The sequence below is a fragment of the Vidua chalybeata genome, chromosome 2, assembly GCF_026979565.1.
Source record: "Vidua chalybeata isolate OUT-0048 chromosome 2, bVidCha1 merged haplotype, whole genome shotgun sequence".
NCBI lineage: Eukaryota > Metazoa > Chordata > Aves > Passeriformes > Viduidae > Vidua > Vidua chalybeata.
The window spans coordinates 97,867,253-98,011,431 of NC_071531.1; the positions used below are offsets into that span (position 1 = coordinate 97,867,253).

Sequence of the window (144,179 nt, forward strand, 5' to 3'; positions counted from 1 at the left end):
CCAGAAATAAAGAATTGGCAATAAAACATCCCCTGTACTGGATTTGGGAAGTAACCAAACTGATTACAAAGAAAGATTGTAAATTGATTTAAAATGTGAAAGGGTTGTATTAAACTTAAAGACTGCTGTACTTGTTCCATATCTTTAGAAGTGACTGGCTGAAGACTGACTTGCCCATAGTCTGAAACAGACCTTTTATCATCTGTCTGTTGGATGGAACAATACAGGCATCTTTCATTTATTTAGAATATGGCCAGGGGCCAAAGAAAGATTAAAAATGTAAGCAAGAGTCAGTGCAATGGTTGTTCCTGCAAGAGTTAGGCATTTGGACTGCAATATCAGCAAATCCACCCACAAAAGATATATTCCTACAACAGAGGATTTTCATTTGATGTCCTGGAAAAGCAATTGGTATGGTAAGGACAGGCTTACCCATTACTCCAACAGCTGAATTTGGAATGCATTTGGCATTTACAAGAGTAAACAAAAGCAACTGACACACTTGAATTAGTTGTTTTGTGCACAGCAGAACTAATGAATGCAAACAAATTCTAAAAGGGACAAATTGTTCCTTATGGAATTCTGTCTTTTTTCTTCAGCCTCCCTCATCATAACCCCACTTCCCCTGCCCAAGTCCTCTGCACTTTTTGAGCCAGCTGAGACTCATCATGTGCTGCAGCTTACTCAGAGCTGGGGTGTGCTGTTGGCCCCCAGGCCCTGCCATAGCTGAGCTCATTGTGTCTCTGTCTCAGCGAGGGCAAGTTGTCTGAGGACCTCTGTCCTCCAGAAAACTTCATTGTTTCATAGATGCCTGAGAGGAGCTTGTTTAACTGAGGGACCTAACTTGAGCTTAAATTCAAGAAAGCCAGAGAGCCAGTCTTATTTCAGTGTTCCTGCCCTACCAAAGCAACAATAGATCATTGCTGCCTTCCTGAGACTAGGCATGTAATTTTTGCAGACAAGGTCTGCCTTCAGAGAGATCCAAAGGTATTCACCTGTCTCCACTGACTGTAAAGGGAAACTTTACTCTAGGGGAGCTTATTCTTCAGTTTTCTGAAATGTTTGGTCAAGTTAAGAACCTACAGTAAGACTCCAATTTGAGCCTTGTTCTTTCTAATTTGGTTGAAACTGGCCATGCAGGTCAGGAGAGGAGGACAGACAGATTGCCCCATTGTGGGAATTATGGGAAACTGTGCTAAGAGTAATAGCAATTAGGAGGCACATGTATTTGATATAGTGGTTTATGTGCTTTAATATTGCTCTAGATACTGTAGAAAAATACTGCAAAAAATAGAATAAATTTTCTTTTTTTTTTTCATTAAAACTTCTTTTGAATAGTTGAATACAAGTCCAAATCTTGTGTCTATCTGGAACAATTTAATTCAAAAATATAGAAGAGTTCAATCCAAAATTTCATTTCAGGTAAGGCAACTGATTCTGCTATGTACGTTGGTAGTGAGTTGAACAGAAGATGAAAACTTCTTGAACACAAATTTCTGTAGAAATGCCATGCATCACCAGTTGAACTCAGCTTCTGTAATATACCTGTCTTCTGAAAGTACCCAGACTGGTGGCTGATGTGATTCCTTAATCTTTCTCCAAAATATGTTTTCAATTTTTCCTTGACACTCAGGTGGATCAGAGATCTACTGTTTTATGATTTAATTCTCCTTGACTGTTTTGGAACATGTACAGCTCATTACACAAAAGGAGCAGGAGAAATGCTGGTTCAAAGTGATAGTACTGAGTTCCAGAGTTTGCCAGTATGTCAGGTCAAATAGCAGTAAGAGACAGAAAAGGAAGAAAGCTGAATTAGCCATTTGAATAAAAGAAGAAACCAGCAGAGCCTGTAGTCAAAAAATCTGACTGATTTCATATCTGATTTCAAAATCTGGCTGAAATCTTTTGCACATTGGATAAGAAAAACCACACTATAAAATGAAGGTTTGTGCCTTCGCATCCTCTTGGGGTGAAGCCGGAGTGAGGGGATACTCTGATGGCAGCTCCACAGTTCCACTGTGCTAGCTCAACCACAAGTGTGACTAGGAAGCGGATGAGGTCTCACAGGAAACCTGTTTCCAGCTCAGTTGCACAACAGAAGAACTGAGCTGTTTAGGAGTAAGCATACCTAGTTTTCTTCAGTGAAAGTCTGAAGACTTTCCTATAAGACCTTGATATTCACAGTATGGAATGCCTGTCTATTTGCCCATCCATGCCCCCCCTTTTTTTTTTAGTTTTTTACATTAAGTGCCAGTTTGGCCAAGGCATGCATTCATGAAAAGAGCTAATAAATCTCTGATCACCTGGGCTGGCTTTGTTCCATAGACAGCTCCCACAGGAGTGCTGTCCCCTCTTTTGTGAGCAGTGACATTGGCACAAAGAAGAGCAGTTCTCCTTGCCACCAACAACCAACCTGCCTTAAGAGGGCAAATGGGTGAGTTCCTTCACTTGCAGCCAGGCTTTGCTTTGCTTCTTTTCTTTTCCACCCTGCAAATATTCTCTAAGCCTTCTATGGTCTGGCTCTAGACCCATCTGCAGTCACATTTTTCTTCAAAGAGTTGAAATAAAATTTTACAAGTCAGTTTTGCTTAAGCAGCAGAATGCTTGGGGAACCATCCTGGACTCAGGGAGAGGTATTTCCACTGAAGTATTAAAAATACTAAAGTGCTAAAACTATTATCTGAATATTTCTGGAAAAGAAGAAAGCCTAAGAAATATGGAAAAAAACAGCTGGGTTTATTTGTGCAGTATATAATTTGTGAATTACATAGAACCCATCTAGGACACTATCAGTCCTTGGGGAGGCTATCTTAGCTCTGCCTCACAGGATTTTCACATTTAGTGCACTTAGGAGTAGAGAGGTAAACCAAAGCTAACACCTTCTTTTTTTTTGCTAAACTAAGATTTCTATGCTCAACTCTAAAGTGATTTAATGTGGAAATTCTGAGGGACAAAAAGCAGAAAAAGGAAAGAGTAATTGTAAATAAACCCACAAGAAATAAGGAGGATAAAAAGATAGAAACAAAGAAGCGAAATATGTCTAGTGGGAGAGAAAGAAGGAGTAACTGCAGGGAACACCAGAAATTTCCTACCCATGGGACAATATCAGCAGCTCAGACAGAAGTAGCTGTGCCCAGCAGAGACCCAGATTTGCAAGAGACCCTAGGGCTGTCTTGACAAAAACTAGACTCAACTTCCAAATGCCAAGCAAAACAGGGTTAGAGATGAAGAAAGCTTTTTACCTTAAAAAAAAATCTTTGCCTTAAATAAAAACTTTCAAAGGACTGGCCCCCTTCTCCTCTGCTGCATGAGAAATAGAAAACTTTAGCAGTCAATGGCTGTTGGGCTCTGTTGTCAAGGACTTGGTTAAAATGCAGCTTGGACAGCCACAGTGCAAGAGGCCAACAGGGGATACAAATTGAATGACCTTCTTTTGTTGCATTTTGCTTTTCAGTTTTTATTAAAAAAAAGGCTCTTTAGCTGAGGTCTCTACCTAGGCTTTTTTTTGTAACCGAGATATAAAACAGTTTGGCTCCATCTTAACTGGCCAGCCAAACTTACAAGGTCAGGCCATAAACAAATTTAACAACTGTTGTTAATTAAATAGTTATTGTAGTATAGATGGGGTCAAATAAAGGGTATGTGTGGGAGGGGAGGGAAAGAGAGGGCCTAAGTGGCAAAAGGTGGGGGAATCTTGGCTCCTGACTTAGAAGGCGTGAACAAGCAAGAAGTCTGTGGAAAAGACCTCTGGGACATAACAATAACAGTTAGCATTTCAAATTTTGGTGCAAATATTAAGAAATTAATAGCAAAAAACCCCAACTCATGTTCTCGCATTTACACTTTCCTATTATGTGAAACCATCCTGGTAAGACTTGGCTTTCCTCCAGCAGAAATCCTGTATCTGCCTCTATCAGTGGTATCACTTCAATGACATATTAATGCCTCCCCATGCCAGGATGTTGTCCAAGTTCCAGCTGTTTGAAAGAGTTGTTACAGAATGGGAATTCCAGTTGGAGATTTATAGAACAGCAACAGGAAAAAAAAAAAAAAAAAAGTAGGATTACATTTAATTTTAATACTCAAGAAATGTGCTTTTCTTGTCATGAAAGTGGAACCCTGCCTGCATGTCTGCAGCCTGCCCTGCATGCTGATTTTGTGTGTGCCTAGCTAAAACCAGTGCCTGTGATATGATCTGATTTTGACTCTACAGAGGAAGGTAGGAGGAGCAAAATTTATGTTTCAGGTCTGTAAGGCATTTTAAAGTTAATCGGGTCCTTTGGGTCTGATATAATTTGTGTAAGATTGCTGTTGATGATTAGAATAGCTATTTAAGATTTTTGTTAATAGTCTGTTACATGGACCCAGTGGAAAGATTCCAATAGCAGTCTGTTAGTTTTTCCCTGTCATATTCAGGTTACAGACCCTTCACAGATGTTGTAAATAGACATCAATACTAAAAGGGAATATTACACAAATTAAAATCATAAGTGTGCTCAAACTGCCAACATAGACATTTTGTTAAAAACATCTGTCACATAAAAGCAAACATTTAAGGCCATTATATTTATAACAATTGTTTTTTTTAATATGTAGTACATATTTTTCTTTTCTTCTGTTATTATTGATTTGAATATTTTTTCTTAGATTTTAATACTTTTTTTCCCCAATATTACTTATGTTCTTGACCATATAAATAATAATGTGGACTTTTAATGAAAAGATATAAATCTCGGTGGTTGGAAATCTAGTGGATACTTTCACAATGAATGAGTCAACAGAGAATCCAACACCATGTTCTCAAAAAAAAAATAGTTATCAAATGTTACAAACACAGGTATTAAGCTGGATGTCTGTCCAATTATATCCAGTTATTTCATTCTGTTCTGAAATTAATTTCTTAGGTGAAAAAGATAAATGTCCTATTCTGGGCCTTTTTGTTGCATTACTGCTGATGCAGCTGTTCTGACTGTACAAGTACTCACCATAACACCGTGCAATAGAGCCCCCCAAAGCTGGACAGCCCTGAGGGGCTTTCTAACACACCTACTGCACTGATATTATCCACCCTTCCTTCCCCCTTTCCCCTGCTGCCTGCAGTTTCTGGGTAAATCTGTGGAATCTCTAAGCCCAAGATGCTCTAGGCTTGTCTCATCAGTGCTTTTGTTTCTACTACAAAATAGAAGAGGGTTAGAAGCAATCAGTGCCCCCATTTACCCTGCTTACAGCCCCTCTCTCTCTTATGTTTGCTTTGGGGAGAACTATTTGGAGCTAAGGGAGAAAAGGAGCTAACAGTAAAGAAGTGGGGACACCTAGACCTTGTGCTCAAGTTCAGCCTTATCTCCTTCCATTTGTAGCAGCACACCTTCACACCTCCTAACAGCTCAAACTTGTCAAAAGATCATATATAATGAATTAAATGCAATGATCAAATACAATGAATTGTCACAATCAGGGAGAATTTGCTGCTCATGGAATAAGAGTCTTGGTCTGGTTAAAATCAATGCTTGTGATTTTCTTGATTATCTGTGTTCTGAAAACCACTTACATATATGATCAACTTTAAGTTCATACTTAGCTTTTCCTTAAGTTGTTGAGATATTTCTCCATATAAGGCCTCCACATAATTAGATCCAGTTGAAGAATAGTTGCAGTATCTTGAGACACTGTTATTTGCATGGCACAGAGGGTGTGCTGGACCCTTTACAAATGTAGAGACACAGCCCTTGGCCGGGGGAGCTGTTGAACCAACTTAGACTCAAAAAAAAGGTCATGAAAAATGTAAATACTGACTTCAGGTTCCACTCAAGACTGGAGCAGATCTCGTGAAGAGATTATGAAGGTGCTCTGTTGTGTAGGAATGAGTAAGCCAGGCCTGTAGCATCATGGAAGTGTCATTTGGAAGAGATGCCTAGAGATTCCTGGTCATGCAGTGTAACCTCCCTCCCAAAGCAGGATTGTCACCAGTGCTAGAGCAGCCCTTAGTCTGAAAGAACATTGTGATTTTATTTTTTTTTCATTGTTGTGCATCATAGTGTATAATTATCCTTTGAAAGTGTCATGTGCAGCTTCTTCAGAATTATCCTGCATGTCAGGATCAGGACCAGGTCACTCAATAAAGGCACGATATGTTAAAAAGTGCAATTATTATTACACAATAAAGACAAAACCAGAAGTCACTGGGCTTCATTGAATTGTTGAAACATAGTCAAGAGTCAGATAGTAAAGGGCATCTTTGTAGCATCCTGCTGCTGCTGCTGCAGGGTTCTGGTTTGCCATGTGTCTTATCCTAACTCTCTGTCACATCTGCCAGTCTGTATAGATGCCTCTTTATGGAACCAGGGAGTCTCAACTAGACACCTATTTTTAGGAACCCCAATGACAGTAGTAAATAGATTTCACCTGACTGCAATGGGAGCTTGCACAACATGCCCCCAGATAAATACCTGCATAGAGACACCTTTAGGATCCAGATCCTACCTGGAGTGGCAAAGTAGGAGGTTTCTGGAAGAAGAGTTTTGAACCCTGCTTTGAAGAACAATATGTTCATCACCTGTCTTTACTGTGGAGCTACATATCCCATGTCCCTGTTGTTCCAAGTGAAATATTGAGGAGGCCATGCTGTATAAGTATTTGCACTAAACCAGCATTGCTTCTCTCACATATTCTACAGGGTTTCTCTGCTGTCTAACACTTAACTGCACAATCATTGTAATTTTTAAAAGTTCAGTAATATAGTAATAAGCATTTAATAGAATCTGTTCTATTGCATTATGTTGTTATTTTTCATTTAACAGAAGATCCCTGAGAAAAACGGTAAGAAAATATAGTGAGCATGCATAAAAAAGATGAGCTATTACAGTTTCACAAAAAATGAGATAATGTATTTTTAGGGGTTTTCAGTGGGAAAACAATGGAAATTGGAAACACAATGGGTCACAAATAAAATGTTGCTCTCAGAATAACTGCTTTTATGAACTGCAAACCAGAACCACCAGACATTTGGGCAGTGTGTAGATAAGAACCATCAGCATCAAGGCACTGAACTGACAGATTCCTGTAAAGCACATAGCTCCTAGGTGTGTGACCTGCATGGGAAAAATATGCAATTCCTGAAATATGTCAGTTCCTCTGTTTTCTGCTCATTTTAATTTTTTTCTGCGTGTCTTACTTCAAGATGCCTAATTTGCTGTGTTTGGCATTAGTTTCAGCAATGATTTCTCAGCATGTATGTGTGTCTTGTGCCTTTATTTCCACTATTTTGCTCTATGGACACAGTTACTGCTGTTTGCAACATGAGTTCTGGTAGTATTGTCCATCTCTGATCTTTATGAGCTTAAAAGTGCATTAAATCAGGCATTTATCTACATGTCTTTCTAATTTATTACCAAATTATGCCATCTTCTAGAACTTAGCAGTAATTATGCCAGTAGAGATCTCAGAGAACAGATTTAGGGTGTATGTACTTCCAAAATATTTATTTAGAGCTAAAGGAAAGAAGGTTTTTTAATTTTTTTTTGTTTATTTGTTTGTTAGGGAGGGGTTTTGTTTGTTTGTTTGTTTGTTTTTCTTTTCTTTCTGAGCAAATGAATTGGAAGGTTTGGCAGGAAACAAAATGTAAGAATCAAACTGCTAGGCTATTTTTTTCAGAAAGAATGAAACAGAGTCTATGTTAAGGGGTAGCTGAGGGCCAGTGTAACCTTGTAGGGGTCTGGGGAAGATTTCTCTCCTGTATGATTTAATTGTATTGCAGCTTTGCCTTGCAATTAGACTCTGCTGGGATAGAGGTAAGCTACCATGGGGAAAAGGCAGCATGCAAATATTAGCTGCAAATCCACTGACATCATCCTCAGTAACTCCATGTGCCCTTTTGTCTTGCAGAAAAGTGGTCCTTTGAAATCTCTTGCCTGTCAGCCAGAAACAGGTTGAAAAGTAACAGTCCCCTGGCACCAGAGGGGAAAGGCTGTGCTGGCCAGCACACTGGCAAAACACAGCTGCTAACTCTGCCCTCTGTGACAGGTTGGGAAAACACAATCTCTGGGGCTTGTTCTAGGTCCTTCCAGACCTCAGTAGGAATGTTCATTGCCTTTTCTGGTGCTGGCTGAGATAATCTTTGCACAGATTTTCCCAGTACCCCGTTCAGATCCTACTTCAGGCACTCCCTGGCAAACATGACTTTGTGAACACCTTGTAGCACTCTGCCTTTGTGCCTGACTGTTGGGTCTATGGCTGATCTCTTCCTTCAAGCATACAGCTGCACAGGAACCTGTATTTATCCTCATATTCATTGTGCTTTCAACTGTGTTCAGCTCTTACAAGTGTCTTCTATTTGTTATTTTTCTGTTGAAGCCTTTGTTTGCCTAAGTCTTTGATCTCACATATCCAAACATAAATATTCTCTCAAACACTGTACTCAGATGGCCAGAGGAAGGAACAGCCTTTGCAAATATGCATTGTGTCAGTATCTCAAAAGTCAGGCAAAGTCACACCCATAAATTATCCTCTGATTATAAGTCAGTAAAGAGTAGGGAAGCTTCTTATCACTGCACAGAGCAGCCCTGGGCAGGAGCGGGGAGGTTCCAGAGGGGGTCAGCCCTGTGCTGGTAAGGTATTGTGGTGACATGGGGGTGGGTGAGCAGATCGTGGGAGGGCAAGAAAGTCATGAAACCCTTTCCTGCTCTAGTCTCTTCCCCAGCAGAAGGCTGAGGTCCCTTACAGTGCCCATAGTGTGGCTTTAGGGTGGGGGTGATTAGGACCAGTCAGGGGTGGCTGGGGAGCGCTGAGTCTTCCAGGTACTCTTCATGGTTGCCACAAGGGAGGCTCTTAGAGCCAGCTAGTTCCTTGGTCTCCCCAACAGGACAGCTGCCTCGTGGAGTGGGAAGGTAGGGATTTGGCCACTGTGATTTACTTTTGGGCAGTAAATTCGAGTAAGAGACAGAGTTGTGTTTTGCTTCAAAATGCCTGGACACTCTGGGAGTACTGTAAATAATATGACTGAGCTGTCATTTCATAGGGGAGAATCCGAGGATGGGCTGTTTTAGCTTCATGACTTCTGCTGTGGCATATATATGCTTTCCAGTAGGAATCTCCTACAAAAATGACCTCCCAGTTTCTTTGGAATAAGAATGAATTTGACAAAAAACCCAACCACCAAAAATGCTCCCTGCTTACTTCTGATATGACAATAAATTAAATGCATGTTTAAAATTAAATGTATGTGTTTCTTCATGCCTAGAAGCATAAACTGTTTTGCTAAGGATCTTTTTAAAATGGATCATATTCTAGACCCAGTTCCTCCTCTGGCATGAATTCCCACAGATATCTATGGAAGCATATCTGCTTCCATAAATTGTGGATCTGCCCCTGGTAATTTAAAGTATAAATTTTAATTTTGGAACAGTTAGACTATCTGTCTTCTCTGGAGAGATCCTAAGTCACTGGGGTTTACATGTTTTCAAGACCTAGAAACTCTGTATCCATCCACTGGCAAAAGAGGAGGGTCAGTGACTGGTTGGAGAGCAGTGTTTGTAATAGTTCTAGTAATTTCACCTTAGTTTAAAAAAACCCCAAAACATTAAAATATGATTATAACTTGGTTGGCAATGACAGTGCTGGAGGGTGTTAAAGAAAAGGACTCTGGTGGCCTTCAAGGCATAGCTGTGGAGGGCATTTATAGGCCTGCAAGCTTCTCTCCCAGGAAGATAAAGAATCGTATAGTCATAGAATGGTTTGGTTGGAAATGCTCATCTAGTTCCAGCTCCTGTGCCATGGGCAAGGACACCTTCCACTAGATCAGGTTGCTCAAAACCCTGTCAAGCCTGGCCTTGAGAACTTTCAGGGATGGGGCATCCACAGTTTCTCTGGGCAATCTGTGCCAGGGCCACACCACAGTAAAGAGTATCTTCCTAATATCTAATCTAAACCTACCCTGTTTCAATTTAAGGCCATTCTCCCTTGTCCTAGCACTACATGCCCTTGTAAAAAGTCCTTTTCCAGGTCTCCTGGGCCTCATTTTAGGTATTGGAAGGCAGGTACAAAGTCTCCCAGAGATCTCTCCAGGCTGAACATTCCCACCTTTCTCAGCCTGTGTTTGTGAGAGGTGCTTCAGCTTTTCATCTTTGTGCCCCTCCTCTCACCCTCTCCAACAGGTCCACGTCCTTCCTATGTTGGGGGCCACAGAGCTCAGGCCCCCGTTGTCTGACATGGTGCCTTCCCCAGCCATGGCCCAGCACACTTGCCATGCTGGGCAGTACCAGTGCTCCAGCCATGAGGAAACCAGTTATAAAGAGAAGATGAGCTGTGTTTTCTTTGGCACTGTACAAATTTCCCAAATATGGTTGCCACAGCAACAGCTGTCAGCTACACCATGAGTTTGCCATGGAAAGTGGGTGAGAAACTCAATCTTTATTTTGTGTCAGTGTTGGGAATGGACCGTCCACCTCTACTTCTGAGATCCATAGGGAGTATGTTCAGAATCTGCACTGCCTGCCCATGATGCCTCAACTCTCCTAAAGTATAATTTAATCTCTCTTCTGCTCTTATTCACATGCTGCCATTCAGGCTTTCCCTGAGTACCTCATCAATGGAGAGTAAGTGCAGCACTGGATTTGGTCCTTTCACTTTAATTTTTACTGTTTGTTTTTATATAAACACATTTCAAGGAGTTTTACAAAAGCTGCATAATTCAAGACAGCTTTTGGCATGATGAAAAGAAAGTGAAAAGAGAGGAGAAAAGATTCTTTAACTCTGATTTCAAAATGAAGGAGTAAAAATTGTCCCAGACATCTGAGATGGGAAGGTCCAGAAAAGACTTCTTAGCAGCCCCCTATCTACATAAACAGTGAACCAAATGAGCCAGTATGAAATGCTGTGAAAAGCCACAGCAGCTCTGACTGTACTTTTCGGAGTCTCAGACATTGAAAAAAACCCACCACTTTTTCAACATAGAGCTTGTTGGAAATTTTTTGCTTGGGCTGACCTTCCAGACAAGAAACAGTACTCTCTGCAAAAACCTACACTGGAAAGCACTGCTTTTGCTGAAGAAAAAACAAAAACAAAAACAAAAACAAAAACAAACAAACAAAAACACACACAAAAAACCCAACAAAACAAAACCAAAACAACAACAACAACTAGTTTTTGTTTAGAAAAGTCTAATTAAATATTTCATTTGAGGTTATCTATTTAGCCAGTTAAAAGTTATTTAAAATCATTTGAAAAATCAAAGTGCAAGGCACTCTAAGAAAACATTGAAGAGTGCACATTGTTGCTTAAATGTAAACCATGCAATGGTGACTGAGATGTGTTGCTGTACATCTCCTGCTTTCCAGCTGCTGCCCTAGACAGGTGCTAGTCTGCCACAGCCATGTGTCTCATGTGTCAGCCCTTTGGGGATGTCTTTGGATCCTTTACAGCACCCCACTCTCCTTAGAGGCTGCAGCTGACCCAGACCATTTCTTCCTTGCCGCCTTTTTTCAGGCTCAAAACTGAAACTCATTCACCAGTGCATGTTCTGCAGAGGCCAATGATGAAGTCACAGAAATCTGACATCCATCTGGCCATTCTGTCTGATTCCCCACTCACCTGCTGAGCACACTGCTAGGTCTGGTTTGGGAGCCCTGTTTAACTGGTTCTAGCTCTGCCATGAGCATGACCTACAGAGTTAGCTTTACATATATTTCACCAACTCTGGGTGGAAAATTCAGAGCAAAAGCAGACAGATACTTGGAGAGAGTCCCAGATAATTAGGAGGGGTGAGGGAGAAGATTTCTGCAAGTTTTTTTTACTTGGGAAGAGATAGAGTATGTATTGTATCCAGTGCATGTCTTTTTTACAAATGTTCTTACACTGAGTAACTATAACCATCCATAATATAAACTCTAAATAACCCACCACATGGTATAAATCTATAGGTAAGTAAAACTAGAAATGGTTCAAATGAAGTCTTCCAGAACCAAAAGTTTTCTTTGTTTTCTTTTTCTTTTTTTTTTTTTTTCCTCCCTTTTGTTGGCCTCTAATGGGAAATAGAAAATTATACCCCTGGACTTTTCACATCTTCCAATTAACTTTCAGTATGACCATGGGGCATTCAGGTGAGTGAAGATACAGAGGATTCATTGTAAAATGTCCAATAGCCCATTACAATTTCAAACATGCATGAATGAAGATCTACACAAGAAAATTAACCACTTCCTCCAACTATTCAAGAAAATTACAGCATCTTGCCTTATATGAACAGGACCAAAACATGCATATGTGTTTTTCAATCCTGTTAACACATCTAATAGAATCTGATTCCTTTTAGGCACATTGCCTTAATAGAATCATAGAATAAAAATGAGACATTGTGTTTTGTCTAAATTTCCACTCTAAGGAACTCAGTGCTCTTTGCTCAGGGACATACTTTAGCAGTGGTAATTTAATTGAATTATGATTTTTAAATGTTTACCTGTCCAAACCATATTACATTAAATAAACAGAGCAGCAAAAAGAAAAAAAAATAATCTGGGTTAATTTTCTTATTATAGTAGTGGGATGTTAATTTATAATGACATTAAAAAGCAAATCACCTACAGCAAACACCAGGAAGTTGTTGTTAATTGAGGTGGTTTTTTTTCCTATTGCAAGGACTATATTGTGAGGTACTTTCAGGGCCAAATATAGCTCTGATCTGGGATAAGTCCTGCAATGGAAATACTCACATGCTCCCATGTCATGCTGGTCCTCTGGCTGGTGATAATGTTAACAGGACAGCCATATCATTTTCCTTGTAAGCCCATCCCTGCTTCTGCCATCAGTTTGACAGTTGTGTTTTGGGGGGCTTTTTTCCCTTTTCTTTTTTCTTTTCTATTCACATTCTTCCATTTGTCTATAGAAATTGCACATTTGATTGCCACACCTCTGATAGAAAAACACAATGTGAAAACAGATAATGCTGTATTTGTGGAAGGGCTGGCATACACTTCCATGGATCTAAGCCAAATCCTGCAGGCTCTTCCCTAAGATGCAAAGCCACACTGAATTTAATAGCAGTTCATGACCATGTTTGCAAAATAAGAACACACACTGCATAGGCCTCTCTTTCTAGAGAAATCAGGTTTGTATTTATAGCCTTTGTAATAGTCTCCATTTCTACATTTGGAAGAAAAACAAAAACAAACCCCAAAGTTCAGTATTTTCAGCAAATCTCTAAGGAAACTCCCAACTAAATTATGCAAACCATCAAGTTTATGGCTGTGGCTGTTAAACTCAGCTGCTGTCTAATTGTATTAGTGCTTTAGCTTGAGCTGGAGGAAAGGGACTGAGCCATAATATAATTGGATTACAAATATAGTGTGTCCCATGTAGAGACCCTGGTCTTCTCCAAGACTAGATGATAGAGGGATTTGGATGGAAGCAAACAGGCTGTCATCACTTCTTCCTATACTGAAAAGCTAACTGCACATATAAGATTTTTCTTCCAGACTGACCCTATTTTTGCCTTGCCACTTCATCATGGATTCTTCCAGTCTTTGGTAAAAGGTACAGCCTTCCTTCTTCTCTGATCAAGCAATAGTGAGGCCTGGGGGTTTAAGGACTGTCTTTCCTGAAGCTTCACCAGCATGGGCTGCTGACGTCCCTTCCCTAAATGTAGGTACCAGCACGGCCCCAGCTGTAGGGTCTACACAACCACTACTCCAAGAAAAACTGGGGTTCATTTGAAAAGCACCCTAAGCTAAAGGGAAGTCAGGGCATCATCTGAAAGTTGGAACAGATAATTTCTGGTTTCTGTTAATCTGGACCCTGGAAAAAGGTCTAACTGGACTAAGGGTCCATTTAGCAGGCACCAACTGGCTTTAGTCTACACTGTAAGGGACAAGCCTTCTCCCAAGCAAACTGCATCCATGGCACCTTGGCTCAGGATTTCCTGCAGGTCTCATATAGCACCTCTTGCCCTCAGGTGTCAGCATTATCCTGTGTAACATTTTCAGCTAAACCTTTCCAAAAAAGTACAGACCAAGCCTGCAAGTGATGATTTTAAAGCAAGACTGTGAGGTCAGGTTTTATGCCCTGGACTGTGACATAAAAGCATATGGGGAAGTTTGACAGTGAAAAGTCTGCTGGAATAGCATTAAGAAGTGGTATAAATGGAGTGAAGCAAAGCTGGCACAGGCTTGACTAAAACCATGATTGGGCACTATCTTGGACAGAGTTATTTGGGGTCCAAAATAAAGCCCGGGAGAAAATAAACCAGTAAGTAGTGTGGGTAAATAAAGGGTCTAGTAGTGGAATTCATTCCTGGTCCTCCTTTCCTTAACACTACAGAAATACTCAGAAGTGCATTGCACAGCTGTGTCTGCTGCCTGCAGTTAATGTCAGCAGGCAAGGACAGTCTGCCTATAAGCCACACTGGGCCAGATGTTCTACATCACTGCCAGATTTAAGCTGTGCTGCTTGTACACAGGTATGGAGAGAGTTGGTACTACCCACTGAGTGCCCTGTGCTGCCCTCCCAGCTCTGAGAGGTTCTCCAGCAGCTGGAGCAGGGGTGGAGGGACACAGCAATTCACCATTTACCTCAGCTGAAACTGTGATTGCAAATAGGGGGAGGAAGTTATCCAGCAGGGTCCCACTGATCTGTGTTCTGCAGGGACAGAAGCTCAGGCTTGCATCCACCTTCTTGCTTCTGGACTGCCTGTGGTGAGTCCAGACCCTCTCCTTTGTGGCATGAGGGCTTGGCAGCAAGTGTGACACAACTCTCATGTACTTGGCTGGGCACCTGACTAGCTGTTGGTGGGTTTATGATGAGGACAGCACTAAAGTCAAAGGGATGGGCTTGGCAGGATTCAAGAACTTGATGTGTACATCCTGAGCTATAATAATCCTTGAACCCATTTCTGTGGGCTGAAGCAACCTAAGTGTTTTTTTGCTCACTGCCAATGGCATCACTTTTCTACTGTCTTCCTTTTCTTTCACATATGGCTTTCTGAAAGGACTGGATAAAATGAGCAGTATTACAGTTTTATTAAATAACTTTGGTTTATGTTAGTACATGTCTCAGGATTGCCAGCATATGTCCAATTTCTGAGTATTTTTAAGCTGGAGTAGGCAAGGCTCTGAAAAGTACACATGAGAAATCATCAGAATTAGCAGAAGAGATGTCTTCCTGTGAAAAATGGTGACACTGAGGGTTCTCAAAACCAGCCTAAAACCCCTCTCAAAAGATCCATGGTTTTACCTCAGTGGCTTAAAGAAACCTTTCCCATTTAAATGTTCTCTAATTCCGTAAATGAGCAATGTTATTCATCTTAGGTCTGTCAGATAAAGAAAAAAAATGTACATATGAATTTAATCCTTCAGTTGGTTTATAACCTTACAACTCAGGCAGGAGAGTCACAAATCCATGTAGACATCCAAGTGCTGACTTTTGCATTTGGATTTCTGATTTAGTTGAAAAATGTATAAAAAACTTGTGTAGCCAAACAGCTCCCTATTGGCTACACATCTGTACAGGCTCAAGAGCATTGTATATTTCTGCAAAGATCTGGAATAAATTGTGCTCAATGAATTGGCCCCTCGCATGCTTGTTTCAAACAGGAGACTCGGATGAACTCATGTATCGTGGGAGCATCAACAGCAAAACAATACCTCTTTGGTCAAATCTAGTGGGAACTGCCATCATAAATATGGAAGACGGGTAGATGCAGAAATAAATAATTTTGGGGAGATGGAAATGTACTTACAGATCAATAGTAGCGACTGCAAGCTACATTCAGCTTTTCAAGCATTAGGTTTACATTTTGAAAACTCCACAATAACTCTGAAGAAAAGTATTTTCTGTAGTTGGGATTCATCCACCTAACTCAGCCATCTAGAAAAGAGACACCTACTCTGAGCCACCCACCTGTATACATCCTTTATAGGGAGCTCTGTGACAGTTTGACAACGGAATATGTCCCCATGTGAGATTGCCTCTTTTTCCATTAACAAAAGGGAAAACATACAGGACTCCATTTAGAGTGGTACACTCAAGTTTTATCCAGCTAAAATTAGGAATCTACAGATGAATGTGTACTCACTTGGCCCCTTGCCCAGCCCACATGCATAAGTGGCAAGTGTACAGTACTGACAGCAGATTTATTAATGGTTCTATTTATGTAACTTCATCCACACCCCACTCTGAAGTGCTTACTCAGCCCCTTTTGTTATACAAACAATATCTTATCCTTTTTGTTCACCTGACCCGACCTTGTTTCTTTAACAGTAGGATATTTGTATGCCATTCTTCTCCTGTGAACATAAACAGCTCTCTGTTTGCAATCACTAACTCTTAACCAACAGCCAGCCTCTCATTCAGCTGCTCAGCTGAGCATTCACCCATCGAAACTGCTCATGTGTTGCTGTGCGGATCTCAAGCATGAAAGTTTGGTTTTCTTTCATGACTGGGATTTTTCGAGAGCAGGTAAAAACTGTGCACAGATTTATGATTTCTGCTGTTCACCCAGCCTAATTTTTGGCTCTGCTTCAACCTCTTTCTCTTCCTGTTTTCCCAAGAACTTTTTCCCTTTGAAAGCCTGCCTCATTAATGCAAATTCAAAACTTTTCAGAGAACTCCCTCCCATCTTTTTTAGCCAGCTCACATCCTCACTAGGAACCTTACAGGTCTGTCCCTACCAAGCCAGGCTCCTTTTCAGGCCCCTCTGGTCAGAGTCAGTTCCTCCTCCACCACCTGATATCCTGTGTTTAGCACAAGCTCAAGTCTCTCAGGTCTTTTAAGCTCAGTTTCCTCCCTCTGGACTCTGCTGAATTTAGGTGACCCATAATGTTTCCCAGAAGGTCTAATTATAGGCACTTGCTGCTAACATCCTTCAGCACATCTGCAAAGTGAACTATGGCTAGCACAGGTGAGACTGAGCCTCCCTTCCATGCCAAATAACATGCATTTAGACTTCCAGAAAAATGTAAACCATTCTCATGGCCCCTCTTCTAAAGACAGAACTATATTTATTTGTGCTTTTTAATAAATAAGTACCTAGTCCCGTTTAATACTGGCTAATATTAATCTTTCTACTCTTAGGTTAGTGTGGTGACAGCCTGATGAACACTGTAAATTGGCAAAAGTATTGCTAAGGAAAGAAATCTCTGATATTCCATCACTGGTTCATGCCTAACAGTGTTCCTCCCTATGCTAGCACAGCAGCCTCCATATCTGCAAAATTAGCTTTTCTGGAGAGGGAATCCATCTGAAGTGTTTTTGCTGGGTAGGTTTAAACCTAGATCAGCTTCTCAGTCCAGTTTTCTGCACAGCTATGATGGAGGAGGTGATGCACAAGCAGGAATGTGAAGCCAGATTGGGAGAAGGTAGGGCTATGTCTTTCTGCATCAATGCCCCTCTATACTGACTTTCAGTGTCCATTGAATTGCAGCTTCCATTAGTTTACCTGATGTTGTGCCTAAGGAAAATTACATCTCTTTCAGAGACTCAGAAAATTTTAAAAAATCATAAACTTCTATGGTGGAAACTGTTTTGAGAACAAAACAGTCACTTCAGGTAATTGCATTTTCTTCAATTCCTGTTAGACTTTACACCCTAGATTTTATGTGGAGCTCTTAATGGTTTCAGAATTTTAAAAAAAAAAGTTTTTGTGACTTATGAACCATCAGTTGGCCATTAAAAATGTGTATACAGCATATGAAACAGTTAATGCAGAATGATAAAGCTGTACTTCACTCATCCAGGACAAATAAGAACCATTTCTTTACTCCAACATCAACATGTTTACCACTGGGCTGGAGGGAAGACAACACCCCTGGATATACTCTGAAGAATAAAGTTATTTTCACTTGCAGGAATTTTCATTACTTTTAGCCTCACAAATACAGTACAGATGTGGATATTAGGAGAAAGCATCTGAAAAACCATAAAACTGCTACTCATTTTATCATGTACTTATAGTCTCTGTATGATTACACTGTCTTTAGCTACAGCAGTGCATTAGTCAGCTGTGTTTAGCACTGACACATCACAGATGAACCACTCTCTGCGCTGCTCCTGTGGTGCTCTAAAGCTGATAAAACTCAGCAGCTGTTATTTTCACTGGCTCATGCAGCACATAGTGGGTGTTCTGGTCACTTTATAAATATCACCTTTACACTTCCAAATGCTTATAAGCACATTTATTTCTAACAGAGTATCTCCACTTAGGTGCAATGTGTATTTAGCTGGTGTTATATAAAAAGGCCGGTTCTGAGGGCAAAATGTCTCCCCAGAATGACACATATGAGACTGAAAATATTTTTGTGTTTGTATCCTAGAAACACACACCTAAGTCTGGTCAAGTGCTCCCCACAGGAAGAGCCACAGTGGTGGAAGAGGCTGCAGCACCCAGCTGCTGTGCCTGACCCTTGGCTGCAGAGTCCAGACCCCAGGGCCAAGCCAGCAGAGCCAGCCACACGGGCTGTCTGCACCACACCAGTGCTAAGCCATCCATGCTAATTCAGTTGTTCGGGGTTTTGTGAGTGAACTGGGCTGACTCCATGCTTTCAGGAGAAGGGACAATCCCAGCTGGCCTTCTGTGGGGACACTAATCTCTAGCAGGAGAATGGGAAGAAGCAGGAAAGGAACATTAGGAAAAAGAGATCTGCAAAATGCTGTCTGCCAAGGAGAAGGATTGACTATTGACTTGTCCCTTTCAGTATAAGACAGATGTGCTAAAGGGAGCCAGGCTGAAACAAACATAAAGTGATTCCTCAAGTAACCAGTGGGCATGACTTTGTTGCCAAAAGACATTGTGTCTGCACAGGTTTAAATGGACAGTGGATAGGCCATTGGAAAGGGATCTACTATGGGTCACTAAGCAGGAGAAACTGTCACAGGCACAAGAAAATGCCTCTAGTTGAGAAAGGTCAGAGACTGTGGAAACACTTTACAGCTTACTTGCCTCTTCTCATTCATCAACAAGCATCACAATGAGGACACTGTTTTTCTTTTTCCCTGGGGGAGATCACAAATGTGGTCCCCCGTTGCCACAGTTCAGGAAGATGAGTTGCCTGTTTTGGGGACACCTGCAAGATGAGTGCAACCAAAATGCTAGGGATGAGCCTGATCCAGGGAAAACACTGAGGGTATCCCCCTGTGACTCTGGGAATCAGAATGCGGGCTTGAGTTACTCTGATCAAAACCATCACAGCTATCAACATCCAGCCAAAGCAATGGACAAATAAATGGCAGAAATTATGTCTGTGCTCAAAACTGTGTTCCTGAAAGCCTCTGCTTGTTTTTCCATAAGCATTTTACTGGGCCTCTGAAATTCTCTGGAGCATCTGTAATTGTTCAGCCCCTGGCTTTTGCCTAAGCTCCATTAATATGCACTGGGCAGGTATTTCTCTGGATGAATACCTACAGGTTTATCTCCAAGGGCAGTTGCACAGCAGCAAAGCAATCCCCAGCACCTCCATGCTGGACAGCAGTAGTTTCCACCCCTCTTTGTATAGATGGTGGGGAAGGGAAGGGAAGGGAAGGGAAGGGAAGGGAAGGGAAGGGAAGGGAAGGGAAGGGAAGGGAAGGGAAGGGAAGGGAAGGGAAGGGAAGGGAAGGGAAGGGAAGGGAAGGGAAGGGAAGGGAAGGGAAGGGAAGGGAAGGGAAGGGAAGGGAAGGGAAGGGAAGGGAAGGGAAGGGAAGGGAAGGGAAGGGAAGGGAAGGGAAGGGAAGGGAAGGGAAGGGAAGGGAAGAATTAGGACAACCTAATCAAGTTCTGGGAAGACATGTAGCACATTTCCTGGAAACATGGTCTCTCCTAAGCATAAGTACTCCCTAAGGTCCTGTGCCCCCGGGGCCATGCCACCAACACTGTAAGGTGCAAAGAGCAATAGCAGCAACCAACAGCAGTGCAGAACCCAACCATTCCTGCTAAATACTACTATCACCAGCTGGGGACAAAGGCTTACTGACTCATGGCTGCTCAAGCTTTTTTAAAATTAGTATCAGGTTGGACTGGGCTTTGGAGCTAACATCTACAAAATCTCAGCCTCCCCTCCCCCCCTCGCAGTCCACTCAAGGGCAGGGAGAGCATCCCAAATCCATGCCACCAAAAGCCCCAGCACTATGTCTGCCAGGCCTCATAGTCCCGATACCTTCAGTGTGTGCCAACCCAAACAAGAAACAGTGAGCAGGGTGCAGGTGGGGGAAATGGGCTCCTCCCCATGTGCTGATGGAAAAGGAGTGGCACGTGGCACCAGCCCGGCAGCCCCTCCTTGTCCAAGAGGCACAGAGCAGGGACAGCATACTGCTGCAGGTGCAGGAAAGCCACAGAGTTTGAGTCTCCCCGCAGATTTCCTATGTTCCTTCCAAAGTCACAGTGTTTTAATTGATATTTCTTATGAGAATTCAACAGGTGCAACATAAATCCCATGGATTGTGCTGAATCCCACAAAATCTTAACTTTCATTTTGGAAGAGCAGGGGGGGAAGAGGAGTTTTCTTGCTCTTTGGGTTTTCAGACTTGAGCTACATGAGACAGAAAAAATGCTGTATTTGCTCAAAGTGCTGCCAGATTAAAATAAGCAGCTATTCATCTTATTTTTCTGAAAGGATGGTTAAGTCATTGAGAAAAACTCATTGAATATAGAAATACTTTCAGTTATAGCACAAGTACAGAGGGGAAGAACTTGGCTGTTCCCTTAATGTCCTGGAGTGGAGAGCAAATGCTCCTATGTCCACTTCTGCCCCTTCAGGCATGCACAACAATGCAGATGGGACAGCAGCAGTGCCAGGAAGAGAACTGTGGCAAGCACATTTCTCTCTCTCTCAGGATTTTTTATTGAGGTGCACAGAGAGAAATGTGCTTGCCACAGAGAACCTCTGGGCTTATGGATACACCCTGGAACCCTGCTAAAACCAGTTAACTGACCCATTCTGCCAAGGTTTTAGTTGTGAGGTGAGAGGTGCTAGTGGCAACAAAGGTAGATGTCACAGCATATGATTTCTTTAGCATGAAGTCATGATGTATCTCCTCTTGGTTTACTTTCTACTTGACCAATGGCTCAGTATCTGCAGGACTCCACGTGGTACACATATAAACAAAGAGCAGATAGGGAGGCAGATGTTGGAAATAAAGACACTATTCCACTTCTCATTTTTGCAATTGGCTTTGTATAGTATTTCTTAAGAAAATTTCTGATACAAGTTTGTTAGATGGTTTGAAGATTTTTAGGTTTCTGTATTTAAAAAAGTATTATAAAAATGTTAATCCTGTCGAAGACTTCAGACCACCTAGGAAGATCATACTTCTAGCACTTAGGAAGGGATCAAGCTGGTAAACTGCAAATCTGCATGGTTTTCTCCCTACTCCTGTACCCATTCTTCACTGTCTGCACATTTGCAGTTTGGTCTGAGTGCCTGACATGGGTCCTGCACTCATGCCAGGCAAGTCTGATAGTCCTCAAGAGGAAGGAACAGATATCCATCTGCTGACAGATGTTTATCAACTGATAGATGAGGTTTACATCTTTAGGAAAACAACTGTTTTCTTCTAACATCAACACTAATGCTCAGCACCACAACAACAGCAACAGTAAAACTGCTGGCAGTAGTAATATAATGGAAATACTGATAATAATGACAAGCTTTACTGAAAACATACTGAAGACCCTTAAATCCTATAATACTGATTTCACTTAGCACAATCCGATGTGATTTTAAAGCAGAAATAAAAAACTAGGCAGAGAGGACAATTTCTCATTTCTCTTCATTGTATATAGCAGAGGGGAAGAAATTATGCTTTCCCCCACAAAAATCTGAGGTTTTTCACTAGAATGAAAATTTGAAATATCAAACTTTTTGAAAATGAAAATCTAAAGCCATACAAAAGACAAAATATAGATCAGCACAAGAAAAACACTTATCTTGGTCCTCCTTGGTGCCTTGTCTATACCTTGACTTAAAAGTAATCTAAAAAATCTAAGCATTTTTTCCGATTTTTAAACAAAAAATTATGAAAATGTTCTCCAACAGACAGTGCATGGTTATAAATGCAGAATTTTTGACAAAAAGACAACTGCTTAATACTAAGACATTGTCACCCTCTTCTAAAAGCCTGCTGAATTATAATACCTGACATTTTCACTGTACAGGTCCTAAAACAGGTCACCATGGTAGTCAGCATCATTATCCCCATTTGCCACAGTGAAAGACTCAGGGACTCACCCCAGGACAAGCAACATACCATGGAGCTGAAACAAGAACTTTCCTCTGCTGGTTGCAGCTCAGCACTCTTTGGTCTTAGCTGTGTAACAAAAAAAAAAAAAAATAGTTCCTGAACAGATAGTTTATAATCTAGCCCTGATTTTGGAAGAAACTGTGACAATAAATCCCATCTCTACGGAGCAGGAGAAAGACCAGCACTTCTCCAGTGGGAATTGATGTGAGAAATTCTGCTGAGTGATTGAAGCAATATAGTTTGGGGTGGGGGGAAGCATCTAAAGGGATTAGGACCTGGCATGCCCCTCTTAATTTCCCCCTAACAAAGCAGATTTATCTACATTTATGAAAAACACAACGCTGAGAGAATGTTACCTAAAGTTTAAGTAGGGAGCATAAGGAAATTTTAAATAAAAGTCTTTCAAGGAAAAATAACGAGCAGAATTACAGCAGAAACAGTTGCTATATGGATAAGGCAAAATATTTGACAAGAATAACATCTCTGAGAAGAAAGCACAGGGCAGAGCTATTATAGCCTCAGAGGCCTTTTCCCTCAGACTTCTTATTTTATAACATATTTCTAAAACACAACACCCACAACTGTTTTTCTTCATCTATCAAAGCATAAAATTGCCAGTCCTTTGACCTAACTTAAATGAAGGAAGTAGCAATGTTAGGTTTAATTAAAAACAGCAAATATTTGTACAGCTGTCCCTGGTTTCACAGCACAGAAATAGGCTTAGCATCAAATCTTACAGTTTTAAGTCCCCTGGGAGCTATATACAAAAACATATAGGATCCTTCTGGCTGACTTGCTAAAGCCAAAAATACGGGTTTTTTGAGTTATTTCAGGTGGGGCTCATTCAACCTTCCCATTTCCAATCCACTGTTTTCCTACTTGAGACTTTTTTTTCCATGCTCCAAACGTGATATTCTCAGCTTGATAGGTTTGGATTTGATGCATTTTGGGGTTGTGAATAATAATAATAGGAATAAAAATGGAGGTAGTCTGAGAAGTTTTGGCTTATCATCAGCCTTTCTGGAGGAACCCTGATGGCTAGACTCATCTGGGCATTTCCAGGTATCTCTGCCTCTCCTTGTGGGTGTCACTGGGAGGTACCTGGCATGGGATGCAGGAGTATCAACCAGATCCATCCTCAAAACTAGGAGGGGTATAGAATGAAGGACTTTGCTCCTGGCCCTTGCCCTCATTTTAAGTTACACGTTGAAACACCCTGTAAAATCCTTTGGCAGCAAGGTTTATAATGCAGCCTTCGGAGGGCTGACTCCATATGCACCTCAGCCCCTTGACTGGGCCAGCCAGGGCAAGCCCACTCCCAGCAGGGACCGTGGGAGGATTTACACCACCCTGGGCAAGAGGCTTGGCAACCCCAAGCTCTGCACTCACCTGCCTGTTCCTCCCAGGGACACGCAGCTTTCAACCTGCCAGGGGGTGGGTGGCTACCCACCATAGAGCCAGAGATAAGAGGGAAGAAGGAAAGAAAGGCTCAAACTGGGTAAAAAAAGCCTCACCCAGGTCTGGAGCAGGAAGAGAGGTGGGAATGCTGATGGCCAGTTCAGGTGCTCTGCTTGCATCTGTCAGGCACCAGGCAGGGGCTCTCCTCCTCCTCTGGGCTGCTGTAGCCCCCCAGCTTCCCCACAGCCCCCACAGCCTTCCCACACCCAAACCTCCAGCACCAGCACGTCTGGCCCAGCTTGCACAGGCCAGGAGAGGAGGGGAAGGTGTCTGAGCATGGTGGGGCTCAGGGGTTGGAAGGAGAGAGAAAAGATCTGGAGAAGAGAGAGCCTTAAGGAGGGAAAAGAGAGTGGAGACCTACCTCTTAGCCCTGGTGAGCCCAGGCCAGGCAGGCTGGTCCAGCCAAGGCTAGAGAGATGTGAAACACTTCAAGAGATAGCTCTGCACAGCAAGATGTCACTACTAGTAGAAGCAACTTCCCATCTTCTACATGTAGAACATCTCCTGTTGCCTCTCCTACAGCGGAATCCTCTTCCTCCTCACCCTAGCCTAAGTAAGAGAGAGACAAGACGTACATTGATCTTGGGTTTCTGACAGAATGGCAGTGGACTGCACTCATAATTGCACATGCTGGGTCTTGCCATGTGAACTGCAAGAGTTTCAATTACAGCAATTTTCAGTTAAGTAATTTAAGTCTAAAACCCGTAAAACAGAAAGCTACTTGACAGTTAAGTGCGGTTGCATCATAGGAGTTCAGGGGATAAAAAAAGCTTTTTTGGCAGAATGAAGGCTTACTGACATGCTCAGTAGCCTGGAAAGATTATTTAGAGCTTTTTCAGAAGCCAGTTTCATATGTCTAAATTTCTAGAAATGTACATAAAGTCTTAAACTGTGAAGCTATTCTCCAGTCCTCAAGGAGCCTAAAAGCAACACAAGATGCAGAGTGCTAACCTGCAAGTGGAATATGACTGATCCACAATGCTCAGAATTGTTCAAAACTAACATAGAATATATCCAGCATAAGAGGTGAAATGAACAAGTACTTGGAAAAATCCTCAATTTTCCAATAAATACTATTGTTATGCATATTAGCCCAGGAAGAAGTCTAAGAAAAAGCCTAGGTATGGGCTTGTGATTCACGGGTTTAGTTCTCTGAGTCCAATTTCTCTTCAATGTCTTGTCCCCAGTCAGTTTACTTTGGCATTGTCTAAAAGGTTTTTACCTTATTATCTCTTGGGTATACCATGTTGAACAAGATGGCAGTTCTTGTCCAATTTTTAGTACCAAAGGTGCATGCCACAGAAACACCATCAGAAGTAGACACAAATTACTGGGCCAGGTGAGCTAAAACTAGAATTTGCTTTTGCTTCTATGCCAATTTTCCCAGTAAAGACCAGTACAATATGAGAAACTGGGGCATACTGAAGCAGCAAAGATGTAACCACTTTAAAGTCTCATCTGGTGGATAAATATTTGTGAATGAAGTTTTGCTGTGTCTTTTTGTTTCTCAGTATCTGGATGATGAACTTGACATATTGCAGGACACTGTTTTCACGTGTACTGTGTCCAGCTTTGTGGTTGTTCATAATTTGTTAAAAATGGAATCCAAGCTATCTCAAATCAAGATACATCTCACTCATAAGCTCAGTCACCAAGATTCAGGAGCACCTTTAAACATTTGGATCCAAGTATTTTCAGTCTCCAGGAAGACCACCTGAGAGTCCACTAGAAACAAATACATGCTGAGGTGGAAAGGATGATACGGGAAACTAAAAAGAGTGTGTTTAAAAATAAAATTAAATACTCAGACATTATTCTTAAAAATGGGAGAATAGTGACAGATTGGAGTTCTGCAATACTAATTTTCCAGTAACTTCTGTGTTACTCATAATTTAAAATAAACAAGGCTAATGGCATTTGGGTTTTGCTAGCTTGATGAAACACAGCCATCTCAATTAAGGTTTTATTTTCTTCCTCTTCTTTCCCAGAACAGCTTTAATATCTACTTGCATGAAAGCATGTGTTTAGATACCACTGAGACTATGGTTTACTTTGGGTTCTGATTTTTGTATTCTACTTGAAGCTAAGTTAGGTCCTATTTTCCCATTATCATGAGCTGTTGGGACTTTCCATTCCAATTCTTCTTCAGTGAGGGTCCATACATTCTATAATAGGTTTCCTCAAACACTGTGTCACAAGTAACTAATGCCTTTAATTGCAAGTAATTTCACTGCTGCAGATTTGAATTTGAGGTAAATTGGATGCAAGGGATCCATTTATATTAAAACCTGTTTATAAATTCCAATGAGCAAGCCCTTGAAGGTAAGCTCTGAGATGATGAATTGGCCAAAGTCCCTTCAAAATGGCAGCTCTTGATAACGTGTTCCTCCACTCATTGTTTTTGAAGGAAAGCTCCAGGTCTATGGCTCAGAGACACTCACTCATGCTAGGAGTCAGTATTTGATACTTTTCATTTATTGCTACACTTACATCTCTTTCAGTTACTTCTTGGGAAACCTGATTTTCCTGTTATCCCTTTGTTTTAAGGTCATTCCTTGTCTTCCCCTAATTAGCTGGTTTAGCAGCTGAACTGGTTCAAAAAAATCACTCAATAAAATAGTCCCAAAACACAGACACAGTCTTGAAGAAAATATAGAATCAAGGAATGGGAAAATCACACTGAAATAGCTCAATCCTCTGTAGGTATTGACAACAACACTTCGTGCTGCACTCTGGTGAACATTACAGTGCGTGTCCTCAGCAATTAAAAGACAGGTGTCAATTTCTGATGAAAAGTGACACCCTCACAAGAATTTGGAGCAAACCCTTTGCTGTTGACAGCAAGCGTGTTGTTACTGAGCTTGCAGTACAACTGTAGAGATGGCTTAGCCAAAGGGGAGATGGGAGATGGGGAAGGGCAAGAGGCCCCTTTCCCCCATCCCAGGACCCAGGTGACCCCTTCACCCCGCTGTCTACCCAGCTGATTACTGGCATCGCACCCACAAGCGAGCTCCTCATGCCTTCTGCCCCCACAAAGGCTGCCTGTATTAATGCCTGTGCTGTCTCTCTCCTGTAATTACACACTGCTAAGGTGAACAGAACAGCCTCTTTTAAAAATAGATTCTGTATTTTAAGCAGCAATATGAGTGCTTTTGAAAAGGAAAAATACAAGGTATAAAAGCTTCCCAAAATAGCAGTGTGTGGCTTGCCCTGGCTGTGCTCAGGTGCAGCTATGCATTACTCCAGCTTTTTGATAACATCCTGTCTCTTGCACTGAAGTTACCAAGGGGTTGTGAGGGTGGTCCTAAATCAGAAATGTGTAGTGGATAGGACTGGGCCAATCTCAATGGAAGCCAGAAGGGAATGGAACATAAATCATGCCAAGTTAAAATAGCCATCCCAACTGCAAAACAGTCATGGTGTTTTCTTTAAGGGGGAAAAGAAAATAGTGTCCTTAAAAGGTGCCAGATTGGCAGAGAGGGATAATAAAAAAACTTCTGACAGTGCAAGTTTCTCCTGCCCCTGTGCTATGGTGCTGCTGCTCTGCCCAGCACAGAGAAAGGCTCGGCACTCCTAGACAAAAAGAGCAGCATCACAAGACCCACACATCCACCTGTAGTTCCCTTGCCCTGGATCTTCCATCCGGGTGAAACAGAGCAGTTGCTGTGAAATAAGCCCAGTAGCACTTAGTTGGTACTGAGAGTTAGTCACATCACCAGAAGCAGAGGCTCCTTGCAGACTGGCAGACAGGCAGGCAGGCAGGGGGGCAGTGCATTGCCTCTGCCAAGTCTGCCACAGTGGTGCCAGACACAGGCTTTGTTTTCCTGCTAGAGAGAGACCCATCCCTAGGGAACAAAACAGAAACTGCAAGCTCACTGAAGGCCAAACAGCAGCTTGTCATCAGGCATTGCTGGCTTTGGCCACAGGTGACCTGAAGATCTGGAGATGTCCTCAGGAGATCAGCGAGGGCTGGTGCAGCCAGGCAGCTGTGCCAGCTGCTCAGCATAGCATAAGCCCAGGACTTTTCACCGTGGGGATTTGCCCATTTTGGGTGACGAATATGGAAAGGGTGGCAGTTGCTAGGTGACATTTCTAATGGTAGTTAATAAGCTTGTTTTCTGGTTGCTGATTTCCTGCCACAAATCAGAGATTGGTCCTCAGTACCAAACTAACTCGTTCTTCCTTATGCAGGAGATATGATGACTGATTCATAAATAAGGGCTTTGGGTTGGCGGAAACCCAGAGATAAATTGCTTTCATTAAAATTCACATAAAACAGAAGCAGAGTCCCTGCTTGCCACCACAGATTGAACAAATGTGCCAACATGCACGTTTTTCATTTTGCAGCCACTGATATTATGAAGTTGCTCCTGGACCCAATAGCTTTGAATGTTCATTTTTTAAAGTAATTAATATGAAGAGTGATGCTGGAAAAAATTGCCTCGCTCTCCATAAAGTTATTTGCAAGCTGTAGGCATCAATACTCATTTGTGTGGCTATTTTTTCTTTTTCTTGAATACTGACAAATGAACAATTCGAACTTTTTCAGGTGTGGATATGCTTCCAAGATCTTTCTGGAAGCTGAGAGGAAATACGCTTATGTGATTCCATTTTATTAATATAATAGTGCTGCACTCTGCATGAATCTGCACCTGCTGTGCTAGAAAAAGGCTTTGCAGTTACAAACTGCAGAATAAATTATATGAGGGGCTTGGGGGACTTCTTTTTTCCACAGGAACAGTAACTTTACAAGAAATTATTAAAAACTCCACCATTCTCAGTGGTACATGTCTTAGGAGATATCTTCCAAATGCAACCTTTTTAGAAAACAGACAGTGAGAGATGAATACAGACTTGAAGTGGGGCTTATCTGTTTCATGATGTTTCCTGAGGGCTGAACTGCTCAAACCATGTTTCCTTTTAGGATCATCTAGAGAAAGAGGCACTCCAGATTCAGTTCATCCTATAGCAGCCATCGAGGCTGGGTCAGATAAACCATTCCTATTGCTCCCCACTGACCCCATGCAGAGCCTCTCGGGAAAAGTTTCAGCTCAGACTTTCGTGTACCCAAGGAATGGCACAGGAATCATTTTCTAAAATGGCCATTTTATTCCTCCAGAAGTTGAGCTATGCTGAGAGTTTACGCTGGAAAAATATAAAATAGGTCAGTTGGGGGTGGTAGTCCTGAATTACCAGAAATGGACATTAGGAGCTCTGGCACTCCAGCCATGACTTCCAGATTTTGGCCCGCCAATCATGGAGTGCATCCAGCACCTGGACCAGGGCACCACCACTGCCACTCTGCCTTCAGTGGAAATTTTGTCTACCAGGACACATGGAGATTAAGAAAAAATGTTGAGGGTTGGCAGCAGGCCTGGGTCTAAAAGCTGAGTGTGCTGAAGAAAAAGGCAGCTGTCTGTAACAGCCAGCTGTAGGAATCTGTTTGATGGGTCAGGTTGGCATCTCTGAGTAAAACAAAAGATGGAAGAAAGCTGTTTTTATCTTCTCCAAGGAAGCTTTTATAAAAGTGGCTTCTTCATAAACATGGAACAAGTCAGTGGATAATATCAAATTTATGTTAAGGTTCAAAAATAAAAGCTGGGCCATCAGAAACATCCTGAAACTTCAGCCTACCACTGAATGACAACTGCATGAAACAGACCCAGAGCAGTGGAAAATTTTAAGCCGTAAATTAGCCTTGAAACTAGTAGGCCATGTTGTTTTTATTCTGGGGGAGGTTCTTTATTAATTCATCTGTCTAAACATATGGATTTTTACAAATGAAAGCTGCAGGGAGGATCTGCTCCTGTCCTGCAACTGAAAACACGTAAAATTAAATTACTGCAAATATTCCTGTTACCCTCTCTTAAACGACAAAGTACCCCAGGAGCTGTTGCTCTCTATCAGTTCAGCTCACAAGGGACCTATTTCCTGAAGCTAAAATGGAAAGAATTTTTTAGTCTGAAACTTTTTCTTCAGTTAGGTACTGCCCACTTTTACTGAAAGGAGATAAATAAGTTAAGTTTTTGTTCTCTGTCATGTATCCTAACACTCCCATGTGCTGGACACCTGCAAAAGCTAGCAAAGCCAGCTTGTTTACTTAGTGCAATTTATTTGACCTTTTAATATATTTGAGTAAGGATTTTATACCTAAGGCAACTTTACAGAACAGATTTGAAAGGTGACCTTCAAAGGAAACATCAAAATCTTTCTGAAAAAGGAAACTTTGGAAATATATGTGAAAAAGGCTGCTTTTCAGCTAAGCTCCTGACTCAGGACTCCCTGGCTTTTCGGCACACGGACATACCATTGCAGTGAGTTCACCTTGCCTACAGCAGACCTACAAGTGCTACCATACAATACTGAAGGGCTCAAGAAAGGTTTTGGATGGCCAGTTCCAGAGTTTCCATAACAAATGCCTTCTATCTGCTGGCTGGGGCAGTCACACTGCACTGGTTTTGATGTTAACCTGGATTTCAATCCTTAACTGCAAATCCTTTTTGCCTTTATGAACCTGGGTCAAAGGGAGCTCTTTTAGGGAGGGATGGGAGCAGACAGAGGCAAAAGGGAATGTTTTCCTTTAGTCATTGTATAAATGTGCACCCCCTTACAGTACTCACAAACCTATGCTGGCCTTGGTCAGTGGCAGGGAGAAGGCTGTCCCTGCCACAGGCAAGGTCCTACAGCCAGCAGCACTACACATCCTTAGGGAAAAACTGGCTCCACTTGGCTTTTATTTCTGAACAGAGAAGACAAGGGGTTCCATGAGCTTCAACACACAACATTAGTTTGACTGCATTAAAGAATGCATTTATCTCATGCAGAGCATTTCTTCATCACAGGCAGCTATTAGAGCAGCACTTTCCATGCTGCAGGCCATGCCACCTCCTGGAGACTGGGAAGCCTTCAGGATTTATTATGGTGTGCAATGGGCAGAGCTGTTGAGTTCACCCGCCTCACTGGTGATCCCATTCACATCACAGATGAGGATCACTGCATGGAAGTCACGCTTCAGCAAGGGCTGCTGTCATAAAGTCCCCTCAGGAGCCATTGGGAGCTCTCCAGAGACCTCTGGATATAACATTTCCCTGAGGTCCTACCCCTGCCTGATGGGGTAGAGGGAATTAAATTGCTTGAGGACAGATGCAAAAGGTCTGTCTGGCAGAAATAAAATTTAAAAAAAGTTAATTGTTGAGGCCTGGAGAAGTAGGTGCCCATTCATACTGAGCAGGTGCAATTGCTATCTAGGGCATCTTGCCAAGACAGCTTGCAGTGGTATTTAATGGTTACACACTTTATCTCAAACCTGAAGATCTTTCACATTAAAACAGAAAATATGCATAATTAGGAAATTTCTGCTTAGAAAATCATGCCTAGAATGCTTGTGGAGCAGTATTTGTTCCTCATTTCTTTTTGCTAGTTCTTCTATGATAGCATTGAGTTAAGAAACATCTGTAGTCATATGGCTTTACAAAGAGAGGGACAAAAATTTGAGAAATACTTACATGAAGCTCATCAGTGTTTGAAGGCCATCATTAAGAAACTTATTTGTTCATTGGCAGTTTTCCCCTCAGATTCTTATATTCTGGTCTGATCTGCTCTGAGACAAATCCTGCAAAATCCCCTGGCAATGTGAAGGAGCAGGCTGCTTGCCCAAGGAACGAGCAAAGCTTATGAGCTGTAACGTTCCTATAAAAATAACAGATACCTTGAAAGGTGAATCCTGGAGATTTCAGCGAGAGCTCCTGCTGACTTTACATCAGTGAAGATTTCCCAGAGGAAATGGTGTTCCTGCAAAGTAGTGAATAGCCTTCTCATATCAAACTCATACAAAAATCATGTTATTAGGAGCTGGGAATGTCTCCAGAAGTTGCTCTGGAGGAACAAGAATTCATTCTTAAATAATAAGGTCTTGAAATGAATACAGAAATGTGGAGGCTGAGAAGACAACCATCAGAAATCTCTCTGTTTTCATCACAGCTCAGGAAAATGTGTTTTCAAGTAATTCTTTATTGAGTGAACACTTGAGAGAGACAGAGAAAACAGAGTGCTTAAGTATGGACTCTTTCATGAGAAGGTATACAGCCTGATTATGTTGCAAGTAAAGACAGTCTGCTAGATCTTTACTGAATTTTACCATAATAAGTCAACTAACCAATGGAGAGGTGTAAGTGCAGTATCTTCTGTTGAGAAAAGGAAAAAAAAAAAAAAAAAAAAAGAAAAAGAAGAAGAAAAATATGTGGGCCCAGTGGGTTCAATCACTTTAAAGCAATAAAAGGTCTTGGTAGATGATCCAGTGACGGTGAATGGAAAGCAAAGCAAAAGAGGCATTAACACAGTGAAGCGAAGGTATTTATAAACTGAGGTGAAACATTTGTGAAGACTGCTTTGCAGAGCTTTCTCAGCCCCGTGACTGTGCAGCAGACAGCATAAAACTCTGCTCTTCTACTGCCAAATCAGGATGGTTTATGAAGTCACTTACTTCTGTCAAACAGCTGCAGCTGTAATGCTGAGAAGAGACATTCCCCCCCCCCTTTTCTGTAATAAGATTTAATGTCTGTGTGATTGCTGAGCAGGAATAAGGGCTTGTAAATTTTTTTTTTAAGGTATAAATTAAGCTCCTTTTAACTGTGAATTGGGTAGTAGGTGAGGGAATTTTGTAGACTATGAGATAGAAAAGTATCTCTTTCCATTGGCTAAAGGAGTAAATTTCCACATGTGATTTTTAATTTTTTTTTTAATTATTATTTTTTAAAATTTGTTAACATGTGATCAGGAACATCATCAGCTGAATACTTTCCAAATGTGGTTCCATACTCTGATTGATTTGCCATATTTTATGTTCACACTTTAAATGTTACACTGGTGTCATTCTCACAACTACAATTAAGGCTACCTTAAAAAACTTACTCATAGGTTCTTGGTGTGAACGCAGACAGCTGCCCTGAGTTGAAATTTTGCATGGGATGTCTTAGCTTAGGAGTTTTTTAGAAACAGTAAAAAAGTGCCATGAAGGTCCAGCCAGCACTAGATACCTGCTTTCTTTTTTCAAGTGTGACTCTGTCCCTCAAGGGAAGAGGGAAAAAGGCTCTGTTGGGAGCACAACACGGTGGTGTTTGCTGAAATGTGATCTCCAGGGCAACGCTGAGCATAACAGCAGGCAGCAAATAAACAGAGGGAATGCACACAAAGGTGTTATACGTGTCCCTACACTGGTTTCTAGTGAGCGTGCGTCTACTGTTGGTAGCACCACTCATCATAGGGAAGGACAGAAAGCTGAAGAAGTCCTATGAAATGAGACTTTTGGCTATTTTTCTAATGGTATCCCCTTGGAGAGGAGACACATAGGCAGCAGAGAGGCCAGGGGAGGAAACCTGTGAGGAGGCAGCTGCAGCCCCGAGATTGCCCCTTTTTGCAGAGCACAAAGTGGTGCCACCAGCCCCACACACTTTGGTGGGACAGCCACCCTGCTGCCCCAGCTGCAAGGGGCTGTTTTGTTATTTCCCACCATTTAGGCTTTTTACAGGTGTTTCTGTAAGTTCACTCCATCTGCTCTCACACACAAAAATACCCTATTACAGGGCCTGAGTTCCAGTTTCTTCAGCAATGCATTAGCCCCAAGCACAAATGGTTTCATTTCAAATTTAATTAAAAAGTCATTTTAAAAAAAGCTTCCCAAAGAATATCTATACCCCTCATTTGTAGGGGCAGTGTGTTGAAATCCTGGTCTGAAGATCAATAGGAAGATCCCATTGACATAATCAGGGCCAGAATCTGAGCTATTCTGTCTAGGTCAAAGCTCACTTCATCAGTGTTGCTAACAGGGTTGGCCTCAGGAAGATTCCGAAAATAAACAAACAAACCAACCCCTGTCTGATTTGAACTCTGTTTGTCAGGTCACATGCATGTGTACAGAAAACTAATGAGGAAATTGCAGAGGAGTGAAAGTATTTGGCAGATCATTTTCTCCTCAAGCTTCCTAGAAACCAGCCACAGTTCCACCAAACTGGACAGGTTCCCTTTTGGCTGGCTCACGGCTTGCAGAGATTCCTAGCTGAAGAAACACAAGGCCCAGAGACTTGGGGGGAATTTAGGCCTTCTGAATATCACTCTTCATGTCTTTTTACAAGAACTAGTGTTTATGCTGAAAATTTCCAGAACTGTTTCTTTCCCAAACATTCCCACTTAAAATGAATATTTTGATTCATGGTCATTTAAAAAGAAAACATTGTTAAATTCTTTGAAATTCTGGCTAGAAATTCAAGAATCCCTTGGGAAATTCATCTTGCATCAGAATATACAGCACAGGTTTTCAATTCCTTTCCCTGTCCTCGAGATGACGGTGCAACGGAATGAGAGGGCAATGGATTCTGAGGCCCTGAGTCTGCAAACACTTTGGGTATGGTTTCATGACTCAAAGTGCTCACATTACTGTGGTTTAATAAGTTACCACCCATCAGCTGAGCTGTGGCAACTGCCTGTGCACATACAATTAGCTCACCCTAATTGCAAAATGTGCAACTCACCCCCTTTCAGGAGATCTGTGCAGCTGCACATTTATCTCAAGTTACCCCTTGGCATGTTTGCTGCTCAAGGTCCCGTTTCATCGTGCCTTAATTGAGATGAAGTGTGCTAGAAGATACAAGCATCCGACATGCTCCTGGGGTGGGGATGCACAGCACTCCCGGCCTCATGGCCTCGGCAGGCTGGCAGTCCCCTGCCAGGGTGAGCAGCCCTTGAGCCAGGGTGCAAGCTGCTCTCTGCAGTGCCTTGTGTTTGCTAAGCAGCTGGTGAAATTTAGAGCATCAGAGAGAAGAGCCTACATTCTGCCTCCTTGCCCTCAACACGAGCAAAGGGACCTGCTGTCACCAGCTCAAGTGCCACACACACAGTGCTGCCACACCTAAAAAAGCTCAGATTTTAATGCCACTTTGGGTTCAGAAGGAGAACGGACACTGCTTGCACTTCTGTTATTCCATATACCCACCCCAACATCATACACCAAAGCATCTTTGATTCAGAGCTCTCTGTATGCACCTTTTTTGTCGTGCTTTCCAAATGACACCACCCAGTTTAGCACAACCACTGTGCATATGATCCACAAAATCAGCCTCTTTGCCTGGGTTATGTATTTACATCTCCTGCTACCAGGCTTTTGATTAAACAGCTTCCTCCTCCTTACCAGTCCTTTTGGGCTTGGATGACTCAAATCCTTGCTCACGTGAGCAATCCTTGCTTGAGCACACACTCTGTTGTTTCAGCTGGATCTTCCTACAGTAGCATCTAAAGGATCAGGATGTTTCCCACCAGCAGGCAAGGTTTCAAACACAAGGTATCCTTGCTACAGCAGGGAACTAGTGAATAAGAAACGGAATCAGCAAGGAAACCCTGAGCATGAATGTATCAACAATTCCATCTGATGAAAGTATCCTCCTATTGTACTCTGTACATGAGGCTCAGGCTAACAAATGAGACAAAGTAGTCCAGGAAAATAGAAAACTTACATAGTAATGCAACAAAAATGGATATATACACCCTTCTCATGGCATATATAGAACTACTTGAATTTTGTTTCCAAAATCTAGGATGAAGTTTGAAAACTGAAAAAAATAAATTAGAAAAAATGTTAATGGTTTTTCATGTGGATATTTTTCCTTAAATAAATTTTATGCTAACTGCCCTGCTTTTTTTTTAGCTGCTTGGAACAGTTTGAGATTTAAATCACAATTTTTTCCAGAAGGTGTTGGTTTTGCTCTGACCTGTCCTACCACTTATGTAACCTTTCCATATCTCTGTAGCACATTTCATCTGTCACTCACCTTTGAGCAACACACCTGAGCTCATGAATCCCTACTCTGTGATTGCTTTAGCCTTCCAAATTCCTGACCAGATTCAAAGAAGCAGAGCTTCTTGTTTGTCAAATATTAAAGTGTACTTCCTTCACCATCAACTTCAAATACTCAGTGCCAGACAAAATATGCAATATCTGACACGGCCCCACAGCTAGAAATTGAGTTTTTAAAACAATTTTAAGCTGAATATCGCATGGCTTAGTGGTGACTGTCACTTTGAACCTCTCCAGACAGTTCAGAGGTTGCTAAATTTGTGTTATGTGCAAACTTGCACATCCTAAGAAAAGTGTCACAAAAAGCATCTAAAACTTCCCTAGGAAAACTGATTTTATAATTGCATCACACCATGGAATGTTCTGGTTTCTTCTTTAGCCATGTTTGTGGTCATTAGAGAAGGTCAGTGTGCAACAAGCACTGTTAAGGCAGTGCCATCAAACAGGCAAAGGAAAGAAAGAGTTGTCAAAGTTTGTTTTTTTTTGCCAGTCCACCAATACCTCCCTTTTGGACAGGCATAATGTGAAAGTTTTTAATTCCAGACCCTTTGTCTGAAGGCTTCTGCTGAGTCTGCACACCGGACAGAAAGAGCATACTCAGGACAGAGAGCGTTTCCCAAAGGAGCACCCCTGTGAGCTTTAGTGCCGCTCTGCTGAGGAGGAGCTGCGGCACACGGAGATGGCAGCCGAGAGATGCTGCCCTTGGTGGGCACAGCCACAGGGCACCCCAGCTGCCACAGCTCCTCGTCATCCCTCCCACGGGCAGGACAAGGCCAGGCCTGGGCTCAGCCTCTGATGGGTGGGAACGGACAACCCAGGAAATGCTGAGACAGAATTACTCGGGCTTTAACCAGCTTTTCACGTTGCTGCCCAGCTCTGCACATGATGGTGCGTCACTTCAATGCCTGGTGTAACCTTGTTTGCCCAGAAGAAAACCAGCAGGAACTGGCGAGGGGTCCCGGCCAGTGTCCTCCAGGGCGCCTCTGGCGCCGGGATGCGTAGGCGGGCGCAGCTCCCGGGGTGACAGACTGGAGCTGCATCGGTGTCCATCAGTCATCCTCATGCCGGCTCCGCTCCGGAGGGGCCCCGCAGCGCCGCAGCCCCACTCGCCCTCGGTCCCCTCGAGTCCCCGCAGCGCGGCCGGCGCGGCGCGGGGCCGCCCTTCCCGCGGCCGCCCAGCGGGTGGCGCTGGCGAGTCGCCGACGGAGAGCGGCGGGGGCTGCGCGGGAGCGGAGCGGGAGCGCACCGGGAGCGGAGCCGGCAGCGGGAACGGAGCGGGAAACGAGCGGGAACGGAGCGGGAGCAGAGCGGAGCGGGTGCGGAGCCGGGAGCGGGAGCCGGGTCTGGCGCGGCAGCCCCGTCGTGGGTGGCGGGAGGCTGCGGAGAAGGTGAGAAACTGGGCGCGGAGCGGGCGCGGGGAGGGAGGAACGCGAAGGTGGGAGGAATTAAAAGCGGAAAAAGTGATGCTGCCGCGGGGGCTGCGGAGGGCTGCGCGAGTGGTGGGAGGCGGGGCCGGGCCGCGGGGGCATGGGATGGAGCGGCGGAGGAGGAGAGGAGGGAAAGGGAGAGAGGAGGCAGGGAAAGGAGGGAAAGGAAGGAAAGTAAATAAATAAACAAAAGGAAGAAACTTCTCTGTGCGTTTTCCCCTCAGCTTTTTCAGAAGGTCAAAGCTATTAAGTTAACTATCGCTATTTTTTATCGCTATTAAATTTCCACCCACTTCCACGCTATCTGCAGGGATTGAAAGTGCAGGAACTCAAACACCGCGGGAAGGCTGTTTTCCAATACAATGTTTGCGGCACTCCCCAAAGCACTGGAAATCTACAGCTATGACAAGAGACAGGTTTCTCTCTTTTTGTAATCACACGGTTACTTTGGTGATACCTCAAGTGCAACTCTGCCTTCACTAGTGGTAACACGTACCAGTATAGCACCTACCTCTCCCGAGGAGTCAAAAATTGCACCAGTGAAGAGGAGCCTTAAGTAAACTTACCAGCAGGACTGTGCCGCTTGCACTGTGCCGTGACATCCAACAGATACGTTCTGTGTTCAGAGTCACACTAACGGGCTCAACACTTGCCAGCAGCATGAGACTACACAAAATGTAGTATCACTGGGCATTCCTCATTTTAATGGTAGTTCTGGAAATGCTGAAAGCTTTCTGCATAAAACCAGATGAGGGAAAGATCCTTAGTGCTACAATAATAGTCTTTAACCCAAAAGATTTTACTTGTTTGGGTTGTGTTTTTCTTTTTTTTTTTCTTAGGAAATAATATTTTCCAGCTTTTCTTCTGCTCCCTTGCATTGTCCCTTGGAAGGCTGCTAATATGGCAATGTCTGAGCCCTGAGTTTTGTTTGGCCCCTGCCATTGCACACATGTGAAGGTGGCCACAGTACTGCCAGGAGACACAGCAACACCCATATGCACATGAAGGAAAATTACAATAACCACTTTCCAAAGGAATCTGCTAATCATTTTTGTTTTACCTTTTCAAATAACTGCTGGTGACTCAGGCTTGACATGACTACCATAATCTTCACACATAATTAAGCAATTTATACCTTGTATCTGTGGGTAGACGCTGCTGTCAACACTCAGGCCAGTTCTGGAAATGGCTGAATTGTTTTCTTGGGGAAAAAAGAACTAACAAACAACAACCACCCCTTGCTTTCTGCCACCTTTGATTAAATAATCTTAAATAACAACACTGTACAGTAGGGAAATTTGCTTGTGTGGGCCATTGCTTTTGAAGCTGATGTGACAGCTTGTTGCACGACTCTGTACACGTTCTTCCATTTCACAGTGATGAATGCAAGAGATGAGTGGAGTGAGAAGTTCTTCACTTTTGTTACTCTGATAAAATAAGCTTTGTCAGCTGTGATGTTACACTGATATCAGTGTTTGACACCTTAGTAGTCTGAAAATGGCCATGGTGTCTTTGGGATGGGCTGAGGAGCCCCAAAGTGGACTCCACACAAGCCAAACAGAGTTGCTGGCACGAGTCCCACTGCAGCATTAGTGTCAGAGGGAGCAGGGAGAAGTCTTGCTGCCCCTACAGGTTACCATTTGCCTGTGTTAACAAGATATTCTGAGGAATACATGTGTTGTCTTCAGTTTTCTGAACTTTTCTTGGATGGACAGGGTTGTCCCAAATATATGTATCATCAAGGAGCCCTGCAAGGGCCCCAGGATATCTGGACTCTGATAGGGAAAGAGGAAACTTGTGCTGGGGGAGAAACAGGCTGCAGTGTCAAACCAGACATTTCAAAGAGATCCAGACTCTGTAACACATGGACATAAATTAAACTGGGAAAAATATAGTGTTGGATTTGTGGAATCCTCAGTTAGAGGTGAAAAACGCTCTTTGTTCTTCTCTTCCCCACAGTGAAATAGGATGGTTTCTTTCATAACTGCACCGTCCAAACCACTTTTTAGACTCGTGGCTTATTTCCATTATTTGAGCAAAGGTGTGTCTCATTCTGCATGCAATATTTGAAATAGGGTAGCACTTTCCAGATCAGCTAGTCCATAACCACACAGACTACTATAATGAAAGAACAACTTCTCAGTCTCCTGCAAAGGGAGGACAAATTGAACACAGTTAAGAAAATGCAGATGAAACCCAGTTATTGGGAAGATTTTTCCAGTTGCTGGGTGCTGCAGATGGTGGAAGAGTCCCTCCAGAAAATACTGGTTCGCTCTTCATCCTGGCACATGCTGAATTCATCTGCACAAAGCAAAAGGAGACACTAGAATTAAGTCAAGGAATCAAACAGTTTTTCATAGAAAAGCTCATAGACCATTTTTAGGTATTTCTTCCCCATTTCCCCCCCCCCCCCTTTTTTTTTTTTTTTTTTAATGAGAAAAGCAGTTATGTTAAAAACGTCATGGGGAGTAATTCTGAACTGGCAGAGAGATGCGATAGATGATTGAATAGATTCTTTCCATCTCCACATTTTGTGATCTATGAACTCACCTTCGGGAAACTTTTCTCATTTCAGACCGAGTTTCACTCCCCCAGGGTTGTCTGAAGAAGGTGAGATATTTAACCTAAGCAGCATTAACACTCCCACTGTGTTTTGGCTTTAAAAGTTAGCAAGATGTCTCAGCCTGAAAAAGCCATCACAGCGTGACTCTTCTCTTGTTTGCTTTCTTCCTTGAGGTCTCTCCACAATACTTTCTGCTGGTGCTTCACACTGCAAGCCAGAGGTGCGGTCAGCTGGATGTGCTGTGAAGCACATGCATCTTAAGGTGTGCTGCACCAAGTCCCCTGTGACTTCCTTTTGCTTCCTGGGTTTGTTCCTCACAGGCTGAAAGCTCACATGAGGGACACCACTTAATATGGTGTCCGGTGCAGTTTTTTGACGAAAATCTCATCTTTCTTCCCTGCAGTGGATGGTCCTCTTGCCAAGGACTGTCCAGGTATGTGTAAGCCCTAAGAAGTCCTGCAGCTCCTTGCTGCTTCCAACACTAGGTTGGTGCTTAGTGAGCACGGCAGTGTCCTCAGCCAGTAATCCCATTTCAAGGGGCTCATTGTTATGCAGGGGAACTGGGTGACAAGCATCCAAGTAATTGTTTTTAAATGAGGAATCTGCAGAGAGCAAACAGCAAATTAGTGGAGAGCCTTCAAAAATGAAAGGTGTGGAGGATAGGACTGAAGTCACCCTAAGCAGTCCAAAGCATTTGATTAAGGACCTGAGAATGAAGAGTGAGAGTAGTTTGTAGGAGTGACAGTCTGTCCACATGTGGTGATGTGGTGATGATACTGTGAGGCTTGCAAAAGGATCAGGGAGATCCCCAGCTATAGAGCAACTGATTTTCCTCTGGCTTCATTCCAGTAAAAATCACTTCTGTCACAGTACCCAAGCATTGCTTCTCCTAGGTTGGTTTCTTCTGGGTGGTTGATTTTACTCCAAGCAGCTACATTCATAGCCAAAAGCCTGGGATCCAGAATAATGTTTCATTTAATTTACAGCTCAGAGGATGTAAGGAGGAAGTAATGTGGATATCAGTTCAGGAAAAAACCCAGTAACCTGGAAACAGAGACATAAGAGCACATTCACTCATTTCAGCTAGAACAGTTTACCATCACATGGTGCTAAGAGGACAGCATCAGGCTGATATCTAGTGATCTACAGGTTTTCTTTCTATTCTCATTAAACTTTCCAAATTACAGACAGTGCGAACTTAGGTAAATAACAGTATGTAATATATAACTATTTTTGATGTAAAAATGACTCCCGGTGCCAAGAAACAATTAATATTTGAAAAAGAAAAACCTCAGAAATATCTCATTGCATTTATATTTCTTTTCAGACTGGAACTTTGTGGCTTGGAGAATGGATACACTGACCTTTTGCTGGTGTGCGCTTCAGCTTTTGCCACAGGCATCTGAGTGCAAGGGAGCTCAGCTGTCCTCCCCAGACCCCTACACATGCAGAGTCCTGTGATCAGGAGCCTATGATGGTCTTGCCACAGATTTCCTGTGCGGTCTTGGATAGGAGGGTGTCTGTGTGCCTCAGTTTTTCCATCTGTAAAACAAGAATGATGTTACACTGCTTCACCAGTGCAGCTAAATTTCTGCTTTAAAAGCACTCTGTGACCTTTGTGTGAATGGTTGTAATGAGCTGTTTGCCTTATTTATAAGTATCATTTGCTGTGATATAAATATTTTTTTTGTATTGTTCATACTGTGTTTATTTTGTGCAAGTGAATACAGTCCCAATGAAAGCAGGAGACCAAGTATTTTGCTTTCCCACGTAACTCAACCAGCGTTCCCAAATTCTGATCTCTAACACCTCTGCTATTGCAGTCCTGGGCCTCTCTTGAGCAGAAACTGCTGATCATGCCAAATTCTCTGGTGTTTTGTAATGTGGGCTAAGATGGGCTGAGGTTTGGATGAGACCAATAGACTCATTTTCACTTAGGGCCTGCAGCAGCACTGAAGCTGGAGAGAACAGAAGTGAAAGGTCAGTGTTTCCCTTCCCTGAGCCACACAGCTCCTGTTTGAAAGCAAATAAAAAATATAATATGACTCCTAATATTTATAAATATTTTTGATAGTTTTAGCGCCTTTCTCCCAACTTTACACTAAGAGGACATCTAGATGTTATTACTTTTTTACATTTGCATTGTTTCTTGGAAGGTTTGCTTGAGATAAAAACAACTGTAGACCTTTTACTTCTCTCATTTTTCTAATTTTGTGTGTCTCAGTTTATGTGTAAAGTGTTAGCCAAGATTTAGTTGACTTTCTGGAACAAAGTGGGTGAATATGACCATGCACTTTGAGAAAATAAGGTCTGAATAGACATGAATAAGCAATTAAGTTGCCACAACTTAAGGCATGTCTTTATAGAATGATTAAAATGAGCACTTAGCTTGGGTGAGCTGGGATCATGTGCACAATAAATTACTATGGCTTGGTAGATGAAGAATAAATTGTTAAATCACAATAAATTGAGAATTTACCATGTCCATGTCCTGAAGGACATGACAGCATCCACTCTCCACTTCCAAAGGGTGGTTTCAGCTGCTTTTCTGGATTTCCTCTGGAGTCAATCAGAGAGGCACACACAAGCAAAGAGATTATCCCACTTATTTTGTGCATTCTGTTTTGGAATGGTGGAAATCAAACACTTTGATAGCTAAAGTTGTTCAGATGAATCCTACATGAAATACATACAATGGTATTATATATCAGAACCTCTTCTTTTCTTGAAGGGGTTTAGCCATTGAAGGCTAGAATCCTAGAATGATTGGGGTTGGAAGGGAATTTAAGGATCGTCTAGTTCCAGATTCCCTGCCCTGGACAGGGACATCTTCCACTAGACCAGTTTGCTCAGAGTTTCATCTAACCTGGCCTTGAACACTTCCAGGGATGGGGCATCCACAGCTTCTCTGGTCAACCTATTCCAGTGTTTCACCACCCTCACAGTAAATAAAATATAGTAACAACAACAACAACAACAACAATAATAATAATAATAATAAATGTGCACATATAAAACCTTGAGACAAGCTTAGCAACTCAATATACACATCAAATATCTGAGAAAGATGGTGATGCAGCCAAGCCCTCAAATACCACTAACACTAACTACACCATTTATTTTGAGAGGAATTCTGCTGTGGACAACCCAATGACCAAAGGACTGTTTCTCAACAGGTATACTACTTGAGACAGCCATGTCATGTTTCTGAAGGGGCCATCCAAGCAGCACATAAGGAATTACTTCAGTACAGAAAGACAATCCACAAGGACATTTTATCTCCAGTTAGTACATAGCATCACACCGTGGAACCTACATAGAAAATCACTGAGCAATTGCTGCTTAAGGTCATATCTAGCTGAAAACTCAGTGCTGCCTTCCAAATCTTTGTCCAAACCTGATATCCAGGTCCCTGTTAAAGGAGACACTGTTAAAGGAGTGTATTGCATGACGCTGTCTCATCACAAGCAGCACAGTAGAAAAAGTCTGTGGCAAGGTATACAGATCAGATCCCAGAAATTGATTAGCAAATAAGGGTGAATCTCCAGAAGTCTAAATCAAATAGTCACTAAAAGCATTGAATATTGCTGAGAATTTTATGAAAAACATGAAAATATACTCTGATGAGATTGCTCATCATTTTCATCTCTAATTATATGAGAAAGACTACCAAAAAAATTGTTTTTCATTGGATCTTCTGCTACAGGTACTCATTACCATGAGAAATGTGAAGCTGCAGAAGAAGCAGAAGAAGGAAAACAAGCTGCAACTTCTGTGAAACTTTGAATTTATTTAACTGAGATCAGGACTGCAAATTAACCCTTTTATCAGAAACCAACCTACCTACATTATAGTCTGCCTGCCCAACATTACTCTTATTCTTGGTGGTGAGGATCATTCATTGAAACAGAAGTATAGAAGTTATTGTTACCCTGGGTATAACATCTCACCCTACAATAGTTGCTTTGTGATTGAAAAGAGTTTTTGACCTGGCAGAGTTTATAAGGAGCCAAATTTGAGCAGTTACAGCCCCAGGTCACTTGAGCACTTTACAGGGACAGAGCAGAAGAGCATGATGGTGATCAAGCAGCCGGCTGGGGAAGCCCTGCTGGTGGAGTCCTCTGCAATTGCTCTTCATCAAACCTCAACAAAAGTTTACAGAGAGCAAGCAAGCAGTTCCTTCCCTACTGTGCATAGTATATTTTCATGTGGTAAAGAATTAGGTGGATTCATTTTCTGCTGTAATTGTAGAAAAACAGGATACCAGAATATACACTGTACTGTATATATGATAGGCATAATGGCATCATTGGAAAAGAGGCTTCATGTTTCTCCTCTTTTCTGGAAATAAATTCCTGTTAAAATATAACCAAAGGCAGTAGAAGTATCAATAGGGAATAAATAAATAAAGAAAAAAGGTTCTGTGCTGAAGATAGTAAAGCAAACAAGCAGGCATGGATTTATCAGTGTAGGGGGAGGAAAAGGAGAGAACAGGAATAAAGCAGAGGGGAGCACACAGAAAGAAGATGTGGCACTTGTCTGCTAGGAGAAAGATTCTTTTTCCAGAGATTAAAGGAATCACTTTATCTCCTGCATTTTTTTTTTCTTAAGGAAAACAAAGGGCAAGACCAACAGAACTTCCCAGAGCAGGCTTAATAAAAACTGAGGTGAAATCTCTGTAGGCTGCAACTCAAGTGTCTATTAATGAGAAGGAGGTGGAACATTCAGCACCCCAGCATGCTGGAAAGGGAGGCAGGCCTGTGGGTGGCACTTTGACAGCCATGGCCATGGAGGAAAGCCTGGAACAAGCAGTCCTAAACAGAGGTCAGATGTGGTGACCTCTGTGATCAGGCCACATATCACAAGATAAAGTGAGTCCACTAACAAAAGCTTTTGAGTTGTTTGCTAAAATTTTGCTGAAGGCATTTTAAAATTTGGTTAATGAAAAAGCTACATGTTCCTTTCTGGACTTGCTTAGGGGAGAAGTTTCTGTGCCCCAGAACTCTCTTCAGAGCTACCTGGGGTAACTCAAAATATCTCTACGAAACTGTTTGTCATATATGGGCACTTCAGTTTTTTGTCCACTTTGGTAGGTCTGTTTAAAATTCAGTGTGATGCACTCACTGAAATTACGTTTCCTTATGTTTTCCCTACAAGAACTGCTACTTGTGTACCAAGTCAGTTGAGGGAATGTGGCAGTTCTCAGCTACTACTAGAAATCAGTTATTAGACATGAACAGTAGTTTGGGTTAAATTTGCTTGGAACAAGTTATTTACAAAAATGTTTATCATCAATACAAAAAGAAGGCTGAATAATTCTAATACATATGAGCACGTTAATTATTTCAAAGCTTCTAGCATACATTTTAATTTGTTATCTCTTCTGGTTTATATCCTCGTGTTGATTGACGTACCTCTATGTAATAGTTAAATCTTCTATCCATATAGTTTCTCATATTTTATGTTATTTTTATTATATTCTTCGAAATTACCTTTAATAAACCCCAAAATTTTGGTACCACTGAAATTACCAAAAATATGCTTATGAGATCTATCTCTGTAAGAACAAATATAAAATCAAACTGGAATTTTTTTTTTTAGTGTAAGCTAAAGTAAGAAGTTTTCAACTTCTAAATGAACAAGGAAAGCTTTGAAGAAATTTTTGAAGTGTTCTCTGAAATATCTCCTTACTTAAAACAAAGCCATATCATATCAGCCATTACAGAAATATTCTCCTTTGCCAAGAGACCACACATGAAGCTTCAGGTGGTAAAAAATTAGGCTTACAAAAGAAGAAGAAAAAAATATTGGGTCTTCCAATAAAAATCAACATGGAACTGCTACTGAAGTTCCATTATAAAGTCTCATAAAAACATTTCCAGTTGCTCTCTAGTAGGTCTCATTTCCATAAGCAAAACCCCTCTTTATTTCTTCCACAGTTTCTTATAGGTCTTTAAGGAGCTATGAAAAGTCTCTTGCCAACAGGGAATTTCTTGGAGAAATAAAGTGTCTTAGGAAACATTTTTTTATAGATCTGGAAACATATTAATGATTAAAGGACTGATCCTTCAGAGCTGAGTGTTTGCAGTTTCCATTGGCTTCTGTGTGAATTACAGATGCTGGGCATCTTTTCATATCAGCTATAATATCTGCATACCTCAAGTGTTAGATGATTGCACCAGGCTTGTCAGAAACCTTAGGGCTTTGTCTTCTGAACCACACAACAGAAAACAGGTTCTCATGTTGAAACCCATGAGTTGCAAATTCAGGATTCAGGTCCTTAAAATCATGGGACAGACTTAAATTAATGATATTTTTCAGGTTTTTTATGTGATTCATGACTTTGTATCTTTTTTCAAAGTCAGATTCTTGCCTTTTAAGTTTTCTCTGCAGAAATCCAGGTTGGAAATTCACTTTTCTTTAGAATAGAAGAGTTTACTTACTTGTCTCCTGCACCTGAGGCTAAAGAAAGATGTCAAATATTTAGTGTTGCACTACAGGCCTCGATGTGGCGAAGTCATTGTCCCTCTTGCAGGTCTGGTGTCATGCTCCTGCTTGTCTGTCCCAGCACAGCCCTGTTCTTTCTCAACACTTAGCTGGGGACACAGAACCAGAGCAGGAAAAAAAAAAATCTGTGGGAGGCAGAGCTGCAGCTGCTGGAGGAGCTTATTTTATCTGTCAGCAACTGTACATGAACCCTCTCTACTGCAGGATAAAATCTGACAGAGAGGCATAAGTCCTGACAGAGAAAGTTTTATGTACATTAAAGTCCCCATCAACCTGTCAATGCATAAATGGCCATGTGCAATGTAAGTGATGATTAAAAGTGATCCAAAAGAAAGCATTTAAAAACCAAATGAACCAACCCACTACACCAGATCTACACCAAAGCTTCTTGATAAGTTAAACTCTTTTTAAGACAGAGATCAGCAACAAAAGGCCTGACTGCCAAAAGGCATTTTAAACATTCAGCAGATTTCCTTTTAAAACCGAAGATAAGAAACCATCAAAATATAAATGAAAAAGACTCCAGTCAACAGTATAAAATTTCTTGAGGAATCAAGGAGAGTGTGTCCCATTTGTGGGTCTCCTTCCAGGGCCTTCTCCCTCTCCTTCAGCTATTGTGCTTTTGTGTTTATGGCAAAACCAGTTTAGAGTTGGAATGGCCACATTCAGCCTACAGCCCAATAGCAGCTCCTCTTGGAAAGATGTTTATTATTCCTGCTGCCTTTAATTGCCTGGTTAATCTGTGTAACCAAGTACTGTAATCCATGTAATCCCATGGCCTTTTCACTTGTCCTTTATTGACCAGACAGGTATTTGTTATGCTGCTGCTTGTGTTCTTCCTTCCACACAGGCTGTCAGCTCTTCACACATGAGGATTTCCTACCGCACTCAGTGTTTGTACAGAGCTGGCACAACTGGCCTGAAGCTTCCAAGGGCTACCAGATAAAACAAACAAATACCCCTGAAGCCACCCTAGTGATTTGCTGAGGTTTATTTGCCTATTTATACTATTGAAGCTGACAGAGGGCAAGGGAATGAGAAGAAAAAGGACATTTTCCTAAAAAAAAAAAAAAAAAAAAAAAAAAAAAGAGAGATAATCAGGTGTTGTGGGGAATCAAGATCCATCTGTTTCATAGTGTTCTCAGACCACTGGGTTAGTCACCTTCTGGGGAGGTACCAGAAAAAAACTCTAATTTTTCAAAGATGAAAGTCAGCTCAATGTATTCTGTAAGACAATGACAATTAAGTCAGTAATATTTTCTCAGAACCTTTCCATCAATATAAGGTACTCCTTTAATTGTGTCACTCAAATAACATTGCAGTTGTGGGTCAAAAATGTAATTCTTCATTCTCCTGCATTTCCATACCACTGAGGTTAACAGATGTACCTACTCCAGTGATATGTCTGTATGAATGTCTGCTCTAGACCTACACACTGAATAAATGACAGGGTATTTGTCAAGCTGCCCCTGGGAGTGGCCTCATATTTTTTGTATAAGCTTCAGATAAAAGTCTAAACATCTGGATACTTATAAAAATCATCCAGAGCTCCTGGATGTCGAGTCTTTTCTCTCATTCATTTGGACTGAAATTGTCAGTGGGCACAGAAGTGTTGTAATGTGATGCGTAATCTGCCAGTGGACAGAAATAGGAATCAGATGTCTTTCAAATAAAACTCGCCTCTCCACCAGCAATCCTCTAGCGAATCTCCCACACCTGTGGATGAGGGTTACACTGCTGTTACTGCCATTTAGAACTCTTTTAATGCTGGATGTGTTTTTTAAAAGACAGCTCTCACAGCTTATAAAGCAAGGTTTTGGCTTCAGCTAATGAAAAGCATTAGTGTACTGTGGGAGGTGCAGGGAGAGAAAGATTATAATTAAATCTCTCCACTCCTCTCCCGTCTCTAAGGGCTTGGATAAGAAACAGTTCTGCTGGGCAGCTGAATTTTAGTTAAACAAGATAGCTGGGGGAGGGAGCCTTCTTGGTGGTTTCATATATGCTTGCACATGTGGTAGGGCTAGGGAACACTTCTGATGAAAATAAAATTGTTCTGGGCTCAATCCAGCTGAAAATACCGGCAGCTTGCTGGGCCCTGCAACTTTCATAAGGTTGCAGATCCTGGCTCCTAGCAGGAAGTTTGGCCCAGCCACCACAGAAGGCCCAGCAAGCAAAACAATAGTTCTGTGCCTGAAAATTGCACATCAAATTGGGAGAGGCAGGAGGATGTGTGCCAACGTGCTCCCTCTGTCCCGGGAGCCGAGGTTGGGCTCCTTCTTGTACCTTCAATCCCCCTTGCCCTACAGCCTGTGAGCACAGCCAAGAAGTAACATAGGAGCCCAAAGCTGGAGGCTGAGGCTCCTCTGCTCACAAAAAAGGGCTGGTGGGCCTTGGCAATCTTGTAGGCTGTTGGTGATGACCAGTAATGGTCTGCTGCAGGATGTACATGGTTCTCCTCTCATCATCCTGTGTGTTCCTTTCACTATCAGCCTCTCCTGAGTTTGATTTGGTTTTGAAGAGCAAATGTTTGTTGAAATGATTTATGATTTACATTAATTTATATAGCACCCTTTAAGTGCATCACAAGCAGGTCTTTATAAGAAGTTTGAAACAATGTAGGTGCAACATGCCAAAAAAATACAGCTATTGAAAACAGAAGACTAAAACACCCAAACAACATTTTAAAACTTCTGAAGGAATTTGATACAAAACCTTTTCTTGGAGTATAGGATGTTGGATTTATGGATTTGGATTGCTGGGAGGTTCAATACACTCTTAGGTTGAGAATGGAGACTGAGCCTAAGTTGGGCAAAAAAAAAACTAACAAAAATCTGAGCTCATAACCTTAGTCAGATATTAGAGACATGGGCAACAAAAATGTTTTAAACTTAATGCTACAAAAGTAATTGCTGCAGCTGTTTGGACCAGACTCAGCTCTGCATCATCTCGGTATTTGCATCTCATCACCCTAAAATCACTAGTGGTCCAGAACTTCTCACATCATGACAAGATGGCCTGCTCCAGGACCAGAAACAGGGGCAACACAAGTAGGGTCAGTTCACCTTTCTGACATACAACCAAGTGCAGCTGCAAAATTTTGCTCTAAGTTTCTTTTAGAAGGGAAAAAGACAAGTTTCTACCAAAACACAACCCTGATCCTGGCAACTCTGTACCTTTCTCAGGATTATACTGCTCTGAAGGAGTGGAAAGGCTCATAGTCACACTGATTTCCACCCATGGAAAGTTTTTTTTTCAAAAAGTTGGGTTTTTTTCCAAAAACATTCCTTACTAGGAATATTCACAAGCACAGAAAAGATGGAATATAGTGAAAAGTAATGTTGAAGTAAAACCAAGCTGTTAATGCCCCTTATCGTCTCCATAATCAGTGATAAGCCCTTGCACCCACGGACAACTAACGTAATTTAAACCGGCAGTAATTAGTCCCTATCCAAAAGAGTACTTAAAAGCATACACCAACCCACCATGAGGACTGACACCCTAAGATGCTATGCACACACATTTGCACACTGTACTGATTTTCCTTTTCCTGTAGGGGAACATCTCTTTTTCCTGTGACCATGGAGTTAACCTGAAAATGTGCCTGCCACTCTTTGTTTTTTCTGGTCTAGCAAAGCTTTCTCAAATATTTCAGCTGTGGTTGGATAGCAGGCCTGATTCTGTACTTGGGAAGGGACTGAAAATTTTGCTCTTGATTTCAGTGTGTTCAGGATGAGATCTTACCAAGCAGCAGAAATCTAGTAAGTATGTGTGTGACCTGTGTTTTCAGAGTTTCTCCGCATCTTGGACTACCAGGTCAGTCTCTCTTTAGAAGCATATATTTGAAGAGAATGTAAATACCATTTATATATGCATTTGCACACCCACACTCATTCCATGCATGCATATATATATATATATATATATATATATATATATATATATAATATTATTATTTTACCAGAATTGTGAAAACCTGTTACCTGATCAAAGTACAAGCCAATATTACTTTAATGATGGAAATCTTTGCTTTTCACTGCAGTTGTCTTTGCTGAATTAAATGAAGACATCACTTTTATCAGAAATATACCTAGATATGTAATCCAAATGACAAAGACCCCTGTTAAGCAGAGAGAGATATTTTACTTTCAGTTATACCAGTGTAACTGCTGCTCAAGATGAAAGACATCCCTCTGATCTTACATTAGGAAGATGTACTTCTTCTAAGCAAAAGACATAAAAGACCTGTCAGACTTGTGCTCCTCAGTGGGATTTATATCTCTGTAAGTGGGCCTGCTTGAGTTGAAGATGCATTTACATTCATTATGGGAGCTTTTCTTCTTCCCCTAAGTGCAACATATGCAGACGGACACAACTGCATTACATATAAAAATGTAATAAATAAAATGTTCTGCTTGCAAATGTGCAGTACACTAACACATAATTTTATGAGAGAGTATTTGTTCATAATCTGATTCTTACGTTATAACATGTTTCAAATACAGTATAACGCTCTCTCACTTTGAAGTGATAGCCTGCATAGAACAATGTCTCATGGGATAAGCCAAGAGCCCCTTGCTCTTGCAAATACACTCTAAAAATAAGCCAGAGTTCTCAGAAGCAATGCACTGATTAGGTTTGGACCAGAGGCTCACTGATCTGGATAGCACTCCATAGGACCTTGGTAGAATTAACTTGGAAAGACCCAGGACCAAGGTCCCAGCAGTCCATAGCTCCCTGGAAGAACCATCTTCTCTTAAAGCCACATTGCAGCTTGGCCCATAATGGATAGGAGTTATGTACAATGTGTTCCTCTTGTATAAATGGCACCTCCACACCAAATCTTTGATGTGCTTTCCAGGGCAGTGATGATTAATTTTAAATAAACACTGTGGGAAATCCACACCTCCGTCCATGTCCCATTCAGCTGCTGCTTTCTGCTGAAGTGCCAGTCTTTGTGCATCGCGCTGAGAAGCAATGTGTTATTCCAGATAGTCCTGTGAGGGCTCTGAGAGTCACTCTGCCTTGGACCAGGGCAGCTGGCAGTATTTCAGACCACATAAAAGCTGCCACATGATGGAGTCAGGACCATTTACAAAAAGCCGTGAGCGCAGTCATCCAGACAAGGGTACAATATGAGCAGGGAGGGATAACGTGACAAGGGAGGGGGACAGCGAGACACTGGGGACACCACGTGCCTGGTGTAAGTCCAGGGTAGAAGGGACACATCTGCACACAGAAATGAAGTCAATAAAATTGCAGGGTTTCAGGAAGCCTCTTGGAATAGGCACAGTAGTCCTTGCTGTATGTATGTCTAGAAATGCATGTAACAGCTTTAGTGACAGACTTCCACAGAGAAGCAAAAGGGGTTGCTTCTTCCATCTTAAAAATAATTTCTTTATTGTAATGATGGTACACAATGACACTGTTCTTTCAGTATTTAGGTACTGAATTTCCCTTTTTTCAGAAGGGACTTAAACTTGAGTGACCTGTGGACCTACCATCTATGTACTGAGCCCTCTTTGTTATTTGTGCTTTTTGGAGAGATTATGCTCTCATGATTTATATAAAGAGTCTGCCGTCTTAGAGAGGATTTCATATGACCCCGTGATCCCATTATTTAAGTACTAAGATCCTTCTTGTTAGAGGTTACTTTAACCACCATTTAAACACTTGGCTCCCCAGAATAGGGCTTTCCCTACCAGTGTCAATAAAATTAGCTTTTGTTCAAGTGCTCTTCCTCTGCAATTAAATCACACTTGAATGGCAACAATCCTATTTTTTATAGCATGGTCTCAGCCCGGCTGCATCCACCCATGCCAGTGTCATGTTAAGCAAAATCCAAACCCAAGAGTGGATGTGGATGTTGACTGTGAGTTGTACAGCCATGACTGTGGCTCTGAGCCCCACCAGTCAGCACAAGAGTGCAAGGACTGAGCATGGAATGGTGATGGCATCCTAGAAGACTGTGATTAACTCCTTAAATAACACATGCTCAGGCAAACCCTCAAATCATTGCCACAGCAAACTGACATGATGAAAAGAACTAACTTTGAAACTACTATTTCCTTGCCTTTTTATCTCATGCATTTCACATTTGTGAACCATGTGCTTTGTTGGCAGTTATGCTGGTAGCACAAGATTAAAAGCTTTGTTTTAGCATGTTTAGGTAAAGAATGCTTAATAGGACTCACAGAGAATAAATACTAGGACAGTTTTAATAATAAGTGGAGATGGACCCTTGCAAATTTCAGGGATCCAAAAAAAAAATCCAAGAAAAAGCATAGTAAGGAATAATGCTTTTTAGAAGACAAGTACTGCATGGACCACAGCATTTCAATTCCACAAACAATAGACAGAAGGAGAAAGAGAACTAGGTATAAAGGAACTACAATGATAATATTTAAGATGTGTCAGGAAAAAGATGATGTAGACACGAATATGGCAATGTGGAAAAATAATACAGAAAGTAAAAGCACAGGGAAATAAATGGGTCCATTAAATACCTGTCTTTCCATTGTAGAACTGTAGGTGGATCATTAAAGGAAAAGAGGCCAATGAGGAATTCCTCTAGGAATTTCATAGTTTAGAGGTGGCAAAAATTCTTTTAAAGATGTAGCCAGTGATGTTTGAAATAAATTATTCCATGAGACACTTCACAAGCAGCAAAAGGAGATAGGTGCTGCTCACATGAGTATTACAGAGCAATATACCTACAGAGGCTGTTAAAAATAACTGTTCCAGAGGAAGATATATCTGAGGTGACCTTTGGCTAAGTGGTCTGATATTTAGGAGATGCTTAATAGATTTTAGTGTATCAGGATGATTTCAGATAACTGAGATATTGACTTTGTGCCAGGATTCATGAAGGAAAATAGGTAACTCTAAAGAAAAGTAATGAAAGGTTCTCTCATCAGACAGAAATTTTAAGAAAAAAAAATAGAGTAAAGGAAGTGAAAATCATCAATAAAGGAGGCAGAATACAAGTCTTTCCTAATTAGATTGCTATTCTGTTCTTTAAATTGTTCTCGATTGATGACTTAAACAACCCACAATAGATTGAAGAAATTACTTTATTTGACCCCATAGAAATATTTTATTTGGTATTCAAGTATAAAATGTTCATACAACAAAGCTGAAGCAAATTTTGAAATAAAACATTTCAGAATAAAACATTCAAATACTTAGTTTTTAAAATGTCAACCTAATAATTTTCAGCTGTTTTTTAGGTTCTCCTTGTACCCCTACATATATGAAAACATGTGTTTTCAGCTGTAATAATTTCAGAGATGTAACATTATTTCAGAAAAATAATTAGTTTCAATTTGCATTTTTCAATGGGTAATAGGAAGTTTTAAAGAAACTTTTCACTCAAATGTAACAAGGAAATAATAGATGAGAAAATATCGCAAATCAATATGGTTGGAAATAATTTTACATTTGTATATAACTGTAGGAACACAGATGTTGGAACATTATGTACAGTTCTGGTCATACCATATTTATGAAAATACGTTGAAAAAATGAAGAAGATGTAGAAAAATGAGCCAGGAAAAATATCCCAGTGTGAGAAAAAAAATTCTGCACAGTGCAAGACCTCAGAATCTGATCAAAAAGAGAATGAATAAGTAACTTGAATGTGCCACACATTCTTTCATCACAAGATATTCTGGGACTGAAGTGAAGAAAAGTACAAGTAAAGAAAATGTTTTGGAAAGCCAAAGCACTTTATTGTCCCAAAAGTCTTCACTTCAAGGCTAGATGTCTATATGGAAGACTGTGATTCGGAGAAACTCAAGGTAGGAAATGTGATATGGAACAAATTTAATTTAAAACAAACAAGCAAACACAAAAAAACCCCAAACCCAAACAAATCTGAACAAAATCATGGCCTATTTTATCCTGGTAAATAAATCTTGATTATCTAATAGCCTTTCTGGGCACATTTGTGTGACCTGCTGACTCTGTTTCTATGGATAACACTTTGTGGAGCAGTCCCAAGTCTTCCTGCACATCCAATTTACCTTTTGTTGGCAGAGCACTGAGAGGAGAGATAGTTGTGCAGCTATTGCCAAAGCTAACAAGAAGCGTAGCTTAGACAAGACAAAGCCCTGCTTGCAGAGACATTTAAGCTGAAGTGATGTATGTCTTCAAGCAAACAGCGAAGTCATAAACACTCTGAAGCCCATTCTCCCTTCGCTTCCTTGCTGGTCTTGCATGGTGTTAAATGATGGGTGAATTCAGGGCTGCTGATGCCCTCCCTATGCACATCTGCACCTTCTCATTTCTAATGCTTCATGGTACTGAGGAGACAGAAGTTCTGTAACTCTCTTGTCCCCTTTCTATAACAAAGTCATTAAGACCTCATTTAAATCAATATCTCTCCATTGATTCCTAAAGTTTTTAGTCAGTGTCTTTGAAATTCATCCACAGTGGTTTGCTGTACCCAGAGCTCCCAGCCCAACTTGAGCTACTGTCTTCAGAGAGGCCTGAGCTCTCAAAAGGTTTTATTTCCTACCCCTATGCTTCTTGGAGTCTTCAACTCCTCTTATACAAACTGACAATACAAAAAAGGATTTGGGAATCATGTCTAAAATTATTTGGAATTTGACTCTCATAAATCCTTATCTGTTAGAGGACTGGAATTTTCCTTTTCCTAAGAAAGCAAACAAATCTAATTTCTTTTTAGAAGTCCAAATATCCCAGAAAGCTAATTGCAAAATAATACTGACTGTAAGGACACCTGTTCAAAGTGCTCCTGACTCTCAGCTAACATGAAAATTCAGGTAATCAACACCATTAAAATCAACAGGAAACTTGCTTTCTGAGAAAATAGTTTGTTGGACCCAATCTTCTGCAGAGTTTCTTTGTTCCCAGAGACATTTTTGTGCTTCACTAAGTAAAAAAAGTCATCATATTTCAAGGTGAAATTTTGCAGGCCATTGATCTAGAATGAAAGCTAGTTCCTTTGGGTATTTTGGAAAATCAGAAACAACATATTTATTTCATTTAGAAAAATTACTTCCGTCCAAGGCTGTTTCTCAAGAAATATTCATGACAACCAAACTTGCAAACTCGCTACATATACGTGCCAGGCATAGCATAAAGAAAAATAGCTCAATACTTTGTGAAATCTCTCTGAAAAAGAATTGCATATTGGATTGTAACAGATCTTAAAAGAGCTTCCAATGTCCTGGAAAAATAATCATAGTTTTAAAGGGCTAGTAAATCTTCACATGGTAGTTAGCAAATGTTTCAATAAACTGTAAAGATTCCTTCTAACAATTTTCATACTTAGTCACTGAATGATTAACCATGTTGCTTTTTCTAAAGTTTACATTAAAATAATAAGACTTTCCAAAATAGTAAGACATTGTGATTCTTATGTCAATAGAAAAAGCCAAGGGCATTAAAAATTAAAGATGACATATCCAATCTGGATCTTGACCCTAGCTGAGTAATTTTCATGCTTCTGGACTCTCTTGGTCCCCTGAGCAAAATGGACAAGACCATTCTCCCAAAAACTGAGGGTACACCTGACCTAAATTATTTCAGACTACAAATTTAGTGAGCAGAAACTAAGGTTGGCTTACTTATTGAATTTGTTTGTGTTGTTACATAAGGCATGGTACACTTTGCAGAAATAACTGCTGAAATAACTAAGTGAATTGTGAGCAAAGTATAGTCTGAAAAGAAAAAGAGTGTTTGGTTGTGTTACCTGGTTTAAAGGAGCTTAAAATTTCTCTTCTATATTTCATTATTCTCTCCTATATTTTTTTTTAAGTATATAACAAACTTGAAATTTGATAAAGGTTGGGGTTTTTTTTCTCTTAAAAAAGTCAATCTTTTGTAATAAAAGCCTCTGAATGTTGGGGTGTGTGTGGGGGGGGTTGTGTGTGGCATTTGTTTCGGGGTTTTTTTGTCCTGAAAAACATAAAAATAGAACATGCAGAAAATACTCAGATGGAAACAAAATTTTGCTACCAGTCAGAAAGCTCAGTTCTACTTCCCTGGAAACAGAAGATCAAAGGTTCATTTTGCCCTGAACCAGGCATCCTGTACCAACATCAAAGAGCAAACAAATAGCAATTCTTCACTAGAATACTGTCTAGTAGTCATGGCTCAGAGACTTTCTATGCTGGGGTTGGTGTCTTTGTATGCAGTAGCACACATAGGATTTCTCCCCCGAACCTTTATTGTTGTCGTGTTTGAAGGATATCCTCAGCATAAACACACGCAAAAGAGCTTCCTTTTGCTTGCTCTCAGCCTGACATCTGCTAGATGTTCTTGTCCTGTGTGAAAGTGAGAGAGTTTTATTCACCTTCCCACCTCTGTCATTCAGCATTTCAGTTCAAAACTCTGAGGTCTTCAAGGTGTAGACCAGAACAGAATAATTTTTGGACAGTTCAATAAAGCTAAAATTAAATGTTATATTTACAATTAAGTGCCAAACTTTCAATGAGATTCTTGTGAAACTTTTCCATTTTGTAAAATCAGGGAAACCTTTTTTGACAAAAAAACCTGTCTTCTGGAAAATTTTCAAGCTTCTCTAACTGTTATGCTACATTTTTGGCTGAAGAACCTCAGTAAGGGCTCTTTATTTTTATTTTAATACAAGGTGTCAAAATTAATTATCAGAAATTTCACTGACATAAAGGAAAATATTTGGGCCAGGGCATTCATTGTTATAAAGACTATTACGAGAATTTTCATGCTGCAGCCAGAACCACATATTCATGTAGACTAACTAAATAAAATACAGATTTCAAGCAAGCAAGGGTAGAATTTTTGGCTAATACACACAAGACAATATCTTTCGTGAAGTTTGACTTTTATCAGTTCATGTTGTTCAGCTTTGACTACAGATATTTTGGACTCTTAACAATCTGCTCATTTAAAGAAGTTGACTCAGAAATTAGGGAGGCCAGAGGCCTGCCAGAGATTATGCCATCCCTCTTATGGAGCAGTCTCAAGAAAGAAATGGGAAAAAGGCAATTTTGTTTTTGGTATCTGTATCCTGCCTAAGCCCCAGTTCAGCTGCCTAGCTCCTGCAGAAGATTCTCTATTGCTCAGACGTATTTTCCCCTTTATAATCCATGCTGAGTTCTGCCAGTCACCGACTTGTCCTTAATATGTTTGGAAATTATTTTGTTCTATCACTTTCCCAATGATTGGGTTGAGGCTGAGTGGCTTATAGTTCCCTGGATCCTCCTTCATGTCATTCTTGAAGATAAGAGTGAAATTTGCTTTTCTCCAGTCCTAAGGAGTCTCTTGAGATACCCATGACTTTTTCATTACCATCACGAGCAGCCTCACAATGGCAACCACAGTTCCCTCTCATGGTGTAAGTTGCCAGGTCCGTGGGCATGGGTACATTTGGTTTATTTAAATATTCCTTAATCTGATCCTTCTCCACCAAGGGAAGTTCTGCCTTGATCCCACCTTTTCCACCAGTTTCAGGAACTTGGGATTCCTGAAGGTATATCTTACCAGTAAAGACAAGGAGGAGAGATTTGAGTACCTTGGTCTTTTTCCATGTCCTTTGTCACCAGGTCTCCTGCCCTGTTCTGCAGTGGGCCCACATTTTCCCTGGCCTTCCTTTTGCTTTTGATGCTGTGAAGCTTTTCCTCATCATCTTTCAGGTGGGCTCTGGCTTTCCCAACCTTGGTGCTGTGTGCTTAGGCAGTATCACTGTAGTACCTCCTAGGTCATCTCTCTCTGTTTCTACTTCTTTAACTGAAGTTTAAAATGTTGAGCTTTTAAAAAAAGATAGCAGAAAACATTCCAGAGAGGGAAGAACAAACTTAAGGTAACTCACATTGCTGAAGAAGCACATGGACCACATTTCCTGGGTGTTGATGGCTCCTGTCATGTACCATCTTGTCCAGCTGAGGAGTGACAAAAATATAAAAAATCAAAGCCTGATTTTAGCCCGAAAACATCATTCAAAGCTGTCTCTGTATGCAGGTTTGGAGACTGCAAAGGCTCCAAGGCTTCACTAAAACAATGGCCTGAGCTGAAATAATACATGTGTGTTATGTCAAAAACAAGATCACGGAACCTTGTGATCTTTTAGAGGGATATCGGCTGGGAAATACAGAATATTCCTGAAAGGTTTGACATTAAAAGTGACACCCATTATTGTGACTTTTGCTCATGAATATGGCAAGAATTGATCATAATACATATTGTTAGGCATGTAAGCTATTTAGCACGAAAATTGAACTTTTTGTTTTTCTTCTTGAAGAAGGAAATTCCACATGGGAATACTGAATATTGGGTTGTTCTCCTTGAAGATGCTGGATAAAGAAAGCATATAAAGAGGATAAATTGAGAATTTTTTTCCATTTTTTTTTTTTTTTAATAAATCCTTGTTTCAGTAGATTCTAAGTTAATTATTTTTCAGAAATATTCAGAGGGAGAGATGGTGTGCTTAACACACACTAAAATAGTTGATGATTTCTTGAAGCACAAACCTTGGAGGGCGTAAACACTGCTTAAATCTCTCTCAGGGTTTGGGGCCAGGGCTTGAGCCAGGTGTCTGAACCTTCAGATAAGTAACTGCACCAAGATGTTCTTCTACAGGAGTTCTCTTTCTTTTTGGAGGGAAGCTTGGTCTGGAGCTTCTGAACAGGAGTTTTTCAGGAAAGGTCTAGTTGTATTAAAGATTTTCTTGTTTCAGCAAATAGTAATTTTCCAATTTAAAACATGTGCTGTGGACTAAGTTTCCTGCTTTGCTCCAAGGCTATGTGTTTTCAGAGTCTGGAGATGTTCAAGAAGGTGGAAAGTGCTTCACACAAGGGGCATCATCTCATGTGGCTGCACAGCAAACGCAGGAGATGCAACAAGGAATGAGCCTATGCCAGGGCTCTTTTATAGTCATCCAGAACTGACCAGAGCTTGTTGCTTAATGCAGCAGTTTGGTTTGGGGAAGACTGTTCTCTTTAGGTTGCTGTCCTGTCCTGAAGGATGCAGCATTTTCCAGCCCAGGAAAGATTGATAAGAGACTGAGTGAGCCGAGCTACAACCCCGCGAAAAGGACTTTCTGAATTTGCCATCTTTTCAGAACAGCAAGAAGTTTTATTGTTCAATATTATTCATTTTTTTTTCTGCTTGTGAATGCTTTGCTTTTTAAATAAACAGGTTTTTTCCACTTTTCTCCAAGGAAAGCTTTTTCCTGAACCATTTGGGGGCGGGGCTGCTTGAAACTGCTTTCTAGAGGGACCCCTTTGGAAGTTTCCTCCCAAATTTGCCCTAAACTAGGACAGAAGGCTTGGGGAAACTAAGGATGGGAATATGGCAGACTGGTGAAGCTTCTCCAGAAAAATAGTTATCTATCCAAAGGATTAAGTGAAAGTTGGCTTTTCTACAAAAGTCCAGGTCTGGACGTGTGCATGCTGATGGAATAGCAAATTCCTGTTTTGCAATTACAGCCAGAAAGAGAAATGTTTTCCATTTGCTGCCTCTCCTCCCACTTGCCCAGTGTTGGATAAGCGTGTTATTCAGTTCAGCCAGAGAGATGGAGGGTTGGGGGATAACAGAAGTCTCAGGGACAAAAAGAAAGAGACAGGAGTATGAGGAGAAAGGGGGAAACAGGGGGAGAAGGAGGTAAGAGTCCTGGCACAAATATATATGCATTCAAACTGTTGCAAAACTAGATCTTGTGAGAATATAAACCTTGTGTGATGGAAATGTAGATTCTGGTATGATTATTTCTGCTGCCTGTGAAGCTGTGAAGCTAGGAGGTCAAAACAGGGAAAGGATCATTCTAAGCAGCAGATGTGGAGGCTGTCCAGGCACTGGTACACCCACACACGTGGGGTAGCAGGCCTGGGCCTGTGGCAGAATCAGAACCCTGGCCAACTTTCCTTTTTCTTCCCCGTATCACAAGAAAAAGCTTGAGTTTAAGCTGACCAGAGAAAGCAAAGCTACCACAGCCTTTTGTGGCCAGTAAAGCCAAGTACAGACTGTCATTGTCAGGCTGTGTAACACAGTCCACTTTTGTTGTTTACTTGCAGCAGCGGGTGAAAGGAACTGATCTAAGTTATGTTTGGTGATGAGGAGCCAGGAGAAGGGCTGTCGTGGGAGGAGGCTCTGCTGTCTTCCAGAACTTTCACTTTTGATTTTCAGCTGAGCTGGAAACACAATTCTATTTTATTATTTTTTTTCAGTGCCTGGACCTGAGGCGAGATCCTCAGCTGGGATAAATCCACTCCGCTTCCCTGTGGCTGAGGGAGGTAGGAAGATGCCCAGCGGTTCTGGATACAACCTGCCTTGTTTAGAGACTGGACCACTTCTTTTCCCCAGTAAAATTGAGACCACCATTTTCATGTGCTCAATCATGAAGTATGTGAACATTTTTCAAAAGCACAACTTCCCAATGACCCAGAGTGCCTTTAAATAAAGAAGTGCTATTGGGCCTCGGCAGTGTGAAAGGAGCAGTTGAAATCCCTGTCTTGTCCAGCTGTTAAACCTGTGTTTGATTTCTGAAAAACCTATAGAGAAAAAGGGTTAAAGGAGACCATACAAGAAGTAGAAGAAATAAATTGAATGCACATGTGCAATCATTATTCATACTAACGTTCCTTGTATTACTTCATAACACAGCTGTATACACAAAAAAAAACCAGTCCAGTTTGGTTTCTTCCTATTTGAATCTTATTAATTTCTGTTTAATGGAACACAAATGTTTGTGCTCTTCATTTTGACGAATGCAGCCTCGTGGTGTATTTGTTAAGCGTTAGCTAGCACAGTTGTGACCATCTAATACAAATGTCTCTGGGCCTTTCATGCCTCCTGACAGGACATCTTTTGAGCATGACAGTTGCCATGGGGACGGGTGCAATGCCTATTTGGAAGGAAAATTGGGAGCAACGCTCATTACGTCAAAAACTACATTGGGGAGGGAGGGAAAGAGAATGTTTGCTTCTTGTGCTGACACTTAGCTGCTTGTTTTACCCGCCACCCACACACTCCCATCAAACAATATCTCTTTCAAACGCAGAAGTCAAAGTTTGCATCTCCTATCGTTCCAGCTGGAACAGGCAAGGGCTGTGTGAAATGAATATCATCGTGCTCAGGGCCAGGGCACTGCCTGGCTGGCTCTATCTGTCACTTCGTAGCACAGCAACACTGAGCCCTCTCAGTTTTCCCCTCCTCCCACCCTTGGCCAAATGCTTTTCAGAGCTCCCTGGGGCATGGTGGGGACACCAGGGTGGTGTGGGGAGGGGGCAGCTGAGGAAGTGTAACCAGTTTACTCAAAACCATTGGATTTATTGTGGGTTTATTCTGGTGAGAGAAGAATTCAGTGTCTGTGTGTATCATAATTTCCAGAGGTAGGGAAGGTGGCAATAAAAAACACAAAGACCGTCGTATCCTCCCCACCCCCCAGGACACCGTGAGAAGTCAAGCAAAAAAAAACCACTTTTTGTGCAAAGAGTCCAGAGCTTGCTCTTTCCATGTATTCCTTAAGTCTGCACATTTCTTTCATTAGAAATTAGCCATTGCTATATTTTTCACGGACTTGTTCTGTTGACTTACACTTTCAAAAAACCCTAAACCCACACTGAGAAAACCCCCAAACCCCACAAAAACTGGATACCAGCCAAACAGTTGAAGAGAGAGACGAGGCAGACTTGCCATGAGGCCCAGGTTTGAACAGGGGGTGTTTTCAAAGTGCTCAAATGTCTGACTTTGGGTGCTGATGTAATATAAAAAAATCTTCTTGGTGAAACACTGGATTCATTGCTGCAATACCTTGCTGATACCTGTGGTGTGAATTGTCAGGATGGGAGGGATGCTTAGTCCCTGAGAAACCTGCATCTTGAAGGATTTGCCTTAAGGTCCTGCTTGGCTTTCTGTGTTTTACAGGGGCCAGGTGTTCATGGCAGCACCCAGGGGGCTGCATTTCTCCCTTCCTCAGGATCATACAGGCAATCCAGTACCTATTTAGTCCATGCTCTAGACTTCTTGGAATTACAACTTCCTTAGCATCTGGGCGAATACAAATTATCTCCCATATGGAACAGGGACAGGATGGTGGAGTTTGTATGGGCAGAGTGTGTGTGTGTGTGTGTGTGTGTGTGTGTGTGTGTGTGTGAGAGAGAGAGAGAGAGAGAGAGAGAGAGAGAGACTGGGGTTATTTCGTGCTGTCACAGAGCACTTCTCTATTCTCTTCACCACAAGATTGCAAACATGAAACGTGATGCAGAGAAAGAGGCAGCTTTGACACACTTGCAAGTTTCCTGGCCATCATCAGTCTGTGGGAGTTCTTGCTGGGTCCTCCACACCAGAGAGGCTCCTCGACCGGCTCCCTACCTGAAGGCAGCAATTAATTTCTAAGGTTCGATTTACATTTAAAAAAGCCCCAAACTACCAAACCTCAACCCTCCCCTCCTAGAAACAAATTCCATTATGTGCAGCTCTAACAATTCTCCTTTCCACCCCCTCCCTGTTCAGTTGTGCATTGACAGCTGCCTTTAAACTTGAACTTTCTCTACTCCTGCACAGCCTGCTACCACTTAAACTGCTTGACTAATATGACATCACCTCACAATTGCAGCAGCAGCAGCAGATGTTATCTTGTCTGGGGAGAGAGATTTCCAGGTCTTAATGCCAGAGCTTTAAGAGCCATGCCAGAGCAATGCGTTTCCCATGGAGTCACAAGCCCTGGAGTCATAAAGCCGATTTTGCCTAGAGGTGACAGTGGGAGTCCCAGGTAGTGCTTGGATCTTGGTACTCTCCTCTCTCCCCTCTGTATCTTTTCATGGCATTCACTAAAGCCAGGAGGCCATGTCTGAAAGGAGCAGGAGATTGCCTCTCCCACATCATGCCCACCATTTGAGGACCACTTGTGGAAGGCTCATTTAGCCCATAAGATGACTCTTCCTGTTCATTAGGGTGACACATGTGGAAGTCCAGCTTCTCTTAGCTTTCCTGCACAGCCAGCTGCTGCCTTCCAGAATAAGAAATGAAAAATTTTTCTAGAATATTATTTTGTCTAAATACTGATGTGTTTTACATGGGTTCATTGTCTGCTACATCAAAATCTGGAATAAATTCAATATTCTCATAAAAATTATATAAATGCATATTTTCTCTCTAAAACAGTTTTCCTCTCAGTAGACACAGCTAAAAATAATTTAAACACATGAGAACTAGCATTGTAGCAAGTTTCAGAGTTAACCTGTGGTATCTGTTTGCCTATGGCAAAAATGAAGCAATTGAATTAATTTAGTCATCCCTGCCTAGTCATATCCTCCATCACCATAATTTACCTAGCCATCTGATCGTTTTGTTTTTTTCAAAGTTTAGGCCCAGTTCTTTCTCCAGATTTATGCATGCAATGACATGCATAAGTCTCTTAGGTTTAGTGGGAACTATGATTATGTCTCTGAAGGAAGAGCTCTAGATCAAAAGTCTACGTTTTCACAAAACTTGCATGAAAACTACTCTGCAGAAGAGTAGTCTATTATAGATCAGTGTGAATCTATTCTCAGTCTTGCTTTTTTGTACTATCTGAAGGTATAATTTTAATAAAAATCTAAACTTAGTTGTAAAACCCTAGATTTTCATGAAATCTCATATAAGCTACTAGTTCATAACTTTTAAAATGAAAATAGTATTTTCAGAGCTTCAAGAACTTCTTTATTCAGTTTTGAAGGGACTTAATGTTTGTTTTAATTTTTTTTTATTTTTACACAATGTTCTGGCATTTTTGCCAGTGTCAAAATTAAAGCAGGAGACACTTTGAAATAAAAAAGAAGATAAAAATTTAAACTTGCTAAATGACACTTACCTCTCTTGTCTCTGTCATTTTTAAAGGCAATTTAAATAGGAGTACTTTAGAGAAGTAGTTGCATGCTGTCATTAATTACACATTGTATAATACTGTGAAAAAGTAGAGTAAAAGTTAAAATTACATTATATTAACTAAAAGAAAATAAATTAAAAAAAAATTCTGAAATTAACTTTTTCAAATCATTAGGCATTTCCGGTTTCCACCACACTGAAAATTTTAGCTGTATTTAGTGATGTTTTAAGTCTCTGACAATCTCAATAGATCTTAAGAATCTCAGAGCAAGAAAATATGTCATTTCAAAAGACTACTATTACAATTAATTCTTCTCTCTTACAGTGACTTCATTAAGCAAGGAACAAGCACTGGCCAAAGTGTTTACTAGGAAGAAACTCCCCTTTCCGAACGCTTGAAGTAACTGCTTTTTGTTCTATGGCAACCAGGTTTTGAAATTAAGAAGTTTTTCTCTGGTACAAACCTACACACTTCTGCTTTCTCCTGCTTGCAGTGGTTCACAGAGCTGCACTTTGCAGGCAGGGACCCAAAATCAGCTCTGATGCGAACAGCCCCTGACTGCCAGGCTGGCCTACAGCTGTCTTTAGACTTGTGTCTGCTTTTCTGCCCATGGAGCTGCACTGCTTAGGAGCCATTTGATTTAACAGAGGGGATGAGTGAACAACTCCCTTGGCCTTCATTGGAAAATGAAAACTATGTCCCTGGCAAAAAAATCTCCTTAGAGTTTACACAGTCTTTAATGGTGCTGTGCCATGAGGTGCTCACTCAGGCATCCTGTCTCCTGGGCTGTATTGTATTTTACATATTCAGAGGCTGTTCTGAGTGCAGCATTTCCCTTGGCACTCTGAGGACAAGGATATCTCCATGGCCTTATCATGGTATTCTGAGGACAAATTGCTCCCATCTATTGAAAACAGCACTATTTCTACCATTAGAATGAAAAAAAAATATTTGTAGGGAGCTGGATATCCTTTTTTTTTTTTTTTTTTTTTTTTTTCAGTCAGTCAGGGAATTCTTCCTTTTTGAACTTGCTTAGCAATACTATAATTGTTCAGAGAAATTGTTTCCCTTGAGCCAACAGTATCAAGAAAGCAGACAGGCTTAGTTTGTTCCAATCACCGCTATCTTTCTTTCCAAGTTCAGTGAGCAGTCCTTGTGGCCAGGCAGAGGGATGGAAAATCCTACTGTGGGTCTTGATCTCTCAAGAAGAAAACAGTAATTTAGGGAAAGGTAGGAGAGATTCAGATCCAAGAAATACTAGAAGATAAGAAATGTTTGCTTTTCTAGTGTTTTCTGGTCTTGCTGAAGGCAGCAGTTCCATAAAAACTAGTCAGCTGAAAGGCTTGCTAAGTGCAGGGGTTACCTTTAGATATCCTCTCTTTGCTGGTGCAGGAATAGCTGGGATTACAAAGAACATGAATGTCTGGTACAGCTCAAATGTATTTGTGCCAGAACTCCTGCAATGTGCTCCTGCTGTCATGGCCCCTTGCTTTGTCGTGCTCATTTAAAATAAAATCACTGGCTGGTGATTAACACACACGCACACACACACACGCACACACACACACACACACACAAAAAAAAAAAAAAAAAACAACAACAAAAAAACCACAGTTATGGTTTGATATATTTGCTGGGTCTGCATCCCTGGTACATGTAAAATACCATTGTTTTAGCTGGGAAGATTGCCATCAGAGACTGAGAGCTGGGGTTGTATCCAGACAACGCAGCACAGGTTGTCCAGCTAACCACAAGATACCATTATCCAGACATCCTTGAGGAAAGAATTAGGAGAAGATGTGTCTGGAGATAATGCATCTGTGAAATTTCCCTTTCCTGAGTCAAATGACTGAATCACTTAAGCAGAATGATGCTCTCAACATGTCCTTGGAATAGCCTCTCCCTGGACTGGTGACTTTCCCTTCTCCTTCTGCAGTTCTCTCTTCCAATACCAGCATAATTAAGTGTAATTAGCTTCCTTTTCCATAACTGAAGCCTAGATTTATGCAGCTTTGTGTATTCTGCTACTTCAGTCTGTGTTCTGGCCCACATGACACTTATACCAAAGTTGGCATTCTCAGTTAAAGCTGTTCAATCTCTTAATGCATTTCAAGCCTGAGGCTGGTGTCCCCATTACCCACTACTGAGGTAATTCCTTGTAAATCAGTTCCTCTGTCCCTTCTAGGAAATGGAAGTTCGAAAACAAATGGGAATAACTATGTTATCATATTTTCTATAATTCCCTTTTTCCTTTTGCACTATCCAGGTCCTTGCTTTTTCAAACTATTATCTTCTCTCCCCCTCCTCCTTCCCATGTGTCCTTCATGAATCCAAAGCCTTCTCTCTTGCCCAAGGTGAGGTTCCCATGCATTTACTTACAGTCATATAGGAATTCAATTTGCTCCTCTTTGACTAATACCGTAATTCAGGCCCTAAGTGCTGAAACCACTCAAAACAGCAGAAAACAATTCCTGCTTTATGCTTTCTTAGGACTACATCCCAGGCTTTGCAACCCCAATACTCCAGCAAACCTCACGCTGTATCTTCACAGGGTTTCACACAGTTCATGCCTCTTAAAAACAACCATCTGTGTTGTCTCACCCAACCATACCATCCTAGGTTTTCTTCCATCCTCTCTGTTGTGACTGAATGTTTCAGGAATTCTTCACAAATAAAATGGCATGGAATTTCTAGCTTCCTGACAAAAAAGGAAGAAAATAAATAAATTTTTATATAATTTCTCCTCCAAAAAGTGATGCTATGTTTAAGGAAAACAATGAGGACGAAAAGCAGGTTTTATTCCTAACCTTAGCCACAGAGGATGAATCCCTTTTGCATTTGTTCTAGTCAGGCACATACATAAGTCTTGCGCTTATCATCATTTTTCCATCTCTGCTAGTGCTCCTCAATCCATGTGGCCCAAAACCCCCCATCAAAGATACAGATCCTAGCAGGAGCCTCAAGTTTGATTCCCTCCATGTTCTATAATAAGCAAGTACTTTGCATGGGAAAATATTTCTATATCAAGCTCTTATTTCTTCATTCTCTGAAGAGGAGTGTTCTATAGTTACTAAAGACACTTGTGCCATATGGTCCCACCTACATGTTCTTCCTTCCTGTTTTCACAGTATATTTTGCGCTATTTAGCCACTTTTTTTTTGTTTTGCTGTTGATGTACCCACAGTGATCCAACAACAACTCGTTTCTTGCCGTTCAACTGTAGAATTGTGACACCAACCATTCTGTGCCTGTATGTGATTAAGTCTAATAGAGGGATGGTCATTTTTCCATAAACTGTTCTTTCCAGTTACATTCTCTCTCCGATCTCCCATTATTAGTAGTGGTAAGAGTGTTCTTGTAACAACACCCAGAGGCTTTGGCCTCTGGCTACAAGAAGCACTGAAATAATTTTTTTTTCCTTTTCTTTTTCACAATCTATTATGGTCACAGCAAGATCTGCTTTACTTTCTCATCTGGTTCCCCCTTTATTAAATGCAAATATGTTTTTATGTTGCTAAGTGGGAATGTTGTTAAGTCGAAAAGACAAGTCTGCAAAATTAAAAGAGTGCCAAATGCCCTGTGCAGAATTAATTTGCCTGTCCCTGCCCCCATCTGCCAGTGCCCACAATAGCTCAATGCTTCTTTCTATCATAGTTAGAGAAGGCAGAAACTAAGAAAAAAAGCACAAAGCAATGACAGGAAAATAGGAAAATTGAATTTAAAAAAATCACAAATGGGAAAAAAATAATAGAAGTCATTATCAACAGCTAGACAAGAAACTCAATGAGCTACAACTCTGTTATCCAACTGAGGGTCATGTCCTGAAATGTCTATGGAACATCCTGAAAATTTCCCAAGCTATTAGAAACTTAAACTATTTGAAGTCCTCATTAAAAAAAGATTAATCACAGCAGAATGCTTTATATTATACCTGCTGTGTGAGGATTATAAGGTTCAATGTTATGGCTCTTCTGAAACAAACATTATTCCTATTGTATGGAAAAAAGCATTTAGATGTTCAGAAAGTTGGGCTATTTTAAAATAATTTTTATACTATAAGTTATACCATAATTATAAATGGAAATAAATTTAATTAAAAGTATATAAAAGATTTTCTAAGTTTCCCATGTTAGTCCTCAATTTCTCTTAATTTCTGTTCCTTTTTTTTTATGTGTTATAGATACAAATTAAAAAATATGTAAAAAGTTACACAGAATCTATGCATCTGTCACTTACTCCACAGCACATACATTCACTGTATTTGGCTACACATTAAGGAGGTTGACTATGAAGTTACCTCTTTTTTGTTTCATTATCTTGGGAAATAATTTACTGTTCTAGGTTTAGGGAAAACAAAAACAATCAACCAACCAAACAGAAAAAAACTTCACGGCCAACAAAATTTCATTCCTTTAACTTTTTAAGGAATAAAGTCTTTAAGATTTATACATCATTAAGATGAGATACAAACAATCATCATCAGACTTTTGAAAGACTGTTTCCAAAGTGAAACACATTGTTTTATTAGCATGACTATGATTAAATAATTAAGCAAAACTTGGTCAGAAAAGTAACAGAGGTTTTCTTGGCCATTTGGTGTTTTTTTTTTTTTAATATAGGCAAAAACTAGGTTAAACTGGGCCACTTAAATGATGGGTTCAGTCCTGAAAATACTTGTGAGAAAATCCAGCTTTTTACATCAGAGCAGCCTCCATCAAGTCTAGAGGAAATACTCCCATGTGTAAAATTTACTCAGATTTGTAGCACCAGGACTTAAATTAGGAAACAGTGCTCCAGGCCTGCTTGGAGGGTGGGGGGGGAAATAGAACAGCTGCACCTAATATGTGTCATTATTATTACTGGTTTAATCTGTCCCCTGTGTAAATAAAATTATGCTAAAATGGCATTTGCCTAAACTGAACTTGAGAAACAATTAATAAATGTAGTTCCAAAGCATAACAGAGGCTGGAGGATCCTCTGCCACTGGTGACACACATGGTTGTGTGCAGGGACATGTGGAGATGTGCAGAGCCAGGGGCAAGGGTGTCCACCTGATGTCTCCTCCTTCATCCTTGGCTATGCAGTGGGGCAGGCTCCTGCACATGGATGGACTTTTTTGGTGGTGGACTTCTTCTCCCTGTATGTCCTCTCAAAGCATCTGGCACTGAGTACACATGGCTTCTTTTAGGCATCTTTCTCCCTAAGCACATAGGATTTAAGGATATTTCCAGGAGATCTGTGTGGATCAGTGGTCACTCAGATCATGGTCCACATGGAGCTGGAGGGAATGAGGGAAAATTACAGACTGTACAGGCTGAGTGAAGGAAAAGACAGGCTGTAAAATGAAACATTGAGAGATATTCCCCAGGAGGCTGCTGAATGAGTGAAGCCTACTCAAGGGCTGCTTTGACTTGCATTCAGTCCAGCAGAGGTTTTATGTGAGTGCTTACCACAGCAGCTGCAGCAACCCACAGCAATCCAGAGAGCACCTTGGAGATGCAGGGAACCAAATGTACCCACAGGCTGAGGGTGAGGGCTCTCGAACAGCCTGAAAAAGGGAAGCTCTTAGCGAAATAATAAATGGGACATGTGAGCCTGTCAGCATATCCTGTATAGCATCACTTTGTTGTGACTCTCATGCCATTTAGAAAGTTTCAAAGAAGTATCACTGCATGTGGAGAAAGTCTTCCTCTGTGCAGCTGGACTACCAGGACTGCAGTCAGGTCTTGTTGGTATATTCTGCGAGACTTCAATGGTGCTTGGGTTTTGAGAAAAAAAGAGAACATGGGTCCATGCCAGGTGGAAGATGCAGAGGGAAGAATTCACAACTCAGAAAGGATCCCCAACAGCAGATGCTCCATCATAAAGGAGGAAACATAAAGTAAGTGTCAAAAGACTTTGCACAGGTGTGAGTTGGAGAATTGGGAATGTTCTGAGGGGTGATAAGAAGGAAGTCATCCTGGGCATTTCTGACTAAACTGAGTGATGTGCTGCCCACAACTGCAGTGGTGTTGACAATCCAGATAGCCCCATCTCATCCCATGTTCTCCAAAATACTTGTGAAAAGATTCAAGTGAAGGACACAAAAAGATGGCAGTGGCCATGTGGAGAGCTCTGGATTTCACCCAGGACCTCGACTGGACAGCTCTGGTGTTGTAGGATATCTGCATGGTGGTATGCCATGGTGCAATGTCTACATTCATGATGTGAAAACATCCACATGAGAGAGCTGGTGATGAACATGTTCACTGCAGTGTTTGGGATGGTCAGCCAAGATCAGATTCATCTTTTTGGCATTTCTGCTGCTGGGGCTGTTTGGAAGCACAGCAGCTTTGCTGTACAGGTGGTGTCAGAGCTGTAGAGAGCCTGGGCAAAGGGCTCAGGCCCTTTGGTGGATGCCTCTCTGCTAAATTGAACCAAGCAGGGCCCTGCTGTCTTGGGGTCTTGGACAACACTTTGGAGTTTTAACCTATTAAGCCAGCTCTAACTGGTTTTTTCTTCTCTGTGTTCCCGGACTCTGAAAGACAAGCTCCTAAGACCTTTTTTGGAGCAGCAGACCTTGCAGTCAGATTCAGCCAGCTTTCTGCAGGCTGCCACTTGGTGTTATGCAGTTCAGTTATTTCACCAGCTACTTTGGTGGGAATGAGGGTCATTTCACCCCTCATTGATTGGGGCTGCTGGGACATGGCTACCTTTCTAGACAAAGGAGGGCTGTAGCCATGATGGCAATTTTTTTAGGAAGTTTTTGTGTAACTGTTATGTAAGCATGGGTTGATTATTCTTTCCAACTTGTTAAATTTATGCATGATATTCACTGCTGTCATCTTTATGGCACAGAGCTTTAAGGCTGTGACTGTGAATAGTGTTACACTTTGTACATTTGTTTTGTTTTCCAGAACGACTGGAATGGCTTGGGGTGTGGTTTTATTCAGTTCTCATAGGTGCAGATAGGTCTGCATTGCTCTTCTACTCTAGCCAGTGTACTCTACCAGCATTTCAATGCCTGCTAGTCAATAACACTTATTACAGTAGAAGGGAAATCTGTGATGATCTTCCTAAGTACTGTGCCAGGTGAATGGCAAGCACAAGAAGTGTCTTGACTAGATAGAGAATATTCACACCTTCTGACAGATGTACTATATACACAGAAAATGTAGTGGTATTTTTCCAACCATGAGAGTCTCACCCTCTGCATGAACATCAAAGGGAACATGCCCGGAATATTCAGCTAGATGAAGAGTGTGAATTCATCACAGATTCCTCCTCAGCATCTGCCTAGGTTTAAAATAAGCAGATCCAGAAAGATTACTGCGTCAGAAGCGGGGAGAATCCTGCCAAAGGTGAATTGCCTCTTTCCTAAATGCTGCCAAGAGGCGGGTAAGGCAACTCTACATGGCATCTATGATTCTTCTGCTTGGCCTTTCAGCTAGTCATAGACTGGGATGACCTTGAAAGGCTGATAACTCCCTCACTGGTGACACTGGAAGGCATTGGCAGAATGCTGCTGTCTTTTCTATAGCTGTTCCTGCTTTTTGCCCAATTTATGGAGGTGAGCACTCTTAGCATTCAAATCTGGTGTCTGCAGGACATCTATTTTTCACTCATGTGAAATCTATATGTAATTGTCAGCTGTTACTAACTCTTACTTATGGCATATGTACAAGTAAAACAAGCTATATTGTAAATAGCACAGCACTTTTTCAGTACAGGAGACAGCCATGGCCTAGCTGAAGGCTTAAAGCTAGAGCATGAACAGACCAAACTGAGCTGGGACTGTCAGAAAGGGAATATTAGAAAGACCAATCAAATTTTCCTACTCTAGAAAAGCAAAGTGGCTCACGAACAACACAGGGAAAATCCTCAAGGCCATACTGTACTCACCTGGCTTGCAAGAAAAGTCCCTGAGTAGTGCTGCGTGTCATTTATTCATATGGGTCTTGGCATATTAGTAATGCTATGTAGAGATGACAGTCCACTATTCTGCATGGGGAGACAGATGTGCAGAAGTTTTTATAGCTTTTTAACAAGTGCAGTGTGAAGAAGGAAATGTATTGCCCAGGAACAGTGCTTCAACATGGCTGAGACCTGGACACAGCATTGTTACATCCATGTTTCAAAAACTTCTGGCTTCCTTTTTACCCCATGATTATCCCTAGGGGTCCTTGCCTGCAGTTAAAGAGCTGAGCCTTTTGTTTTGTGATAAGAAACAGGTAATTGTGCTCTGTCCTAGTTTCAACCAAGGATGTGATTGGCAGAGCATGAAGCTGTGTGGTTGTGTCTAGGTTGTTATACTATACCACCAAATCCTTGCTGGAGCAGAAGTAAGGGATTCTCACCCCTCCTTTCCATGCAGATGCACAGGAGAGTGTTGGGTACCCCAAGGTGTTTGCAGTCAGATTGTGGAAGTCTCATGTGGCAGCAGCACACCCCTTCCCTTCCCCTTCCCCTTCCCCTTCCCCTTCCCCTTCCCCTTCCCCCTATTTTCTATTTTGACCCCTAAGGAGATACACCAAATGAAAGCAACTTTAATTTCTATTACAAGCTGAAAGCATCAGTTCCAGTAAGCAGTCCTCAGTGTAGGCCAATACAACACTAATTACCAGCAGTGAAGCCTGATATTGAGTTTTGACTTCCTCAAGAACTTGAAAATTGCCCCAAGTGAGATCAGATTTTTAAAAAAAGCTATTTTCTTTTGAAGAATGATTCAGGCTGCTTTTATGGAAAATCTAAAGTCAGAGTGTGCTTTCCAGGTCCTGTGTTTACCTGCAATTTTTTTCTCTTTAAATTCAAGCATCCCTGTAATGACCATATAAACTGAGGCATTATTAAAAGAAAAGAATAATTGTCATAAAAATTTAAAACCTGATCACACTGTGACCCTGATGAGAAAAGAAAGTTTTCTAAAAGAAAAAAAAACATTTGAGTCAGTAAGGCTTCTTTTTGCTGGGTTTCAGTATCACAAAGATAGGCATGCAGAACAATATATCAGCCCATCTAAAAAAATAAACAAGAAGCTATTAAAAAAGGTATCTTATATATTTTTTAAGCTTTCTCACCACTTAGCTCTAGATATCACCAATACCAGCAGTAGAAAAATTAAGCCCTTCTCCAGAGAAATAGCATTAGTGAATTAAACCCTTCTCCAGAGAAATAGCATTAATTAATACCAATAAAAGGAGATTAGGAACAAAGAAGGCTAATAGATATTTTATTATTATTATATATTTACAAATCTTCTATATTTTAAAAGCAAAATATTTTTTATTTCTAGTGCCAAGATGTTTCAAATGGAAAATACCTGAGTTTTTTCATGTAAACATTTACAGGGCTTTGACCTTTGGAACTTCTGAGAAACAGTCCTGGTTTATAAATACAGTGAGCTGGAATAAGTAGCTGTGTAGTGAGTAATATCATTATCTCATCAAGGAAACTCCTCACATAAAAAAATTAAGGACATACAGAAGTGTTTATAGGGTCAGGATTTAAGAGCAAGTAATGAGTGCAATGGAAATCCCTACACCAAGGAGACAAGGGTCCACATCTTTGATCCATGAATTGCACATCCCTTTGCGTTCACTGACTAATGACCAGGCATCAGCCTTGTGTAACAGCCATCACAAATATTTTCATAGTCCTTATTTTACAAGTGGTAAAGATCCAGTGGAAAAGGCAGTAATTGTTCTGATTTATGACTGGCTCAGAGAAGTGAAGCGGCTGTGTCTGCTCCAAGGTAAGGAAAGGGCTTTGAAACAAAACATAAACAAACAAAAACAAACAAACAAAACCTGAGCAAACCTTCCATCAGTCTTTGCTTCTCAATTAGCTGGCTGGTGGTGCTCCAGCCTACAGTGAAGCTATCTAAATGTTAGATATCTAGCCAAGGCTGTTGTTTGGGTTCTCCTTGTAGATGATGAGCAGACACGCAGCAGCCTTCCTGCTGGACTGCAGTACTTAAGCTTGGGCCAAGAGACAGCTTTACAGGTGTTATCTCTCTCTGCACTGATTATAACTGAGTGAGTGCCTCAGAAAGGACTCTAAATCGAAGGGGAGCTAAAACCAAGCTGAAGGAGTTTCTGTTCTTGCTAAGCAAGTTTTGACCTTGGATTCTCCACAGTTGACAGCAACCATGGAGCCCTTCAGAGCCTTTGGAGGAATCTTCTGATCAATGGGGCACAATGAGCTCAAAGCTTCTGCCCAAAGACACCCCACGTCTTTAAGTGTTCTGTTTTCAAAAGCATCCAGAGCTAAAGAGCTTACAACCTCTTTAAACATGGGTTGTATGTGAAAAATGTGATATAATCTTGGACATCTGGCAAGTATATGTATATGCTTAATTGAGAGAATAAACATTCCTCAAAATTCATAGTCCTGAGATTGCAACCTTGACTTTAACCTTTTGGCTTTCTTCACATCCTAGTAAATGCAATCTATCACGCATACCACATCAGAGTCTACACCAAAAAAACTGGAACAGATCACAGTTCTATGAAGCTAAAAAAAAATATTTGTGATAGGATTTAGAAATGTAAGATTACATCGTAATCCTCTCTTCAAAAAGAAAAATGAAAAGCTGAGAAAAAAAAAAAAAGGAGAAGCAAATTTTTCCTGCTGAGGCATATGAAAACTAGAAGAATTTAATTTTCTGGTCTGTTTGTCCTAGCGTGCTTCTCTAGGCTTGTCATCAGTTCCACTGGAACACAGGGAATGTAAAAGATATTTTAATACAAATTACTGAATTTGATTCATTCCATTCTCCTTATAAAATTGTCTGCTGTAAAATTATGTCTAATGTGAAACAGTTATAATTTGCTTGCTACTCACTGTATTAATACCTATTAAAATTGACCACAGTAGCACGCACCCAGTTGTTGCAACACGCAAAAACCCACAAGATTTATTTCAATGTGTCTGGGGAGTGCCAAAGCATGAAAATATATTGAAATTTAAAAGGTCTAATGTAATTATTACATAGATCCTTGAGAAAACTGCAGGTCAACTCAGAACAGTACAGTCAGCTATTTCTAAATATCACAGACCTCTTATAAATCTATTTTTGTGACATTTCCTACATGAGTTGCACCTGTCACAGGATTTTTTTAACCTCAAGACTTTTTTAATTTCAAGACTTACAGTGTCCATAGACCTCTTTAAGCACTGGAAGTTTCACAACATGAAACAAATTAATTTCAGAAAACACATCTATAAGCTGCACTAAAGTCACCTTACAAAAGGCCCTTACGAGCAGTGTGTTTATCATCAGTATTAATTAAAGTCTGGAATCTGACCCCAGAGTTAGAGACTATCCCAGTGCTGGCTACGGATCAGTCCATCTAGCAAAACAAACCCTCTAAGCAATACCACATGGAAGACCAATGGTCTCCAGTAGGATTGGCCTTTGGTGATAAGATCAGTGGGGAGGCAAACATGACTAATAATATTTCAGTTCTTTGATACTCTGGTGATAAGCACTATAAAAAACCTCAGACAGTTTGTACCAACCTACACTCACCAAGTATGGCAAAGTGCCAGCTCAGCCCTTTCTCTTGATGGACAGAAGCAATGCTGGGGATGGTTTTTCTTTCCACAAAATAGCAAGTGGTGGACAGAGGTTCATGACAGTGAGGTGATAAAGTGACAAAAGCATTTTCCTCCTAAAGGAGTCGCAGCATCTTCTCATAGGAGGATGAAAATGGCAACCACAAAGCAAGCAAACCAGCCAATAAAGATTATTGTGGGCCTGCTAGAATGCAGAGTGCTAAAAATTTGCAAACTTCAATTTTCCTGTGTATAATGTGTAGATCAAACTACCTCTTACTGCTTCCAGCTGTGGGAGGCTGAACATATGCAGCAGGAAACCTGCAGCTGCATGTAAAGAGAAGGCACCCAGATGGTGTGTGCACAGATGGAGCAAGCCTGTGCTGACAGCACTGCCCCTCATCCAGCACCAGATGATACACAGGAGCTTCTGGGGAGAGAGGCACAGCTGTGTGGGGACACTACAGTGCCCCCATGTTGTGTGGCGTTCATTTAGGCTTAATTTTGATGAATTTGGAGGTATCCTGACCTTGGTCTGGCCTTCTGTCCTGGGGGCCCTATGGAGTACTTGCTCAGGGGAGCTGTGGCGAGGCATATGGGGCGGATGAGGCTTAGTCAGAGGAAACCACGTAAATCTCAGCAGTGGCTAATTTGTGGCTTCATCCACAAATCATTTAGGCAGACAAGGGCAACCTACTTCCACTGAAAGGTTGTAAACACATATATGTTTCCTAATCCCCCTGTTCTGTCTGAACCCAGAAAGCATTTACTAGTCTGCCTGGAAAGTCTCCTCCACACCTAGTAGCTCCTAAAAAAGGTCTGGTTTAAGACTGCAATCCCAGAACATCACAGAATCATCTATTTGCACTGGAGGGAGCATCTGAAGAGACACAGCTCTGGCTCTGTGAAGGAGGGTCACCCTTCTCTTCTCTAGGACTTTCCCCATCAGCTCTCTTTGATACCTGTCAGCTTACTGGCCATTGAAGATCCCACTCTTCGCTCAGCACATGTAGGGCCTGTCTGAGTGAAGGGGACCCTAAACATGAGAAAATGCAACACCCAGGACCTTCTGCCAGCACTTCAGCCCTAAAAACCTTGCATGTGGGAGCACATAATAATGGGTCTCCTTGCTCGACTTGTTGGCAGCATGCTACGTTAATGTGATAGAGCAGAACAGAGGACTGATGAGAATAGGAAATGCAGGAATACAGGGAATGAAAATAAGAGCATGAGGTGGAAGAAATTCTGCTCTCAACACTAATAAATTGTGTCCATTGCTGTCATATTGAAATGAGGACAGTGGGCAAAGGGTGAGCTTCACTTCACTTACACAGTGCAGATCTTCAGAGTAGGTTGACCACACCCAAACAGTTTGAGGGGAATGGTCAGTATTCCATGCGAACTCCCAAAATGGGGAGTGTTTGAGATATTGGTGTTTGGGCTGCACTGAAAATCTGCCAGGAAGAGCAGTGACACATTAACAATATACACGGCTGAGTCTCAGTGCCCAGATACATGCCCTGGCATTGTTCAGTTTATTGTCACATGCTTTGCCTTTGAGATCTGGTCACCCTGCGGGTTAGGTGACGTTTGTACCACTGCAATGTGTTAAATGCTACGTTTGAAAATACAGTGTTCTGAATATTGTTGCAGGAGGCAAAACAAAAGGAGCAGTAGCTTCCTAAACTATGAGTATATCAAACACAAGAGCACTTGTATAATCTCTGAAAGTAAGACATCATCATTTCTTCACATAGAGAAGCAGAGAAGTCACTCTGATTAAGTGAGCATTAAAAGAGCAATGTAATTACCTGGCAAACCTAACAGTAGATGGAACCATCTTCCCTTTGAGCAACATTATTGACACATTCTCTTAGCAAGGACATAAGTACTCCCTGACTGCATTGTGAAAAAAAAAAAAACCAACAACAACAAAAAACAAACAAACAAAAAAACCCACAAAACTGAAAGGGGAAGAGAATATATAACCTGTAGTGAGATAGAAATTGCCATTCAGATCAGTCAAATGCCTTCTGCAATACAATGTACCACTATGCAATGATTTGCCCATGGAACAGTTTCTGCTTAACTTTAAGACATGCATTATGTCCCAGAGCATGACAGTTTATTGCAGATTGTGTGACTGCTACATTTTTATCCTAGCTTGTATAAGAGTAGATGGGATGATTCATACATGTCATTTGGTGCTGCTTTTAGCATTTGTGAGGAGATGCTAACTGTTCTCTCTTACTCCTTTGACTGATTTTTACCACTGGAGTTGCCACAGGGCTAGTGACAAAAGAGGCAGAAGCAGGTGTTCTGGGTTCAGCTTATAATCACAACTAGATTCTGGTAATTTCTTCCAGCCTTAAAATCTCAGGACCTGCGAAGGGACTACATGGTATTAGCAAGGCCAGCCTTGTTTTCTAAATATATAGCCTTCAGGTTGAGCCAGACTTTATTTCTGTTTGTGTTGTGGCATGACACCTTGTGACTTTGATTTAAGTGGGGGAGCAGGTGAGGTCTTTGGTGACTTTCCACTGGCTGGAGATTTCCTATCAGGAAGCCAAGTTCACCTGCTGGCTTCAGCTGTGAGCCTCCAGGCACCTCCAGGCTGTTGCTTATTGACTTTGAGGCCTTTCTTGCCTCATGGGTGGGTTAACCAATATCATTCCTCTGTTCCTGCCACCTCCTCTTACCCAGAGAGCCACACAGCTCTCAGAGCCCATTGATGTGGTCCCATCAATCCATCATCATGTAATGTGGTGTGGGCCCTGACACCTCCTCCCACCCCCCATGCCAGCCTCCTCACTGGAATTGCAGACCTTGTTTCCATTTGCAAGCGTAGATCTCTGAGGAAGGAAGAAATGCTTTATGAGTCATCACCCTCAAGAGCTTTACACTTTGAGATGTAAATGTAGGAGGATATTGTTCAGAGGTCTCTCAGTTTGCTCTAAAAGCCTACAAAATCTAGTGTAGAAACCAAAATTATGAATTTCTCTATTTGGCTATATGGAAATGATTATTGCAAAATGCTGATACCTGCAGAACTTTCCATGTAATTCTCACAGTTAGGAAACAGCAAACAGAAAGCCCCTTAGCTCTAAGCTGACTCAAGAAGTGAATTTCTATTTGCCATTGTATGCTTTGCTCTTGCTGCTGCCAGGTAACTCTAAGCAAGTTGTCCACAATAGCAAATACTTACATAAGTATAAATGACATGTTTTTAGAAAGGATTCCAACATATTGGTATGTCAGAAGGAGAAATAAGTGAAAAAGATGACAAGAATGTAGTTCTTAAAATGGCTTGTAGCAAAGGGAAAGTCCAGCTCCTAATGTATTGTGGAACTATCTTGTAAAATTATGGTCTTGGGTCCCATTTCACCTACAGATTAGGAGCGCTGAAGATACCGCACAGGGGGCCAAGAGCATTAGCAAACGAGCACAAGTACTCCACCCTTGGAAGATCTGTAAATACAGTACTCCAAACCCATCTGACGGCCCTCCAAAACCACTACAGGAAAGTAGGTATTAATAACTGCTGCTAACATCCAGAAAGAGTAAACTGGGATTTCTTCTGGATGATGGCTGGTGTCTAAGACCATCTCAGCAATTCCTACTGTGACCAAAGTTGGAAAGAATTGGAGAGAGGAGGGCTAAGAAATGAGGAAAATGAAGCCAATTCCAAACACTGAATTTAATCCCTGAAATATTAGGAGTTTAAACAAAACAATAGTTGTTTGTCTTTTGATCTGGACTTGTAGACATTGCTTGGTTGACTTGTTGGACAATTCTACTTCAGCTAAGAATGTCCATTCCTTTTTCTTTTTGGGAATCGTTAGCCAAGGAGAATTTGAATGCCAAGGAAATTGCTAAATACTATATCTATGACTAATATAGAAAAGTGGAGGAGGAAAATGTCTCTGATTAATCAGCCTCATGAAACCTTTCTCACTCTCTTTTAGTCCCCTTGTTCTGCTTGAGAAAGCAGCTGTTGAGGGTGCCAAAAAGGGAAGATCAGAAGGGTTCCATATGATCTCTTTCAGCACTGGATGTTTATGGTGGAGGTTTACGGGGCTCTATCAAAGACTGGCTCAGGGAGCATCTCGGTGAAGGACACACATACGTTTTTGCTATGATCAGACTGAGTTAAAGCCAGGTCTCTGACCTTTCTGCACAGCTGTAGTGTTTAAGCCAGGAGTATTTCTGCTAGTCTATCAAAAATCAAAGTGGGGGGGTGCTCAGATCAGTCTCAGCTAGACTCGCAGAAGTGCTGGAGCCCAGCCTGCCCCAAGATAAGAGGGGCCAGCATTTGAGGGGAAGCCCATTGGTGCAGATGATTCTGTCATGGCATCACCCTTCATCATCAGTTGTGGTAACAAGGGACTACAGGGGACAGTGGCAAGTTGGCAGAGTCCTTACAGGACTTTGTGCACAACATGTGCTGCAGGGAGATGGATGCTAAATCAATTTCTCAAACATGGCATTCAAGCTTTCAACAAAAGGCCCTAAAGTCCCCTTTGACCTTAGCATGGCCAGAGATTTTATTGCTGCTTCTGTTGGATATGACTTAATTTTGGATGGAATTTTGATTTTCAAAATGGCTCAGTCTTGATGTTAGATAGAATCATAGAAATTGTTTTAACTGAAGGGATTTTTACAGGTCATCTAATCCAACCCACCTGCAATGAGCAGGGGCATCTTCAACTAGATGATAATGCTCAGAGCCCCATCAAGCCTGGCTTGAATGTCTACATTCACTGCCTCTCTGGGTAACCTGTTCCAGAGTTTCAACACCCTCATTGTATTAAAAAAAAAATCTTCCTTGTATCTAGTCTAAGTCTATCTTCTTTTAGTTTAAAACCATTGCCCTTTGTCCTATCACAACAGGCCTTGCTCAAAATTTTTCCTCATCTTTTGTATAAACACTCTTTAAGTACTGAAAGCCTGCAGTAGTGCTTCCCTGGAGTCTTGTCTTCTCCTTTGCATGCCAAGGTGCCAGTGCTTGCAGAGACTGGGGTGCAGGGGCAGCTGCTAGGCAGGCTGACAATCCAACCCCCTGGAGGGAGGGGGTTACACATACACATTATACATACACATACACATTATATGTATGTGTACATTTCCCACTCCTAGAACTTTCTAGAATTGCCAGAGAGCAGGACAGGATTGGCCCATTTGAGCCACCTGTGTATGTGTATTTCTGCCAGCAACGTGTGCATCTTGTGTGAGTGTGCGTGGGCTCCTGTGGTGGCTGTGTGCTCAGCCCCTCTGTGGGACAGTCCTGGGTACACAAAGATGTGACCACCCTGCCTCGATCAGGCTGCTGGGTTTGGCAGCCCCTACAATAGGTCACTGTGCAGAGGCAAGGCTTGATTTCAATTAATATCCTTTAATCAGTTTATCTGAAAGTACATGGAATAAAGTACTAGCAAAAAAGGGCATTTGGGCTGATGGGGTTTCCCTAAAAACAAAAGGTGTGTCTGGACTGTAGAGCTAGGTTTAAGATCCCAGGTCAGCTCTCTATTAGGCTTGCTGGTGTAGCTTGGACTTAAGTGTACTTTAAACACCCAAACAATTACCCAAGCCTCCTGGCCTCCTCTCTCTCCTCCTCTGTGCCTCAGGTGAGACACCTGACACAGAGAGGATCACTCAGCATGCAGCATTGCCTTTATTTCTCTGCAGGTCATAGATTTTAAGGACAGGCCTCACCAAGAACCTTCAAAGGTTCTTAAAATCTGGACTGATGTTGTCCTAAAAACCTGCAACCCGCCGAGATCTGCCTCATCTTCAATCACATCTCTCTGCACGACAGATAATAAGAGGGAAGACAGAGCCACTCACAGAAAGCTGTGAGAGAAGAGCCTGAGATGAGAGAGCCATCTCACTTGCCTTCATGCAAGACAGGCTCTGCCCCAACAGCTCTTTAAGCCTGTTTCCCCACTTGAATCTGCAAAAGAAATAAGATAAAATAACCCAACAATAGGGCTCTGTGTGATTCAAGCCACAATACTATGTCTGTCACAAAAGAAAAAAGCTTTTGTTTGTATTTGGCTGGTATCTATGAATCACAGAGGCCACAAAGATTTTCACCAACCTTTGTACCATCTTTGATAGTTTGCAGATGTTCCCCACTGCTGCTTAATTTCAAGTCTGAGCTGCTTTAGCAAAGACACATTGGAGGCAGCAGCTCTGATGGCCTTTCTCTGAACTGGTTTTTACCTTACATGGTGTTTCTTCCTTTTTAATGCTTTATTTTTTTTATTTTTTCATTTTAGATTTGAGAAAATGGGTATAATTGTGATGTTGGGAATTAGTGATACTGCCAACTTGTTCAGTGGTATTTTCACATACAGATATAATGGCTTTAAAAGGAACAAAGCAAAAACACTGTAAGATTTCCTCCTCCACCCCATTTTCCCAAAAGGACAAATCTAATCTCTGCAATAAAGAGTATCTCTTCCAGTCCAAGGAAATATTTGAATGTGATGTGCTAAAGAAGACATTGAAGACAGTGAATAACCACCCTTCTCCCACTGTGCTGTTGGCTGGTTTTATCATTAGATTACAGCGCTGTGGTTTTTGTGAACGGCCAAGCTGTTACACTCACCCTAAATGACTACACTCTTCTGTATAAAACATGTCCTTGATTCAGAAATCATTTCTTTCACAAGGAGTGGGGCCTCCTCTGTCAGACACCTGACTCAGAATAGATCCCTCAGCATGCAGCATTACTTTTATTTCTCTGCAGGTCATAGATTTTAAGGACAGGACTCACCGAGGACCCTCAAGTCAATGTTCTTTTTCCATGGACCACAGGACTTAGTGAAATCAGTTCAAGCTTCAGATCCAAAGACAATGGTTGGAATAAAACAGATTTTTCTGGAAAAACTTCCAGTATAAACATTTTTTTTTATCCATTGTGAGTTGTTCTGATGATGAAGTACTTTCTTACAGTAAATTACTTTTAATTAAAAATGTACTTCCAACTCCAGCCACTGGATCTTGTTTTGTATCTTTGCCAGACTGAGACAATCTCTCAAGTTGTCTGTTGACATATAGGTAGCTCTAGGTTGTAATCAGACCACCTTCTGGTTTACTGGTCCCTTTAGACCTCTCCCAGGTATGTTTTTCAGTCCAGCATATTTTTGTGCTTTGTTTGTGAAGAGTTTGAAGAACATCAACACCAGTGAGATCTCTGACTCCCACCTGCTTCCTTTCTCCCACGATTCTCTCTCCCATGATTCACAGAAACACATGTATAACAGAAACATCTTTAGATTATGAACATACCCCTGCAGGAGAGTATTTTGAGACCAGAAGTTGACCTATTTTTGGTGCATCTGGCACATTCCCCATTGATTCCGCATCACCCTTGCTGCCTGATAAAAATGTTATGCAGTACCAACTCCACTTTCCAGGATCCCCATCAGGCTGACAGGTCTACAAATTTTCTGGTTCATGCCATTTATCGTGCTAGTTTTCTCCCAGGCATCTGGAACTTCCCCAGTGTGCTAAGATTTATTTTCTTTGGCTTGCTCTTTTTTTAGACTGCTGGATACAGGTTACTCAGATCCTTGCCTGACTTTATTATCTGTTTTTTAACCTCGTCTTTAGTTACAACTAGAACAAAAACTATGTGATTACTGTTGGTTGGCATGAATAAATGATTAGGGTTTGGGGTTTTTTCCTTGGACAGAAGACAAAAATACAACAGAATAAGCCTCTTTTCCTATTTGCACTTTTACTATTTTCATCTCATAATGGATGCATGTCATTTTTAGTGTTCTTTATTCTGGAAATGCTAAGATAAAATCCCCAAAATACAAGAAAATGCTCCTCAAGAGGCAACTTTCCTCAGATCTGCTTGTCATGTGTCATGGTTTGACACTGGTGCAATGTTAGCACCCTCATGAAAATGCACTTTCTTTAAATAAATGCTGTGAGATGTTATCAGGGATAGAGTAGAGTAGGCTTAAGCTTAATAACAAAGGAAAAAAAAAATTTATTAAACTACTACTAATACAGAAAACACATAAATTAAATTTAGGATGAAGACTTTTTAAAATTACTCTTTTTCCTCCTAATTTTAAACACACTTAGTTATGAAACATCACTTGGGATTTTTGATTAAATTACTACTCTTCAGGTAATTTATGCTTAAATTATCAAGGGAGAGAGAAGTCTCTCTTGCACCACAGGCCCCCTAGGAAACACAGCTGCTTCTCTGTGTTTCCTTGTCACACATGGTAACTGCTTGGAAGAAAAATCTGCTAGTGTGACACTCTCTTTTCTATGTCACAGTGTTCTCACTACTGTGCATGGACAGATTGTTCATAGGGCTTCTTTAAGGATGCTTTGTTACGGACTTAAAGATATAACAGTTTAGTTTCTCATCTTGGGACTACAGTCCCCCCCATTTTCCCCTGGGGCTGAGGGGTCTAAAAACAGGACTTATCTTCTTCTTGAAGATAGAGGGTATCACTATTCCCTCTTCAGCTTTCTTCGTTTCTTGCCATTTTTGTGTTGTTCGAAGTTGAAACAGGTCTCCCTGGGTTACTACTGCATCCTTCTAAAATGCAGTTTCTATTGCAGGAGATTTTGGTTCAGTCTATGGCTAACAAGAAAAGTCTAGCTAAAAAGCTACTTCATCATCTCTTCTTACTTAAATATTTCTTCTTCTAACATCTTAGGTTCCGGACTATCTCTTTTCTACTACAAATTAAGGAGGAGTAATACTTTTAAAAAGCCTTCATTCTTTCGAAAGGGTTAAAAGTTTAGACTCTCTGGACGGCCGATATCTCAGTCTGGCATTTCGCCTCTCACGCTGGGCATTTCCCCCCCCTTCTTTTTCTCCTCTGCTGGCAGATTTTCAGGTGCCGCCAGGCTCTCCGTCTCTTTCTTACATGGGGGGGGGGGCAAAGGCATCTCTGCTTCTCTCTACCTTTCTGTCTACAGGAGCTAACTGGGTTCCAGACCCTCAGCCCCCTCGGCTTACCTGGACAAGGCCGCGTGGCTTCCCCTCCCCCACCCAGCCTAAGGCTGGGCAGGGGGGGAGTCTGCACTCTTTGACGACCGGAACCAAAAGAGACAGTTCTCGTGGGAGTTCTTGCTTTTAACCCCCTGTGTTCTCAGAGGCGTGTCTATACTTTCAGTGGTCACTCTAGGTGCTAATATCTAAACCTGACCACTGATTGGTTTGACTTAACTTCTTGGAAAAAATTCACTTCCATGTCAAACCACGACATCATGGTTCTCCTTGTTACCTTTTTTCCCTTTTATCAATTTTCTCCAAAATCTACCAGCTAATTTACATGTATTGACATTGAGAGCATTTTGCATTTTCTCCTGGGATCCAAGTACACATATGCATAAGTTTTACTTCCCTTCTGCAGCAGGCCATTTAATGACTGCAGATTGTTTTGCTTGGTGGGGCTTTTTTGGGCATCTCCTTAAGTATTATCCAATGATTCTCAATCATCATTCAGATTTTTCTGTTAATAAAGTCTTTCACCCAGTTGAATTTCTCCCAGCATTGTTTTTAGCTAAAATGATTTTTTTTTTCCTTTAAAGCAAAATTAATATCCTTTCTTGACTTGGACTTCATTCTGTTTGGAGATAACAATAAATATAATCCCACTGTCATCAGTTATACCCAAGCCATTGCTAATTGCTCATTTTGTATTTAGTCATTCTGCTGTAGTAAAAACAAGATCTAATGTAGGAGTTTTACTAGTTGAATATAGCACTGAAACTGTTGTCTGTAACATTTGCAGCGATAGTCTGTCTTTTATTTAGTAGGGAAAATTCAGGCTATTTCAGAAGGTCACGCTACACAAAAGATAAAAACCCTGGCAACAAAACAGGTCAAGAAAACAGCCCAGCTCCTTTGCACAGCTGGCTATATTCTGAGGAAACATCCTGCTGATCCCTCTGAACAGCAGTCCTGTAATATTTTATGGACTTTAATAGAAGTAGCACCTTCAGCAGCCAGCCCATGACATGTCACCAGCACGCAGTACCTTACTTCAGCAGGGATTCAGAAGATGCACAGGCTCCTTGTTTGCATATAGGGATCACCTCTGGTGTCAAAACCAAAACGGTCTGGCTGCAGGGACATCACAAAGCTTCTGGGTAAAATGGAGTTTAATGCACAGTGCACGCAGTTTGCCCTTCACTGTTATCCAAATAACAAAAAGGATTAAAAAGGAAGATGCACTTGAGAAAAAGGTTTGTAAACATGACACCTGGAAAAATATCCCCTGGGTGTCTTTATCTGCACAGCACAGAGAGATGAGGCAAATACAACTGTTACATATAAATGTAGGAATAGCAAGCCCTGAAGCTCCCTTTGTGTCGAAGGGATTCACTGCTAGATTTCTCTTTCACCAATACTGCATGGCATTCTCTCAGTTCCATTTTAGATGTCCAGTTACTCAGTGCTGCAAAAATTGGTACTATTTTTTGCCTCAAATTTCCCAATAACCTGTGTTGCATTCTTTGTGCTGTGATGAGGACATGTGGTCCAAAAAACTATCCTAATGTAAATCTGCATGTGATAGGGAGAACATATTATTGCTAAAGACATACATGAAATGCTGAGTTTTTAAATTGCCATTTCTCACACCTACTTTTAGCACACTACCAGCATCTGCAATGCTCAAAAGTAGCAAACAGGTCTTGCATGATGATTTCATTTTTTAAAAGGACAGCATTTTAAAACATTGATCTCATTTCTGCAAAAAAACACATGTACACTTACATAGAGAACCAGATAGTTTTCTAATTTTGAGTTTAGCTTGCAGCAAGACCTCTTCCTCCTTGGAAGACTTCTCCACACAGTTCTGGAGAATTCAGATTTTGTTGTGAGAGGATTTTTCCCTTTTAACTGCTTAATCTTTCTTTTTCTTTTTTTCTTTCTCTCTTTCTTTCTTTCTTTCTTTCTTTCTTTCTTTCTTTCTTTCTTTCTTTCTTTCTTTCTTTTCTTTCTTTCTTTTTCTTCCACTTGCAGGAGCAGGCTGTGTTTGCACTGTAGGCCACCAGTTGCTGATTGAACAATGCAGGAGCACAAACACAGGCTCACTCTCACACACACACGCACACACAGAGCTCCAGAGGAAAGTGATTGATGACCACTTTTCATGTCAGAACTGTGATATTTCTGGCTGAACATATTTCTACTTTTTTTTTTTTTTTTTGGTACAAAAGGCACAGCATAAAGATAAGAGGCAGAGCACTTAAGATGTGTTTACAAAGATTAAACCACTGACTTGGCTTTAGTTAAAGTAAATTCTCCTGCTTCCCACTGTGCAATGTAGGTTTACAAAGGGAGGACTGGCAAATGTTGCTTCGTCTTCTTTTCTGGCACTGTCTGTTGGCTCCAAAACAAATGCACAACTTAAACCACATAAAAGCACAGCAAGGTATTAGCGCTTTTGAGGACTTCAGCATCTGACACATTCCTAATCTGCCTGGGTAGGTTTCTGAGCTGCTGCACTGCCTTTATAATGACAGGGCAATTTAACAAGCCCCAAATTCAAGATTCTCTCTGCAGTCGAGGAGTTACCAAGCCCAGCACTCAGCCCCTCTCAGGTGCCAGCGTCACTGGGATGACTGCCTGCTCCCGCCTCTCCCCTGAGGCCAGGGTGGTGCAGGGAACCCCAATCCCCCCTTAGTTATAGCCCAGAATGCTCTCATTTTCCACAAGGTTGAGACCACAGTAGATCAACCTGAGGAAGAATTTTAGGAGGTTATAAAAGGGTAAAATTGCACAACTGCAAACTTCCAGCACGGAAGACAAGGTTTTACTGAAGGGAAGTTGCTGTCTGCTCAGAGAGTCCCTGGAAGCAGAGGGCAGCAGAACAAACATGGCACAGCAGAAAGGAGGAAAAACTGTAGAAAATAATAGGGAATGGCAGAAACACAAATCTCAAGAGAACAGATAAAAAATAACTAGGTAAGGCTCACAGTTTTTTTAAAATATCTCAAATACATCTGGAAATTTTGTATTAATGTATTTGCATTAGTGTTAGTGTGATACATTATTATGCTTGGCTTGCAGAAGGAATTGTCTTGGCTATGGCAAGAGAACAAGAAAGGACAAATGTCATGTCTACCTCCAAATAAATGATGTGCCTAAAGATTATTCATCTCAGAATTCATTATTACAGCAAATAATTTTTAAATAATAGTAAACATGAACACGGAGAAAGGAAAGTAATTGAACATCAGCCCTTCACTGTAGTTTTTGTCCCTGATAAGGAAAAGTCATTGAAATCATCTATGGTGTGGTGTAATCCAGAGGAAAACATAGTGGGGCAGGAGGTTTGTACTGCAAGGATATTTGACTGCATTGCTAGTCAAAGTGGAAGGACATATGGGATAGGTGGGGCACAGTCTCTCCCAGATTTAGTCATATTCAATATTTTTATTCATGCCTCAGATGATGGAACAGAGAGGATATACAGATGGCAGCCAGCAGGGAAGGACTGTCAGGAGTTTGGAAGACAAGATTAGAATTCAAAATTATCTTGGAAGACCAGTATTTTTAAGGTCTAACAGGAAAACATGTTACTCTGGAAACAAGCTTGCAGATTCTTCATGACATGGGCAATAACTGGCTGTATACTGCAGGATGGAACAGCTGCCTGGCCAGCAGCTCTGCAGAAAACCATCCAAGGGCTGTAGAGGATCACAAGCTGAACAGCAACTTTGTGCTGTTGCGGAAGAGGGTAGCCCCAGCCTAGCAATGTATAAACAGAATTACACCCTGTGAAACACATAACCAATTTTCATCCCTGCAAAGTGACTGAGGATTCGTGTGCAGTCTGGTAACCTGCTGTCCCAGAAAGACGTGATTCAGCTGTGCTAAGTTGAAAGAACAGCAAAAGGGCTAATTAAATGTCTAGAAACATAATGCATGAAAAAGTTTAAATTATAGAGTTGCATGAGTAGAGAGGACTTACTGCCATGACACACAGGGTGACAAAAGACAGGCATAAAGGAAGGCAGACTGAGGCTAGAGATCAGGAAGCACTTTCCTAATGTTGAAGGGAGATCATACAGGAACAACTGGACCATGGCATGTCCACCAGGGTAGGCTTTTGAAATGCTTGCTGGAGTATCTGAGGTGTAGCTGATCCTGGCTGACAATGGAGAGATGGTCCTACAAGCCTATAAATGAGATCAAATGGCTGCATCCCAGCCCACATCCTCAGGGTACACCCAAACCACAGTTTCCAGTTCACAAAATTGCCTCTCAGCACTTACCCCAGGGTAGAAGAGCACTTCAGTGGAAGGACCCAAAACACAGTCATGGCTTGAAGTGTCTCATGATCTACCATCTCCTTCATCATACTGGCTTCAGGGAGACCCATCCTTTGACCCCCAGCTCCCCATCTTTGGGATACAGGGAGCTGGGGTCAGTGCTAGAAAGTCTGAGGAGCTGCACAAGGCCACTGCAAACCTGGGAGGCATATTTAATGGTCTGGCGGGTCAAGCTACAGTCATAATCACTGGGCTAAGCTCATTTCATTAGGAAAAGAGGGAAAAAAGTCTTACTTGGCAAAAAACCCACATGTACTCCAACAAGTGAGTCAGAACCAGAATAAAAAGACGATGACTAATAAGATTTCTCTTCTAACCCCATACATTGTGGCCTCTGCTACAATACATATACCAGGCAAACAGTCTCTGGGAACCCCTTTTCTTTAGAGACAAATAAATTTTGAGTCAAAAGAAATTAAAAGCAGGCTTAGGGTACAAATCTAGCAACAATCTCCAAAGAAACAAACCAAAGAGAAATTTGTAATTTTTGAAGGATTTCTCCCTCTGTTTCAAAACAAAACAATGTTTTAACATCAATTTTCAGCTAATACTGTTAGTGCATAATGGCAACAATAAAGATTTATGTCACTCAAAAAAAATCCACCAAAAAAATATTGCAGACAATCAGTGGGTTAGAGCCTCAGGGGATTTAAAAGGCATAGCACGGAACCCATTTATCAAAGTTCATGAAGGAGTAAGTGTGCTATAAGAGTTTTCAGGGGAGGTACAATACATTCTGCTCACACTCAAGAGTGCGAGTGTGACACAACCAGCTGGGTTTTTAAATGCCTACCATTGTGGTTTGTTCCATCCATCAATCAGTCAGCTCCCAGATAAAGCTTCTTGTAGCATTCATTTCTGGGCCTTAATGCTCTTAAGAACCAATGAACTGTTGATTATGGGGGTTCCTCAGACTGTCAGAGGGTTTCTTCTGCCCTCGTTACATGGCTTAGATGTTGGTGGGAAATAAGCAGATAGAACTGAGAAAACATCTAAAGACCCTGAAAGGGTGTATTTTCAACACAGACTCCTACATGACCCTTTTGCAGAACTTGTAGACATGTCTATTTGCATTTGGCAAGTGGGTGAATGAACAGAGACATGACATTTTATACAGGCATTTGCAGTTATTTTTTTGTTGTATACAAAGAGGTTGCACAACCATGCAATTTTCCACACACAAAATGGATGCAATTTTAAAATTTTCAGGTGCACTTTAAAATGCTGTTAAAAACCTCCATATGACTCTTTCAAGATGGAATTCACTGTTCTCACTTCCACTTTTTCCTTACCTCACATCTTTAGCCAGAACCATTGAAAATACACAGAGCTCATAGAGAAGCAGTAGTCTCAGCTCCGAATCTCCGTGTTTTTCTGTGTTTGAATAAAATGTTTAATGTTACTTGAGCTGGCAAGAAAGGTGGGGGGTTCTGTGTGTTTTAGTAGAAATTACTGTTTTGGTTGGCTGGACAAGCTCAGGAAATTTCTGTAGTGAGCATGACGAGAGAGGATGCTTGGCAAGATGCTTTCCAACAGCTGGTACAGGTGGAGGATTAGAGGGAAAAAAATTCTTTAGAGCTTTTCCCCTAAATTTTCTGCTTTGTACCCCTCTTAGATATACAATCAATTTTAAAGTCTCATAGAAATCTTGCTGAAATCCATGGGTCTCTTTCCACTGGATAAATAAGACTCGAAATAAATGCTCCAAATGCTCTGTTGGTTCTTAAAAACTTTTTGACATTCCTCCCTGCCCTCTTAAACACAGCTATTTTGGGAAGAAGCAGCAGATACTGGTCTCTCTATGCAGCCTGAACTCAGAGAAACCACCCAGGTGACTCTGGCCTTGGCCAGGAGTAAACTATCTAGGTTCCAGCATGGTAGGTGATGGGGTGACTCGCCCCACTGCTCCCCTTTTCTGCATGGGTGAGGGGTGGAGGAAGAAAGGCCATGGAGGGCACAGGCCTTCAAACTGCCTGATGGCAAAGGAGGTATTGAGAGGGGAACAGGTTTGGATATGGTGTGTTGAGCCTTGAGTGATGTGAAGGGTGGGGATGGTGCTTAGTTGGTGCCTTCGCCTGAGGCTCTTCGCTAAAGAGTGCATGATGCAAAGAGAGATCAGGATCAGCCTTTAAAATTCAACATAATTTGTATACAGAGAGTTTCCAGCAACTGTCTTCACCCCTTTCACTCAGCAATACAGCTCTGAAACACCATAAGTGAATTCACACAGAGTATTTCATATTTATAATTTATAGATACTTCTGAAATGTGAACATTTACTGACTCCAGAATTGCTTTTGTTTGGTTCATTTTGAAGGTCAGAATTATTGTAAATCTACACAAATTGAAACAGTACTTTGGCATGGCTCTGATGTTTGAACCAAGTCAATAAAAACAATGATCTATAGTATTTGGGTATCATTTAATCTTCTGAATCCATAGTGAGTACAAAGACCAAAATAAACTCTTGCAACACACGTTTATTCACATATTAAGATTCCCTGAGACTGTTCTACATTACTGACTTTCATATGCTTGGAAAATAAGAAGGCCTTTTCATATTCATGTTCAGTGAGTGAAAACATTTCAATCAGGAGACCATCTGCTTCTCTCTGGAGTATGGATCTTGACCTTAACACATTCGGCTGCATACAAACTCCAAGGGGAAAAGCTGTATTTGGGTGCTTCAGCACAATCTTAAGACCATAGATATTCCAGTCAGCATTTAGAGGATTCAATGTTAGTTAGTTAGCTACCACAGCAGCCCAAATTATGGGAGATGATTCAAGCTTTCATCCATCTGCTGTGGTACAAATATTCTGCCACAACCTATTTGCCATTTTATCCCAATTCATTTACACACAGCCATACCTGGGTCCCCAAGAAACAGATGACAGTTTTGCCACTGACTTCCCTGTGATCGTGATTTAGCCTGTGGCTAAAGAAAAGTAAAAGAAAAAAATATTAAAAATAAAAGAAAAAAAAAAGGAAAAAATTAAAGAGTAAGAAAAAGAAAGAAATAAAAGAAGAAAAACAGAGGCAGCAGCAAGTCCATCTGAAGAGTGGCAAGCTGCCTGCCACCACGATGCCCACAGTCAGCACAGCCAGAACAAAGGCAGGAGAGGGGAGAGCTGTGGTTTGGATATGCATCGCTTTCATCCCCCTGAGGGCTCCCCAGGCTCCTGGGGTTCCACAGCACCTCCTTGGAGGGCCTCTATGGAGGAATCTGCTTTCCCTTCCATCAGTATAAATGGAGAGCTGGAAGAGGCTGCCCCACAACTTCTGTGCTCTCAGCTCCAAGTGGCTTCAGGATTAAAGTGAAGGTTTGGGTAGGTTGGGATGGAGGAAGGACTTGCATTTAACACATCTTGCAGCTTAGAGAGTCAAGGTGTTTTGGCTGGTGGGGCTGTGCACGGAGGGGGAGCATAAATGCTTTAAATGCTTTCAAAAGCATATTACTTCCCAGGTTTGAGTCCTAAAAGGACATTTGAAACAGGTTCTTGACAGCTGCCTCTCTACTGAGGATATGTTCTCTTCTTCCTAAGTTAAGACAACTGCAACAGAGCATTTTAAGAGGAACTGGACACAACAGAAAGAAGAAAGTTGCCATGATGGAGTGCTCCCATGGAGGTTTAAGGGCAGAGAAACCACAGTGTACAACAGAAGCTCTGATAACCTGCAGAAAATTAATTCCTAACTCAGGGTTCGCAAGCTGAAGCTGAGCCAAAGCAGGGTTTTCCTGGATGAGGTGGCTCTGGCACAGGAACATACACTGTAGATAGGTCAGGTAACAGCAGGAGGAGAAGTGGTAGCATCATCTGAAGAACCCTCCAAGAACTTGAAGTATTCAGGTAGTAGTTCCCTGCTGCCACACCTGCCGCTGTCTGGTTACCTAAATCAGGGTAAAATTTACTTGAGCAACTTGTACTTTGTCAGGGCAGAGTTACTGCTCATGACTGCCGTCTCAGCATTGCTTCAGGTCTAGGCTGCCATTAGACTGTCTCAGGGCAAAGATACAACTCATCTGCCTTGAAACCACTTCTCTGAGGTCACAGCAGCTTGATGTGAGCTGTGCACACAGTGCAATGCAGAAGTAGAAGGGCTTTATGGGCAGGAGAACAGAGATGAGAAAATTGGTCATTTTATCCTGACTCAGGGTGAGGGTCCAATCTAGTCCCAGGAGAAAAATTAGGTGAATACAGCTACTCAGTGTCAGTGAGAAAACTGCTCATAGCAGCTACCTGCTTGTACCAAGGAAAGAAGAAAATGAGAGGCAGTGAATCCATCGGGCAATGGGGTTTGTTCCTTGTATCCACACTCAAATGAGCCTTGACTCTTGCTCATGGTGTCATGAAAAGTCCCGGAGTCCCACAGGTATTGAGGAGTGTGATCAAATCCCATATATGCATGAAATGACCACACTTTGCAAGCGGCACAAGGAAAATGATAGCAGGAAAAACACCCTTCTCCAAGTCTCATAAAGGAAGTCACAGATGCAGAGTGAATGTCTTCTTATATGAGCATTCACAGTGGCACATGGGGGTCTAGAGGAGAAGCAACTTCAGAAAGAGAAACTTAAAGATATAGATTGAAGATACAAAAAATATCTTGCAGTCTATGAGAAGCCTGAAGGGACCAAAGCATTACCTGGTAATAGTTCGGGTGAAAGACAGCTTTCTCCTGATAAGAAACCAAAGGAAAAAGATGAGCCGCAATGACAACACACAGCCTTTGGAAAACAAAAACTTCAGACTGGAATATGAACCAACCAAAAAGACTGAAACTTCAGAAAACTCCTTTGTGAATGAGATGGGAGAGGCTACTGTCTCAGTGGGAGACCACTGGAAATATTGTTACAAAATCTGCAAGGCAGTAGAGCAATGTTTGGAACAAATCCAGGTACAAAGAACAAGGAATGGTTTGATAAAGACCCTGAAGTCTTGAAAACAGCATGTGGCAATGGTCACATGCTGCTAGGCTCACAAGATGATATTTGTGGGGTGAAGGATACAGAGCAGGAGATGCTCCTAAACACATCTGACCAAGGGGGAGGCACAGAGGGTATCAGCCTTAAGGAGTTGGGACATGTGGGAGAAAAAGGAGTTTCTCCACATTTCAAGGCACCTCTTTGACATGGAAAGAGACTTTGGCTTTGCAAAACATCAGCACACAACCTGCCACCCCCATGCTCATAGCACAAGGCCTGAGGTGCAGGAGGTGCCTGTGAAGCTGCTTGGCTACGAGCACAGTAGCATCCACAGCAGGATTGAGCACCTTGCTGTCACCCCCACAAAAGGGATAGTGTCAAAGGAGAAAGATTGATAAAAACTTTCTAGCCCACAGAGCAGTTCTGAGCCAATTCCCAAAGCCATCCCAGCGGTAATCAGAATAAGGCCCCAGGAAGGGTCCAAAGCCAGGTTTTAATAATGTCCTGTTCCTGCCACGTTATCAAAAACTGGGCAGGTAAATTCAGTCAAAGACTGTGTGAACTAGTTTTGTTGATTGGGTAGCTTGAATCAGAGCCAGGGGAATGGCAGGCCTTTTGCCTGATTGTGCACAGGAGGGCCTGAGAAGAGTCAGAACAGGCTGGAATATCTCCTTTCCCAGTGCAGTATGCAGAGGCTGAGCCTGTCCATCTGCAGACACTCTTTACTGAGCAAATGGTAGCAGAGTATCCACAGTAAATCAGAGGGACAAATCTTGGCAAGGTTGGCCTGCCCTCTCTCTTTCTCTGAAGTTATGTGGGCACATTAAGACTTTCAGTACTTAACTTGGGAACAGAACAGAGAACAAATATCCACGGGCCACAAGAGTGTAGCCTTGGGATAGAACTGACCCAAATCTTCTTGTTATTTTTGTTGCTATTGTTTTTCTATTAGTTCCTATTACAGTATGTGAAGAGTCTGTTCTCAACCCCACAGCAAAACTGGCCTCTTTTGAAAACCCAGTCAGTCCCTCATGGCTGTCAGGATTGGAAAGTTGTTGCGTCGGTTAAAATCTGTGTTTTGAGTTTATAAGTTTGGAAAATTTTAGGGATGAAATGAACCAGAGCTGTCAGGGTGTGGGAAGCAGAGAAGGGAAATAGTTAAAAAGATTGCAAAAGTGTAGATATGAAACTAAGGAAAGTTAAATATCACAAATCACATTTGATAAAATGTAGAAAGTATTCTTGTTTGGTTTCTGATTTCATTTTCCATTTGAAATTGAATTCAACTACTAAATTGTTATTGCAGGAGGTAGGTCAGAGTGTGCAAAGGAACACAAGAAAGAAATACCCTTCACATTATAAATACTGGCGTCATCAGTCATTAGCTACAGTGAGGTCTTCTCATTGCTTAGTGAGCAAATTAATTCAGAATAGATTTTGAACTTGAAAATCAGGGTGTGCTCTATTCTAAAATGACACACAGAAACATTAAAGAAAGTGACAAGACTCAAATGATGTGCAGACAGCTCCCTGTGGCCAGAGCAATAGGAACATTCAGCATAGAATTAGCTTAAAATTAGCCCTAGTTTTCATTCAGAGCTGGTACGGCTCAGAGTCATTAGCCACCACGCTCTGTGTCAGCTGCTGCAGGACCTGCTGAAACCTGGCTCTGGTATTTCAGCCTTCTGGCCTGCCAAGCTCCTTTCTACAGAAAAGGGAAGTTTTGCAAGGAGTCATTGCAAAATGTTGTAATAATGAAATCTTTAAAAATACACAGCTGTTTTGCAAAACCCTTGTAACAAAGATTCCTTTGAGATCAGGTCCTCACAGGCTCCATAGTGGATGTGCTACCATCAGTACTCTCAAGAGAGACATTATGCCGCCTGACGTTCCCTTCATGTCTCTCTCACCCCACAGGTCCCCTGCCTGGACCTTGCTGCTTTCAGGCGCTGCTGCCTGCTCACATCCCCACTCCAGTCCCTTTATTTGGGTGCCAGAAACTGCTTCCAGGGGTTAGGCACATTTTTCCTTTGGGGTGACCTCCTCATAGGGCTATTTGTCCCGCCTTGCTGCTGCTGTGGCTTAAACAGGGCAAGATGGGGCATAATTTCAGGTGAAATTCAGCTGCAGCTGAACTGAGTAATACTGAAGAAAAGAAGTCCATAAGACCTACAAACAGCCGAACAGCTGAGCCCCTGCTGTGTTGATTTAGCCTCCCTCCACATGTACCAACATGCTGTGAGCACTGTACAACATGCTGCTCTTCCTGAAACCTACCTATTGGTGTTTGGCATCAAGCTAGACTCCTAGATCATGGTTACTGACAAGTGTTTAGTGGAATCCATTTTCCAAAGTGAATAGTTTATTGGGATTTAAATAGCTGAAGGGAGTTCATTGTTGCAAATTAGGTAGTGCCTGACTAGGAAGTCTATTTAAGGTGCTTTTATTACCACAGGGAACATGGGGATTCAGCTTTTCTTTTACAAGTATTTTGCTGAAGTGATCATTGGAAGAAATAACTCCTAGATTCTCAAATGCTGGTATCTGTACATAAGCTATATTTCCAGTCAATTTTAATGACAAAAGAAAGCTTTAACTCTCCTGGGGAAGCCAGGAGGAGCTTCCCATCAATTTGAGCAGGAACTGGTTCCTCACATCCTATGCTGCTGTATCTCTTTGCCTTAGTGTCAAAAATGGGTGAGGTGAGAATCACAAACTTGTCAGGAAGGAATAGATAGGGAAGAACCAGCTTGCCCCAGACATCCACGGGATAAAACTCTTGTATTGCTCTTCTGTGGTTCTTCTTCAGGGTCCTGAACACAAACAGGTAAGAATAAAGTGTGGTTATACCCAATGGAACTAAAGCCTTATCTGCCTTAGTATCCCATCTCTAAAAGTGGTCAGATGCACACGTCAGGAGAGAAAACAGAGGAAGCATATACCATTCTCCCTCGAAACGCCCTGCCAGACTCAGCTTTCTACATCTCAGGGACTCCTGGTGGCCCTCAGCCTGGAGACCAGAGGACATTATTTTACCAAGCATTGTGGCTGATTTGAGGAGCTGTAGGACCAACACTCTGTGTGACACTGAGTCATCAGTGGTAACATTTCACTCATGGATCCTGTTTTTTTTTTTTTTTTTTTGTAGACAGAATACTGGAAGAGGCTCAGCTTCATCTGATACACCACACTGCTGCAGCAATAAGGAGTATATAACCCCGGACAGATGTTATTCTCACCTGCTCTTGAGGCAAGCGGAGGGGATAGCCACAGCCTCCCTAAGCAGACTGTGTTTCATCACTCTCAAAGTTGGGAATTTGCTTTGTAACACGGAACCTGAATATTCTTTGCTACAAATTAAGCTAAATTCCTGTTGACCTTTTCCTGACAGCTACAGGGGACTATTTTATTCACTGGTCTCTTTGTTACAGTCTTTGCATTCTGGAAAATATATCACATCCCCCTTTGTTTCTTCTCCTCCAGAAAAACAAACCCCATTCTCTCAACCTTTCTTTGTAGGTTATGTTTTTTAAACCTCTTGTTACTATCTTTTGGGTTCCCATAAGGATGTCTGCTTATTAAAATAGAAGCTTAATTTTACAAAGGTTGCTGCATTACTTGGCACAGCAGAAAATAATAACAAAGGCTACACTGCCACTAGGAAATCCAAGATAAGATCACAGAGTGGAGGGATAGGGTGGATCTCAAGAGATCATCCAGTCTGTTTCCTTGCACTAGGGCAAGTTCAAGTGAAACAAGAAAATCCCTTAAGATTTGTCAGGTCAATGATGACAACTTTCAGTGATGGCACATCTCCAGCTTCCTGGCAGTCTACCCCATGGATTTTACCGTCCTTGTATGAATCTGTTGTATGTTGTTACAACCATGAGGATTAAACTTCTTAAAGATTTTAAAATTACATATGACTATTGAGCTCCAAACCAGAAAATAGTCTGAGGGAATAGAGGTATAAAAAGGGATAGATTTTCCAGCTGTGAAAATGAAGACTTTTTTTTTTCCCTATTCTTGCAATTGACTGTTCATTTCTTTTACCTTTAAAGCATTCAACTATAGTAAATGCATAAAATAAAGATGAGATAGGTAACATTTAAAGACCTGGCCTAGAAATCCTGATGCATAACTAGCGGTTGGCATTTTCTTGGCGGTATTTCAGCCACACAATAACTTTTCATGATAGAAGTGGCAAAATGACAGAGTTCCCTGGCAAGTGCCAAACTAATTCTCCCCATCCTTTGGTTTTATTGGTTCTAGCCTGACCTCTCCCAAAATCAGGTGAAAAAAATAAGCACCTCTTCCTGTTGATTCTCTGCCATAGATAGGTAGTCAGGACTGGCAGCTGTACTGAAGGTTTCCTTGGGCCTGAAGTTCATGGCAGGTTTCTGAAGGCTGCAGAGTCAGAAGACCTTTTGAAGGTTCAACAGGAGCTGGTTGGAAGTTTCATATAGGCTCAGAATGCTCCCTTGAAAATATGATTTTATACCATTCTTCTCCTTTCAAGGAACAACCCTGTGCACAAGTTCACGTAAGTGGACCCTCCATCCCAAACAGGGTCCTGTCTAAACCACTTCTCCATGCCCTGTATTTATGGCAGGGCCTCAGGCCAGCAGATGACACCTGTCCCAAGGTGGTCAGGGTGGAAGAGTTATCGTACAGGCATTGACGCTGGAAGGTCTCATGTAAGCCCTGAAAGCAGCAATGCAGATCATGCATGTGTAGTTGCTCTGGCTCTTGCTCAACTATTTTGTTGTTATCATTGCTCATAAACAGAAATGTTTCACTCCACAGGGTTTCCTCCCATGAATCCTGATGTCATCTCTCTCCCCTGCATATAGGCAAAAAGTTTCTACCAGGACAATCAACATGGGAGCATAGAAAAAGAAGAGTGATGTGCTTTTGCTTTAAGCAAATGGGTTTTTCAAAAGCTGAAGCTAATGAAGATCCACTTAACAACTCTTTATATAGTTCTGATAAACAAAATATTTCCAACTGGAATTTCAAAAGCTGAACATAATAATATGAACAGGGAATAAGAGCTTCCCCCTGTCAACTGGCTACTAACAAAAGAAAAATATGAGGAGTGAATGCTTAAAAAAAAAGACCAACAGTTCTGTAATATAATTAAAACCATTAAAAATGCTGTACTCTGGTTTTGCTCCCTGAAGCACTATGTTATTTTTCTTTTTAAAGCTGTCACCACATTTTGATACCATAAGGAATAAACTAAATCAAGACAAACCTCCATTTCAAAGTTGGAGGATTTACTAGAAATAGTAACTTAAACTTCAGTAACTAGCAGATGATGCCAAATCAACTGCAGCCATCAACATCTCTCTTTTAATTTGTTGACAGTAGGTATTCCTCAGGTACATAAGCAGGATTGAAGTGAAGGAAAGACAAATGCAGAGACAAGGCCAAGAGAAAGCACCCACAGAAAAACTGCAATTTTGGAAGCTCGGAAAGGGCCCCATTTAGCAAAGTGCTGAACTAGAATGATCCGTATTATATGTGTAACTTAAGAATATGCAACATTGGGTTTTTTTTCATTTGGCAGCCCTTCAGACAGAGGTAAGACAACTTTCCTGTCCCTTGCTATCATATTCCAAACTTTTCCTGATGCTATGGAGATGATGTAATTCTGACACTTGAGCAGAGATTCCAGTTGCCAGCAAACTGCATGGGACCAGTCTTCTGCTAGAGACATAAAAGTATGAAACAGGGGTTGTAGGACTGAGCCATCTCATGAATTTACCTCTTCTACTTTTATTCTTGAGTAAAAATGCAGTCTACCGTCATTGGGAATGGGACTAGAGGGCAATGCACAAAGCAAGGAGTGTTCACAAAAATTATTGCAATCATAAAATTTTAAGCAATAAACCATGAAAAAAAAAAAAAAAAAAAAAAAAAAAAAAAAAAAAAAAAGAAAATGTATGAACTAAGTTCCCAGCTAGTCAAGCAAAATTGTCAGTTATCATTTTTGAACCTTGTGAAAAAACAAATTACTTAGGAAACTCAGTCAACCTTTACCCCACCAGCTTCTAAAAACAAAAAGCAAATCTAGAAAGATGAGTATGCACTAAGAGCAGATTTCTCACTGAACTTGTGGCTCTACACAGTAACCCAGATAAGCAACACTGGACAGTCCAGTTGTTATCTTCACAAAAGTGAACAGGACTTTTACTTGCACCACTCCACTGGGCCTTGGGCCATTGTAGAGCTGGGAACTGAATGCATCAGATCCTGCAGAAACTCTTTTTAAGATCTGAAGATGCAAACTTCTTCTTTCTCATCCTCTACCCTCTAGAAAAAGAAGATACAAAGAAATGCAAGAAATTTGCTGTGAACAACTCTTTCAATGATAGGGGACACGGGACACAGTATTGACATGACTCTATAGTCACAATATATGCAGTGTATTGTTAGGGGATAGAAGAATAGTTGCAAAAATAATCTTTTCAGTGTGGTCAATAACCATAGATTGGCTATGTTTTAGTAAACTCTGCTGCAGAGTTGTGTTTTGCAGAGAAGCTTTATAATGTTGCTGGTAGTGTGCTAGAATAACAAAACAGAAATTAATGTTGCTGTTCAGGGGGAATATAGCTCATAAAATATTGTCTTCACAATTTCTTTACTTTATGAGCCAAACCCAAATCATTTACCACAAGCTCTTGGTATACTGTGCCCTAATTTTACTCAGGTTTTCCAGCAAATCATTGGTAGAAGAGAGACATTGTTGATCCAAGGGTTTCATACAGATTCCAAGCTGACAATATGAAGACAAGTTTCTAAGTAATACAAATGATCCCTGGCACCAGCCTAGGAGTCAAACACAACATACTGTCTCAGCTGGAGATTTCCAAACCTGCCCACTGAATCCTCAGAGAGTACATTTGCTCTCTGCTATGTCATCTTGAACCTTTCAGCTGCATTCAAGTGCTTGCACATAAGGTCTGCAGAAGGGAACATCTTCCTTTGCTTTTTTTGTTTCCTACCACCCTGTTTTCAGTGACATCTGGACCTTTCAGATGAGGAAAAGAATATTCCACCTGTAGGAGAAAATCTCTTGTCTTGACATCACCAATTTTAACAGGAAAACACCTGGAAAAAGCACCCAACTGGATTTAAGACCAAATCCTGAAAGCTGACTTCTCTGGCCTAGTGCTGGAGAGGAACTTCAGCCACTACTTCTTCCACAGGGATAAATCTCCAAACAGGAAAGGCAGGCCCAAGGATTTGTCTCAGGGGAATAAGGTACTAAAAAGAGTTCCTAGTAAAACAGTCTAGCAGAGCACTTTGTGTCTCTTCTGACCACAGATGAAATGATGGGGCCAGATGCGTCTCATGTGCCACTGGCTAGAAAAAACTGGTTGTGAACCTTCCTTGGACCCACATGAAAGAAGCCTAAGGTTACAAAGTACCAACACTGCCAATAGATGAGGCTCTTTCATGTTTTTATGAACAAAAAAATGGACAGAAACATTTTTAATTTTTCATTAGCATTTTCTGTTGTGTGGGTTTTTTTTCCAACTGACTCTGTGATTGTTGATATTAATTAAAGTGAATGATAGATTATTTTCTAAAGGCCATAATTTAAACCAGTAGTTGAATATAGACTAGACTGTAACATTCTTTAGCTCAAACCACAAGGTATGCAAGCGGGGAATGAAATCTATTTTTTTCCTGTTGAAGGACAGATTAAATATTTTTTATTAATTCTAATGCTAGCAAAGAAAGTAAGATCCCCATTTTTCCTTCAATTTTTCTCTACACTTAATTGATGTATTCTACCAAGCTGTCAAGCTGCTTTTAAAACCCATTCTTTTTCATGGAAATATTATCCTCCTTTTATTAGTTTGAGTTGATAAATGAATCAAGAGCCTTTGAGGTATTGTGCACTGTCAATGGAATACGTCTTTCAGATGCATCCACTGCAACAGAGCTGAAAAAATATATATCATGAAACACTTAATAAAAAAGATACACAGATTTATCTTTTACAAGATCATGGGACTTGAGTCTATCTCCAGGGAGGAGTTCCAACATGAGAAAGAAAATACATAGTTCAAAAGCCCATGTTTTCAATTTGCGGCCACATGGTTTAAATTATCCCTGTATTTATTAAGGGCGCTAAATGGGCAGCTTGACTTAGGGGAAAGGGTCATTCAAGTTGAGAATAGTCATGTTTAATCCCTCAGCTAGCTGCAGGTTAAATTTACTGAATATTCTTTACATAGTGTGTGTTAAAACACCACATGAGACACAGCTGGAGGGTTTTTGCCATTTATTGTTGGTTTATTTGGGTTTTGGGTTTTTTTTACTTTTGTATAGCTGCATTGTAAACAACAATGGAAAACTGTTAAACACCTAGTGTGGAAGCAGAGCATTGTCACATATGCCATACTAAATCTATCATATTGCCACCCCTTGTACTTCAGTTTTACTCATATGTGTGCACAATGTTTTGTGGTCAGCTCATGATTTCCCTGGTACTCAATGCTGTGCATTTTCATGTAGTTGGAAACACAAAAAACACTCCAGTAGTGTAAGATGTCTTTTCCACTTTGTGCTGAGGCCTTGAGATAGCAGGTTTTTGCATATTGCATGTACCTGCCTATGAACTTGCTTGCTAAGCATTTCAGGAGGGAAAAAAAGAAAATTAACCAAAATCCAAAAAGCAGAAATTAGTACAAACAAAAGAGCGTTTCGAAAATGGCTGGCAATATGAAATTTGAAGATTTTAAAGATGAAAACAAGTAGCTAATGATTATCAAGGCAGTTTATCTTAACATTAATATTCTTTTATATTGGTGGCTTACCTACAGACATGCTCTGGTGGGAATTGAACATTTCTTGTCCTACCTATTTCTTAACTGACCAGGTAATCACCTGGATTTTGTTTATGAGATGTGAATTGATAGTTGCAAACATCCAAAAGCCCCATTGTGTTTGATGCAGACCTGAGATTGTTGCTTTTGTCCTTCAGTTGGGCTGAAGCTGAAGGCTGTGGAAACTACAATGGCCTGGGTGCTCACATCCACTTTCAGTGTCTGAATGTTTTCAAAGAGGAAAAAAACCAAAACCCAATAACCAGAACACAGAGGATTTCTGACCAAAGTCATGTCTAAAGTCACTTTTAAATTCAAATAAATATTTGTGGGAAAACTGCTTTCCCTATTCTCTTAGCACTCGTAATTTAATTATAGTAGCCGCCAGGCATTTTTAACTTTTGTGACCAGAAGATTACTCTGGGTCTCAGTGACCTTGGCTGTTTTAATAGGGTAATATTTTCACAGGATGAAATGTTCTTGAATACATTTCTCCAATGTACTGGTGTTTGCAGGCATTTCTCAGCAGATCTGACCTGAAGTGCAAACATAACTCTTTTGTTTCACCTAGAGGTTTATTGACAAACTCCAGAAATATCATGTTCCTCTTCCATCTGCTGAATCTCACTCTCTGTGAGAAGACAAAGATGCTGGTATTCTTCCTTTGAGCCCTCCATCATCAGTGGGAGTCTGAGCCAAAGGTCTGAGCCCGGGAGCCTTTGAAAATCATCCAGTGGCCACACATCTAAACATGAAGAGAAACAAGAGGCAATGACAATGAGCAAAAGAGAAAACGGGTAAGAACTCAGTCCTCTGGGGTTTTTTTTCCAAGATATTTTAGCGCAATGTTTCACATAAAACTGCTCCTAAAGTTCATTGCAAACATTTGTCAGCAAAGCTCAATGAAAAAAAAAACCCAGGCAGGTGGGAATTAGTATTCTAAAAATGCCACTCTTTCACTAACACTTTAAGCAATAGTTATGAAATGAAGGAATTAAATCATCAGCCCAAGAAAAATGCAGTAACCAAAATCTCTGCATTCTTTTGCTGGTGAACAGTCTTCTGTTCTACACTCATTCAATGGCACTTTTGCCCAGATCTTCTGAGAATGTCACAACAGGTTTAGCAAGCTAAAAAATCTCATGTATTAAGACCTTGAGCTTATGACCTATGGCTCGTTTTTCCATTTTGGATCATGCAAATGAAAATCTTTAGCTTTATCACAGAATCAGAGGAGCATAGGATGGTTTGGATTGAAAGGGATCTTAAAGATCATCTAGTTCCAACCCCTCTCCCATAAGCAAGGACACCTTTCACCTTTCAAGTTGCTCAGGGCATTGAACACTTTATGGGGATGCAGCATCCACCACTTACCCAAGCCACTGGTTTCAGTACCTCACCAACTTCATAGAGAATTTCCTCCTGATATCTAATTTAAACCTATTCTTTTTCAGTTTACAGCCATTCCCTAATACCGATCCCTGAGGAATGCCACTCGTCATTGGTGTCTGCTTGGATGCCAAACTGCTGGCTGCAATTCTTCAAGTATGGCCAGCCAGCCAACTCCTTATCTACTGGATGGTCCATCCTTTGAATCTATGTCTCTCCAATTTAGAGACAAGGATGCAGGAATCCTGCAGGAATCCTGCAGGAATAATGCAGGAAAATGTCTATTTCTTTGTACAAGTCCACATAGATTAAATCAATTTCTCTTCCTTGATCCAATTCTATTAGGGCTTTAGTTTTTTTAACATGATCTCTGCCTGCTCAGAGAATTTATCTGTATCTCCTTTCACTCTCTATAGGCTTTCTTTTATTGCATGAGCTTGTCCAGGAGCTTCTTGTTCATCCATGCAGACCTCCTAGTGTTTTTGTTTGAGTTGTTCTTTGTTGGGATGCATCACTCTTGACCTTGGAGGAGGTGATCCTTGAATATCAACCAGCATTCTTGCGTCCCACTTCACTCCAGCCGATTCCACAGTAATCTCCCAAGTAGTTCCCTAAAGAGGCTAAAGTCTGCTCTTCCAAAGTCTGGAGTAGTGATGCTGTGCACTCTCCTTGCTTCCCTAATGGTCTTGGATTCCACCATTTGATGGTCACTGTACCCAAGGTTGGCCTTGAACGTCCCATTCCCCACCAGCTCCTCTTGTTGGTAAGAACAAGATTTCAGCATAGCACCTCTCCCTGTTGGCTCCTCTATCACTTGGAAAAGAAGCTATTATCAATGCATTCCAGAAACCTCCTGGATTGCTTATGCCCTGATGTGTTGTCTCAAAAGTTATTGGGGTGGTTGAAGACCCCCACAAAGACCAGGACTTGTAGAAGTGAGGCTACTCATATCTGTATATAGAGGGACTCATCTACTCAGTTTTCCTGGTCAAGCAGCCTGTAGCAGACCCCTACTTCAGTGTGACCTCTGCCCTGCTTTTAATCCTAGCCCATAAACTCTGAGCTGGCTCGTCATCCATTCCCGGGCAGAGCTCCATGCTCTCCAGCTGGTCATTGACATGGAGGGTAACACACCCTCCTCATCTGCCCTCGCTGCACTTTAAATCATATTGATCTGGGTTGTCCATAAAATTTTCAAGGAAGCTTAAGGCATTCTAAGCACATTTGTTTCATTCAGAGAAATGATGTACAGCTTACTTTTCCAAACGTTGTATTTTGGCTAAGTGCCATTAGCCTTTCGCTGCTGGAAACTATTATGTTACACCTTGAGAAATCATGGCAGTATAATATAGCGAGCATACAAGTCACAGGCCTTAGAAAAAAAATATAAGGCCTTGCATTCTTGCATGCTTAAGGTTATTTTCTTGAAGAAGAGGATTAAAAGCTCAAAATACTGGAAATCTAAGAGACAAGGAATAGATCTTCTCAGAAAATGTTTCAGATAATTTTTCACACCCCTGAGTTTGAACAGATCAAATACTGATACAAATATTTTCTTAATCTTTGGGCTCTTATGAAATGGAGAGACAACTCCATCAATTTAGCCTTTATTTCTTTATGAAAGACAGATTGATCAACAAAACCCAGAAGGTTTTGACTATCTGAAGTGGTTGCTATGTGCTTAATGGGCCTCAGACGCTTTGCACCTAAACCACAAATTCGGTCTGTTTCAGCTTCATAATGTAAGAAAATCTTCACTGATGAAGGTTTCATTGGCTAATACAATTTGATAAATAATAAAGAAAAGCTTGACATGCTGGGTTTTGCCATATATGCTAACAATCTCTGTCCACAGTCTTGTTTTCCTGACAAAAGATAGGCAATTATTTTTTATTTTAAATCTAAGGGAGTGTTTTTACTCAAATGCAGTCCCAACACATACATCTAAAAGGTTTATCTGATTGATTTGGCTAGAAAATCACCATATAAGCTACTATCAAGTAACCCAGCAGTCCAGAAAAACTTCAGTGCTATGGGTTAGTTTGCTGGGTAGCTTTATGAATCTGAAGGTAAAACTATAAAATTTCAATATGAGCAAGATCTGGAGACCCAACAGTACACCTATGACATCCATCTACTCAGAAAGCCTTGGGTACTTCTGGCAGGAGATAAACATTTGCCTCTTCAAACCAGGAGACCTGTCAGCATTACTCAGAGCTTGACTTCAAACTGCTTGAATCACATCTCGTGAAGATTCCAGGATGCCTGAATTTTCTCCCATGTTCCTAGGTAATTACGACCCCATATTTAATATGCCACTTAAAAGCCAAAGTCATTAGTTTAACATGCATGTTGTGTTACTAATTCAAGTATGTAGGTACCCCAAATGCCATATAAACTTGTATTTAAGGTTAACTAGGTTATCTTGACTTCCCTGCCTAGAGAAGAGATCAAACTGGCCCCATAACAGTAGTGTAAAATCATAGACCATCTGGATAGTAAGAAAGCAACCACACCTACAAAGTTATGGCGAATATTTTTAACAAGAATCTTCTATTCAACTTATTTTCTCTTCAGATGGCTTGTGAAGGGTTGACAGCAAAGCATCTCATACTACCTTGCTGGATTGCAGCTTTTTTTAGCAAAATAGGTAAATATGCAAGGTGTCACAGTTCAGCATTTTGAGGGCTATACAGTCCATTTCCTGAAATGATCATGAGAGCAGGCGGTGAGCAGGAGGAATGAAAGAGGAATCCCAAGTACAGATGTCTGAGCACAGACCCAATGCAACCAAAACTTGTTCATCAGTGGGCTGAGGCCAATTGGATAAGGTTCAACAAGGCCAAGGGCTGGGGCCTGCACCTGGGTCACAACAACCTCTGCAGCACTACAGGCTGGGTGAAGGGGGGCTGGAAAGTTGGTCAGTGGAAAAGGACCTGGGAGAGCTCTTCAACAGCAGCTGAACATGAGCCAGAGTGTGCCCAGGTGGACTAGAGGGCCAATGGCATCCTGGCCTGTATTAGAAATAGTGTGGCCAGCAGGACCAGGGCAGGGATTGTCCCTCTATGCTCATCACTGGGGAGGTCACATCTTGAATCTTGGTCTAGTTCTGGGCCCCTCAATTCAGGAAGGACATTGAGGTGCTGGCTAGAGTGTGTCCAGAGGAGGGCATTGGAGCTGTGGAACATTCTGGGATATATTTCCTATGAGGAGCTGCTGAGGGAGCTGGGGATGTTTAGCCTGGAGAAAAGGAGGCTCAGGGGGACCTTATTGCTCTCTAGAACTACCTGAAAGAAGGGTAGAGCCAGGTCAGGGCCGGTCTCTTCTCTCAAGTAGGTAGTGATGGAACAAGAGGAAAAGGCCTCATATTGCACATGTGAAGGTTTAGATTGGATTTTAGGAAAAGAATTCCCCTAAAGGGTTGTCAAACATTGGCACAGGCCCTTCAGAGAAGGGATAGAGTCACCATCTCTGGAGGTACTGAATGGATGTGTAGGTAAGGCACTTGGGGACGAGGTTTAGTGGTAGACTTAGCGGTATTACATTAATGGCTGCACTTGATGATCTTAAAGGTCTTTTCCAACCTAAATGATTCTTTGTTTCTATGGTTGATTTTTCTGCCAACAGCAACATTAGGGATGGAATTGCTGATTTAAAAAGACTCCAAGCAGAAGTGTGCTTTCTGTCTCATCCAATATTTTAGTCCTGTGTTTGATTACCTTCACTACAGAGACAACATAATAAGTATGCTAGAGGGATATTACAGATTTAAGAAATCACAGTTAATGGCATTGTTCCTCTGCTATAATAGATCTTACTTTAAAACTAATTCTTCATTCAGTTTGTATCTTTCTGTAGGTTTCTGTAGGTTTAAAAAACAGAACCATATATATCCAGCTGGGTTAGGTTGCTCAGTATAGTCAGGCTTTGAACACCTCCAAGAACAGAGACATCAAAACCTCTTGAGATGACCTGTGCCAATATTTTACCACCTTCCTGAGGAAAATATGTCCTGGTATCCATCAGAACTTTGTTGGTTGCAATTTCTGTCTGCTGTCTATTATTCTATCAATGTGCACTTGTGTGAGCAGTACAAACCTGTCTTCTCTATCTACTCCCATTAGCTAATGAGTAGCAGGACCAACAGCACATCTCACCTAATTGGCTCATAGATCTGCAGTGTCAGGAAAGAGCTTTTGCCAGTCTTCAGAAACTTGTTGGATTGCCTGTGCCCTGCCATGTTGTCCATTCAAGTTGTTAAAGTCAACCATGAGAGCCAGAGGCTGCAGTCAACTCCTTCTCTCTGCCAACTTCTCTCAGACCAATAAAGCAAACCCAAAAAAGTATAGTGAATCTGAAATCACAGCTGATGGCCCTTATGAACAGTGACCAATGTTTTGAAATTGGAACATTTTAACCACAGCATTTTGGTGAACATTTATTGTTCTATAGTCTTTTTGTTCATCTACAAAATGACAGCAACTGTTTAGCAAAACTTCATCATCATCATTACCATCATCTCCACAGGTAATAAATTTACATGTCCATGGCATATCTCTTGGTTACAGCTACCAACATTCCTATCCCACAACCCAGTATTTCAGATGGGTATAGAAAAAGCATTTATCCACCTTCCACCCTTTTTTGTATTGGCATTCGTGATTTTATCACAGGTATCAACAGGCAAAAAACTATTTTGGCTTTTTACAGGCTTGAAAAAACAGCATATCTTTTTTAACTCCATTGGGATCAGATCTTTTTCCTGTTCTGAATATCTTTTGTAATTTTTCATTCTTTCTTTGTTTTACTAGGGAATTTTTTTGCAGGTGGTCTTTTATATATCCCTTTTTTGTTGTTGTTGAAATCATGGGGTTTGGGAAAACTAGCATGATATTCTTGAATAATTCCTGTTTTTTCTCAGTGCCTTTCCACTTAAAATGCATATGCTCAGTCAGTTATGCCAGCAAATGCTTTAAGCTTTGAAAAGCTGTCCCTATTAAAGTTCCAAATGGGCAGATTTTGATAAATGCCCTATTTCATTTGTATAAAATAAATCTAAATTGACTGTGATTTCTGGTACCTCAGCAACTGCGCTTTTTGGGGTTTGTAACTAACACTTTCTCATTCAGCAGACTTAAGTCCACTATCAGGTTACCTTATACTGGATACAGGATTTCCTGTTTTGCAAAGAAAACATTATTATTATTTATAGAAACACAAAGGAAATTTGTTATTGGCTGTGGGACATCATCACCAAATAGCTCTCTGGTTGAAGTCATCCATTATAAGTTTCCTTCTTGCCTTTTTGACTGTTGTTGCTTCCCACATCCCCTATAAATTATTAACTGAAGCCTAAAGAATGGCCACTTTTATCCCCTAAAAATTTTTCCTGAGATATGAAAGACCGTTACCTGTAACCTATCTTTAGCTTTAAATAACTGTGAAAACTGAGCTTCCAGGTTTAAGCAACCTTAAAGACATATCTAGAGGGTATGAAGAACTGGAGTAGAGAAATTGGCACACTAGTAGAGACCCTTGGATACAGCACAACACCTACCTCTTTAAGAGGATGAGGTCCAGAGGCAACTTATCCCAGTAACCTGGGCACTGCATAGGAGACAGTAAGTGTCAGCACTGTGACCTTGTTCCTTTGGGCTCAGACAAACATGGATTAATTGCATCTGTGCACTTTCCCTTCCTCTCCCAGAAAAAGTTCAGCTAGCTTAGGTGTCTCTGTACCCACCATCACCCAACTTTCCTGGCACTAAGAGCTCCAGGTTTAATGTCAAAGAGTAAGCTCAGATATCTCTGAATCTGTCACTGTGATCAAGATCAAAATCTTCCCTCAGTCTTCTGTTTTTTTTCTTCCATTCTTCATCTGAACCCTTGGCTTTCTGTAACAGAGGCAGGGAATGGCCAAAGACTGAATCAGGAATGAGAAAAGCTGACAGCGCTAGCTGTCTCATCTTCCTTGTTCTTTTTACCATCAAGTATAGGCACTGTTTTAAATTACACAAAAATAGCCTGTAAAACTCTCATCAATCTCATTTGTTCAAATGCAGCTTTTCCACATGAATCATTTACTGTGACACAAGTAAACAATGCCACATGTTTTGGGCACAATGGTGCTCTTACATTACATTCATATTATATGAATTATTCATTCAGCCCAAGGTACACTGGTTTGCAAGAAGCCTTACTCCCTCTTTTCTCTCTTTAAAACATTACATGAAAAAAGAAACCATACAACCACCTTTTCATTAAAGAGTCAAAGACAGGAATATTTAGGGAGCAGTTGTTTGCAGTCTGCCCAGCCAAGGAAAGGAAAGTGTCACATTTCAGCCTTCCTGCAGTCATCCTTCCTTTCTGCCCATAAAGACACTCCTGATCGAATACTGCAAACAAGGTCACTTCATTAGCTCAGTGTGCCACAAACTCTAACTTCACCTGCCTCTAAGCAGACATATGGCCATATTTCTTGCTAGCCCAAACCAGCTTGCTGTCTGCACCCAAAGTCTTTTTCCTTTTTTTTTTTTTTTCCCTCCATCCAGGGTAACATTTTGGTGTAAGAGAGGGGAGCATCCAACAGTCGTTCAAGAAAACCAGCTTCCCACTTTTACACTTACTGAATTATGCTAAAAAAGCACAAAAACACTCCCTGTTGCTACCAGCTCTCCTGATTCATCCAGCATTTCACAAATGTAAAGCTGGTATTCAAGTCCCAGCTTGGAATGAAGACACTGAACACAAACCTCAACTTTCATTCCTGCAGGAGAAGTTTCCATCCCTCTTGTTTGCAGAAAACATGACCTGACTGGGCTCAAGCAAGTTGCTGGAAAGGGAGAAGGAGCTGACTCATGATTTTTGCTACCCAGGGATTGCAGTGCTGGGACATTAGCCAGAAGGGAGAATGAGACTTTGGAGCCTCATTCGTTATTGTAACAGTGCTATTACTCTGGAAGATGGCACTCTTTGCTAGAAAGGAGGCCAAGGCAAAATGTTTGGGTTTTGAGGAGAGGTGTCAGTCAGGTGAACTCTACTCATAATTAAACTCACCTTGGAGAAGGCTGCATTTTACAACCAGAAGATCTCTGGGGCCTGGTTCTTCCTGGTACTGGACAATTAGCAATATTTCACCACCACATTTGCCCACATGTCAGCATCTTCTGAGGGATGCCTGGCTTCTTCTGCCCATCGCATTCAGTGGGGTTCCATCCCTAAGGCAATAGTATTGACTGTGCTTACCTCAGTGTCATCACTGCTTACAAACTTCCTCCATCAATGGCCCTAGTGAAAGAACCCAAATGGCCCCATCCGTTTGTGTTGGCTACCTCTACACAGAGTTCAACATTTTACAAAGCTCTCATTAAAAAAACAACCAAACTGCTCTAGTTTTATAAGAACTTCCTAATTAAAAACCATAAAAGCACTAATACTGTGATACTAAAGGGACAATTGAGTAGGTGTTGTGGTATGGTGGCACTGACGTATAATGGTATATCAACTGACCCATTTTAGCCTCATAACTGACTAGGAAAAACTAGGGAGAGGGAAAATGGTGAGGAAGATGAAAAAGAAAAAGAAAAAGAAAAAGAAAAAGAAAAAGAAAAAGAAAAAGAAAAAGAAAAAGAAAAAGAAAAAGAAAAAGAAAAGAAAAAGAAAAAGAAAAAGAAAAAGAAAAAGAAAAAGAAAAAGAAAAAGAAAAAGAAAAAGAAGAAAAAGAAAAAGAAAAAGAAGAGAAGAGAAGAGAAGAGAGAAGAGAAGAGAAGAGAAGAGAAGAGAAGAGAAGAGAAGAGAAGAGAAGAGAGAAGAGAAGTTGTGAACAAAAACGACTAAAGATTTTTAGTATGACATATTGCTGAAGCTTCCAAAGCAGGTAAGAGTTTCATTGTCCATATTAATGCATGCAGAATTAGGCCAATGGAGAACACCTCTAAAAATGCCAATCATCAAGTAAATTCAGTCTGTTTACATGCTAAAACCAGCAGTAACATAATCTTGGATTAAGAATCACCTTGGCTAGCTAGAAAAAATATGATACCTGCATTTAAACTGTATATTCTCTGACTGCAAGAAGAAGTGTTGGCAGGAATGGGTGAATGGCGAGAAGTGATGCAGGAGGACTACCTGGGAGCTGACCATTCTGCTAAGAGTTCTAGCTGAACAAAGCATGAGGGTCTACACTGCTCCTTCAGAGCGCTCTGTACCCTGAGTACTGACTACATGCTGGATGCTCAGCTCCTTGCTAAGGGTTTGAGACTTGTTTCAACAAGCAGAGGTGCTGTACATGCCCAGTATCTGGATTTTTCTTCACAAATTCCATACAGCTTAGCAGCTATCTGGAAATCTGCTTAGGATGAGAAAATGAAGAAGTGAGGAAGGGCAGGAAGGAGAGAAGCAGTGTGTGTATGTGTTGAGATTTTTTTTTTTACCAGATTGCATTATTTTTTTGGCATTTTGTTTCTCACTGCTGTCCTGACCTTTGGGTGTGGTGGGTTCTTAGTTTTGTCCTGTGTGCCTTTAGAAACACTATTCTCTGGGCAAAATTGCTTTTCCATTTCATTGCAGCATTGTGGTTATGGATTTATTTCATAAAGAAAGCGGGTTACTTGGCAATTTAGGTTCATACTCTGGGTGTGGTCCCTGATGATAGTTTTCTTCTGGGTTAAGTCTTTGTGAACTGCTATTTCTCTGGTAGTACACCAGTGAGCACCACACCATTCTTCAGACAGGATTTAGTTTTATCTCCCATTTTGTGAAATCACCTATTTCATCTGGACCACCAGCTATACTTTGCTGTGAGAGTCCTGGGCTCTTCTCAGGGTAAGTGGCTTGGCTACCACCATAACTTACCTGAAGCACAGAGCCTTGCACAGGCGTATTTCCCCATCATTGGCACCCTGCAGTATCCCAGTGCTCTGTCCAAAGCTAGCCCAGATATCTCCCTTTACATAGCACATGACCATGGACCATAAACCTACCTACCCCAAAGAATCTCTTGTAGCTCTGGAGTGAGAACACAGGAAGAAGGAAGGGACACAGAAGCTGGCAATGGAAAGTCATTTCAGATGTCACAAAAAGTGGGTTTTATGCCTCATGATCACTCAAGGAGCAAAGCAGTGAGGGAAGGAGTGTATTCACACCTCCCATGGCAGGTGTTTGTGTTGGGAGGAAAGTCTCCCTCATTGCACTGTGTATTCTCTCTCTTTCCAGAGTACAAATAGGTGCTTGAGCATGATATCACTCAGCTGACTATGGATGTAGAGCTAAGGAGAATAGCCTCTTAATTCCAGGTACGTCAGGCATGTGTTTGACATGCAATAATATGAAGGTATCTTTAGAACTGTTGAACCATTTCAGAGTATGAATCCCTTTGCTATCCAAAATCATACCTTCTGCAAGAAAGCACTAGGCAAGGTTTGCACTGGTACCTAGCTGTTCAGTATGTCCTGAATATATCACAGGAAATGCAATTCCTAACCAGTGGATGAGGTCATACCTTGATGAACCTACTCCTTAGACCTAAATGTCTGGAAAATCAACCTGTTTCCCATTAAAATGAGAGGCAGTTGGGGCCATCACTGGCCAAACACCATGCAGACATCCCTCCAGCAGCAGGGCCTGTGCCTCCAGCACCAGGAATGTGACCTAAGGCAAAGCTTTGCCTCCAGCTGCAATGGGAACTGCAACTGTAGCAGAGCCATTACTATGGAGAGGCAGTAAAATCACACGCATCGCACCACGGTATTACAGGCACAAATTAAATCAAGTCTAAGGCCCTTTAAAAAAAATTTAAAAGGCCCATTAGATTTAATTTAGAATCTCTTTCCTCACAACTACAGAGCAGATTGACAAAACAGACTTTTAAATCACCTATGAAATTTCAACAAATGACAGGATACCGAAAAGACTCTTTTGTGTTAAAGTGTTAATTATTAAAACATGACCAAATGGTTAGTTCAATTTACAGCATTGCCATTAGAAGGAAGGCTGGAAACAATGTGCACATTAATAGGCTATGTTATATGTTCTGTTACTTGGAGAGTCTCTGAAGTGAAAAAAGACAGGTTGCAGAGCCAAAAAATTCTCCACTGGAATGGTGGAAGCTCTTTTTTCTCTCAGTACAATCTCATTTATCTGAAATGCTACAGGAAGCAAAAATAATTCAGCCAACAAAAGATTCAAATCACCAAAAGAAATCCTGGGGAAGCAATTCAGGCAAACATTTGAAAATAATGGATAGTTTGGATGAAAATGTCAGTCGCTCAGGCTAAGTGGCAGTTCATTATCCTTCATCGTCCGTTTGTGGCTGAACCACTTTTCTTGCAGTTTCCCATTCCGTGATCATTTGAACAATTTATAAAGCAATTTACAGAATGTTTCCAAAACATTCAAGAAGAGATGGACACATACATAGCTGTAGCTTTCAACATTTCTCCTGAAAAATGTCTCTTTATCTGCCCTGCCCGGAGGACAAGGAACGATGTCAGGCTGAAAAAGCCACTTTGTTGACTTAGAGAATTCACTGCACGGTCAGACAAAGGAGAAAGATACCAAGGCTGCAACTCAGTGATTTATTTCAAAGCACTTAAAACACCAAAACACTAAACTGAGATTTGGGTTCATTTTGTAGCAGCACAAATCCATCAAATGGAGACAATGAGGATGAGTATTTCTGTATTGACTTGAGCTAAACAAATACAGCATATAAAAAAAAAAAAAAAAAGCCAAGCCATACACAAAATGCTGAAACAAGTTTAGTAATAATTTGTATTATTATGTGTGGTAAGCAATTATGTATTCATAACAGCAAAAAATTTAACACACCCAAATTTCCCCCAAGAGCTCAAATCACATCAGCTCTTCTGAACTCTTTGAGATTTGTGTCATTTACTCTCATCTGGGGATCTGTCCTGGAATGTATATGTATTTCACAAATTTTTTTCCCCAGACTTTTTTTTTACTCAGACCTGTTATGTACAATAAGAAAACAGACTCTGAAGCCGTGTAGAAGTTTTTAGTCAGTGATTGCAAACTGGTGTGAAGAAAGAGCAGAACCAGATCCCATAACTTGCTGTAAGGCTTTCTTCCTTCACTCTCATTCTTTCTTTAATTTACAGCCTCCAGTTCTGTTCATCTTCCTCCTTTCCCAAGTCCTTAGTAATAACCCTATTTCCTTAGGTCTTTTCCCATAAATAATTCTCCTGAAATAACATGAGGAGATCCTACTTTGCTAGCACAGTCTCCCTTGGAGAAGACCAGGAGACCAAATACTCCCATTGAAACACCATGGGAAAAGGAGAATTTCAGAACAGGATTTCACATAATAGTTTATAACAACAGGATGGGAGAAGGAAAAGCAATGAACAACTTTATTGTGTGCTTCTATGTAGCAAAAAAGAGTTAAAACGTGCACAGACATCACTGAAAATTACTCTCCTCAGGGCTTATTTCCAATTGACTTTTCTCGATCTCCAAGTGTTATCATCTCAGTGATAGCTACTGTAGCAATGTACAGACAACACTGTACAACAACCGTTTCCTTTAAGTTAGCATACAGTAAAAATCAGTCATCTGTGCCCCTAATTCACTGCTGCATTGTACAGTGAGACAATGTAGGGAAAGGACTTAAAGAACTTAAAACTAATTCTGGCTCAATAGAAAAGATCTCTAAAAAACCTGTTTATTAAACATAGTAACTGCTTTTACTAAGTGTATTTTACACTTAATGTAATTTTACACTGCTTTTGCATAAAATGGTTCTTTAATTAGCAACAAAAATGTCCTATTGTAATATCTGTAACTAACGTTTCTGGACTATTTCTGGTGCTGTGCAAGTCTGTGAATGCAAATAGCTTCATTTCAACTTAGTATATGGTTTAATCAGGACCAACAAAGAGTACACTGGCACTAGCTTTGAATAAAAAATACACCTTTGGGAGTGGGGAAGATAATAACATGTATTTATCCACATGGTATCTAAATGAATATTCTTTTTTCTTCATCTCTTCGGAGTAACTTTTCACTCCAAATTTAAGCGCAGAAGTAAGTGACCTGGAAGCAGAAGGCATGTTTGAACATGTCCTTAATGATAAGGACAGTTTCTTAATTTCTCTGAAGGTTCCCCACCTAGATTCAGTCCAGAGAGTTTTAAAAATAAATATGTTTGAAGCATTGCACATCTGAATCTCTCATCCAGCTTTAGGGCACTTCACTGGCCTTCTCCATTTTAAAGAGGCTTTTCTTTCCTCCAGGAGCAGGGGGACCTGGACCAAAAAAAATGCTCTGTATTTGGATGCAGTGAACAGGTGATAATCAGGGATGTTAAAGGCTCAGTTTAAACACACCAGCAAATGAGCTAAATAAGAAGCATAGAAGAAAAATTTTCGCTGCTCTCTTTCAGTTATGTTTCTTGACACATTAATATTAATTGAAAACAAATGAACAAACAAATAAACAACAAACCCCAGCAACAAAACTGTTCATTTTAAACTCCCTAAATTGCCAGCACAGGGACAAATTTTCCACTGATGTAGCACAGTGTAACTTGATCACAGAACTTTGCCTATTTACATTGACTGAAGCTCTGTCATATAACATTCTATTATATGAAGATATGCTAGCTCTTAAACAATGAGCAGGATATTATACTGATTTAGAAAAACATCCTTCCTTCCTTAAGTACTTGCCCTCTTACTTTTCATACTGATTACTGCCAGTTTCATCAATTTACCTTTGGGTGTATAGCCAATGCAGAAATATAAAGACCGGACCAAGAAGAGGGAGGCAAATAGCAATTATTTGTAACAAGAAAGCTTGATCTGTCTCAAGTGTAAAGGTTTTTTACCTCCTGCAATGACATCTCCTGGCTCCCTGAGAAAACACTGATTGTCAAAGGCAAAATGGTGTCTTTTAACACAGCAGATCTTGAGCAAGAAAAGAAAGTCCAAGGGGAAAGTAAGGAGGTCAAGAAAAAATTATTCTGGAGGAAAGATTGGAGGTCTCATGCTGTTTAGTCTAGAGAAGACACAACTGGTGGGGACAGTATGGCAGAAAAAACCCCACCCTACCCTTCCACACCATGCTGAATATAGTTGACACAGTAGAGCTGGAATATACTTTCTCTGGTACAAATGGCTTTCCAGCCACAGGACATGATTGGGTTGAAGACATCTGCCTGCTATGATGTAAGCATGGGACAGGCAGACATCACTCCAGAGCAAGGGCGGCCAGGTCCTTTGCGACTCCATGGAAAGGGATACAGTGGCCAGGGAGCAAGAGAGCACTCTGAGTCAGAGCAACACATCTTTTAGAGGAATAAGAGATGATGTAGGAAGTTGAGACTGCAAGCTGCCGACAATGAATACCAGACGGCCGATGAGGAGCTGCCAGCTCATCAAGGACCTGACTCAGCAAAGGCTCTGCTTTCTGCAATTGCCGCGCCAAGGGTTTGCTGCTCCCACACTACATTGCATGCCTCAAAAGCCAGAACAACCTTTCTTCTTTTTCTTTTTCTTTTTCTTTTTCTTTTCTTTTTCTTTTTCTTTTCTTTTTCTTTTTCTTTTTCTTTTTCTTTTTCTTTTTTTTTTTTTTTTTTAACTGAGGGAAACCCTAAGCTAGTGTCTCCTAAACTGGGCAGGCAGAAGATAAGTGGCAAGGAGGCTGAAGAAGAGAATCACGATTCCAGGACTCCCTGTGCTTCATGCCCACCTATAGACACACAGCAGTCCTATAGGCATCTGTGGTGTGTAAAACATAGGTGTGTAAAACAGCTCCTTGCCACTCATCCCTCTACCCCAGCTACTATGGAACCATCCTGTGGTAACCACAGTGCCTGTGCTCTTCATTTGCTCCACTTGGCTGATGCTGGGCAGAGGAACCCTCCCTGCAGCCAGAGTGGGCAGCAGCAGCAGTCCTTTGCCATCCACCTGCACATGGGAAGAGGGTAAATTACCCAGTGCATAGGCAGGGGGGGACAGAGAAACAGGAAAGGGGCTTTAATAGATGGTAGATTACAATAGATGGGAAAAAATGGGGATAAAGTGAGCAAAAAAACTTGCTGAGCGGCACAGATCTGTTAGTAATTTGCATTTTTGCATTTCCTATGAATGGCAAATGAGCATCCAATATGTCTCCTTGCTTCCTGCCAGCAATGCCCAGGTTTTCAGACGGTCTTTTGTTTGCCCTGTCCACCAGAACATGGACATTGTGGCTGGTTCCATGGGTAATATGAAGCTCTGGAAATGGGTTTGCGTTACTGCCTCAATTGTAAAAACAGCTGAAAAATGGGGATTTTCCATGTTGCATGTCAATTCTGATGCTAATAAAATTTCTCCTCTGAGCTAGAGAGTCAAGACTGCCACAGATCATTGTTCAAAAGGAAACAAATGAAAAAGATACAGCTGATTTATTCCATAACAATTAATTGGGCTGTTCCTTGCAGTTTGGACCACAGGGAACAAGGCACCCAGCAGAGTTGCTGTAGCGCCCAAGGTATCAGCACAGCAAACAGCCTGTTGTGAGCTCCCAGGGAATGGATCTAATTCCTGACAGAAACCTGCCTGTAATACACAGGACACCTGTAGGTCTCCTCAGGACTCCTGCAGTAAAATGCTTGTTCACCTACTCCAGGTGTTTAATCAGAAAGTTTATTGGTGCGTTATTCACAATCTCACCTGCGATATTTGGTCTACTTTTATTATTTGTTTGGTTTTAAATTGTTCATTATAAACTTTAATGCCCTACAGATAAACTTTCAATCAGTGTACTACTAAAGACAAGCTATTAACACGTTCTTAAGAAGCAATAATAGGGTTAAGTATTTGCATGGCTCATTTATTAGAAAAATGTGTGTAAGTAACTCAAGGAGTTTTCAGTGACTTACTCTTTATGAGTTAGATTCAATCAAGATTTCTCCTGGCTTCAATGCTGCAGAAATCATCCAAGGCAGATCAGCTGCCCAAGCCTTGGTGTCTGCACCAGGCTGATGTGGCTTCTCATGGCAGCTGAGCATGCACAGGTTCTGTGGCCCTGCTCAGCCACCACGCAGCCAAATCCAGCAGATCTCCAAACCAAGGACTCAAGAAGAGATCCCCAGGATCCCCCATGGCCTCTTTGCCACAGCGGCGGTGTGGTACCCCAAAGGAATCCTCAGATGGGCCAAGTCAAGTGTCAGGGAGTGCCAAAGGTGGGCTGGAAGACCCCAGCTCCTCAAGGGCACCAAATTTCTTTGAGCTAAAGGTGACATGGGAAGTTTTCTCACTGAGTGTATCTCTGGATCTTCCACATGGGAAAGAGTCCTGCTCAGCAAACCTTGCCATTGACCTAACTGCAAGCACTAGAAAGTGGATTTCTCTCTCTCTCCCCTACACACAACAGTTTTTTCTTATTTTTGGACAAGATTTATTTGACCTGAAATAATAATTTTTATTAGCCTAGATGTATTCATTCCCATTTTCAAACTGAAATCTTCATAAATTGGTGTTTAGAAGATGTTTTCAGTTAGAGACTGATTCATTTTATTTATTTCTTTTATTAGGACTAAGCAGGCCAAACCCAAGTTGTTCTATTTTGGATTAAATAAACCATTTCAGGTTGACTACCCCCTCTCATGTACTTGAAGTATGAAAAAGAAATAGGCTTTGTTGAAACAAAGAGAAATGTATAAAACACTTTCTGGCCCATTTTTCACACAGCTGCAGTCAAAACCTCTCCTACTTGGATTAACTCTTCCCACTTCTTCACACAGCCTGCTCTATTCCAAGCACTCAAACAGAAGATGTAAAAACCATCTTCAAGTAAATAAGAGCTACCTGCCAGCTGCAAAACAAAACACTGGAAAGCAGAAACTAATTTCTTTTTAATCTGAAACAGAAATTGCAAGCACTGAAATTTCATCATGTGGCCCCACCCTTAAAACTGCCTGTGTTGGCTCTGCTTTTGGTAAACCAAGCCACAAACAGAATGCTAAAGCCTTTGGCAAACCATATCCCTATGGAGCAAATGCAGAGTGAATGACATGGGGGACCATGTCCTTGGTAGATTATATTGAGGTGGCTTTGCAGAAGTCAAAGATGACACAGCTGGAACAGCAACAGCCAAGACCCAGCATCCTGAGGCCTCTGAACCTTGGGGCAAATATTTACTGTCCATTCTTTAAAAACTTTGCTCATTTTAAAATGAGATAATCTCTAACAGCATTTATTCAGCTACCAAGACTCTGCCTTCATTGGATGAGTGATTTTCAGCTCCTCAACATGTGTTTTTCACATGCTGGGGAGAATAAATAAGGTTAATAAAAACAAGGTTAAAAAGCAGTTCTGTTCCCTTAGCAGATGTCAGAGAAATTGCAGCTTAGAGCACAGACATATCAAATAAGACAAGTTTCCAGGGGCTATCTTCAGTGCTGTTTGCACACAGAATATGGACCACTGTGAGTGCACTGGTATAATAGTTATGCCAATAAAGTCCTTGGCCACTGGGACTCAGTTTGCATCCTTTTTTCTATTTTTTTTTTTTTTTTTTTTTTTTTTTTTTTTTTTTTTTTTCCGGTTTTGTTTTCCTCCATTTCTTAGGGTCCAGCACCAGACCCTGGAAGACCACTTAGTTTATAAGCAGTCACTCTCTATTGTATCCAGACATGCCTATGGTCTTTTCCCTTCCTAAGTCTGTTGCTTTTATCAAATCAGCCTTGTTCCAGCTCATGTCCATTGGCAAGCTGCCCATTCTGTGTCCTGTGCCCTTGCTCCTTCACACAGAGCCTGGCTGTTGATGGGAAGTTGAATATCACAGCTCACAGGCTGGAGGGTTTTCAGGTTTTTTCATAAGGGAAAGAATAAATGCCTCATTAATGCCCTCTCTTCCTCTTTCCTCCAGGACGAGCCTGAAGGAGGTCTCTCTGCCAGGTTGATGGGACACTCTGGGCACAGAGCTCCCACACTTTTGGAGAGCACTCTGCTCTTTCTCAGATGGTCTGTTTCCACCACAGCAGCCTGTACCCTTCAGATTGGTATGGCTGAGCCAAAGGCTAACTCAGCAGCTTTTCCCACTCTGTAAAGCCAGGATGGGCTTGCATTGTGAACACTTTGTACAGTCCTGGATGTTCTTCCACTCACACAACTTAAAAAATGGTACAGTGCAAACTGGAGTAGGGTCAGAGCAAAGCAACAAAGAATGGTCAGAAGCTCAGTGCTGTTTGCACACAAGGAAAAGCTGAATGCCCCAGAATGCTTCAACCTGGGAAACAAAAGACCTGAAAGTAAAGGAAAGGGTTTAATAGGATCAAAAATCAAGTAATCATGAGAAGCATGGAAAGCTTAAGGAGAAAATGCCCATTTACTGTCTTTTCTAGTGCACACTGTGGAGATCGCAGCTGTTAGTTGGATCAAATCCTATGAAAGAGGGCAGCTTTGCACAGAGTGTGCACTTAAACTATGGAATGCAAAGACTTTACGTGGGCTCACAGGGAGACTGGACGAGCAAAAATCCACTGAAGGTGTTCAGTGTACTACAGAACTTCAGGTTCAGGTAGCCCTGGTCTGTGAATGGTTGGATGCTGGGAAAGCTCCTGTGGAAGTGGCATGCACACTTGGACTCTCCACTGCCAAAAACTTGTCACCAGACTAGACAAGACCCAGCATAATTTGCTACCACATATTCCCCACGCAGAATCATGCTCTTCCTTTTTTCTCCGAGGACTGCAAATTTCACTGCTATGGCATGTAAACACTGATGCACCAAAGTCCTTCCTCTCTTTCCCAGGGTATGGCATGCCACACCCAGTCCCACAACCTGTCTACTTGGCTGGGGATCAAGCCATGTTTTTGTGCTAACTTTTGCTCTTCTGTCTGCTCTCTGAAGGACAAAGCCTCCCAGCCCCTCTAGGCCATGTTCTTAATGCTGTTTTCCCCTGGCCCAGCATGCCCTGAGCTAACTGAAGACTTGTCAACTTCAGAGGCACTTCTTTACTGGGTAAAAGTATCACCAGGGTGGGAGGTCGACCATGGCCTCAGAGAGAAGGGATTTCTGCACCACTGTCTCTAAGGACTGGCCAACATAAGCAGCTGTAACAAGTTCCTGGACATTCAGCAGTTTTTACCTTGGCTGTTTAAGGCAGCTTGGGTTAAGGAAACCGTAGTGGTACCTGCACCAGCTCTGAAGGCATCATCAGAGCCCTTGCAATGGGCTCAGGCAGACAGGTCTCTGCTGGGCCACCCTGGTTCAGGAAAAGCAGGACAATCACAATCTAGTTGGGGGAAAAACATTAATATAAGCTGAATTGACAAATTTCCTTTTGGGTCAACCCAAACTACTACATTTGACCCAGTGTGAAATATTTGTTTTACTTTTGGGAACAAAAGTCTTTTTTCCCTGTGTTCCGATTCAGTAAAAGTCTTGTTCTGAAAATGTTCATGGCACAAATGTGTTTCAAAAAAATTCTTTTCTTCTTTTACATTTAAAGGGGTTTTTCTGACTTTAGCACATTTGACATATTTATTAGTATTTCCTAACCCTTCCCACCAGAGAGAAGTGTCACTCATCTGACTTCACCATGGTATCTCTAGCAAAAAGCCTGCAACATGGTGCCATAGCAGTTTTCAAAACACGAATAATCATGACCACAATTAAATAGCTCAATGTTGGGGATGGATCTGGTCATAGACTGTTGAAGCCTAACTCATTCAAACCAGAGGAAGCAGAAGCACAGCCAGTAGGGTACAGGCAGCACCACAGCACTGAATACAGGCAACACCCATTTATGTCTTGACATGGTTCACTCCTAGGTTCCAATGCTCCAGGGGAGTTAATGGTCATTTTAGCTTTTTGTGTACAAAATCAGGTAAGAAACAAGGGCTCAGTGGAGGTAGAAAACACTGTCCTACCCCCCACAGCTCCTCTGCTCCTTGTACCTGAGCACTCTGGCCTCTGCCTCACATTTTAGGAAGAATCTGGTGTTCACCCATGCCTGTTCACAGATATGCACTGGTTTCACTAAATTATCCTCGAAAGTCTATTTCATTCAAATTAAATTTGTTTAACAAAGTTAACTTTCTTCAGGCCAATACTATGTTCTTCGGTCTTTTTCAAGTGTGTCCAAAGGCTCTGATTCTCTGTCAACATGAGTTACTAAGAAATCCCAAGAAACTCTGGAAAAAGCTGAGTCCACATTTGAAAAGAACGTGCTAAGCAGCTTGCCAAAATATCATGCCTAGCCTCAGAGAGATGTCTTAAGAGTGTGCAATATGTGACTGTAGGATCACAAGATGGTACCACAGGTACCCTAAAGTCCTAAGTCCTACAGCACTCCCAGGGGTCCTATAAAAAGTCTGTTTCCTATTCCCATGAAAAGAGCCCATTGCGGCCCCTTGTCTAGAGTCATGACACTTCTATCCTCCCCAGAGATTCAGCTTTAACACTGCTTGTTTTCACAAAACTGTTCACCACAGTAGCTCACTCTGCAAGTCCACCTAATCACAGCCAGTTAATTCATCATTTCTGCTGGTCTCATTACTCTCCCTCTCCCCTTTCACAGATAAACCACATTTAATGGCTGTGTTAAATAACAAGTAGCATGCCAAAGAATATCTGGCATTCTTCAGAAAGGGTAATGTCCTACCAGATTTATCTGGTAGTTTAAATCCCATTTTGAAAAAGTTTTCTTGTTTACTGAACTGCTGAACACAAATTTCATAATAATTTATTTGGGATGGGGAAAAGAAATGAAAAATTCTTAGTTTTTCATTATTTGTCTATATGTTAATATTTTGATTTCAAGTCCTCATCACAGGGCTTTCTTTCCTCAGGTGCATCCTGGTGTGTTCTCAAAGTATTTGCCCATAAATGTGTCTCTCAATTTCCTGTTCCCAGACATAACCACTCCAAGCAAAGATCAGCTCAACTTGGCAGAGGCCATGCTAAATCCACCTCCCAGTCCTATCTGCCACTTGTGTTATCCCAGCAAAGAGGCAATGGTATCCCACCATGGGATGCTGTCCGTACCTGTGATACCCACATAGCCAGAGTGTGCACAGACAGGAAGCAGCACACCGCATTCAGTCCTCACCAAAGCCCTTCTGTGTCCACCCAGCATGCCTGTAAGCTGCAGAAACACCATTTTCCATTTCTTTGTTTATTTTTTAAAGCCGAGTCTTTGATCTTCTAGGTAGTAATAATAATTTTCCAGCCATCAAACAGGCATAAGGAGTGTGGTATGTGCCTACCACAGCACCAAACCACATCTGAGAGCTCTGAATACCCTCTATCGTAGGCCCCAACAGGACACCAAAGCCAGGCTCGGATGCTGAGTCCTTACTGTCTCAGCTAAACTTATGTATTTTGCTGTTAACTATTTTTGAAACAGGATGGGAGGGTGTGGCAGAAGCCAGACATGGGGATCACTTAAATCTGCCTGCATCTTTTGCTTAAAGCAAGCCCACCTAAAATATAGAACAGCTTTTCACCTTGAAAGTGGAGATTCATTGGGGGATCTTATAATAAATAGGAAGGGGAAATCCAGAGCCAGAAGGCAAAATTGCTGAAGGATTTTCTCAGAATACAAACTACGACTAAAATCGTGCATTTCTCAGAAACACCTCCCTTCATTTTTTTTTCAAATAAACTTTTTATGGGTTTATTTCTTTTTAATTGCAACAGAATGTAAAATCTCTAATTAGGAAGCACAGAGAAGGAAATGCTGAAAAATGTCAGCATAGGAGAATCTATTACCCAGCTGAAATTAAAAATTACTTTGGATCCTTAATCAACAATGTCTCTCCAGCCTCTACCATCCTGTGATTTGCTCCTCCCTTCCTCAGATAAATACATCCCAGTGTAGTGTATCTCTTCACAGGTTTGTTTTCAGCCACGGTCAGTTTGCTTTTTTGAGGGACTGTTTATATTTCCTTAGAAGAATATTTCTCTAAGTATAATAAGGTTATACTGCCCCTTGGCATTTAGCAGTCTTCACGAGCTCTCGTCTCTTGTATGCTTTCATTGAACAGATATTTTGTTCCTCACCCAAAGATTTCAAACCTACCTATCACATGCATCAAATATGACTAAATAAGTGTGTGATGTCTGGAAAATAGTCTGATGAGAATTCTTGGTGCAGAGGTGACTATAAGGCAGAAAAAAAAGTAAGGAATTTAACTTTTATTAATCAGGCTTTTTTCTGTAGCATTGCAGCATGAAATGGTGCCATTTTTTTGCCATGCTTTGGAAGGCTGCCGGCTCCCCATGCTGTGTGTAGGAGAGCCAGAGCCTCCAGCAGGATACTGCTGTGGCTACCCTAGCAAACCACCTGCAATTCACCACCTGCAATGCACCATGGCCCCTGAAATGAGAGAGAAATCTGGTGGGTTTGTACTTTTATAATCATAGAGAGTCCACCGACAGTTGCATCTCCTGTAAAACACACTAGTAATCATGGCCAACATTTTTATCTACAGTCCCTGCCATTTTCACACAGAAATTACATATACCTACTGCAGAACAGAGTGATCACTGTGGATCAGGATCTGATCTCATTATCCTGCAGTGAATCCAACATTATTCTGTCACTCACGGCTGGTACTTTGGACTTGCACCAGTGTCAGTGTGATCAAACTCTGCCTCTCTGCCTGCTTCAAAAACAAGATTTAGAAAAAGATGCCAAAAGTATCTTTGTCCCAGTACAGGCACTACCTAAGAGCATGTCCTACGTTATTAGAAACCTCTCACCATCTGGTCAAACTTATTTCAAATATTACCATCGCCTCTGCAAAATTCATACTGTCCTGCAGCATCGGGTGCTCCAGGGGGCACAGTGGGACCAAGCACTACAATCAACACAATGTCACTGCCTGCAGAATATTTTGGGTCACTGCCCAGCCCAGTTGTTGTCTGAGTCTGCACACAAGGATCCTGGCAAGGCTGGAGAGAGAGGCAGAGCCCACACAACCTACACTTGTCTAGTTTTGTGCAGGAAATGGCCCCTTTTATCTGAATCAATGCTCCATGTAGGTTAATTATCCTGTCTACAACAGTGGGCTCAGGCATTTGACTGCCTGGGGAGAAAAGTGACGCTTTCCTCATTGCCTTAGAAGTACAGATGGAGTATAGGGCATACGTCGCCTGACTTCACTCAATTTTACACTTTTTTCTGAGAATGAGAATTAGAACTGCCTCAGCTGATGGGCGGTTGAGACTCAGACCTGCCACTACAGCACATTGTGAGCATCAGCTTCTGTCCATCAGGACCTTGCAAATTGTAACAAATACCCATTGCATCCCCAACTCCTGACAGCAGACTTCTTCATGTGTTCACTGCTTGAAGGTGCTACTGAGTGAGATCAGATGGGAGTTAGAGGAAGCAAAATAAAACCCTGTATGTTTGCATTCACGTAGTGTCTAGAGAACTAATTAGTCTTGCTTTTGGTGAACACACTGAGGGGTAATGATACCAATCAGCAAAGCTGACTTGCCATGTCCCTGGAGATCTTCAGTGCATTACAGAAAAAAAACCATTACCTTATGATTTTCACACCAACACAACTCCATGCATGCTTTCTACACATCACTGTTACTGTTCATGAAGGAATGAAAAACTGCTTCTGTCTTTCTGAAGTTCCTTTACAGTCATGGTCCTGCATCCCCACAATGCTTTTCCCTGTGGGATACCAGCAGCCGTCATCATCTGGAATTAGCTTGTGCAGTTTGCCATAATTAGGGGCCCTAGTTAGTGCTGTTGTGGGAGCAGGAGCCCTCAGGAAGCACAGTGCCTCTTAGGGTGCGGTCCCAGAGCAGAATAGGTGCCACAAGCTGGTGCAGAAAAGGCTGAGATTATCACAATCTCAGAGAACCCGGACACCGTGAAGATGAGCAATAATGCAATAACACCAACAGGATCACCCTCAATGACTGAACAATAACTATTTTTGCTATGACATGAAAGGAAGCTCCTCAGCATCGAAACACCAAGGAGGACAGAAGTCTGAGTGTGCTGCAAAGATGCAAGGAAGCCTTACACCATTGGGGAACACCAAAAGAGACATAAAGTTCTGCAAGGCTGAAGTGCCCTAAAGACCTAGTGCCACACAACTAGAGCAGCCCTTAAGAGCAATATGTCATAGAAGAGTCAGGCAGCCAGGAGGAAATCAGGCAGGCCAACAAGATGCCCTGTTGGTAAAATTAAAATAGAAGCAAGCAAAACATTTTAAAGCAAGTGAATAAATACTGTATATATCATAAGAGAAAGGTTTACAGGCCTGAAGGCAGTGAAGAAACTGTCATAATGAAGTATAAACAGAAATAGATGGAGGAGCCCAATAGAGCCCCTGTCTAATCCTTTCACAAAACAACACCATAAAAAGTCTTAAAACAAGGCTGGTCAAAATTTTCCATCCAAACTTCTCTACTAAATGGTAAAAAGAATACTTTTTTTGATTACTCTGATTTTTTTTTTGACCCACAACAGCTGCTTTCCATGAAAATTTTCAAAGTTTTGTGGAAAGGCAAAAAAACACCCAACCCTCTGTTTATGGCAACTAAACATTTTCAGACAAAAAAAAAAAATTAACATTTTTGGTGAGAATTAAAGAATGGCCTGTAGTTTTGAGACATGACTAATCCGTTTGTTGCCAAACACCAAATACTTCTTGGTTTTCCACTAAAAAGTCCAAATTATCCTCTGGGTAAGGGGGGCACTTTCCAAACCAGCAGTACTTTAAATATCCAAACAAGAAATTCAAACTGAGTTCCAGCCTTAAGGGATGGCCAGTGCTGAGATCTTTGTAAAGAGGGAGTATTGGGAGCTGGTCAAAGAGCAAAATCAAGCAGAAAACCAGACTGCTTCTGGGTAGGATACAAAAAGAAATAAAAAAAAAAAAACAGGAAAACCAGTGTGTTGGGTTGATGCTGGCTGTCTGCCAGGTGCCCACCAAGGCTGTTCTATTGTTTCCCTCCTCAGCTGGGCAGGGCAGAGGAAATACAACTAAAGGTTCATGAGTTAAGGATGGGGAGAGGTCACCAATTACCATCACAGGCAAACTAGACTCCACTACGGGAAAATTAATTGAATTTTTTAACAATCAGAAGAGGGTAATGAGGAAAAAAAAAAATCTTTGAATACTTTCCTATGACCCCTCCCTTCTTCCCGAGTTCAGCTTCACTCCCAAATTCTCTACCTGCTTCCATCCAGCAGCACAGGGTGTTGAGGGATGTGGACTGTGGTCAGTTCCTCACAATTTGTCTCTGCTGCTCCTTGCTCCTCGGGGGGAGGACTCCCTCTGCCCCTGCTACACTGGTCCTCACCAGTGTCTCCCACAGGAGACAGTCCTTCATGAACTTCTCCAAGGTGAGTCCTTCCCACAGGCTGCACTTCATACTCTGCTGCAGCATGGGTCCCTTCTACAGGGTGCAGTCCTTCAAGAAAAAACATTACAAGTCCTGCCAGGAGCTTGCTCCAACATGGGCTTCCCACAGAGTGACTGCCTCCTTTGGGCATCCCACTGCTCTGCCATAGGGTTCTCCACAGGCCATGGGTGGATCTCTGCTCCTCTTGGAGCCCAGCAGTCTGTGGGGAACACTCTGCTTCACCATGGTCTGCACCAGGGACTGCAGGGGAATCTCAGCTCTGGCACCTGGAGCACCTCCTGCCCCTTGCTCTCCACTGACCTTGGAACTTGCAGAACTGCTTCTCTCACACATTCTTACTCCTCTCTCCCACTGCAACTGGTCTTGTGCAGTAATCATTCCCCTTGTGAACTCTGTTATCCCAGAGAATCCACTGTCCCTGCTGGTCTCAGCTTTGGCCAGTGGCCAGCCATGGGTCCATCTTGGAGCTACGTGGCATTGGCTCTGTCAGACATGGGGGAAACTTGTGGCAGCTTTTCAGAGAAGTCACCCCTTTAATCCCGTTGCTACCCAAGCCTTGACATGCTAACCCAACACGACCATCAGAAAAGAAAATTATTTAAGCTATTAAGCTGAGAGACACAGTGAGAGAATTGGAGCTCATATTGGTGGTTTTGTTGTAGGAAGTGTCAAATGGTTTGGTTTTGGATGGCTGAAAAGCAGTTTCCAACTGAGCATCTAAAGACTTGGAGACCAAGCAGTTACAGTCTTGAATACTCAGCCAGTCAGTGGCCCTGTCTGCCTCAACATCTTTGGTTGCTTTATAATGAGAGAGAAATGTGGGGCACATTTTTTTAATCTGCCTTTGCCGGGGCAGGCATTGTCAGGCCAGAGAGGTTTCTCTAGCCTAGTGAAATATCATCCAGTAAAATAACTACATTATTGAAAGAAGTTAAATCAAAGTCTAAAATACTAACATTTATTGCAGGAATTCTATATGGTGCTGTATATTAAAAATAGTTATTTGAGGAAACTGTTCTGTTGGACTGGAGCCAACTCTTGTGTTTCAAGTAATAAAGTATTTCAGCTCATTTCACCTCTAACTTTTGATCTTGCAGCAGGTATCACCAGAAGATGGCAGGGTAAGCCAAGGCAGCTGTAAATGTCATCATGCATTAGTATAGGACCTGGAGTTAATTTAAACCTATTTATTTGTGTGATTCACTTGCTTTCCTATCACCTAGCAGCTTACTTTACAAATGTAATTGTAGCCTGGGGTAGATATTTCTCATGAAATTTCAGGTTTAAACATGTTAGTGCAAATGATTCCCAGCAGCTGAAGTGATAATAGAGGCCAAGTAGCACAAACTTCTGGAGGAGAAAAAAAATCACTCTCCATGGGTCCTCTATAACCACTGAAATCTTCATCAAACCTAAAGAGAGCTAAAATGTAACACATCCCTCAAAAGGGTGCAGTCTTCTGTGAAAGCTGGGGACGACACTGATGGAGCTGATGGTCTGGTATCTGTGCTAGAGCAGAAAAAGTAGTAAGAGAAACAGTCCTGGACTGAAAAAGACAAAAGGGCTGGAGCTCTGTCCAGCCATGTTAAACAAGAGGAAGAGAGGGAATTATTCCCCTTCAAAAGGAGAAAGCAAGTCACACAGGAATTAAGGTGAATTAATCAGAGATTAAGTAAAAACAGTCAAAGCCTGCTTAAAAATCCAATGCTTTCAGCCCTGCATCCTGCTGGTAAAGTTGCACATATGAACTCAGGGAGGGAGCAACCTGTTGGGAACAGCACCCTCAGCTCAGCAATGGATATCAGGTATTTCGTGTCAGAAGCAAGAACACTCTTGTCAGACAGGGGCACAGTGGTGTCACATTGCATCACAAAGGGTGGTCTGAAAGCAGCCCCTGTCCTGCTGCTGCAAAGGTTCTGTGTTGGCAGTGACCTGGTCACAGAGACATCGTCACCAGCACGTGGCCACAACGTGGTGGAAGGAAGGAAGGAAGGAAGGAAGGAAGGAAGGAAGGAAGGAAGGAAGGAAGGAAGGAAGGAAGGAAGGAAGGAAGGAAGGAAGGAAGGAAGGAAGGAAGGAAGGAAGGAAGGAAGGAAGGAAGGAAGGAAGGAAGGAAGGAAGGAAGGAAGGAAGGAAGGAAGGAAGGAAGGAAGGAAGGAAGGAAGGAAGGAAGGAAGGAAGGAAGGAAGGAAGGAAGGAAGGAAGGAAGGAAGGAAGGAAGGAAGGAAGGAAGGAAGGAAGGAAGGAAGGAAGGAAGGAAGGAAGGAAGGAAGGAAGGAAGGAAGGAAGGAAGGAAGGAAGGAAGGAAGGAAGGAAGGAAGGAAGGAAGGAAGGAAGGAAGGAAGGAAGGAAGGAAGGAAGGAAGGAAGGAAGGAAGGAAGGAAGGAAGGAAGGAAGGAAGGAAGGAAGGAAGGAAGGAAGGAAGGAAGGAAGGAAGGAAGGAAGGAAGGAAGGAAGGAAGGAAGGAAGGAAGGAAGGAAGGAAGGAAGGAAGGAAGGAAGGAAGGAAGGAAGGAAGGAAGGAAGGAAGGAAGGAAGGAAGGAAGGAAGGAAGGAAGGAAGGAAGGAAGGAAGGAAGGAAGGAAGGAAGGAAGGAAGGAAGGAAGGAAGGAAGGAAGGAAGGAAGGAAGGAAGGAAGGAAGGAAGGAAGGAAGGAAGGAAGGAAGGAAGGAAGGAAGGAAGGAAGGAAGGAAGGAAGGAAGGAAGGAAGGAAGGAAGGAAGGAAGGAAGGAAGGAAGGAAGGAAGGAAGGAAGGAAGGAAGGAAGGAAGGAAGGAAGGAAGGAAGGAAGGAAGGAAGGAAGGAAGGAAGGAAAACTCTGAAAAGGATATTTAACTGACAGTATAGGAGTGGCAACAAGGGATTCACAGAAAAGGAAGAAGCTGGTTTCCTGAGCAAGGATAAAAGGCTGTCTAAGAAAAGGAAAGTTTAGTCTTCAGTCTCTTCTTCCTTCAAAAATCTTACCAAATGAACACACATTGAAGGATATGTTTTTTGTGAGGCTGGGAGTTCCAGGTAAGCATGGGGCAAGCATCATACTCACATTGCATTTCTCTTCGGACTCAGTGGAGATGTGAAAAAAACAAAGGGGGTCACAGCCAGTAGTGACAGGAGAAATAGGTTAAAAACAAGTAGGCACAAAGGGAGAAGAGGAAAGCATGACTGGGATATGTGGCTCAGTTCAGGGTAAATGGCAAGGCTATGCAATTCCTGAATTTCCTCTGGGACCAATCCCAGTTAATTTACTTTAAAAAAGCTAGTTTCATTTCAGAGTAGTTATTTTTGTTCCCATCCTTGTGCATAAAGTACTATGGCCTTTTCATTAAGAATGTGCACAAATTTCACTCTGTAGTGACACTCATGTCAGGCTGGGGTGCTGGCAGCAGGTTAATTTCAACCTCACAAAATAAGCATTGCTTATTTTCAGTCCCACTGTAGGGTGAAGAAAACATATAGTCCCTTCCGTTGGTTTGCTGCTTAAATAAAACTAAAAGACATTAATGTAAACTGTGAAATACAAAATCTTAAACTTAATTATTTCTCCTTCACTAACTTGAATTTTTAGGCACTTTTCCTTAGAGCAGGATAAATATAAAAACCTACTTCTGAACTCATTAAGGCCAGTATAAATAAGGAGTAATGGCTCATGCTAATGCTAATACACTTGTGTATAAATTAGCAAAACCAGATTTAGTTTCACTCTGTTTTGTGTTGTACTGTGTCTAGTTTCACTCTGTACTCACGGTTACATTTCAAGAGGTGTTGCTGTGCCTTGCACGCTTGCACAATAAGTAAAACTATTAAATAAACAGGGATACAACAAAAATATGAAGTTTCAGAATATTCAGGAAATCATCATTTCCTGGAGCTGAATAAACATTTTAGAAAAAACTCACCCAGCAGGAAATGAAGCTATCTGAAGTGGTCAGTAGGTTCAGGGGATGTGGAAAGGGGTTTGCTCAGAGGCGTTAAATAAACAGAGTAAAATGCCTTGGGAAATAGTTCCCTTTATTTGCTTTCTTGGCTAACAATGTTCATTTTACATTCAGCCTTCAGCACAAGAGACACAAACAGGCTCCATGCAAGATTACCAAGCCAATTGCAAATTGATACACAGCCTTCCTGGTTCTGCAGGCATCCTGAATTGATAGCTAAAGGAGATCTCACCACCCTGCTGCACTCCTTAGTGCACTACCTGTGCAAATTATGTATTAGGCAAGTTAAATATTATTAAAATAACCATTTCATTGCTCTTAAACTCTACAGGTCTGCTTATCCCTTGGTCAGCTGACCTCCAAGTCACAGGAAACAATAAAACCATATATTGATAGAAAAGCCTGTGGCACATCAAAACCTACTAACCAGGAGATGACATCAAACCTTAAGTCTAAACATCAGCAATATAAAAGGGAAGAACACAAATCATTACTTTCATGCTTAGATCTTTACAGTCTTCTGTCTCAAAACATCTATGAAGCTGACACAGAATTTCACAAACACTGTACTGGAATATCACAGAGTACAAGGTCTTTGCTGCATTTTTCAGCTCTAGCCATGCCTCGGGAAAACAGGCGTTCCAGTCCAAGTCTGTGAGCCAGAGTCAGGTGGTGAGCACAGACTATAAAGTTTCCTTGTTTTTTCTCCCACTGTTCTCTCTCTTTGCCTTTAATTCCTGTGAGTTTTACTTTCCCACCATGACACTGTGAAGAGAAATTGATGATCTTGAACTCTCTGAGCACTCTTGACTTGGACACCAAGAGCAAGTTTGTCTATGTTTTCTACATGGGTGTCATTCCTTTACCCTGGTAAAAATCAATAGGTTGAATGGAATTAAGACAGTTAACATGTGTAAGGATATCAGACTGAGGAGAAAAAATGTATTTGCAACTTTATGTGCTAAAACAGTTTAGTAAATTTATCCTTATTTTCCATATGCCTCAATTGCTGGTGATTGAGGCTGTAATCCCTTTATATCTGTGGAGGACATGAGGACTTGTGGCACAAGAGCTGTGTTTTTCTGCCCAGCTGCACAATACTTGGCACCATGGGTCCCTAGCATTGAGGTTGTTATTCATGGAGATTCTGGAGAAAAGACCAAAATGTGGACATGAGGAGAAAAACAGGAGAGTCCTGAGAATTTAAGAGGAAGGGCAGAGAAAATGGAAGAGGCAGTGGAGAAAGTACTAATGCGTGAAGAAAAAATGAGGGGAGAGATTATAGCAAAAGAAGCCAGAAAACATATATCAAGGATTTTGAGAAGAAGCAGAAGTAAGATCTGGAAGGATGAGAGAAAATGGACCAAGAAAGTGTGTGGAAAATTTCCAGTGGTTCTGATAGCAGACCTCTGATGAGGCTTCACACATTTCAAACTAGAAATATGGGCCCCTCCCCAGCAAATCTGGGCTTCCATTGCCAGCAAAATTGTTTCCACAGCTGAGACAGCAGTGCCAGCGAATATCTGCAATCAGCCCATCCAGGTGTTCTGTGATACAGGCTGCACCAGACTCAACCCATCAAAGCAATGGGAATAAATCTGAGGGCCAGGAATTGGGCCCCTGCTTGGCTGCCGCTGTGCAGAAATGAGAATGTAAGTAGCCAAAAAAAGACACATTTAAGATATAACTCAACAAAAATAAGAAACAGACCTTTTGACAGCAGACATGTTAACAAATCAAGCTCATGGTATAAGAACCAGCTATCCTGGAAGTGGGACAGGGACTCTGGACACTTCTGTAGGAGTCTGATATGCCAGTTTGCAGACATTCCATCTATTTCACTTTTTAAACTGGACTTACACAGGCAAACTATCCTATCTGAGCTTTTAATTAATATTGTATGAACTACACAGTCTGCAGAGATTCAAAGCCTGATCAGTTTTCAGTCTCTTGCATCCCAGTGAACACCAGCATGACTTCTGTGGGGGGCCCTTGGTCTCAGCAGGCAAGTGCAGCAGCATCAGTGGCTGCTACATCATCATCACCACCGAGCTGTGGCACTGTTTCACGTTGTCTCAGGGGAGCTAAAGGCAGGGCACTCAGTGTTGCTTGTTCCACAGGTAGCTGCACGGACATTGGAGGGGATTGTTAATCCAGTCAATTCAAACAGGAGCATGACAATTCGGTCTGATGGAAAAGAGAGAGACACTATGACCCAGATCTGTTCTTTCAAGCATAGTTCCAACACATTGAGTGCATTATATAGCAAGGAGTAGGCGAGATTTTCTATAAACAAAATAATAACCCAAATCCCAGTGAACACCTCCTCATGGATCTGTACCAGCAAACAATAAAATTAAGCTGGAAGGTGCTCTCTGGGGCACCACATCCAACTCACTGCTGCTGCAAGCAATCATGTTATAGAGTCTCCTCATAACCATTAATTCACTTTTTTTACTAGGGCATCAGGGTGTTATCTATTTAACTATGTCAAATATTCATCTTTTTATCACTGTAACACAGACGGTTTTGTGAAGGAATCCAGTTCTTGGCCCACAGAGGGAACAACATGGCTGCTCATGCGTCAGCTTGTCTTGGCCTCTGTCTGGTCTTTGTTTGCACAGGACTTGAATGTTCACAACATATATTTAAACTCACAAATCCTGATATGATTCAAAATTATGGGAGTGCTCCACACAAGCAAAACTGAACCAAAGCCTTGCTTTGCTGGATGAAGATCGTTTTAAAGATAACCACCCACTTTCCCGGGAGGCTTTCTGTAATCAACAGCTGAATGACTCTGAGTGAATGCAACCCAGCTCACATATGGTGCTCAGCATGTGACTGGCAAGATCCCTACCCTTGTGTTACATGGGACATGGGAAAGCTACCACATCAGGAGATGGTGTTTTCCCCAGCACCCCACAATGCTCGATGTTATGCTTAGATTGTCCTCCCTCTGCTAGCCCCTTGCCTGGGCTGGGCACCACTTCAGCTGTGAGGGAAGAGACTCAGGAAACTTTTCACCATTGCTCTGTCTTGAATTCTTCTTCATTGAAAACTCCCCTGAAAAAATGCCCTCCTGCAGCTACATCAGCACTGTGACAACACTGAAAGTTTGCAGTGGCACCCAGAGGGGGTTAATTTAAGCAAACTGTTGGGCAGTTTTAGAGGAGCACCAAGAAGGATTGAGTCTTGAGCAACTTCACTTTGTATTTTCTCAGCCCATTCCCTAAAATTTCTGCAGCAAGAAGCCATGGATCCAAATTGGTTCTGTCGGCTGCCTAATGTGCTTGAGGATGGTGCAAATCAAACAGAGGTAACCAAATCCCCTTTGCCTGCTTTCAAATCTGCCCAAACATAGCATGCAAAGTCAGGCAAAACACTAACTGGACACTGATTTTGCAGCCCTCATGGTTTCAGGCTCCCTTTGACTGCAGTCACAGCCCCCCAGTGCTGACAGCAGCCCCTTTCTCTGCAAGAGGAAGAGCAAAAAGAATGTCCTAATGATCCCATCCAAAGCAGGAGGCTAGCAATCTCCCTCTTTGAAAGGCCAAATCACAGGCAATGCAAAAGGGAGCCACCTGTCTCCTGAGGAAGCTCAAATCCACTGTAAAGGAGAGAAAGGAATAAAGGAAAATTTACCATGAATTTCCAAATGAATTATATGCCTCCTGGGAAGAAGACAGTAAATTTATTTTGGCAAATCATTAGTCACAAAGCACATTTCAGGTTGGCTGATCATTCTCTGAAGTTTGAACAAATTCAATAAACTGGTTTTGCGAAAACAAATGAAGACTGCGGGAGGCAGGGGAGGGAGGAGGAGTTAATCTATCAGAAACAGTTTGTTTAGACACTTACTGAACATAAGCCCTTCACATTTTGAAATATCTAACTTTCTGGGTACTTATAATTGAGGTCATGTAAATAAAGGTCATGTAAATAAAATTGGTGGTAGTTAACAAAATTAATACCCTCAGCTAAAAAATGGAAGATGTAGGTTTGATTTCTTCCTGTAGCTCAAGGAGTGCACTCATATTCCAGAAAACTCCACTGGCCATAAGTCAGTGCTGGTGTGTTTCTGCTCTCCTGGACCCTTGTGGATGGTGCTGCAGAGTCTGCAAGTTAAGTGTCCTTTCTGATTAAAAGGACTGGCTTGAACTAAAGTCCTCTACCCCTTTGGAGGACAGTAGTCACTCAGCCCGTTGTTGGTCCCTCTCAGTTTTTCCCGGTGCTCTGCCAGTACCCCACGTGTGAGGCTCAGGATGTTCCAAGGAGAGCTTTGCCAGGAGGTGAGGACGAGGCCAGGAGCAGGGCTGGCAGAGCTGCCTGCAGCAGCACATTGTACACTTCCTTGCAACATGGGCAGAGGAGTAACCAGGGGTTCCTTTCAAGTCAAAGAGAAGTACAAGCTGCTGCCAACTTTATTAATTTAATTTTCTTGGCTTTTACCTCAGAACTCTGAGTAACAAACTTTCCATGACTTTTCACCCCAAAGTTTAGGGATTTTTTTAAATGTCTTTTCTCTACAGCAAATTAAAAATCCTGATGTTGGGAGAGTAGAACACAATCTGCATTTTAGTTATTTCTTTCAATTACTTTGCAGATCAGCAAAGTAATAACATATAACTTGGTTATTTACCCAATCCCTCCTTGCTGCCCTCATTTGACTCATTTCCACTTTATTTAGATGTCTGGGAACACAGACTGTTTTTTTCCAAATTATCACAGGAGCAGTTGTCTTTTTACTTTGGATAAAGCACCGAGGAGTCCTAATTACTCACCCCATCCCTGGAAAAAAAATTAAAACTTCACCTTACTAACATCTAGCTTCCAAATTAATTTCATACATCACTGTCTGCATTTCTAGTACATAGAGTGGAAAATAGAGAATCCATTTGTTTGGCATTAAAAGATTAGAAACCAAACATAATTTTCCAATTTCATGTTTTTTAACATGCTTCATTGTATAGCTGAGGGAGAAATCAGCTGAATTTCCCTCATGCCTGACCATATGATCAGAAGGCAGCTACTGCAGGTACAGTTCTGTGAGGGAACTCTTTTGAAGTCAGAAGTCAAAAGACTTTCAGGGGTTTAAATGCCTTTTTAATGTGGTCTCTCTTCTGTGTGGAGTGCAGTCCACACTTAAAGGGCTTTCTATGTGCCTGTGAGAAATGCCTTTCTTGAAACTCATTTTTCATCTCTGCTCTACAAACTGTGCAAAAGCTAAGACCACTCAGTAGATTCTCACATGCTGCAGTGTGTGCTCATCTTAACCATGGTTCTGTGAGTTCCCAAAACCAGCAGATTAGTCTGGATCAGATAATGTAGCTCTCAGTCTAAAGGCTGAATGCAAATACCTATTATGAAAGTAACAAAAAACTTCTTTTTCTCCTTATTCCCTTCAAAGTCAAGGACATCTGCATTGCAGTGAACTGATTCTACTTTTCACAGGGCAACCTCACTGTATTTTAATTTGGGGCCCATCACTCAGTGAGACTGCTACATGTCCCGGCCTGTGGAGGTCAGGTAGGACCAGGTCCTTGTGTACCTCCAAACATAGACCACAATCCTCAGGAGTAGGACAGGCATCATTACACTCCAAAAAGTCCCTTCTCAGGGAAATTTTTTGAGCACTGCCTCAAAAAGGGCAGAGGAGTTCCTAACATGGTAAAGTTTGCTGCCCTCTCTCGTCATGACACATCTGGTAGGAGCTGCCTCAGGTGCACAGTGCTTTTGGGTAATGCTTGATCTTTCCTCCGTGGCACCACGGCTGGGAGATGGCTGTCTTGTGCCTTGCAATGTGCTGTGCACCATCAGTGAGGGCCATCATGGTTATGGAAATCAGGTGGCTGTATGCCCTTCCTTTGAGTCTTGAGCAACAGCAGAAAGAGTGGGTCTGGAATCGCCTATTCCTCTCCTTCCTCACTGACTTTCCTTCCCAGTGTAACCACTCAGGCTGCAGTGCACCCCCAGACTAGAAGGGGGAAAAGAAAGAAAAAAAAAATCCAAACAGTTTCTGGATCACACTTCAGTTTTCTTGTCACCCAGTCTGAGTGCAACAGTCAGAGTAATTATGCAACCTTTTAAAATATCACAGTGACATATGAGGTAATGCCACTTTCTACTCAGGCTCTGTTGGGAGCTGCTAGGCTGAGCCCTGCCATCAGCAGTGTGTTTGGAGCAAGCATTCATCCACCTTCATTTTCACAGGGAAACAGGAGTTCCCAGAGCCCAGACAGGATGTCATGGCACAGAAACACACTTCTGATGTGAAAGTCCCCTTCATTCCTGAATGCTTGTTTGATGAAAAGAGGAGTTGCTGTAATTCTGATTTGGGAAGATAAAATATTAGTTATCTGAATAGTTTATGCATCAAGCTGGCTGAGATCGGCTGTGAGAGTGTGTTCAGCCATAAAGAAGCGTGGAACAAAGCTAGAGTTGTAACATTTTTATAGCCTGATTGCTAACCCCTCTCCATGGATTTTGCCTAAAGTCACCTAGAGTCTCTGAGAAAGCAAACATGTTTTCTTTTACTAGACCTGTTAGCTGTTATTTTAGCATTTCTTTCTCAGTGAGCACATGGAACAAGCAAAGCCTGACTAATCCCACAACCTTTTCTTCTACTCCACGCAACATAGCAAGCTCATCACATCCCCCTAGACTGTAGAGGAATGAGAAACTACCCATTCCACCCCACCCTACCCACCTCACAGTGGGTGGGAGCCCATCACCCTCATAATTTCTGTCTTTCTCACTGGATATTTCTTCAAATGTGGCCTAGACTTGAAGCTTACATGAAGTGCTGAGGAATAGCCATGTTTGGGGCATGGATCAGCAGACCTAGCAGGAATGTTTGGTCCTTCCTCTACACAGTCTGCTTCAGTGAACAAGGTCTTTGTCCTGTGCAAAGCTGCCAGACATGTTTAGGTTCTCATAAACAACTCCAAAACTCAGCCTGTTCCTACACCTGAGCATATGTTTGCACACAGACAGAGAAACCTGCATCAGGAAAAGAAAAGACTCATGATTAATAGACAACACTGGCATGTCTGGGGACACTGAAGAGCTGTGCCCCATGAAGTCCCTGTTTCCCCAAGGAAACAGAATATTTTTAGGTCGGAGAGGACAGACTTGATTATTTACATGATATGCGATTCCTCTGCCCAAATGTCTCCATGGAGAAGAGATGTCCTTTGAGGGGACTGCAGTAAGAGAAAAAGGTATTTTTTAAAACAAGTGACAAAGTGGACCCAGGCAGCTAAAAGATAGTTGCTCATTCCTTGGTTCTTGGAAAAATTAAGGAGCAAGTCTTTATGCAGGTCATTTCAGTGCAAGTGAAAGGAAAGACAGCAACTGTGAACAGCCAGCATAGATTAACAAATGCTGAACTCATCGATAACCTGGACAGGGGAATGTAACGAGCCCTCAGCAAGTCTCTTGGTGGCACCAAACTGGGGGGAGTGGCTGATACACTGGATGTCACCCAAGGACCCAGACAAACTGGAGAAATGGGTCAGAAGGAACTCTATGAAATGCTACAAAGACCTGCACCTGGGTAGGATCTACCCGCCGTGCTCAGCACAAGACTGGAGTCAACCAGCTTGGGGAGTTGCTTTGTGGATATGGATCTTGCTGATCCCAACTGTGGGAACGAGAGCTGTGCACACATTGAGCAGTATTAGCAGAAGTGTAGGCAGTCTTCTGGAGAAAGTGGTTATTCCTCTCTTCTCAGGATCTGTGAAGATACATCTGGAATAGTGTGTCCCAGAAAAATTTTTACAGTGATGGTGGTTGAGCACTGGCACAAGTTGCCCACAGAAATCGTGACATCTCCATCCCTAGAGGTACTCAAAATGCAACTGGACAAGACTGAGCAACCTGATCTAACTTCAAAGCTAGCCTTGCTTTCTGCTGAAGGCTGGACTACAACACCGCCAGAGATCCAGCCTGAATTTTTCCACAATTCTATGATTTATGATAGCTCTCAGCAAATCCTGTGCCATTATGTTGTTGAAAAAATGGTCTATACTTTTACAAGGGGAATGTTTCAAGCAGTATCAGCACTTCCTATTAAAATTTTGGCAAATGCATATGTCAATATTTTTAAAATGTAATTGAACATTGCTGCTTTGATTATTTTCCCTACTTTCAGGAAGAAAATAGATTATTAGTAAACATGAATTTCCTAAAATTATATCATAAAAATTCTGGCAAAACCCTCTGGAAATACATTGTAAAAATAAGCAGAAAAAGTATCAATTTCGGATCATAAGGAGTGGAAAGATCTTCAGAATGTCAGAAATAGTGAAATAATTTAACTAGCTCTGTAATTTCTATAATGCAATAAACATATGCATTACCTGCTGGGTAAAAACCATGAAGACATTTTCCATTTGAATTACGCGAATTCAATCCCATAATTTCCATTCTTTGGTGCTCATTTTCCTTAAATTATCTCCTAAAAGAGTTTCTTGGCAAATATGTTCCCTGGAACAATTCACTTCAAATAAATGTTGCACACATTGCAGAAAAAGCAAATTTCACTTTCATAATTGCCCCACATTCTCACTACAAACTGTAGCATGTGAACAGTAGTACTGCACATAACCTTTATGCAGCTCTGGACACATGAGTTTCCAGCAGCAAATATTTCTGATTATTTTCTCACAAACATCCAGGAAGATGAGGCTGCCCCTTCTTTGTTTATGCTTAGCTATGCCTGCAACACAATGACAGCAATTCCTTCTTCTGATGTGCCTATTGGTGCTGCCAAGAAAAGTAACCACTTTGTATATCAAAAAGCATTGGTTTTATGGGAGCACCTGGAAATCTACCATGCCATCTACCTGAAAAACCAAGAGAGCTCTGAAACATCAGAGGTGGCACAGTCTGTACCCTTTCCACCTGTATTATTTTATGAGCTTGCACAAAGAGCAACCTAATATAACTAAATTGTCCTGATCCTAAGGAGCCTTGTAAACTGGTTTCGTTTGTGTGATTGCATTATCTCAACATGATATGGCTGTTCTTGGATTTTCCTCTACAGAGCTCCAGACCTTGGGCTGAAGTAATGTCCAAGATATGGCTGAGTGCTCATGCAGCACATTGTTGGAAAATCTCACCTTGGGAGTAAATTCTGGCCAACACTGATCTGAGAGCAGAGGCATATCCTCAAGATGGAGTTAATAAAAAACAGATCCACACCACTTCCATCAAAATCTTTGCTTATCGGTCTGGCCAGTATTGTGTCACTGCTCTTTCACTTTCTCTTTGATTGTCCACATCTAAATCTTACCTCTTCTCTTGTAGTAAAAGATTGTTCTTTATTATTCTATGTACCAAAATACTTCTAGTTATGGACACTAAAAAATATGTTAGTAACTATGTAATGTCAACACCAAGTAATTCTTTTAGTAGATGATAATATAAGGAAAAGAATGGAAATCCCTTCCACTGAACTTATTTAATTCACACAGAAACACATACATAGAAGACAGGATTTATGTCAAAACCCACACAAACCAAAACTAGGCTTAGATCTTTAGGCAGTAAAAATGGACTACTGTTGTCATGTTTCCTCTTCATTCTGAATATCAGTATTTTTGAACTTATTTCCTTTAAAATATCATATTTGTATTATTACCCAGCTTTTCTCCCTAACTTGGTGTATACTTTTTATTCTTCTTTTTTTTCCAAATGTTTACAGCATGTACAAGGCTGCACTAATAAAATTTGGACCTTCCCTGGATTATTAAGAAAACCAGTAATTAAGATACATTTTAGAAACTATCTTTGCAACACCTAAAGGCATTTCAAATTGCTCCATTTTGTGGACATTTACCCAGATTTCATGTTATGTGAAATGTTTTTTAAAATTTTGATTTAATTTTTTGGGTGAAATTTTGTTAGTCTTAGAGAAATGCAGTTCTGAAGTATAAATGCTGTTCTTCAGCATTTTAATAAGCTTCAGCTTGCTTTAATAAGTATGATGAAGTCAATATGGTTATGTTTCCTTCCTCCAGCTGAGACTCTGACCTTCAGTATAACATTTACCTCATTTTCTTCTTCCATTAATTAGTCTAGGCTATAAAAATGGTTTGTCTGGCAACATTTAGTCTTAACAAAACAATGCAGGTTATTGATCATAATTTTACTGTCTTCTAGATGTTCAAAGATTATTTTCCTTATCAGATGTTGAGTTTTGGATTAAAGTACTATAAAATGGTAATTACTAACAATATTCTCTTTTTTGAGGATTGCTAATGTTTTTCTCTTCTTATTCCAGTCATTTCTCACTGCTTTCAGGTTTGTAAAAAGTAACTGCTTGTTGTCTGGTAAGCCAAAGGGCTTGCTAAGACCTAGCTCATATTTCTTAACCTGTTTGTCTTAACCTTAAACTAACCATATGATGGAATTGTGAAAAATTAGCAACACTTTATTTTTTAGAGAAGCACTTTATAAAGGTATTCGTTGCCTTGATCTCCAATTGCCCCTAATTGTGTGCCTGTTCACAATTAATAGCGGATTGTTTCCTAGGTTTTTAATCTTGCATTCTTTAAAAGTTAAGGATGTGGATTTTATTTACTTTATAGGTATAGAAGGGAACCATTTCTCCTCAGAAAAAAAAAAAAAAGAGTGAAAGCTTTCATTTTCTTTAACCTCAATGACTAATTCACATGACACACACAAGTTCACACAGTTTCCTTACTCTTCCCCTTGCTGTATGTTTTATTACCTGTCCCATTGTGATTTGAAGCCACAATCAATGGAACAATCTCTTGTTGAGGCTACATGTGCTCTTCTCAGCTGCAATCTTAATTCTGTTCCACTCATCACAGAATCACAGAATGGTTGAGGTTGGAAGGGACCTTTGGAGCTCATCTGGTCTGACCCACCTGGTAAAGAAGGGTCACCTACAGCTGGCTGGCCAGGACCATGTCCAGTCAGCTTCTTACTACCTCCAAGGAGAGACAATCCACAACCTCCCTGCCCAACCTGCACCAGTGATCGGTCACCCTCACAGTAAACAAACCTGTTTTCTGATGTTCAGAGAGAACCTTCTGCATTTTAGTTTGGGCCCATAGCCTCTGGTGCTGTCTCTAGGCACCACTAGAAAGAGCCTGGCTGTATCCTCTTTGCCCTTCAAGTATTTATTCACACTGATAAGGTATCCTCTGAGCTTTCTCTTCTCTTCTCTTCTCTTCTCTTCTCTTCTCTTCTCTTCTCTTCTCTTCTCTTCTCTTCTCTTCTCTTCTCTTCTCTTCTCTTCTCTTCTCTTCTCTTCTCTCTCTTCTCTTCTCTTCTCTTCTCTTCTCTTCTCACAGGAGAGGTGCTCTGGTCTCTTAAACATTTTTGTGGCCCTTTTTTGGAGTGTCTCCAGTATGTCCATGTCTCTCTTGTTCTGAGGAGCTCTGGACTGAACCCAGCACCACAGATGAATTTCCCCATTCACATCAAAGAGGCCATGGACAAATTTTTTGGTTTTTCATCAAATTTTGCAGAAACTAATCATCTGTGCACTCCTACAATGTCTGTCCTACCCCTACAGTAAGTCTGTCCTTCTTGTAATGGCTCAGAGAAATTTTTGGTTGCCAGCCTGCCCATTATTCTCAAATCAGCATTGAGCAACACAAAAAAACCCATTAGAGTCAATGGAAAAACTCTGCTGATTTCTGCTGGTGAAGTTTGACCAGGACCCCTCTGGCTTGTACTGCACCTGGTTAGCTTGGATAAAAACAATTCGTCACAGTTTTAGATAGATAAGAAACAATTTTTCAGTTCATGTAGAGTTTTTTCAGTTCATATTTAAAGTTTTTAAAGCAATGTTTTCCTCTGCTATCCAAGGAAAAGGTGACTGCCGCTCTCATCTGTTTACCAGATTTAAATTACTCATCTCTCCTATGTCCATTAAGAAATAATACACGTTTTTTATGATTTTGTCAAGCAGCAGGAATGTAAGCTTTCCTATGCTACTGCATCAATTACTTCATGGCTATAGTGGAAAGGTAGCTGCACTCAGGGGCCAAAGGGTGATTTACTCAGCACAGTTAGTACAGTTAACTGAATCTT

General features: G+C 41.4%; 1 protein-coding gene across 1 annotated transcript; it reads left to right on the top strand.

Annotated features, from left to right (window-relative positions):
* Positions 1-36,558: 36,558 nt before the first annotated feature.
* Positions 36,559-97,523, top strand: LOC128783749 (uncharacterized protein FLJ37310-like). Its single transcript, XM_053934777.1, has 3 exons — positions 36,559-36,885; positions 49,714-49,807; positions 96,740-97,523. The coding sequence occupies exons 1-3, from the start codon at positions 36,559-36,561 to the stop codon at positions 96,805-96,807; spliced, it is 489 nt and encodes a 162-aa protein (XP_053790752.1). The 3' UTR covers positions 96,808-97,523.
* Positions 97,524-144,179: the final 46,656 nt, after the last annotated feature.

Excerpts from the sequence above, each read along its gene's own strand:
- LOC128783749 (XM_053934777.1), top strand. The coding sequence starts at position 36,559 with ATGCCGGCTCCGCTCCGGAGGGGCCCCGCAGCGCCGCAGCCCCACTCG. Across the intron at positions 36,886-49,713 it reads GGCGGGAGGCTGCGGAGAAG|TGTGTTCAGGATGAGATCTT; the intron begins GTGAGAAACTGG and ends TCTTGATTTCAG. Across the intron at positions 49,808-96,739 it reads TCCGCATCTTGGACTACCAG|ACAGAATACTGGAAGAGGCT; the intron begins GTCAGTCTCTCT and ends TTTTTTTTGTAG.